The 144,179-nt window shown below is 40.9% G+C and overlaps 4 protein-coding genes and 1 long non-coding RNA gene across 6 annotated transcripts; all 5 read right to left on the reverse strand.

The window, feature by feature from the left end:
* Nucleotides 1-3,973: 3,973 nt before the first annotated feature.
* LOC137857668 (uncharacterized) lies at nt 3,974-68,213 on the reverse strand. The gene is made up of 5 exons (XR_011097222.1): nt 68,092-68,213; nt 59,020-59,126; nt 10,061-10,160; nt 7,577-7,655; nt 3,974-4,715 (listed from the first exon to the last, which is right to left on the reverse strand). It is a non-coding gene; the product is annotated as an uncharacterized lncRNA (long non-coding RNA).
* Nucleotides 68,214-79,655: 11,442 nt separating this feature from the next.
* Nucleotides 79,656-83,631, reverse strand: SPTSSA (serine palmitoyltransferase small subunit A). The gene is made up of 2 exons (XM_068684461.1): nt 83,440-83,631; nt 79,656-81,050 (listed from the first exon to the last, which is right to left on the reverse strand). The coding sequence occupies exons 1-2, from the start codon at nt 83,540-83,542 to the stop codon at nt 80,947-80,949; spliced, it is 207 nt and encodes a 68-aa protein (XP_068540562.1). The 5' UTR covers nt 83,543-83,631; the 3' UTR covers nt 79,656-80,946.
* Nucleotides 83,632-87,768: 4,137 nt separating this feature from the next.
* EAPP (E2F associated phosphoprotein) lies at nt 87,769-93,434 on the reverse strand. The gene is made up of 6 exons (XM_068684502.1): nt 93,276-93,434; nt 92,883-93,064; nt 91,554-91,652; nt 91,074-91,197; nt 89,639-89,758; nt 87,769-88,397 (listed from the first exon to the last, which is right to left on the reverse strand). The coding sequence occupies exons 1-6, from the start codon at nt 93,347-93,349 to the stop codon at nt 88,133-88,135; spliced, it is 864 nt and encodes a 287-aa protein (XP_068540603.1). The 5' UTR covers nt 93,350-93,434; the 3' UTR covers nt 87,769-88,132.
* Nucleotides 93,435-94,704: 1,270 nt separating this feature from the next.
* Nucleotides 94,705-119,113, reverse strand: SNX6 (sorting nexin 6). Of its 2 annotated transcripts, none has more exons than XM_068684494.1 (14): nt 118,999-119,113; nt 118,794-118,841; nt 113,667-113,771; nt 112,739-112,849; nt 111,065-111,186; nt 108,968-109,091; nt 107,674-107,769; nt 106,370-106,475; nt 104,981-105,056; nt 104,293-104,332; nt 103,131-103,217; nt 102,076-102,235; nt 100,934-101,019; nt 94,705-95,400 (listed from the first exon to the last, which is right to left on the reverse strand). In XM_068684494.1, the coding sequence occupies exons 1-14, from the start codon at nt 119,002-119,004 to the stop codon at nt 95,347-95,349; spliced, it is 1,221 nt and encodes a 406-aa protein (XP_068540595.1). In that variant the 5' UTR covers nt 119,005-119,113; the 3' UTR covers nt 94,705-95,346. The 2 variants fall into 2 exon arrangements, with proteins under 2 accessions (XP_068540595.1, XP_068540594.1); XM_068684493.1 differs by having other exon boundaries at nt 118,794-118,844; nt 118,999-119,105.
* Nucleotides 119,114-137,977: 18,864 nt separating this feature from the next.
* Nucleotides 137,978-143,348, reverse strand: CFL2 (cofilin 2). Its single transcript, XM_068684463.1, has 4 exons — nt 143,198-143,348; nt 141,846-142,153; nt 141,659-141,735; nt 137,978-141,567 (listed from the first exon to the last, which is right to left on the reverse strand). Exons 1-4 carry the CDS (start codon nt 143,198-143,200, stop codon nt 141,455-141,457), a joined length of 501 nt encoding a protein of 166 aa, XP_068540564.1. The 5' UTR covers nt 143,201-143,348; the 3' UTR covers nt 137,978-141,454.
* Nucleotides 143,349-144,179: the final 831 nt, after the last annotated feature.

A 144,179-nucleotide genomic window follows, 5' to 3' on the forward strand; every position in this document is an offset into this window, starting at 1 on the left:
CCAAAGGGTCACTAATGCTATATTTTTAAATGTTACTTCTTCTCTGCTATCTATTTTATTATTATCAAGTTTCAGAAGCCAGTCCATGAACTTAGATAACTTTGTTACCCCCCAACATGATTAATGAGGTGATCTTAAATACCGATAGCTCAACACCAACATTTTGAAAAATTGTTTATATTACAGAGCAACAAAGCAATTTGTAATCTCCATAGAAAGAAACTCCAAAATGGGCTTCATCCAGAGATGTTTTCTCCAGTTAGGTCTTTGTTTATCCTGATTATGATGAAAGCAGACCCTTCAACTCAAAGTTGCATGCTGTAGACTTCCAACATGGAGTGCTTTATGTCCACTGGTTTCAGTAAATAAACGCAGAATATTTTTCTATTAAGTGAAGATGCTCTTTGGATTTAGCTTCTGTATTTATAAAATAAGCTTCCAAATGAAGCAATTTTCCTGGAAGAGTTCAAGATGCAGGACCATTCCTTTTCTAAACATAGTGAGATACTGTACAAGTCAAAGCTGGTTTATTATTAATAGGTTGTACATGAAGCCAAAGACAAGTTGATTGCGTTGAAGTCTGCTTTTAACAGCTACCATCCTAATAGTGACAGCACACTGTACAACACTGAGTCATATCTCCTCCTCCAGCTATTCATATTTTTACTAAATATATAGGCAAATTTCTTTGTACAAAGAGGGAATTATGCTGGAACTTCACCTGTCCAATGTTTTAAAAGAATAGAGTCAGCAGGTCTAAAAAGCTAGTGTTAAGAGCATTTAATAGCCTCATTTTCTGTTTTGTGTTGCAGTTTCTTTTCTTGCATCTTTCCAGGTCAGGCTATGACCAGAAACAGAAATTCACATACCATAAAAATTGGATATTTACAGCAATTCCAACTATATCAAAAGCAGCCAGCACCAAAACTACAGTGAGAGACTCTTGTGAGCATCTCAGCTCAAAGACCTTGGGCAGTTCACATAAGGTTTACCAAAGCCTCTGGATATAAATTTTAATGCCTCTATGATGGTGCACTGCCAAATATGTGCGTGACCCTAAGTTGTTCAGCAGTCATTTCCCATTCTTTTTGCTGGGAGAAGTTACACAGACAGTCCAGTTTCATGGTGCCAACCCACAGCTCCCCAGGAGCTTCCCAGGAGAAACTCTGCCTCTCCAATCTGGCACCCAGGCCAGACTCACCTTTATCCTTGCCCAAGGATTTGGGGGACAACAGTGCCAGGATGCCTGAACAGTCAAATTGCAGTCAAATTTGCAAAGAACTTGCAAATTGCCAAGTTCTTTGGCACTCAATGCTTCCCTTTTGTGAACAGCTATGGTACCTGTCCCACCTAGCTGCCTCATCTCTTCCCCTCTCCCCCAGCACTGCTACTATCAAACAGTCTTGTGAGATAAGAAAGCTGGGAGACACAGAAGGAATTGGACTTGGATCTACAAAGGGAATTAAGGTATCTAAGTGACACCTGAGCAGCCTCTGAGTTTCTCAAGAGTTTCACATGTTTCCATGAAACTTTAAGCAAATTTCTCAGATACCAACATTTATGCATGCAAACTTTTGTAGAAGGAATTTGCATGCCTCCTTTTACTCCTTCCAGCACAGATACTGCATGAAAGTCCCAGCAATCAAAGAATGGAAATACAGTATACACATGTTGGTCTTCAGTGTCCAGACTGTTTTGGGAAGAAAAAAATCCCTATTAGAATATGCACATCTATTCCCACCAATAGAAATAGCATTTTCTAAATTTGAAGTATCTGTTTATGAAAGATTGTACAAGCTCATCAGAGGAGAAACGGACGAGAGGTGAAGTGAACAGGAGTGTAGTGATGTTCATTGTCCTAATTACAGTGAATAATGTTTTGGCAGAGTGACTAGAGTTCTGATTGTTCCAGGAACTTCTAACAATCAACAGACTATTATCCCCACTTAGTCATACCAAAGACCTGATCTTCCAGTCCAGTGAAGCACGTAGGATGGGCTTAACTTTAAACACTTGAACAGTCTAATTGACTTGTTTGGCATGACTGCGGTGGTGAGGAATGAAGCTGAGACTTGGGTGCAGGTGCTCCTGCATAATGCAAACACTCCAACCTCCATTTCTTTTTCCCCAGGCCTCTGTGGTATACTCCCTGCTGCACATTTACCTGAGTTATCAGCCTGTGGGAACACTCATTGTCAGGGTTAATCTGAAGAAGAGAGAGGCAGCTCCAGTTGGCAGCAGCATGTAAGAAAACAGACACCCAGAGACGGTTATAGAAGACTCCCAGCACTTTGGTTCTAGGGGACTGCCTGTCATTTGTTAATACATTTCAACCTCCAAGATTTCTATCAATAACTTGACTATTTAGCAGTTACCTTTACACGTCTACATTTGGATGGAGGGATGTGACTGCAGTCACAAGCATCATCTCCAGGTGGCAATAATGCAGCTCACTCAATGCAAGCGCTCAGCTGCAAGTCACCAGTAAACATCAATCACTGCAGACCAGGCTGTCCTTATGTGACTCCCCCTCAAGCGCTGTAGTCAGCCTCATTTCCTTGAACAGAGCTGGTGGGACACCCTGCCACTCATGGGACTAGTATGTCTTCATTTGAAATTTCACAATTTACTTATGGTTACTTGCTCAAGAGCACAGTGGAGCAAGGAACCACAAGAACCCATCACTTAGGAATGGTCAGGGAAAGTTGGGAGAGGTGGAGCACTGGAGTACTCGTAAAGCTGATAGATAGATGAAAGTAGACTCATGAGGTTCACCCCACGCTTTTGCTTGCACTGAGAACCTGTAGTCAAATGCAAGCTTCACGGAAGGGTAGAAAAACTTATAAAAAAAAAAATCCAAGTCTTCACAAAAAAAGTTCCCTTCCCCCTCTCACAACTTCCTTCAATTGATGGGTCTTCTAGGGCAGAGAAAGCTAACAAGGAATAAACCTAGAATTGGAAATCAAATAATCCTATTTAATTTTATAGCTGTTGACACAACTTGTTACATGTGTTTCGTACCAGAATAAATGAAATCACAGTCATCTGATTTCCAAATTACCATATCTATTGTTTCAGAAATACAGGGTGTAAATAATTGCAGTGCAATCGCCTATGTCTGGACCTCTCTCATCCGGAACCGTTATCAGGATTAGCATAAATTACAGTGCCATCTAATAATGAAATCACTGAACACTGATTGTGCCAACTATTTAAACCTGTAATTATTGCTCATTAGAAACGTGTTTCATGTTATTTGCCCCTTACAGGCCCAAAGTTGTTGTCAAAAGGCTCCTGCAAAGGATTCTATAGAGAAAAGCATAGAAAATTTGTAGATGATAGGCATGAATTTCATCTGCAAAGTCCGTCTGCATGTAAGAAACATGCTCTGGACACCATTCATTCACCCCTGAAATATATTTGTATCTGCTACCAGAAAGAAGATGCCATAGGTGAGAACAGGAAACCTCCAATATAATTCAGATATGTACTAACAGTATGTGGTTTTCTACATAAGTGGACAGTGATTAGCTCACAGCATTCATTATTGTAGTACAATTAGTCATCATGCAGCTGACAAACTCCAAAGGAAATAAGCTCCTGACCTAGCCAGAAGGAAGGCTCTCAGCAGATCTTATCATAGCTGGATAAGGCTCAGGTGGGGTAAGCAGCTACCCACATCAAAGGCAATAAAGGACAGATGCCAGAAGCAAAATAAAAATAACTATCACCTTTGCATGCTCCTCTGTTAAGGATTTGCCAAAGACAGTTGTTTAGGATTCATCCGCACCTCTGTAGATCAAGCTCTTTAAAGGATGAGCTGGCTAAAACAGCACTCAAATAAGTGCTCTTTAGGTCTAATAGATATTTTAATCATTTTTCCTTAACAGAGGGAAAGTGATTCATCTTTTGTCATCTTCTTCCTACCACATACGCAAAAACTTTTGCTATAGAGTGGGGGGGAAAAAAAATAATAATTTCTACCACTTCAAGAAAGATAGAAAAATAAAAGAGAGAAGTCTAATACCTTTGGAAAAACTCACCTTGATGTAGAGATAGCAGCTGATATCCATCAGCCTATCCATTTCCCTGATAAGTTCTTCCAATAGTTGATTCAAATCAGAGTTTAAATTTTCATTCCTGTGATGAGGTGGTTCAGCAGACAGACACACAAGAAACCCAACTACTAAAGTGTACATCCCTCCAAAGAGACATGGGTTCTAGATACAGCTGCAGATACTGTTAAAGCTAGCACACTCCCAGAAGTTTAGCTTATATTAACTCTTCACAAACTTGTAGAAGTCAATCCCCACCCCAGGATCCCAAAGACTCAAAGTCTATCCTTTCTCAAACCAAGAGGTCCTTATATTACTTACTATGGCTCCTGGGGCAGGGAGATTCTCTGGCCTCCTGATAATGGAGTGATCCTGCACAGCTGTCAGCCATTTGTACCACTACGTATCTGTGTGATAATGTTCTGACACAAGGTCAGCAAACGTAATCACTGTATGGAGTGTTTAACTAATTGGTTCTTTATCCTTTAATTTCTATCGGCTCTAAGGTATTACAAAACCTTACCAGAGATTGCAATTTGACAGGAGTTAACTATAAAACAATTGTTGACACTAGGTTCAAGTGAAAAATAAAGAATGAAACTTTATCCTCAAGTGATACGAAAGCAGTTCTTCTTTCTGCATCCCAAAACCAAGCAGGTTCTAAAATAAAAATAAATAAATAAAATAAATAAAAATAATTTTTAAAAATCTCTTAAATGGGTGGGAAATTATGCATCCAGTAAACCAGCCACAACTCTTCTGTTAGAAGTTTACAAATAAAGTTAAATAAACTAGGCAAAGCTAATATAAGCCTCTCTGTCCCGTTATGCTACCTGCAGGCATTTACCCTCTGACAGAGCTTTGCATGCCTGAATATTGCCTTGCTTATGACTGTAGTCTATGGTATTACTACTACAAGTACTACGATATTTTCACATATTTGGAAGTCAGTGTCTGATGGAAGTAACATGTTGACTTGAAGTAAAAAAAATATATATATTAGAAAGTTCTAATGTATGACTCAGCTCGAGATGTCTGCATCAGTAAGCTATGGTGAATATTTTTACAGAACTGTTAGTTAACAGAACAACTCCCCAAAAAGAGCCATGCTTGGACGATCTTGTCTGTATCTTTGAATGATGTAGAGATCAAGCATATGTCCATTTTTATTACTAAATAATCTTCAGTAGTTTGCTGGGCCCTAAGATGATGTAATTTAGCCTTTCCTGCCAACTGTTAGGCTTTGCCAGATATTGCAGGTTTATTACTTAAGTGTTTCTGGAGTAGAAAACAAACAAACAAATAAAAAACACACAGGAGGTTGTATATTAAAAAGAAAATTAGCACCTTGGTCATTTATCGGTATCTGTTACTTTCATCCTAGGCTACTCTGGCCTAGGAGTACTCTTTCATCCTATACTACCCTGGTTTCTGTTGCTTATTATAATGGATATGCCAAATGAAGAAAACAATATCCATTTTACAAAAAATTGTTAAACTGTTAAAACTGTTGAAGCCTTCAAATGACTCGCAGTTTATGAAATAAATTGGTTTTCTTTAACACCTAACAAGGTAAACAGCAATTCTATTGAAGTCATTGTTCTGCCTTTCCTCTCTGACAGTAGAAACCACGAATTTTCTTTGCATTTTACTGCAATATTATATTTGGTGTTTTTATTCTATTTTGTACAAATAGAAGTGGTGACGTGTTGTGACAAGAAGACAGACCTCATATCACCATATATTTATACTTTGCAGAAGAAAGGATGGTACATGAATAGGTATATTAAAGAAAGTGGTTGTCCTTTATGCACATGAGAGGATAAGGCATCAACCAGCTTCACAATTATCTACCCACTACCTATTTGTTTACCCAATTTAACATACAGAGAACTAATCAGAAAGGAGAGACTAGGAAAAGAAGAGAGTCTAAAATAGAAGCAGCTTGCAAGTATGTCACTGGAGAACTAAGAGTTTTGCACATATTGGAGAAGACACAATGTCTCTGAAGTGATTTCACCATTTTAATGTGTATTAATTGCCTTGCTCATATTTCATTGCAAGGGTTGTTTTTTAAACCTTTGATTAAGAGTTATCTAAGTACACCTCTAACTAAGGTAGAAAAGAGCACTGCTATTCCTGTTGGTACAAGAGCAAACCAACAGTAAGTCAAAGGAACTGTGTTAATGATACAAAGCACAGGACTCGTACTATTTTGGGGTGTGTTTTATATCTCGTTTAATCTCATTGGCATCTCATACAGGCTAATAGCCACAGAAAATTATAAAGAAAAATTAGGTAAAAATTCCCCTGTTCCCTACTCATTCAGATACAGATGGAAGAAAGGCTACTAGTATCTCCTAGGGCTAGAAGCAAATACTACTTTATTATAAACGTGGCTGGAAAGCCAGTAAGTCTTAAAATAGTCAGAGATACCAGACCTTAAATACATCACTTTTCAGTAGTCTGAACTAGTGGAAAAAAAACTCAATAGAGGTAAAACAGAGAGCTGAGTGCAGCTGTGTAGTTACTAGTACACATTGAAAACTGTGTAACACAGGTAAGATAAAAATGCTATCATCATAGTTAATATGTGTGAGTACATTTTGAGTTTATTGAGAGATGTATAAATATATGTCTATTACAGTGCATACATTCACACTCAGGTGTATTTAAATACGATATAATGTACTCGTATAAAAAAATTGGGAGTTGAAATCTTAGTGTAGTTAAGTCTCCATAAAGGCCTGACTACAAGCTCCATGCCAGCAACAGATGGCCTACTTCCAAACAGGTAGGAAAGCAATGTGATTCTAGCCTTAAAGAGAAAAAGAGGGGAAAAAAAAAAAAAAAAAAAAAGGAAAAAGGAAAAAATTACAGCATGAAAATTGGCTTTATAAATAAAGGAGATCACACTCTGGATGGTTAGAAGTAATTTCCACAAAAGAGGGTAAGATCTTCTTGGTATTTCCACAAGTAAATTCTGAGTCTTAACCTCTCTGGGAGAGATAAATGTGATATCAGACTCTAAAGCATTACATATTCTCTCTGTCTCTGTCCCCTTCTCTCTGTATGTATTAATTTTATAGATCTTTTTATTGTCTCAACTATACTGGTTGCGTGAGGAGCAGAACAATAGGCCAAGTACTTCCATTTCACACATGCCACCTCTATAATTCAACAAAGAATAGTAAAAAAGATCTATAAACTTGTTATAAATCAGTGCCCTAAACTAAATTAACCATTGAAATGGATTACCATAAAAATTATGTCATAAAAATATTCTTCACCTCTGTACTCCAGGTGTGTGTCTGTGTGTGTATGTGCTTGTGAAAGCCCACGCATGCAATGCTTTGTGTGTGCCAAGGCCAGTGGCAGTGCTAATGCTGTGGCTGGCTCAGCTTCTGCAGCCTTGGAGGAGATGGCACCCAGGGCTGTGAGGATGAGCTTTAATATCTCTGTGTCTGGGAAAGTAACTCATAAACAGATCCACTAAAATATAATTACTCTACATAACTCACCTTTAGTAGTAGTGAGTCATCTCTGCTTTCTTATTAGCAGTAAAGCACTAGTCATTTTGGTTATGTTTCTGAGGCGCTGCTGGAAAAAAAAAAAAAAAAAAAAAAAAAAAAAAAAAGATTTAAAAAAAGAAGACCCAAAAAAAAAAAAAGATAAAAACCAATCCAGATGCAGGCTAAAGAAGATGGCAACTTAAGCAATACACAGCTTGGCCAAAGTTGAGTTCTGTTCTGCACTCCCTAAACACCAGCTCCCCCAGCATTTGATCAATATATATACTAAGCTCCATGAGAAAGGCACATAGGAGTATCAGGAGAGAAGACTGTGAAATTCAGTATTGGACTGATAGGATGGTGGTTCAAGAGCTGGTAGATTCTTTCACTCTGGAGGAAGACATCAGAACAGCAGAGCTGGAGGTGGCTCTCCTGGAGATGACACTTTCCTTGCCCACCTCCCTGAGCTCACATTACCATCGTTTACTTCACAGCCATCACCCAAGAACTCACAAGTACTACTCAAAGATTTTCTAACTCCAAGTGAGACTTATCTCAGTTTGGAAGTGCCACACTTCCAGATATAGCAAAAGCCACTTTTGAGAACCAGCAGCACCAAGGTAAGAGTAACCAGGGTGCAACATTGGCCTCCTCCTGCAGTCTACCAGTTTCGTTAGACTTTAGATCTCAGTTTCTCAATCTGTATTTTTACAAGGGGATTCTTTCAACAAAAGTGAACTGTGAAATCTTCCAGAAAGGGAATTCAGCTGCTGAATTGGTAGAGTTGGGCCACAGCCATCTTGTATCAACAGGATCTCAGTGTTGAGAAGAATCATCTTTGGTTAAATATATATGTGTGTGTGTATATATACACACACACATGCAAAGGGAGCCACTATGCCCAGGCAATAAGATGGGTTAAAAAACTAGAAAGCTGCTTTTCATTCCACCTGGTGGGATAGAGAGGGTAATGTGAAGAGCAACAACTACCACCTCCTGAATTAGAAAGAGAAAGCCTAGGAAAAAACATGTAGGGCTGAACTGGAGAAGAGGGAGTTTTCACGCATGTGATAAATGAAAAATAGCCATTTTGTATGCATAGGTGGTTGTCTTTCCCTGATTTAAAGGCCTGGTCACCACAAGCCATTCTAGGCTATCTCTAGCCTGTGAGATAATTCCTAACTGAGTATTTTAGTGCTGGTCAGGAAACAGGTATCACACTGAGAAAACCAAATTATTTACTTCTGCTCACTGGATTCACATGTATAGGAGCAGCTTGTTTTTTCCACAAACCAAATGTTGGTGTGCTCTGTGTACGAGTCTTTATTTTGTTCTGATGCATGACATAGTGGTACTATAAAAGGCAGACAGTTCACTGTCAAATAACATTTGCTTTGCTTAAAACTAGCTATATATTTATCTCAAAATAGGAAAGCACAGACGACTGTTATTGAGGCTAGAAGTGAGAGAGTAGGTGCCACACTATGATGGAGGTAAATTAAAGCAGCTCTACAGAGTTGTAACATGAATCTGCTAATACAATTGGCACTGAAGTTAATCCAACCTGTGCAGCAGCTCCCTTTTTCATACACTGCAGGAAACAATGGGATTCAAAGCATCATTGCCCCCGAAGAGGAAGGACTGTGTATTTTGCTTTTAAATGTCTCAGTCCGGTATAAAAGATAAACTCACCCTTCAAAATAGAACAGTCATCACGTCATTGCAAATAATCATTGTTAGAAATGCGCCGAACTGCTAGGCCAGTTAATAACGACACCACATTTTATTTATATGGCTCCCATCTGCTGAAGCCTTCTAGGCAGCTCACAATGGGTTTGATTTTCAGCCAGACCTTAGCATAGCTTCTGTTTATATGGATGCAAATAACAGTGGTTGGATGGCTGTGTGCATAAACAGGTCTAACAACTAATCTTTGTGACTATAATGCATGGTTTTATTCCTTCATGCAACAAAATCTCCATCTGAAAAATCCCTCTGACAAAGTACACAAAGCGTGACAAAGAACAAAGTTTCTCTGTGAGTTTTTAATGTTTTCAAGTGATTCAGCATTTGACTTGCCAGAGGGGACCATGAAACGTGCATCACCACTGTGCCCATCACTTAGTGAGGTCCCCTTGACTCCACGCTCCCCAGTACAAGGCACAGCCCTGAAAAGGTAAAAGAACTGGATATATGAACAAAAGCTGCTCCTTTTCTCATCATCTCCTCTCTTGCACCCCACAACCTCCTTCTCCTTTGGCTAGGCCTAATATTCTTTCCTACCCAATGCTCCTCACCAATCTCTTTTCTCTCTTCTTTGCCTCCTTTCTGAGCTCTGTTTCAGCTGATAGCATTTTCCTCACAATGCTCCACACAATCTGTTTTCTGATGCAGGGCACTGACTTCTCCCATGGCCTCTGCATGCTGCAGCCACAACTCCAGCCACTGTGCTTTACCAGCATACATGCTTGAGCTGTGCCTCCACGCACCCACCTGCTGCTGCTTCCTTCCCATTTGCCCTTCACCAGCATGTTTCAGCAACGGGTGACTGGCCTCTCTCTTGGGTGTCTGTTAGGATAGGTTTCATCTTTTTCTTTTTTGCGACGAAAAAAAAAAAATAAAGACAAAAATCTGAATACCTTGTCAAGAACAGTGCTTATTGTTTGGAGCACTTCTATCAACTTCATGGCAGTAAGTGCTGTGCTTGGCAGTGCTTGCAGATCTGGGCCTTCGGATAATGGGTATATTTATAGTATGTGCATTGCTTATGTACCGATAGCTGCCAAAGCAGTAAACAAACAAATGCTCTCCATAAAACAATGAGAAAGTAGGATCATAATCTTTGATCGATGAACAGGGATGACAGGTTTAAAAAGGTTTCCTCGCTCTTTTATGCAGATTGCTTTTCCAACTGCCTGAATCTCAGCCAGCGTGAGGAGGCTGGAAGCCTGGAAGGGAGGCTTTCCATGGCTCTTCAGCACTGACAGCACCTCCGCAAGGAGTAGACCCTGAAAAGAGAGTGATGCTGGTGTGAGAAGGCCCCACATCACTCAGCAGGAGCAGGCAGTGAACAATAGTCCTCTCCCTCACGCTGACCCCACAGGCAGGAGATGCAAGAGAAGGGTGGGCCTGGGCACGCAGAGGGATAGCTCAGAGCCGTGCACCAGCCAAGCTGCACCTGCAGGAGCAAGGTCACTGCCCAGGACATGGCATGAAGTCTGCCAGGCCCTTTGAGATAGGTCTGATGCCCAGCAGGGACTTATAGACTAGTGGAGACATCAGTGGATGTGAGAATGGTCTTCCAGCTCTTCGTCAGAACAGCTGCTTTGAGGTTCCCAGCCTGAACCTACTTCCTGAAGAAGAGTTCATGCTTGGTGCATCCAACAAGTTCCTCGGGGGGATGCTTTGGAGAGACACACTAAAACTAAGGTCCGTATATTGATCTGCAATGCGAGGTTGTCTGGATCTAAGTTTTAAACCAGTATCAAATCTACCTGCAAACTCTAAGCCTACATTTGTGCTTCCCTCCATACACCCATATCAAAATTAAGATGAACACAGTGCAACATTTTTTTATTTATTTTTTTTTATTAGATACAACCTAACAAATCTATTAGTCTGATCTTGGCTCCATATATGTTCCTGGGAGTCCAGAGAGCTCTAAAAGCAATGACCTTGACCAAGACATTAAAAAACTGATTAAGTTCTATTTACATCTTTGTTTATTTAAGTACTACTTTCTTAGCAAATTGAAATATATGTAATTTAAGCAGCAGGTTAACTTAATTTGAAAATGAAAACAAAGGAACATTTTTAACACGGTAATACAGGTCAGTTCATGATGTTTCTGAACTACTCAATGTGAATGGCCTGATTTTTAGATTGTTGTGTAGTAACAGCCGCACGTTAAGTCAGTGTGTGTTCGCATCTTTGAAACTCAGACCATAGGAAACACTCTCATTGAAATGCACAAACTGCATTATTAGCATGGATCCACTAAAATAATATTATTATGAAGGGTCTGTACTACCTGAATAAGAACCATTATTTGTTGATTGAAATACAGAATAAAATTAATGTTGATGACTCAACTAATAACTTAATATTTAAACAGCAAGTTTCAAGCAAAGAATCCTCAGGCATTTCAGAGCTGGGAAGCATAAACACACCATTACAATTTTAGGTAGGCAGAATACAATTATCCAAGTTGGATTCTGGCCAGAACAATGGGCACTACCCCCTCCTATTCTTATTTTTAAAGAAGTTCCACTACAAAAGTGATGGCAGCTGTTGCAAGCGATGAATCCATCAGTTACTCACACAACCCATCTAGTTGATTCCAAGCAGCCCTGATTCCTACCAAAACAGCCTTCATTCCTACCACAGTGAAACAAAGACACTGGCCAGCCACCTACATGTGGAAAGCTACGTGCTAATTTTCTCCTTCCTCTTGGATTTTCTGCTGGGGAAAGAAAAAAATAAAAAATCCTACTTCAAGAAATGCTTTATTTTTTACTGGAAGAAGTGACTTCAGAGCTGCTTCAAGTGGGTTGGACCTGCTGGGAGAATCCACCCTGTCAGCCAAGACATACAAGGGAAAAAATGGGTGTCTCCTCAGACATCCTTTAACCCTCCCACCCTCCTGCATACATAGCATTTTTAAGAAATGTGCTGCTATATCTCTGCCATTTCCCTTTGCACCTTTCTTCTCAAAGTCACCAGGACCTTTTGCAAAGGGGGGCTTTGGAGGTACAGATGGTAACTAACTCTGGGCTCACTGAGATTAGCATCAGGACCGGAGGGCACAGGAACGCTCTCTATGCTTAGATGAGGCTGAAGAGGAGAGTTCACCCCCTGCATCTCCATCTTTCACCACTTCAGTATCCCAAAATAAATGTCCTCAAAAGACAAGTGTTCTCCCTACAGTTTCTCCTTAAATTTCTGGGCATTACATAGTCTCTCCAGGATTCAAGTATCATCTCAATCTCAGAACAACCTCCAATGGCCATTTAGGATTCACATAAGCCCTGTTTCAGCAGAGCACTTGAGCTTGGCTCCAGAATGCCAAAAATTGCAGGTCAGGAGAACACTTATATCCTGGAAAAACGGGTCAAACTTAGGCACATGCCTAAATGCTTGCTGAACACAGAGATTATTCACACACAAAATACATATTTACATGTTTTACCGGTTTCGGACTCAAGACCCACAGAAAAATTGCATTGAACCAGTAATGAACCCTGCCAGAAAACAATTATCTCTGTCCCTTTCCCCCTTAAATGTGTCCAGAGCTGTTACCAGATCAAGGCTATTCTAGAACTAAAAAGGGAAATTTATTCAACAAGCACTATAGCAGGTGGCAGCTGCTAAACAATCTGCCACCAATCAGCAGTTTATGAAAGAGAGTAAAGAATCCAATAATAACTCACAGTCAGGGAGGGAGACACCGAGCCTGCAGTTACTGAGGGAGGCTCATAATTAGACAGAGCCAACTCTTTGGCAAAATTATTTCTCCTAAAATCTGCTTTACTGGTAAACTTGGCACTCCACAAATCCTGCAGGCAGTATACCCACAGCTGAGCCCGGGTGCAATGTAACCTGCAGGGTAAAGCTGAGCGGCTTCTTGGGAGGGCTGGGTGAGTGAAAATGAGGCTGGTGGAAAACCCAAATCATTTTGTCTGCCTTCCTCTACTCATTTGCTTCTCCTGGAGAAAGTCTATCGTTATGCAAGAGCCCTGAATTTTTATGACATTCAGCCTGTTCCCAGATTAAAGTGTGTAGATGAGTCAATGGCACAATTCTCAGAAATCTTCCATGGTGCCATTCTGGTGAGGTTGGGCTCAGAGCTGGAAGGCCCCTAAGTCTATCTGCAGGTTCTATATCTGTTCATCTTAAGTGATCCGAGTTTGCTATGATTTCTTAAAGCTCCACATATGAAATTAGACAAAATAGAGTTTAATTTCCAAGAAGAACTAAGAAAACTCCAGCCAGCCTCATGGTAGGCCTATTTTTTCAGCTAGATTACAGCACCATCTACAGGCCCTTCCTGATTTAAGACTAGCGTCAGGCAGGTTGTTCCACTATCTGTATATAAATATCTTTTGGCTTCAGTGGCATGTCTAGTGCCGTGACAGACTGTATAGTCCAACTTAGTGTGAACAGGGCAAAATCCCTTTAGACCAGGCTGAGAAAAGTTTGGTAAAAGATGACGGACATGTTTTCTTCTTCATAAGAAGCAGCAAATCTGTGAAGTGCCCTTGGATTTTATTAGCTTGATTCTAAACCACAGAGGGTCTATCATTTCAGTTTGATTTTAAATATTCAATCAAAAGTTCATTTTTGTTATGCAGTTCTGCTTAGCACAGTTAAATCAGAGCTGCAGGAGAGAAAAGTAAAATGCAGAAAATAGATGTCAGCTAAAACTGAACAACAGATTTCTACCACAGTAGCACAAGCTTAAAATACTTCTGCTCATTTTGGACCACATATGTAGAAGCAGTAAGCACAGTTGATCCACCAGAATTCATTATACTTAACCTCAGCTGGTTGACACAGATATGAGAACTCTCTACAACACAAGACCAAGGTCATCTCTGTCTGGAGACTGTTATTTGCTAAATTACTTGCCAAACCAAAAGAAATTTAATTGCTCCTATGCATGTAGGAGATCCTGGGATAAACACTGGTTTGGTGTGAAGAGGGCTGTGGTGAAACAACCTACAGTATAGCAATCAAATGTAGTAAAATATCAACCCTCCTCTAGTAAATAAAGTCATTCATCTGAACATCAGGCTGAAGTATCAAACCACAAACAAAAATGTAAGCTGGCCATACCTTCCTTACACCAAACCCAGTTACTTGAAATCCAGAATCAGGCTCCAAATAACAAGCTTGATGGGCTTCAAAAAACCCAGAGGCTGGGAAAAAAAAAAAAAAAAAAAAAAGTGTTTAGGAAAACTTTACCTGCTTCCTGATGTTGTGGCTCTTAGGAGGTGAAATGTTATTTTAAGCATTTCTCTGAGGCTAGGAGAGAGCCTCCCCCCCCCCGGCTCTTCTTTTTTTTTTTAATGAAGGTTGAGTTTCAAACAATCCCATGATGAGAGGGCCTGAAGTTTTATAACAATACCAAATATCACAAAACTTATGATAATATCACAAGAGCTGACAGCACTGTGAATCAGCACACTAAGTCTACTGGAAATTTTCTTTTCTTGAATCTCTGCCATGAAAATAATTTAGCTCTATACTATACCTATGTAATGCAGGGAGAGCCACAGTAACCACAGATGGTGTCAGTGTTAAATGCCTTTAAAATAAGAAATTCTCCCCCCTCATTCCAAAACTAAAGAGTAAATGGACAGGGGGATATGCACATGCCACAGCTACCACCTATGTGAGGATTTCGTTATCTTAAAAGCTGTTGTCTAAAACGCTACCCACCCTATGGAATTAAAAGCCATAAAGCTGCTGTCTTACTGATGTGTAACAGTACATACTGCACACCGACTGCTTGGGATTAATTGCACATATAAAAACAGATTTCTTTTTAAAAAGTCTGCGTGCAGAGAAGAATCATTAATTTCACTTGAAGTGATTCCCAAACAGGATATGGAGCCTCTAACAGCCCTTTGGGTTGTGCCAATTGTTTTGTGCAGGTGTTTAATCCAAGTGCTCAACCGCACGTAGGGAACAGTCATTCTGCAAGTACCGGGTGGAGTGGGAGCTGCATGGTGGTGTCACATAGCTGCAAGGGGTTGATTCCTCAAAATCAGCAGAAACCTTGGGAAGCTGCTAATTCTTGTAAACAAGAGCCTGGGTTTTATGGAGCAAAACAGAGCAGAAAACACTGAAGTACACGAGAACCAAATCCCTTCTGCTAAAGCCTCTTTTATTATACTAGAGGAGCACTAAAACCTGCCATAAACAAGCTGATTGCTCATTTCAGCCTCTGTATCTGCAGCCAGGAAAAGCAGCAGCAGCCGCAGACTGAGTTGAGCTGCTGGGATAGGAAACATCTCCTGAAGGTCAACACTACTCATATTTTTAGTTTTCATTAGAACTTCCTCATTCACACGGACTTGAAAACAATATATACATATTTGGGATAAAAGCTGAGCTGCAGTTGCTGTACGTACAATACCACCCAACCTTTGCTATGCTTTGTAATGCGGCGCTTTGATATGAGGCTGCAGAAAGATTGGTTGGCTCTGAGGTGAAGGAAGGGAGAGGTCCCAAGGCATTGCAAAGGGCTTTTGAACCTACCACATCTGATCACGTGGAGCTTGATGAAAAGAGAGGCTCCCATAACAGCCAAGTGGCATCTGTGAAACAGATTGTGTGCCCACCTTTGGCTTCCAGGAAAGCAGCTCTGCTGCAGGAGCCAGTGTGAGGCAGCATAGCAGTGTTTTGGGAGGAGGAGGAGGAAGAGGAGGAAGCAAGGAGAAGCTGCACCCCACAGCCTTGCAGAACAGCAATTTGTTTCCAGGGGGACAGCTATTGCAGGGCTCTACAAGGGGCTGAGCACAGAGGTCAGGTCAGACCTCTCCTGACTTTTCTCTTCCCAGTCTCATTCCAGGACTTGCCCTGCTCTAGGGAACTCAAGCAACTCTCCAGAGTGGGTCCCGTGGGACAGACCTGAAACCCACTCCAGGCAGTGGAAGCAGAGTAGCTTCTAGAGAACTGAGATCAGGGCCTCAAGCAAAAAAACAGTGGAAAGTAGTAAATGGGTGTAAAGGCTAGAGATGACATCGCTGATCAAAACAAAGAGGTCAGCCCCAAAAGATGGGATACATTCTCCGGAGCTTCTGCACTCCAGCCCACCCTGATCCAGGGTTAGCTGTTGCTTTTACTAGATTCTATTGAAAATCCGTGTTGTACTAAATGTGGAGAAGCAGAATAAGTGAACTTACTATAGCAGCTGAAACACAGAAGCTAGCACATGGCAGCCAGCACTTGAAATGCCTGGCATGCCTGCAACACACGACCGCAGAGAAACCCAATGAGCGCCTTCCAGCCCACCTTTGAAACTCCACACCAGACAGCACCTGCTTGGTGCCCGCCACCCTCCGTAGCGGCAGTCCCCTCCATGTACTGATATAATTGAATCTTTCCCCAGTGCATGGGCTGGAAAACAATTTCTTCCTCTGAACAAAGAGGTTAGCGCCATGAGCAGGGGCCATGGCTGGAAAGGAGCACACAAGCCCAGCCTGGCTTTCACCAATGAAACGTAGCTGGCAGAAAGCAGGCACGTTCACTAATGAATTATTCCAAGACAATTAACAGTCTGAGGGAGACGCTTGCAACAGCTTAATGCTTACTGTCAAGGGAAGCCAGTACCAAGCTCAGCACTGCCTCACCAACTCACAAAGGGAAACAAGGCAAAAATAGAGGGGAGGGAAACATCAAGGAAGAAAATACAGCATCTGTGAGCTGTTAATTACAAAGGTGCACACGCTGGAGTAACAAGGATGCTAATAGAGTTTTATTAGGAGACAAGAGAACCATTTTCAGGAGCTTTGTGGAAGAGCCAGAGCCCAGTGGGCCCAATGCTGGGCTGGTATAAACAGCAGTCTGATCAGCAGTCACTGATAATCTATGTGGTGCTCTGGGAGCTGCAGGGGTTCATGGCTTTCCACACACTCTGTGGTCATACACCTGGTCTTTGAAATATATTCGCATGTTTCGAGCTATAGCAAGTGCTTGTTCTACAGCCTGAGTACTAGGTGTGAAACTCAGCCACCTGAGGTGGGGAGCCACAGCCCCATTCCCACAAAGAGTGGCAGCCTCTGTGCTAAGACATCAGTAGCTTACCCATGAATAACAGAAAAATAAATGGTGAAGAATCTGATATCAATCTTACCTCGTTTTTTTTTTCCTAACTTGCTCAAGGCAACATAATTCAAATGCTTCTGTGCAGTCATTACACATACAGCCAAGCTGAGCTCCCACTTAATAAGGAATATTTAGCACCCTTACTCTGAAGCTCCCCGATCAATGGAGTCCACACTCTTAATCTCACCTTGCTCTTGCTAACAATGTGGTTACTGTAATGTTGGCCCTGATCCTCAAAGGAAAGAGGATATTAGAGCCGAAACCTCTGGTAATGAAATCTCATGTAATGAAAGCGTGTTTACAGTGAAATGTTTGTATGTCACCATCAAATCAGAGCCTCACAATGCAATTTCCAAAAGCCTCTGTAATTATACAAGCACCACAAAGTGGGACTGGGTGGCAGGCAGGTTATTTAACATTTATTGCTACTACATAACACACTGTAACTCTGCAAGCAAAAAGGGTGTGAAGGATAGCAGTATTTCACAAAATACACACAGCACAATTAAGAATCACAGGCTCGGAACATTTATAAGTGCTTTCAGTATATGTTACTCCTTATTAAAAATGAATTGCATGCAGCTCAAGAGAAAGTCTTATACTTGTAAATACCAATAAACCATAAGGGAGAAATCTTTTCAGTGGATGGCAAGAGAGTGAAATAGACAGATTAATGAAGAAAGAGCATGTGAAAACATTTAAGCATGGCAAGGAGAAAGCACATGTTCTATGAAAGTGCTGCCCCTATGGAACAAGGCATTTTAGCCCACCTCATACATGGTGATAGGCGAATCAAAGCAGTCTTGTCACCAGTAGTATCAAAAGTCTGTGTATGGAGTCCACACAGATAAGTATAAACAGAGTCTTTGCATCTGCAAATCTTCTGCATGTGATGCTCTCAGTACAGATAATGAGTTATCTGTTAGGAAGCCCTCAAGACAGGAGTCAAAGGATGACTTGTGTGCACAGGTGCTTCCATTTGTGTCAAGAAACACACTTAGGGTATTTCCTTCTGGCTTATCCTCTGAGTTAAAACTCAACATGAATAAAAACAGCTTCACCTTTTGCATGGATGTCTAATGAGCATCATGACACACAGCAGCTTTGTTCTATAGGATATTCTCAGCTTAATTTACACTGAAACTTCTTTACCATAATAAATGCTGAAATCCTAATGCAATTCCAGTTCCTTGAGCAGCAACCGTATACATTAATGCACTGACTGAGGAAAGGCTCAGAACAAGGCTGCAAGGAGGGACAGAGAATACCCTGGCACAGGATGCATGGATGACAAACGCAGCATCTGAAAATGCATATAGACTCAAAAGAGATTCTCTTCAGTGTTTTACTATGTGTAAATGGTGAAAATCCCACGCTGCTTACTCTCTCTTTAAAAAGGACATCCATAAAAAGCCACTGGTGTTTGGCTCTTGGTCATTATCTGGTTGTCAGAGGCAGTGCAGGGCATAGTAAGTCAGATACTAAGCCAGCCAGGAAGCCTGGTGTCTCCTTCAACATCAGCCCCTGTGCCAGACACACACCCATCAGTTCAGCCAGCTTCTGCCAAGGTCATCTTTCATCAAGGTCACTCTTTCGGGATAGCATAGGAGCAGCCTGCAAATCCAATATATTCAACAACAGAGCCTGGAACCTACATTATAAACTGGTGCTTGTTTGATCTAAACACTAATACAGATATATCAGAGACAGTTCCTAACATGGGGTATTCACAGCCTGAACAAATAAGGCAGATAAAGACTGGGAGGGAAAGAGGCAGCACAACTCCCCCATGATCACAAAACAAATGAAGAATGGGGAACAAAAGTGCTGCAGCCCAACCTGTCTGCTGTGTCGTTCAAGGACCTTTTATTTTTTGTTAATTGTTCAGTAATTACTTCCGAATGCTGGAGAAAGCAAAAAGCTGAAGACAAACAAGCCCCCACAGAGTTAGAAAACATCCCTGCTGTAACACAGACTCAAACAGGTTGAGTCTGCAGCCAAAAGAGTTCCCAGGAGAGGGAGCAGAGCTTGCTGCTACAAGAAAAGGGTCAGCTGGTTTCTGAAGCAACCAAGAAGCCTGTGGATGCATGAACAGACATAAAGCCTGAGACAAACGTGGAGAAAATTGCACTATGGAAAGTGTGCCCATAGGAGCAGGAATGAGCAAGCTGTGCACTAGCAGGCCACCACATGCAAGCATGGGATGACTGAGACACAACTGTCCAGTTGTAAACTCAACAGCTTAAGGGGTAGGGTTGCCGCTGGTCCCACACACTGGGTTGCAGCTCCACAGCTTTTTAAAATCAGAACAGTTTGACTTGGTTTAGGTTAATCTAACCCTTTGTCCTTGTAAACTAACCAGCAAACCTAACTCCTCTTGTTATCGCTGTTTTCTGTCATATTTTTCTACTGAATGCTTCTTGGACTGGTATCTGAACAGCTTCACACTGCACTTTGTGCTCACTGACATCTTATATTTTTACAACATTCATATACTTGGGAGTCAACAGCAAGGAAAGAGAGCTAGGTCCTCATAAAACTGTGAATAATGAGGATGCTCCTGTAATTAACTTTGTTCGCTGCAGTTTTTGGTTTATAATGGAATAATCCGCTCCACTTTATTGTCATAACAACATGTTAATATGTTCCTATGTCCTGGTTCCACTGAGGTAATCTCCATTTTTAGCCTGATTATTTACAGTCTCTGGAATACCATTTTGGATACCACTGAAATCCCACTTTTCTGTACAGAGCAGTAAGTGGATGGGGTGTGCACTTTGGTGGGTAGCATTAAAAAATTTTTAAAGACTTTGTGAACTGTAGGCATGTATCTATTATCAAACCTACTCTGGCTCATTGTAGACACTGATTTGATTTTGATGATAAGCTCAACTCAGACACCAAACTCCAGAAAATATCCTCTGAGTTTTTCTGTCACCTCAAGTCACAAGTCAATAAAAGAGATGCAACCTCAAAATTAAAAAGTAAGAAAGACAGCTGTACAAGATTTTATAGCAACAACCTAAAAAGTGTAATTTCCACAAACAAATGGCTTTCTTTTTCTGTAGACTGAACTAGAGAGCCAATCATTTGTCTGAAAATAAAAAACCCTCAATTCAAGACTTCATAAAGATTTTAAAATCTTAATAACGATAAACACCAAGGTTTTAAGTTTTGTGTACTTGCAATATCTGTGCCTCTGCACATATCTACCAATATGGCTTTGGCCAACTTATCTTTCCTTCTTTATTTTTCCCCCCTCAACAAAATTCTCAGGTAAATATCCAATACATATCCATAGCTATTTTAATATAAATTTATTTTTAAAAGCATTCACGGTAGCTAATTGCTGAGCACAGAAGATCTGAGCAACAGTTTTGTTTGTCAGAGTTAACACTAACATTATGTCAAGTAGAACCCAACATTACAGACTTTTGCAGTATTTGTTAGAACAGTACTCTCCAGTGTATGAATAAGAAATCTGAAACTGTCTGCGTTTACTTCTTGAATAAACTCTGCCCTTTATGCCATTAATTTGATTGTGAACTATGGGAAGAGATAGCAACTCCTTACCCATGTGAACAATGACCTGTTCAGCACAGAGGAAGCACACAGTCTGACACAAACACCACTGATGGCAGGTCCTCAGGCAAGGACGACCCCAATGGGGCAGGCTGCAGCCAGCTCCTCAGCCACCATCTCTGCTCCTGGGGGATCCCAGTTGGGGATCAGTACTCAGGTACTTCACTTAGAAGCTGCACTTGTCTCACCGTGCTTAATAGCTACCAACTGACCTGCTCCTCCAAAAGGGTATCTAATCCTGGCTTGTCTTTGTTTCCACCAAACTCCAGGTAAAAATAAATAAATGAATAAAAAATCCGCAATTCAATTAGGAACTGTGCAAAACAAAGGTTACTTTTATTTTCTGCTGGTAAAGTTCACAGATTATTCAAATTAAACTACAGCACTGCTGAGCATTTTCATCTCCCACAAGCTTCAGACAGTTCCAGGAGCTCTTAGCAACTATCAAAAAGTAAGCCTAGTATGAGCACATACCTGAATTAGGCAAACATTTCCTTTCTTGTTCATGTTTCTCAGTTCTACAGGCACGTTGACTTTTATAATGGCATTTTAGACACATTGGGAAAGTATGTAATCTATTACATAGCCATAAATAAAGCTAGGAAATTACACTGATTTTCTGATCTTCTAAAGAATTAAGAGGGATATGAGTGTCCCAGCTTGCAAAATCAATTCACATACGCAACTTGTTTATCAGTCAAAACTTTTTACATTTAAATTTCAAATTAAATGAACTGCTATCACAAATGTTGTTGTGATCTTCCTGCAACAGATCTAGCAAGTAACTAAAATAAGAGGAAGGTAAAAAATCAGAAAGTGAAGCATCTGCGATGAGAAGGACAAATATTGTTTAAATTGGAAGCAAAGGAAGTTGTGTTTATGCCAATACAGAGTTTGTATTACTTAATGCTTTTCCACAGCTGGGTAGCTATGCTAAGTAGTATTTCTGCTGGCTCTCTGCTATGCTTGTATTAGAAACTGCTCCACAGATATGAGAAACAGAGCCACAACAGCAGGAGTAATACGCATTGTGCTCCTATACTATTCATTCTGTTGCAGAGCCACAATAGTTGCTATGTCACCACTAATTCTGTTTTCTGGTCAGCTTCTTTATGTTATGGCTGAGACTGTACTTATTTATTTTTTGTGACTTGGTAAGGTAGATAATACTTCACATAGGTCTCTTGCTCATACACATACAAGCAGAGAACAACCGGGCTTTGAAAATATCACTGTTGTTTTCTCAGAGTGCAAATGACTGAAATGCAATTCATGACCACTGTAAGGTGCAGGCAAAGTGGTGACAGAGAGGTTCCACTAGGTAAAACACAGCCCAAATAAAATTCAGAAAGGTTTAACATACTCATTGCAGATGACAAGGATCCTGAAAAATTGCTCTACCGAGTGTGGGTGGTATGCAGACACTTCAGTGTACTAAATCAGAGCTGGGATTTGGTTTGAATTAATGTCGTCCTACCACCACTCCTGCATTGCTCATGCTGCCAGAGCCAAGACAAAATGTCTGTCGACAGCCTCAAGAAGCCAGAAAGAGCTCAGTAGCTGCTGGCCACCAGTAGGGTAGGAGGTTTCCCTCTCCACAGCAATGCCCTGTAGGAACACAAATGTGAATAAGGGATAAGTAGGTTGTTTGCAGGCAACACCCAATGTATCTGTACAAGGACAGGACTTCAATGAATTTACAGGTCAATCTTCCATTTTGAGACCCCCTTTGGTTCCACCTGGGTTGCTTTCTAACAAGTCTTAGTGGATCAGCTGCATAGTTAAGTCTCGCTAGCATGGGAAACTAGCACCATGACATAACCTCACTATTAGAATAATCCATTTCTTGTTCTTTTGTATCTCTTCTACATGGAAAACGCACAAGATTAAATAAAAACACAAGGTCAAATTAATTCTGGTGCCTATCTTCATTTTAATTTGTTGTATAAGAATTGTGAACATGACGTGTTGATGGAGATATGAACAAAGAAATAGAATGGGTAGAAATAAGATCTGAAATCAATCAGTATGTGATTCAGCTTGTATTTGTGCTTGTTAACGGCCACAGTAATGTGGCAGGTTTTAAACAGTTTCTGCTCTGTTTTAGAGACCTGGAAAACATCATAATTGGAATCAACTTTGATGGACTTAATACTAGGACACAACATTTTTGAGGGGAGTTGATGTGAGTTGTGTTGCTATCTGTGCACTAGCACTCATGTAAGACACAAAAGACTCTGATCTATCTTAGTATAATATTCTCCAGTCATACCTTTTACAGTTTATTTGTAGAAGGCTGATTCCTATGCACTAAATCTTAAGCAGAAAAGAAAGAAGCTTGAATTTGTTCCGTCAGACATCTGATAAATATCTCATAAAGCCATATTCCCTAAACACTTTGTCCTACCTGCTACCGTCCTCTGCCCTATAACTCTGTTTGAGGGTTTTTTTTTTTTGTTTGTTTGTTTTTCTCTTTGCCAGGGGAGTGGAATATAGGAGGGAGAAATAATTTTTTGAAGATACAGTGCACCTGCTGTAAATTCAGTATGCTTATAGAGAGAGACTAAACTAAATCCTCTTTACCTGCTATTTTTCCTAGGTTACATCCATGTTCCTTGCAGCATGAGATGTATTCTCAGCTCGAAGGATCCAGATACCATTCTCAGAATTTCCAGAGGTGCTCAGTGTTGATTTGGCAGTGTTTCCTTTAAAAGCAAACTTCCACTTGCCATCAGTGTGGATGGGTAAGCTATTACTAAATGCTTGTTAATACACCCTTAGCACACCAAATGTAAAATTACTTCTTTAAGGATCATCCCTCTGTTTTCTTTCACAGTTCTTAGCCACTCTTGCTCTTCTGCTTATCTGTGGTCATGCATATGGGCCTCATATCTTCAGAAATGGGTCCCTTTTCTCAATCCTAGCCACTGCTGTTTGACTTAATGTAAGATTCAAGCAGTTTACATTTGTTTCCCTTTCTTACCTTCATCACATTTTTGTCCTCTCAATGAGTTTCACAAAATAACTTACCTAGCTGTGCCATATAAAGTGTATTCCCTCTGAAGCCACATTGGTAACTTTTATCAGAGCACACTTCCCCATATATTTTGTGATCTGAGCTCTTAAAATCTCCAGGAACTTGCCTGCAACCAAAGTCAAATTTAGTAGCCTATTATTTCCTATTACTGTAGTGCTTCTTTCATAGACTAAGATAATGTTAGTTTCCTTCATGTCACTTATATCCCTCTGTCTCCCTACAGAACTATTAAATATCGTAATTCATTCAGTATTCTCCTACGGTGGCAAAACCCAGCACACTGCTATCCCTCCCACTTGTCAAAGACAGCACAGCAGACAACTAATCTGAGATCATGGATTCTAAATTTTATAGATATGGCCTTTTTCGTGATGTCCCAAAATAACACAGGCCTCTTACAGGTTTTCTTGGGATTCTATTTAAGCTAAATAAGAGTGTTTTAGAAATAGACACAATATACACTCTAGGTATGAAGAATTTCCACTGATAGGAAATCCGTTATGACATACATGAACTGCTTTTTTTTTTTTATATATATTATTACTACTTGAATTTGGCTAACTTCAGTTTGGTCATGTAGGCTGTGATCAAGTCAACCCTAAACTTTCCTCCAGCGTAGCTAAACAGACACTTGCACATGTGGCTCATTTCTGAACCTATTTCCCTTTTTACATCCTTTCTGGGTGGCATTGCTCAGTAGGGGACATGTCCTCCATCACATCAGGGCTCGCAGAAGGGCAGTGCCACCACCCTGCTCTCACCCTGACTTCTGCTGCATAAGCACAGAGGTATGGCACAGCATCGCTTTAGGAGTTCACATTACACAGAGTATTCATCACTATTCCTGAGCCCCTGCCAGTAATTCAAGCCAAAAGAAAGTGAATAAAAAATCCATTAATTCAGTAACCAATCCTTCTTGCTGGGTTTTTCTTTTAGGCTTCCACTCTAGGTTTACACAATCCAGTAAAACCTTCCTTCCTACCAGCAAGAGACCACCTTTCCATATAAAGAAAGTTTCAGTAAATAATGTTAATACTATAGTGCTATTAGTAATTATTGATGCCTATTACCCTGATGCCACTTGGCTCTGGTAAATGTAAGCTTTTACCATTTACACAGATGAAGGCAGGAGCAGGGTCTTCCTCATGTAACCCCAGTCCAGCATCACAGTACACTCATTTATATGGCAGGCCTGTTTAAACGGGTGGCAAATACAGTTCCAAAACTCAGGAATAGATACTGTATCTCACCATTTTTACCCAAAGTTTATATAAACCTCCAAAGTCTGTATAATTATGTTTAAGGCATCCTATATTACGTGGCAAGACTTTTTGGATTCTTAGAGATCTATTCCTGCCAAACCTAAAGTTCAGAAATACACGAAAATGTTTAGGAGCACGTACACCAACTCACACATAATGCTGTAAGCTACATTTTCAGTTAAAAGATTTTACTTAAAACAGTGGAGTGTGGACTTGAGGGGAGCAGGTTTTCTTTGTGGAGCCCAGAGGATGGCACAACTGCTCAGTGAGAAGTAACCTGCTCCAGCACTTCTCAGGTATTTGTGCAGGGGATGCTCAAGGTTTTCTGTCCCCTATGGCAAAATGACGGTGCAGGTAGCCCTATCTGGCCAGCCAGATATTCAGAGGTAAAGCACAGGAAAAGGGGAACCTGAATGAGAGATAATTTACAAAGTGCTGGCTTTGAAGCACACTCCTCGGGAGGGTAAGGGAAGTACAAAGACCTTTGTACCTAACCTGTTCTCTCCTGCTCTGTAATGTCAGTGTGAGGATTTCTAAGCTCAAAAACCAGTCTGCCAATCCTGAGTCAATCTTGAAATGCTGGGACTTTTTCAGACCAAAAAATGGATAAATAAACTGAAAATAAAGCAAAGCCTTCATGGGCAAAACCACAGACAACGTCTCAATCCTTCCCTGCTTATTTTAACCCTAGCAAATCTAGACAGTACTTTCCATAGCCAAAAGAGAATGAAGAAGTATTAAATTAACCATTAGCTTCAATTTATGACAAATCCTTTGCTGAACTTTAATACTTTATGCAAAGAGAGAGATGTTTGCTCATGGGCTTTATGTGCATGTGTCTTTTGTTTTTTTTTAATTAGCGGCTGTTTTTGCTAACTCACATGCCTGCTAGGAAGCCTGGCTTTTACCCATCTTTCTCCTCAAGCACAACCACCGTAACAGGCGTCACACAATCAACTGCAATGGATCTGATCCTTAAAATAACATTTGAGAAAGCAGGTGTCTTCCGGCGAGACTAGCGCTCCACAGATGGGCGAGACGATTAAGTGTAACAGGACGTGCTATCTTGCACCACAGAAACCATACAGACAGATTGATAATTGTGCTGTTCTCGTGAGAAAAGCGAGGTCATTATTAAATGGATGAAAACTGTTGTTCATAAACGACATACGTACAAATGTAAACCCTTTTTTTACTGCCACACTAAATTTATCATGAAACAATTGTCAGTAAGAGGTAGTTCATTCTCCCTCCACCACCACAAAGCCATTTAAAGTAGGTATATTCATCACTGGTGTGTTAATTCAAAACTATATATACATATATACATATATATATACACTCAAAGAGTGATCAAAATATTCCTCCTCCTCAATTCCTTTGCAATAGTCCCTGAGTCCGACTGGAATCCCTTGCATGCCAGTGCAACATAGCTACTTACTGCATGAGGAGCTGGGAGCAATGTCTCCCAGCATAAAATGTGGGGTGCTTAATACCTTTCCTTATAAAAGAGAGACAGAGTGACAAAATTTTTCCTCCTGCAGAAATCTGCATACAGCTATTGCTTGCAGTAGCCCTATGATATCTGGTTTGAAGAAAAACACTTTTACTTTCTCCCATAAAATGTCCTTGTGGTTTGTTCGGACAGCAGCTGAAAAAATAACAATAAATAATAATAATAATAACAATAATAATAATAAAAAAGAAACCTTCTTTCTTCTGCCTTCTATTTTTGAAGAATAGCAGCAACAAACAAGCACCCCAATTTTGCTGGAAATGCCAAGAAGCTGCTGCAGCACCTGAAAATATCAAAATGTTGATGAAGAGGCTGGCTCTGCTACCCAGCTACAAGGTCTGTGCTGGCACTCCCAGAAACATGGGAAAACAGAAAAAAAAAAGACTGTACTAATCTTCCCTCACGCTGCTGAACATCACCAAAATGCAACATGTAACCCTTGCAGTCCTATCCATCACTGGGACAACAGGATTTCCTGCTGTCATTAATTTTTCACTCCAAGTGGTAGTAGTCTCTGCTGAAATGCTTAAGGAGATGGATGAGATTCCTATAGGTGACAGGGAAAAGGGAACTCATAGATCCACACAGTACTTAGGGTTTAACTTTTTTTTTTTTTTTTTTTTTTTTAACAAACCCAGAAAGTTCTGTTTTAAAACCAATGTTAAAACAATGTTTTCAGATTCAAGCATCAGGAAATATTAGTTCCAGTTGCTATGCATCTGGAAATGCATCCCCTTTCCCACAGGGACACACATACGAGGACTTGCTCTTGGACTCGCATTTCTCCACAGGAACGTGCCTCAGTCAATGTACAAACTGAGGAATGAAAATCAAAGCAGCAACTAAATCCCTCTTTGACAAAGGCCGTCTGGTTTTCAAATGTAAAATTAGCAAAGACATAAGTTCCTCAATTAACAAGAAAAAACAGGAACGATCATCAAAACACTGAAAGTCTGGGTGTTTTGAAGATTGTACTAGGCAAAGGGACTTGGGGAAAGGAAAAGATCCTAGGCATGGTGAGAAGACAGCAGCTCTCATTTATAGATCCATATGCACTTGTCAAAACTTGCCTACCCCTCCTTCATGCTTCCAGACAGCTACCTTCCCAGTCCTTGCTGTGCATTACACTTAATTCAGTGTTTTGTAATGAATTTAGGATACCGAATTGACAGTTTAGAGTTGGAACATATTTTCTTTCTCTACAAGGCAGGAAAGGGAGAGGTACACGCAGTCTGGCTGACACAGCACTACATTCCCACCCTGAAAAGATCTTGATTAGCAGAAAACCATCCCCCATACCTTGCTCCCAATACGAGCTGATTATAGAGGCCTCAAAACTCGCAGGTGTCGAGTGTGCGGAGTGCTCCAATCCCTACAAGGGAAGCTGAAGCAGACGCCCAAGACAGGATTGCCACACACTTGCCATGTCCCCCTACTTCTTTCTGCAAGTGTCCCTTACAAGCCACACCAGAGAACCGACATCAGACTAGATGGCCCACAACTCTCACCCACCAGGGCCATTCCTGTGTTTAAAATGGTCTCAGGTTGACCATGGCTCATGGCTCTGTGCAGAGCTTTAAAGCTGACTTTCCATCACACGCTATTTGTCACATAAAATAATACTCTGTTGTAAAATATCTTAAGCTATCTAGACACACACACAGGAGAAAAAAAAGAAAAAGAAAAAAAAAAAAAAAAAACACGACTGGCTTACTTATCATCACAAATATGTTGGTAAAATAATAGGCAAAAATAAGAATAAAGTCAACTCATCATAGTTTTTATTCAAGGGTTCCTCTTCTCTAAGGAGAAATACACCTCTCTCAACTGCTTGAGATTGCATCACTAAAACACTTACCTGTTTTCAATATTAGCCACGCAAACAGTGATTGTAGGGAACTTTCTCTTTTGAAACTAGATCTGAATTAATTTTTTATTCAACACTGATGTTGTGGGGAACTACAGGAAAGTATAACTTCTTTAAGCCCTAAGGAAACCTCTAACTTGATTTTATCATTCTATTTCTGCCTCTGTGGCTTCTCCCATAACACAATATGGGGAAATTTTTCTTTCTATGTGCTTTAAACTGGTACTGATAAGGACAGGGTCTGTCATGGGAAGAAAGGTAACTGCAAGGGAAATGAATTTTAGTTAGTTAGTAGTTAGTTATGTATTTTAGTTAGCTATATAAAAAACAAATCCCCCAAAAGAGATAAATGTGTAGAAACAGACTGACCTTGAAGTGTTACATCATTATCCGCTGTGATATCCAGTAGAAAAAAAAATTAAAATAACGTATATATTTTATGGACACCTGGCTTATTATGCCTTACAAATTAAATCCTCATTTATCTATATGCACCAAACAGTACCTATTCATCGCCTTCACTTAAGAACACATTGCCCTTCTTTCTATTCTTGCTAATTTCCAGATGCTAATTAAATTTATACTCATAAATGTATCTGTTTAGCATGCATGACTAGATCATCCCTCCATATCCATTATCCATTGTACATTCCAACATGTTTACTTAATGCTTTTGTTTTGCTTTGTTTTGTTTGGATCTATTTCCATCAGTTTAAAGGAGTAAGCTTATGAATTTAAGTTTCCCATTTTGATTCTATGTGGCTGGACTGTCAGGCTTAGTGCTTTTGTAAACACCTTTGTCTCAACCTGCCGGGAAACAGAAATGTTTTTAGGTTATGGCAGAAGAATGGGAAAAAATACTCTGAAAGTCAGCATTTAAGGCCCTTTATGGGGCCTCTCCCCAAAGGCAGAGAATCTTTTCCTCCCCATCCCCTGCTCTTCTCCCACAGGGTGTGGTAGCATTTGCCCTTCCCCGTCCAGACTCAGCGCTGTGCAGCAGCAGCCCAGCTGGCACCGTCTATCCCTACAGGTATTTCCTGAATTTCCCCAGCCACTATGGGGCTTTTAGGGGAGGGACAATGAAAGGCAAGTATTTACTCTTCCTTGTTTCCCAACTTCCAGTCTCAGAGCATGGTTTTCTCACCACACACTCCACTTTTTGGTGTTTTGCCCTCTTCTGATGTCAATTAATGCCATTAACTTAGGTCTGAAAAACTGCGATTGGGATTTGTTGCCGTGAAGGACACTCATCCCATGAAAAATCCTGAGATTCTGACAGTTGTTTCTATTTCAAAATAGGGTTAAAAAAGAATTAAGAAAAAGAAAAGAAACAACCTGTTTTTTACAGTAGAGAGCATTTTGAAAGAATCTGCAAGTGTTGTTCCTGCTCCCTCTACATTACTAAAATTTCCGTACTGAAATCTCTAATTTTGCCGTACTGAGTTAAATCAGCCTAGGGGGTTCAACTCAGTTTGACATTTCACAGCACACGCTACCTATCAGCATGCTCCTACCCCATCTCCCTGAAGTTAAATCTTAGGCTTACCTTAGGCTCCTGAACATCTCCGGTCTGTCCCTTCCCGCACTCAGTCCCCCGGCAGTACACACCACCAAAAACCCATGGCAGTGGCTTCCAGCATGGCAATTTCAATCAGAGAGCTCCGTGCAGAACAGGAAAAGCACCTGGCCACAGGGTCTAGGTTCAGAGCAACACTGGTGCATGATACCCACAAATTTCCACTACCAGAGGTCCTTGCAGCTGCTCTGTGGGATACAGATAAAAGCTGACTTGATCCCAAAGCTACTCAATTTGATTGGCATCAAGCCTACTTTGAATTAGACCAATTCAGCTGAATGTGAAACAGAACCTGCCCTCCATTTTCTCTATAAAAAATTCTGACTATGCAAAACCTGCAATTTTCTATTGAGAAAATATAAACGAAAAATTCCCCGTGAGGAACCAGTAGACTTGAAAATGTGATGCTTACTCAGGGAAAACTCCAAGTTCTACTTTTAATGTACATCCCCCAAACTAACAAAATAGATCAATGCCCATAAACAATGAAAAAGATTTAAAAATATATATTTCACAGAGGATCGCTTGATTGATTTATTTAGCTTTTTAAGGGTTACAGAAATGGCCTAGTAGGAAGAAAAGAGCAAAGACAGCTCACGTCACTGGGGCTCATTTTACTGCCAGTGAAGAGGGGAGACTCCCACCCAGTGTAAGAAGAACCTAAGGCTTTATATGCTGCACAATGCAAAGGCAAACAATGCAGGCTGCTGGTTAGCTTACACGCCACCGACTCAATGATTTGCTTCGGCGTGGGATCTGCAGTGATATTTCATTCACTCTAACACAGACAATCATTATCTGCATGTGGGTGCTGAGAGGACAAGGTGCGAGCATGGAAATCAAGGTCAAGGAAGCAAGAAAAACTCCCTCATTTATCCCATAGAACAGTTATTCTATTCTGCAATAACTTGGGTTAACAAATAACGTAATAAAGATTGGCGTGCTGCCAGGATAACTGAATTGATTCCTACACTGCACAGCACAAATCTTTTGATCTCCCCATAAAGAATGGGAAATTATAGCCACAGTGGATACCTCACAGGAAAAGCAAATAAAAATGAAATGAACATTTCTAGCAGTTTTGACCTTGCTTTGGGGAATACTGCTTTAAATTTGATTGCCCTGCCCACTTATTATTTCACGAGAAGACACAAGCAAGTCACAAAGACAGTTTTTAGTATTCTCTTTGATGAACTAGAAAACTGTATAGTCTTCTCCCACCCACTTTTTTTTTTTTCCCCCTTTTTGGTTCATATCCTCAACAGAAAAGATTTTATCCAGGCTTTGATTTGATTTTCAAGATTTCTGGTGGGAAATTCTTACAGCAGATATTTTGCTTCCATTGGGGTTTATGGTGCTATTCTGTCTAATTATTTCTGGCATTTTGCCCATCAAATTGTGAGTTTCTTCAAAGGAACGAAATGACAGGAGGCCTCCTTTAGAGCAATCATGGACGGGGTTTGAATTTTGTTGTCTTGGAAACAAGCTAGTTCTTGTCATTGAATATATTCATAAAATAATGGTTGAAACATCACTGATAATAATGGGCTCTTTCCTTGTCAAAATTCATGTTCTGGGGACTTTACTGCAAGAGGCTCTGTCAAAGAGTTTTTGCACATGTTGAAGCTAATTTCAATGTGTCTGTGTAAAATCACCCATACAGGTGATTGTGACCCCATGGCTCACACTGCACCTGTGGCCAGCTCTGCCCATGGCAGTGGACAGCAGGGATGGGGAAAGCCCCAGAACCCGCGTCCCAGCTTGTGAGGATGCATCGACCATGGCACCTTTGGCACCAGCTCACTGCCTCCCTGCAGCAGAAACCCCAAGGCACGTACCTCTCCAGCCCCCGTTTGTCTGTGCCAGATGGCTCTGAATCACGAGCCCGGCACCCAGCGAGGATAACTTTGTCTGTGTTGTGCCGATTAGGTAGAAAATATATTTTTCTCCCTGACGGCTGATATAAATCCCAAGGTTCAGGGTATTTACACTCTGTGCCAGGGGTCTTACCAGCTTCTCAGCAGGTGCTTCACTTTTCAAACAGATGGGTATTGATTGATGAGTAAAATCCAGAGACAGAGGTGCGGTTTTTCAGGAAGGCTATTCAAATCAGGACCCGCTATCACTCTTTGAGCTCCTGTATCAATCAATCCACCTTTGGTTTTGTTCTTTTTTTTCATATATATTTAAAACCAAGAAAAAAAGGCCCTGCATCAAGCTGCTGCTGGCTTCTGAATCATGTGAATTAAGCTGAGAGCTACACGGGGCTTGACAACCTCATACTGCTCCCTGAAACTCCTTGTGTGTGCCTGTGCATGCGTGTGCATCCATGTGCACACACGTATCGGGGAGGAAGCTGTAAAAAGCCACCAGTGGGGACAAGTCATAAAAAGCTGCCATTCTGCCAACTTTTCCAAGAACCGTTTGGCTGGATATAGTAAACCTGAGGGACACTTGAAAAAATTAAAACTCTAAATTATTACTGGTGAGACTAGCCATAATGGATCTGCCGTGAGAATCTTACTAGCAGTTTTACAATTTTTTTCTGCTCTTCTCAAATCACTACATAATGATACTCAATACTCAAATGTCTAACAAGGCCATTTAACATAGCCTGCAGAAGAGGATTCTCCTGTGAAATTTTACTACAGCCTCTTTAGCACAAAGCTTTCTCAGATTATTAGTAATTTGCATTAGGTCTATTTAATTTTGAAGAGTGCCAGTTCAGTGACCACATGCATATTAGAGCTTAGCAAGTGCATGTGTCTAAAAAGTTACCAAAAGGTCACAGGAATTCTACAAGGCATTTGGGATTTTCAAATTTTCTCTTCATTGCAGCAAGCAAAACTAGCACGAACCCCTTCCTGAGGCCAAAACCTTTCACCTGAGGCACAGTGGGTGTAAGTATTAGCCATGTAATGTGCATGTCCCTGCTAGCAGCATCCTTTCTGCTACATATGAGACTCTTTTAGAACAATTTTCCAGTTTCACCTGTAAAAGAATAGCCTGATGACTGCAGAATTCTTTCCAGGCAACTGAAGGGAAAACACAGTTCTTCTTGTAAGCAGTGGCAAACATCTAAAGGCACCCCTTTGCATACAAGGAACACGTGGATAGCTGGCGTGACACGTACGCTGCTACAAAATTATGAGTCACTGGAGAAACTCTGTAGTGCTTGAAGACAATGCTGCCATAGCAATCAAAAAACAAAGGACAGCAAATAAAGATGACACAAAGAAAGAATGGTTTTCTTTCAAGAAGTCTTTCCTACCTTCCTTTCCTTCCAAAACATACAGCTCTGAACTCTCCCAAAGCGTGCTACCAGTAACACGCAAGGGAACAGACGTGACAAATCCCAGACATCACCTGGGCAGTTTTGAAACCCCAGTTGCTTGATGCCTGTTTCAGGAGAAGAGCCACACCCTGCACTTAACTTTAAAGTCATGCCTCAGTGGATGTAAAAACCAGTCTCAGAGCCATGTAGCCTCCTAACACAAAAGCTGGGCAATGAACTGCATCTTCCCACCGGTGAGACAGAAAAATGCCCTCGCTAAGTCTGCTCCCGTGTACCAAGGGCAAATAAACTGTTCATAGCCTAAACATTTTATGAGTATATTTTTATGCCGTGACTACTTTACACACATGCAATATTTCAGACTCCTATCACAGCCACCCAAGCACCAGAAAAAATATGATTGTCCTGGCTCAGGAAAGCAGGATCTTGCCAACAAAATTAGCTCATCCTTGTGAGTCAGACACTCCAATCAAGACTGATAGAGACTACAGCAGGTCTGAGAGGGAAACGCATCCTTACAAGGACAGAGCATTGCTGGCTGTCCCACGCTGAGACTCAAAAGGGATCCGTGTTATCCGCCGTGCCATTGTATTAGCGGAAGCATGGAGCATGGGAAGGTGAGGAGCAGACAGAGGGCGGGGGGGAACTCTCTGCAATCTGTTCTTCATAAGTCAATGATTATGAATCAGATATGTAATGAAGCAGTAATAGGAATGATGACTAAGTAAAGTAGCTAATAAAGCTAATTTATGTGAAGTCGAAATTTTTAGTACTGTGCATTAAAGCAAGCATGATGTTTCAGCATAGTAGGGGCAATGTTAGTGCTATATATACCAAGCATTTGCAATGCTTCAAGATGATAATACAACTAGATATGCTGAGCTTCTGCATTTCCGATTAAAAGCTTTGTTCTTCAGCACAGGCCAGCCCTCACTGGCCTTTTCATGCCACCTACTCACTTCCTGGGAAACACACCCTGCCTGGCAGCCTTTGGGAGCTGGCGTATCTGCCCTGCTCCAATTTCCTAAGAAACAAATGAATGAAAGGCCTAATAAGGCAGAGGCTTTTCCTATTACTGGTGTCTCCATTTTCCTTTTTTTTTTTTTTTGGTTATACATAAAACCAAACACAAATGTCTGACTAACCTTGACTGGAACAAACCTGATATTCTGCAATGTGTAGAGTGGGCAATAAACTATGGCACATACAGCTTCTCAACACTACATTTCCATTTTAACTGCTCAGCTATGAGAGTATTTCACTCATACTGTAACTCAAATGATTACAGATTACTTTAATGCAATTTGCTCTTTTTTTTTGCTTTCATGAATTTTAGAAAATTAATAGACATGAGCAAGCTTGCCAGGAAGTTTGAAGGCAGAGACAAATGAAGGTCTTGGGAGCCCAAAACACAAGCTACTTAACTACTCAAACTATGCCCTTCTGAGAAAGGAAATATATAGTGTGATATATTTGTTTGCTGTCACCAGCAGGAAGTCCTGCCAGGATAACCTCACTGCTTTGGCTTGTGGTCAAGTTCTCTCCCCATACACAAAGTCAAACCAAAGCCAGGGACACAAGGACACCCCAGGGCTCTCACTGCCTTTGGTCTGAGAATACTTTTCCTGATGAAAAGATAGCTCAGGTGATTAAAATCTAAACATCTGGGAGAAGCCTTCACAGTTCAGGTCCCAAGGCAAGAATTTGAAGGCATGAAGCCATCGATGTCCCACCACAGAGGCAGAGAGCTCAGCAGTGGATGCCTGAGTGGGACCCAAAAGAGGCATAAGTGGCTGGCAACTCCCAACACCAAAACCCTGAGGAGTGTTCAAGAGCCCTGATCAGACAAAATAGCCCATATCATCCCTAAGGTACATCTCAGCTGAAGGCCACCACTTGCTCAGGAGGACTGCCATTCAGCATATTTTGCCAGAAACAGGATGTCCGTGATATGGGGAACACCACAGTGCTCACGCACAGCTGTCTGCAGCCTAGTGCTGCTCACCACCCACAAATGAGAGGACAGATTTTAAAAGTTATTTTTTCATGCTGGTATCAAAAACCATGATACTTTATTAAGATGTAATTCAGGAGCAACAACAGTGAACCAAAGGCACTAGCCAGAGGGCTAATATTTCTGAACATAGGCATTTTATTGCTTATCATTTCTCCTAACCATTCTCTCCCCCCCTCTGAGCCTCCGCCCATGAAATTGAAAGATTTCTAGTAGAAATGCCTTTGTTGTATCAGCTTTGGAAATATGGATTACAGTATTCTGTGAAAAACATTTATTACTCTGAACTGTGACTCGGACATTGTTGCATTTCTAGGGTTATAGATTTTCTTTCAGCTAAACTAAGGCTGTAAGTCACAGTGACAGTTGTAATGTGTGTAATACCACAGTACCAGATTCTATTACATACATATTTTTGCTAGAGGTTTACGATGTTAAAAATATTTCTTCTTTTCCCAATACCTTTCTGTACCTGTTGTGTAAATATATTGGAACCTATAACACTGAATTTTCAGATGAATGTGCATGGGAACAAGTAGTTTGTCCTTTTTCAAATAAAAAAAAAGGGGGGGGGAAGGGAACACTGCATACAAACTAATTATATTCAAGCACAATATTGAATTGTAATAAAAGATGAATGAGAGAAAGTGTGTGTCATTGTGAGGAATGGGGAAGGTTACAGAAAGCTGAGACTAGGGAAGGATTTATCATGTGTGATGCTTCAGGCATTGTGTTGAAAGATCTGCAGACTTATTTGCAAGAGTGTTTTACGGGAAAAATAGAGCAGTCTACATAGGAAAGAATTACTATAGATTTTTATCTTTTATACAAGACAAAGATACGAAGATAAAACACTGTTTCTATTTAAAAAAAAAAAAAAAAGAAAAGAAAAAGAAAAAAAGAAAAAAAAAAGAAATCTATGGAAGAAATCCCAGATGCAATACAGAGGGGGGGAAAACCTTTCAAACTGAGCTCAGAGGCCATCAACTGCATAAATTCAGGGAGCAGACATTTGTTAAAATACAGCTGATCCATAATTTTTAATGTAAGCACAAAAGTGTGCTGGGTTTCAAAAAAAAAAAAAACACCTCCACAACTGCGACAACTAGAAAGCTTTCCAGTTTTGCTTGCAAAACCTCAGTGCACATATACATGCAAACAAACCTTTTGGCTGGTTTTTAGAATTCAGATCTAGTACAGTCATAACACAGCTGTGGAAGCTGGAAAAATAATGGCATTCGGGGTGTATTAGTATGCAAACGGGCATGCCAACACTTCCACTTTGCTTCCAGAATTCCTCCGCCTGCACATGTCGTGTTTCAAACCAAATAGGGCTGGAAATCAGTAGGGTCAAGTACAGCTGACATTTTGTCTTCCGTTGTTCCTCCTTAGCATGATGCCTAACAGGGGCAAAGCGGTTCTGCTTTGCTGTAGATCCAAGCAGAGGTGAGATCAAGATATTCTAGCACAACTCCTAGCAAGTACAAACCTCTTGTTGGTGTTTTGTTTAATGGCTACAGGAAGGCTCTGCTTCAGCTGGGATGTGCGCTCAATGCACGGAGTGGGCCATGAGACAAAGCTCCAAACCAAGAAGCTTGCTTTACACCTCCATCATGCTTCTAGCCACAGAAGCTCAAAGCCCTTTAAAAACAGGCATATCTGAATTAAGCTTCAGGACATATTTACCCAGCTCACAAGGGTATTCTGTTCTTTGTTTTACAAATGGAAAAACTGGGGCACCAAGAGGTTAAGTAACTTGCCCAAGGTCATTGAGCTGAATCAATTTCAAAACTAGGATTAGACTGAAATTCACTCTGAGCATCTGATCACAGAAACACAGACAGCGTTGACTTTTTTTCAAAAAGAAGCTACTTATATGCTAAGCTATTTAGGGTTGAAAGGCAGAAGTAAAGAGCTTATTTGGGGAGTGAGGGGATTTGTTTTTGAGGAGTTTAAATTTGAGGCTGAAAGAAACAGGAAGCCAATTTTACAGCATCCCTTCAGAGCTGGAACCTCTCCATCCATTCCCAGCCAGTTAACCAAGTCCTCATCTGTGAGGATCTCACACCAAACAGTAGCATCCCAAACAGAGCCAACCAGAAAGGGACCTTACCAGAACTCAGCCCCAAGGAAGAGGACACCGAGACAAAGGACAGGTACTCACATGCTCTGCCAGCCCCATCGCAGCCCGTATGAATGGCACTGAGGCACTGATGTTTCAGCCCCTTCCTGGGAACCCCATTGCGTTCAGATTTCTGTTTGTGGCATTAACAACAACATTAGGAGAGAAGGCTTACAAACCACAAAACTCAATTAATGTGGCTGTCAAAGCTCCCGCAGACATCAGTGCCACCAGGATTTCAGGCGCAATCCCCATGACAACCTTAGCTTGACCCTTTCACACACATGAGATATGATAATGTCTACACAGCTTTAAAAATATTTCCTTTTTTAACCACAGGAAAGTGCATCTGGGCCCATCCCCACGATGGATCACATGAAAGGGGATATAACACACCCCTCCAGGCTGCTGCACAGCCTTTTATCTTCTCTGCAGTCTTGGAGGATCCAAAGCTACAGCCAGGGTCATATGTGCTATTAGGGAAGAGAAGACAAGGGTCATCAGAACAGTAAATGCCCCCTATGTTCTGCTGCTAATAAATTCATGTCTATTAATTGCAATAAATTATCAGGTTATACCGGCAAACTGACATGCAAGAAGTTCTCAGAGAAATAGATAATGACAGGAAAAAGAATCAGGCTACAGGTTTTGTTTGCGGTCCCTCCAGAGACTATGTAAATTAAAGCATTTTTTCTTATGCAAAGAGCAGTATCACATAAAGAGCAGTATTTGTAAAACTGCTGATAGTCATATGGAGTACGAATACACATTAAAATCACAAAACCAGTTTTTAACTGCCAGCATCCAACAGCAACAAGAGCAACTCCAGCGGCAATACCATCTAACACAGCGAAGCCTCAAGGCCTGGCTGGGGCAGGCAGCAGTGTACCAATGGGTGTATGACCACAGAAGGAAATCCTTAACCCAAAGAGCAGATCACCTTGTCCAAAGATACGTTTAGAGATCTACCCTTTTCTGCTGGAGGGGTTTGAGAAACACAAGTGTGCGAATGGACATTTACTGAGCAGGGCTGTCTGTCTGTCCATGTTCTCAAAAACATGTGGGAGCTTTCTGAAAATTTCAGTTTCTAAAGTGAGAATTCCCAAATATTTCATTTATCCTGGGACAAATTCTATTCAATGTTTTGCAAAACTCCCTTGGAGGTACAGAAAAGCAAAGTACCTCACTATTTTTCTGTATAAATAATGTTTCAGATACTGGCCTGGGCAGAGTTCAAAAAGGGGCCGTGAGATTACAGACTGAGCCTCACAGGTTAACCAGCAGGTTTAAAAGCTCAGCTGTAATGTTGCATTAACATTGATTTTTGTACTTAGCCTGCTGAAGTCTAGAGCAGCAGCCCAAATCCATTCAATTTTCCTTTCATCGCAGAAAACCTCCTATTTCATCCCCTTCCCATGGGTACACCCATACGGCACAATACACTGCTTTCCTGTGGGGGAAGCCCAGTGGCACTGGGTGCAGCTGGGACCCATTGGCCAGGTCAGCGCAGCTGAGGTGCTGCCCCTATAAATTCAGTGCAAACATATTCAAAGTCTCTGGGTCCATCCTTTGTGCAGTGCCTGAGCACTGCACGTGGGAAGTGGGCTGGCTCGCTTGAGATCAACTGGAAAATAGTGACATAGCCAGTAATTCAGGAGGCTGTAACTCAGGGCTTCAGAGGCTCCCTCCAAAGCTGCACGCCACCTTTACGCTGCCCTTCAAAGTGCCCACCTGGGCCAGGCTCCCCCTTCACCCATTCATTTGGAGAACAAATGGCAAAGAGGATGCTTTCGCAAACCAGGCTCCTTGAAAAGAGTTTTCTGGATCCTAGAAGCCAGCCCCAGGAGTCTATCCAATACGCATAACAAGCTTTGGGAAGCATTTCCTCCTAACAAAAAGCTTTCGGGGCTGGGGGATACAGCACACGCAAAACCAGCACAGAAGTCATCCGTGCTCAATAGGAAGGAGCAGAAAGTCGTTCCACGGCACTAGACAAGAGACTGATTGTTAGGAGATCACAGCGTGCCGCGGCGCTCGCCAGCAGCAGTGCACTGCGGTACTGGTTTAATTCACTTTCTGAGAGCAAGGGTGTTATTTGTTAGAGCTTTCAGCAGGGAGTGATCTGCAGACACCTTATTATAAACTTCTGCAGAGGTGAAGTCAGTGCTGAAAAGCACTTCTAGTTCTGTCTCTTCCTGCCTGCCTTGCTCCTCACACATCATTTTCTTTTATCAGAATGGATGGCAGTATCAAAATTGAAAGGAAGTAGAAGCTGTGAAAATAACAGGCCCAGGAAAAGAATTTTTAATTTTGCCTCAATTTCTTTGATGATGAAACTAGTGTTGAATATTAAGCGAGTCCTAAGAGTTGAACGTCAAGAATAGCTGAAAGTTTTGCGTCTGTTGGAAATGTGAGCAGAATTCCTCTATGACCCATTTCATCTTGTTAGCCAGATGCAGATAACTCTCAGCTTCATGGGGCACATCTGACTGTGCTGTACCCGTACCTCCACCCTTGGACTACCCTGTGGCATCACAGTTAAAAAGCTCGCCTGCATTTTTGCCAGAAGGGTTTTCTTTCTTCCCATTTAAAACTAGGGTAGATTTCTTTTTTAATATGCAAAAAATAATTTTCAGAAATTTATCCCATAAATGAAAACACTTTTTTGTATTCTATGGTAATGATCATTCCATGGTTCTTGTTTGGTTTATGAAAAAGTTAAATTACACCTTAAGGCTTAAGGGCATGGGAAAACAAATACCATTTTTCTTTTTGACAAAACCCAAAAACACCGTGGAAGAAATTTTCCAAACTAGATTACAGTAATGGTCTCTTCTAGCCCTAAAAACCTATGAGCCTCCCTTGATGTGATTAATAATAAAATTGTATCTAGAGCAGCTACACAAACAGAAAGCTCCATTTTGCCAGCCCTGTGCAGGGAGGGCAGTAATTTATAAAACCTGAAGCAGAAACACCACTGAAGCCTGAGTTACTGCTTCCCAGGAGAAAGGTGGCAGATGCCAGCCAGAGGGGTGAGCTGTACCTCCCGGGTTGGGGTAGGCATGTGGTGAGGGGACAGGAGGTGGGGCAGGAGAGGACCTAGCTGCATGAGATGTCCCAGACTCCACATGCTTCCAACATAAGCCGTTTGAAATTACACATCCTTTCTAAAACAGTTTTTTTTTTATGCTGGAAGTTTTACAGTAATATCATTGACTCGTTACAGAATCGAACTGTGGAACTCTAACACTTTCTCCTTTACAGGAGCTTCTGAAGACGAGAAAAGTTTAGATGAGAGCAGTGGGCTCCTCACAAGTTTTTTCAATGTCAAGGGCCCAGCAACCTGGCTTTCTGGTGGATGTTACAAATGAGCTGCCTGGGAAATCCAAGGTTATCCTGGTTCTAAGTGTCACTTCTTTTTTTTTCCTCTTCATACATAAGAAACAAATAAATCCATTTTTAAAAAACAGTTTCTTTGTTATTCATTAGACAAGCTCTACACTGTAAAAAGCTCCACAAATCTTAAATTTTAATTTTCTACATTACTTGATTATTGCAAATAAGCAGACAAAATTGCTAGGCTCCTACCTGCTCAAATATTAGATTTCATCTTTGCTAATATTTTGGTTTGCATTGCATATTAAGGATCCTAATAAGAACATTAGCTACTATTTTTTAATCCAGCTTTCCAAGGCGTTGTGGTTGACATGTTGTGCTGTCTGTATCTGCCAGTTCTGCTTCCTGCCAGCAATACCAAACCTGTTGTCTGTTTTTAACCAAATCTGACACAAATTTACTGCTTGGTGGGAACAAAACTGCATCAGTACATATTAGAGAAACTACATCAGAGATACTTTTTACGTACCATAACTGCAGATCAAGATTTGGATCAATCTTTGCACTTTGATAAGAAATAACCTCACCATGAGACACAAATCCATAGCAAATTAAGTGCAATAAACTCCATTGCTCACTGAACTCACTGTGCAAGAGGTGCTGGAGAGTCCCAAGCCATACCCTCGCACAGCAGAGAAGCACCCAAATGGCACGGCGTCCTCCTTGCCCTACCATCCGGCCTGTGTGGATTCAAAGCACCTGTCTTAGCAGCATCCTCTCCATCACCACCAGAAAAGATAGTCTCATGCAGAGCTTTTCAAGTGATACCTTTATAAAATATTCACACCGAAGGCCATACAGTGACTTTTATGGACATCAAAATTCAGCCACTTTTTCTTGCTTGTTGCTCACCTGTAGGACCAGTGGCGAGCTGAGCTCCCGGTGCTCCCTCCCAAGAGTCTAGACATCAGGGCGTACCTAAGAAACATCTACATCCCTCAGGAAAAAATACAAGAAATAATAATCTGAGTATCGTGCCACTGGGGGAACCACACGGGCCAGCTGCAGGCATGCAGGCTGGGCCTGGCTCAAGACCAGAGCAGGGTCAGTCTCTCTGCAGTGCAATCCAGAGCAGCTGATGTCATGGAGGCAGAGAAGCCAGACCCAGCAGGCTAATACAAGCCTTTCTGACCACCTCCCACATGCCATTTTCAGTCTCTACTCAATGGACATTAACCCACAGCCAAACCATCAGCTCACAGCCCACACCACGCTTCCCACCCCTACATCCAACATCCAACCCTAACTTCCTCTCCCTCCCTGTTTTTGGCTTTTCTGTGGGTAGAATACCTAACCTGCTAACCCATCTGCCACACACTGCAGACAGGGGAGACACAAAAGCAGCATAGCCAGTGCCCTTCACCACTACTTTGTCCCTGAGCACCAATAAATCACCCAAACCACAAATGCCTCATACCTGGAGCACATGATGATTCTTCTGTACTGCATCAAGCATGTCAGGTACTAAATGGAAAAAAACAGGACTCTTGGAGCTCCCTACTATTCCTCTCTGCACCAGCTCTTACACTGCTACTCCTGCACGAGTTTCCCACCATCCTGAACCACCCCTCAGCTTTGACCAATTTGGGGGACCCATCCAGCAACAGCACTTATACATATAAGTTTGTGTGCCAAATACCTCTACTTTTGGCTGTGAAATAACTCGTGTTTAAAGAAGAAAACGGCATACCAGATTCCTGAGCCCTCCTTTTTCATTACTACTTGCTACTGCTGGCACTGCACGGGAACCCCGGCATGGCAGCATCTCCCCAGGAGCAGCACCTCAGTGCTGGCACCAGTTGTTCACCTGAACGAGCCCACGTACTGCAGATAATGCAGACATCTCTGCTCCACACAGCGAGTGGACATGTCTCAGGGGCTGATGAAGGATTTTTCGTACAATGTGTAATCACCACACAAAGGAGCCTGATCCTTGCACTAGAATTCAGCGTCGCAGTCCCCAAACCGCAAGCACAATTTTGGCCTTTGTTGTCAGAAATAGTTGATTATAGCAAAGGCTGGAGAAGCAGATTGGGTTGGGCTGCATTGCCCCCTGCAGCTGAAGGGTCGCATCGTCTCCGGCACAGCAGCTCTCAGGGGCTTGTATATCGCAGGACGGCTGGGGCATAAAATCTGCAGTGTGAGCAGTGCTTGCAAACACCCATCCCTGAGAAAAGACTCTGTGATGATTTTAATAACATTTTGTTTGCCAGCCATGACCAGAGAAAGCTGGTTTGCTTGTTTGCTTCCAGATGTTCCTATCTGATTACAAGGGCAGCCTGGCAAAAGAAATTACCTTTTAAAAAACACTGCAGCCTACCTTATTCTTTTCTTCTGCTTGGGAATGGCAAACATCTTTTTCTAGGTATTTCCTCTCTTTTTGTGATGTGACAAGTTGGGGAGAGAGAGAAGGAGAGAGGAAAGGGACAGGGAATAGGTGATGAAATATTTCTCTAGTCCTCCCAAGCAAAGGAAAGCCGCATAACAAAGGAGATGTCAAGAAAAGGCTTTTTCCTCCACTCCACACACTTCAAAGAGATGCACCCTTGTATAAAAGATACAGCGCAGAAGGCCAGCCAGAGACAACTCTAAGGAGAGCACAGTGCAGAGATGCAGAGAGAACAAGGCTGGGCCCCATTTTGTTTAGCAGCAAAGGCAGCACCAGATAATCAGTTATTTTACTCATGTACTTATGTCTCTGCCTCGCCACACTGCTGTAAAACTTTTGAAGTATCTCGGTTTACTTGCTAGTAAATGCTGGACTTCAAAGGAATAGGAAATGGATGCTGAATGGCAAAGTGACCTTTTATTACTCTAGCTACAGTTTGTAACCTGGAACGTGACAGGACATTTTTCATTCCCTTTTTCTTTTTTTTTTTTTTTTTAATCCCACTAAGGACCGCACTTTCAAAACAGATTCAATAGACGTGTTACATGAGAATTTTGACAAGATACTGAACTGTATTTCCCAGTTCCAGCCTTCTAACATGGACCGGGGTAGCAGGAGGTTATTCTTGTGTCTCCTTGCAGAAGGCAATTTCTGGCTTCATTAGTTGTTATTACAGGCCCTTAGCTGGCCTCAGATGTTGCCCTCTCACTCTGCCTCCAAATGCTTTCACTGTCAAAAACAATCTTCAGTTTCTGTAGGTAAGTGGCTGCCCCTGTGCAATCCAGGTAACTGAGGTCTCCCCATTGCACACACTCTACTGCAAATCTTTCTGCACCCAGAGCTGTGGGTCAAAACTTGGTGGTTATTTTGGAAACATACCTACTTGCTTGATATTGTCTCTGTTCTCACCATAAGAATAGCCACTATACAGCATCTTTTGTTAATGTGCTTTGTGAATTTGCCTTCAGCTAGGGTAATGAGAAAGGAGCTTTATAGAGACTGGAGACAAGCAGCTGCCATTTGAGGCTTCAGAATCCCATCAGATGAAAGCAAAAGTAGCTTCTGACTTCAAAACATGGTACATATGATACACTTACCCTTCTTTCCACTGCTTAATATACTTATATTACCTTAGGCACTGCCAAGCCTGAAAATTAATAGGGAGTTTGTCAGTACATCAATTTACAGAAATCAAAGTAGCCCAGGAAGGACTTGTGCTGCTACACTCAACCCGTGCCATTTAAGAAGCATAAATAGTGAAGACCCCATTGCTACTGGGACCTTGGTCCCTGGCTCTAAGTCTTGGCAGAATTTCTAAGCTAGGCAATACAACATGACCAGAGATGATGCTTATTATATAACTAGCACCCATATTACATTCAACTGCAGCATCCATGCCCTGTGTCAACATGTTTGGGCATCCCTAGGCAGTGAGGGCTAAAGAAAGACAGGGGATACAGCTCCCCAGCTCATATCCAGCACAGTAAATCCTGGCACTGCTCCCAGTGGGTCATTGCCCACAAAGACTGGCACTCTCTAGTGTTCCCAGGCTTTGATCCACCTTCCCCTCACTGGTCCTTTTCTCTTTAAGATGAAGGCTGCAGGGTCAGACCAACTCCTTTTACATAAAGGATGCAGAGAGGATGAAAATAGGGCATTTAGCAGCAAGCATAACGTGGAGGGACTTTGGAAAACTGGAAGACTGAGCCACAGCACCCATATGATAATAACTAAGATCAAGCTGATAAAATACTTTGGCAAAGAGGTGTCAGGACACAGGAAGAGAAAGAGACGTCTGGAAAGGACAAGAAAAAAAAAAAAAAAAAAAAAAAAAAACATTAGAATTAAAGGGGAAAATATTCATCAGTTTCAAAATGATGAGGAGTCTAGCTGTAGAGGAACATATGCTAGGAACAGGTGGGGAAGATAGGAAAAATGGATAAAAGGTCACAATTAGAAATTCATATAAATTACATAGCAAAGTGAGAGACTGAATAAAATGCTCAACAAGCAAACACTAGCAAGACTGGCACTGTTTGCTACAACCATTTTAGGTGTGTTATGATGCAACTGGACAAGGGACTCCTTCCTTTTTGTTCCTCCAGAAATTGAGAGGTAAATATAATGGCATTTATAGGTACTCCTGCTCAGGCAGAAAAGAAAAACCAATGGTTAGGAGGCTAATCCAGGACTTACAAGATCTACCATTTTCTTGCTCTGATCCAGAACAAATCAACCAGAGCACAGAAAAGGATTAAAAGAGTTAAGAAATGATGGAGTAAAAAGGAGAAAAACATACTGCCACAAGAATAGGGCAGGAAGTACTGAGCATGCATCATCATGGATTTTAAATCCTTCCAATTTTTCAAGAACACTTCAGGGGAAAAAAAAAAAAGAAGAAAAAAAAAGTACTCAGTTTAACAATTGCACCTGTGAATTTCATTTCCCTTAGTTTAAGAGGTGTCAAAAATTCCTCAGCCAAGGGGTTGCTCCAGTTACATCCTTGCTGGATCCAGGAATGGTTGCAAGCACCAAGTCTGCGAGATTCCTCCAAAGGGGCCTAAGGGCCTCCACCATCCCTGCCAGGGAGGTGGGTACCTATCTAGTTACAAAAAGTTGCTCAGATGGTTTTAAAAAATCCCGATGAGCTATTCAAAGGGACTAGAGAGAAATCCACCTCCTCAATTGAAACAGAAGAATGTCACACTGGCTGCATTCCACCAGCTGAAATCAGCAATTAGAAACTCCACTTCCCACTTGTTCTATGTTGTTGGTATTTTTTTTAGGGAAATCATTTTAAAAGTGTTTTTGTCTCAGCCTGGTGAGGAATAAAGCCAGCCTTTTGGCTGAACATCAGAAGACTTGTGCAAGTGAGCATGGAACCTCCATAAACAGCTTAAATCAAGGTTTTCTTCCAAGCATGCTGATACTGAGAGAGCGTGGGAGGCAAATTTAGACACCAAACAGGGGCCTCCACAGTAGAAATCCATCTGGCTATGCTCAAAAATGGGCATTCACCGACTCAGACATGCTTTTACATTATGTACTAAAGCATTTGTATGACAGTAAAACTGAGGCAGTCAGGAATATCATCGTGTTTATATCTGCCAGTCCTGCCAGGATAAAGTTGGTACATCATTTATGAGTGCTCAGCATTCCACGAGGCTCACAATATGGGAAATTTATCTACGGCCTCCTGTACATAAATAAATATTGCATTATCTCTTATGCTGGTACTACTGATATTGTGTGGGAACAGATTTTGTCTTCCATCAGCAGACTGGTGGAATTTAATAACATTTGTGGTCATCCTGTCCAACTGGAAAGACACATCACACCCATCATACTGAATGGCTCATCATCAGCTGAATATATAAATCTGAAAGAGCTGCAGACAGCAATAGAGTGACAGAATCTTTTATTGAACATGGATGCGTTTTTCTCTGACAAATGGGAGTCTCCAGGGAGTTATAATTTATTGGTTGTGCCCCAGCAGTGTACTCAGTATTGTACATGGCTCAATGAGAAGATGGCCCTGAAGAGTTTGCACTCCAAGGTACTGATTTTTATAAATGCTCTAGTTTAAATATTCACATGCATAAAATTAACCTGAGGTGTCTAGTGGATCATGTAGTGTCTACTGACGATGGAGGAACAAAGCAAGTGGAACATAACATGAAATATGGAAGAGCAACCATCACAGGTACACAGTTTGGAGGTTTCTTTAACAGCAAAGGATGCCAGCACCAGCTAACTTCTCGCAAATGAACACACAGATGTACTGGGTTTCTCTGGGGCTTTCTTTTAGTGCATATGCAGACTTTTCTCTCTCACTAACTCACAAGTCCTTCCTCTCCAGGATAAATTATATCAGTCAAAAGACACTGCAAACCAGTTCACAGCCTACTGAGTCCTGCAGCCCTCTGCCTAGGAGTATGGGGCCATTAGATGTTACTTAAAGGTTGCAGGAGGTTCCTGCTTTCCCTATACAGGTTTAAACTGGTCTTCAAACTGGAGCTTCCCTGTAAGTACTTTTTCATCTGTGGTATTTCCCCATCACTTTCAGGTGGCATCATAAGATAGCTCAGATACTCGTGACATCTTATTCTGTTTCAGATGGCAGTTGCCTACTTTTGCCTTTACTTACTGTTTTTCCTCGGCCTGTCTTCCCCAGCTTCTGCCTCAGACATTCTCAGAAAGGAACGGTACAGGCTGTGTACAGCTGAACAGCAACAGCTTCCCTCTTACCAGGAACCAAATTTGGTTTGAACCCAGGTCTGGAACTGCTGGGAAACCCACAGTTACTATTCTGTGACACCCCACCAAGGTACTCCTGCGTGGATTCAGCCAAAGGACTTCTCTTTTTTCCTCCTAATGCTTTGCTGTAGGCTGGCCACCTTCACCTAGGAGGACATTCAGAGGGCAGAAAATGAGGCAGAGCTGCTACTGCAGAGCTTGCAAGGAACAGGTGGGTTCCCCACAGAGCAGCAAGAGTGCGCATCGAGAAGCTGCCTGGGTGCAGCAAACAGAAACCAGAATGAGAGGAGACAAAGATATAACAACGGTGATGGCAGCTTTAGGAAAAGGCTAGTCCTGTGAACATCCATGCAAGATATCTTCTGAGTTCAGTGGAATTATGATTTCACTCTCATTGTTGCTCCGGCACATGCATGCAGATTACATTGCTTTTAATTCCTCTCCAGTGAAGTCTCATATACTCTAACTACTCCAAAGTACTGCTCTATTAACCTTGCTCTGGGCACTGTGCCTTATTTTGATCCGTGTTCTTTGCATGAATAGAAGAGAAGAGAATAAAGTCTGTGTAAAGTCTAGCGCATTATAATAAAATCAGAGAATACTCTGGGTATAAGAACACACTCTAAGCTGATGTGAACTAACAAAAACCATGGAAACTTTTCCCTGTTTCACCACAGTCCTTTGACTCTCGCCTTTGCAATAAGGTGAAAACGTCAGAAATGCTGCTGAATTTTGATAATACAATAAATCTGTTTTAAAAAGAGGCTGAGTGCTGGGACCATCCCCACTTCGTTTGGAAATCCCATGTGTTATTTCCTCAACCTGCAGACACCATTATGTTTTTTTAATTTAATTAACTTCCAATAAAGCTGCTTATACAAGAAACAATAAAAGTCTTTCTACCATGTCAGTCTTCCTTCTTTAACACACACACAGCATGCACAGAAGCCTCAAGAAAGCTCCAGGCATTCTAAGGAAAGAAATAACCAAATACCGCCAAATATTTAATTTTCTATGCCGGAAATGAGAAACAGGTGTAATTAAAATAACACTTTTTAAATTAAGTGACCTCTCTTGACCAACCATCTGTGAATAATTCAGATTTTTTTTCCCATTATTACTGTAAAATTAAAACTAGGGCATATAAATGACGAGATCCTCTTTAACTATCTTTAAGCACCAGCAATATATATTTTCCACCAGTTAAAATCCTTAATGATACCAAAAATCTGTCAAGCATAACTCCCCCAATTCATTTGCCTGAAACCATCAATATTTTATCATGCATTTGCAGTTGGCTTTAATTTAACAGTCCAGGTTACTAATCAAACAAAACACCCAAGTCATTAAAAGTTAGCGTGCCATTTAGAAAGTGCATTTCACGTTTATTAAAATATCTTTCATGGAGCCATTAGAAGGCTAAAGTTTTAATTACAATCAGATATTTAGTTCTACTTCAGTTATGCTTTTGGCACTCTCTTGCAACTGCCTTGATTAATCTTCCAGACAGAGCTCATCCATTACCTCCTGAAATTATTTTCCTCTTAACTTCTTCATAATTCATCTTTTTTCTTCCCCCCTCCAAACATGTAAAATGCATTAAAAAGGTGTGCACAATACCTGCCTGAAAGATAAGTCATTAGAAAGATTCCATTTCAAATGCAATTTATTCTCAAAAGTACCAAATAGCCATAATTCAAACAGATGTATTGAAATTGAAATGTAGGTTTTCTTGTCTTTGTTGTCATTTTAACTATTTTCCTACAGATGAGAGACTAATATGTGCTGCTCTTTTTCCTGTCTCAGGTTTTGAAATATACAGTTCAGCTGAATTTTGCCCAGGTAATTCTGAGGGCACCCCAAGCTCACACACAGCCTCTGTCATAGAAAATTTCCTGTCTTTTTCCTCCTTAATATAATGGTCATATTGCAACATATTTTACCAAACTTCTGTGATCAGACAATTTCAGTGGCTTTTTTCCATCTATTTTAACAAACCGTGTATAACCTCAGTCAGTAGTAATGAGAAAATATTCTCATTTGATTGATGTTTTAGATCTTCGGTGTAGCGTAAGCATCTGCTGCTAAAGTTATGTTGTGCAAAGATCCATCCTAATAGAAATAAGACCAAGGAATAAAAATTGAAGGAATTAAATCTGGCCCCCCAAACCCTTCACATCTCAAACCGAGCTTTCGCATTTTTTCTGGATTCGGAGTAGAGACATATTCAGAAGCTCCAAACTCTGCATCTGAGACCAATATCTCACCTTGCATGCTTGTTGGCTGGAGCTATAGCCAACTTTGGGTTGCATACACAAAAGCAAAACTTGTAAGAAACCCTAGAGGCATAACATTAGATTCTTAGATACATTGAGTGTTTTTTGGTGAAAAGACCCTTCTTCAAAGCTCAATCTCATCCTCAGATAGAATGGGATCAGAGAATTGACTTCCCTGTTTCTGTTCTGAGGGTTTGGAAGAGGTAAAGGACGATGCTGCAGAAAGCCTATTGAGAAACAGGCTTGACAGATTCTGCTGACCCTTTCCACCCAGCTGGTAAGCCCTGCTACACACCTGCCTCTGCACGCCCTCCATGAGTTCCCACCTGTGTGATTCCCAGATGTCTCGTGGGGTAGGATGGACTCCCCAGCTGCCCTGTGCCCCCATCCCACCCACACAAGGACAGCTCGTGAACCAGCGCCTCTCCTACAATGACATCTCAGTGCAACAACAAACCTGGCATTTCAAACTAGCAAAAACTGTATGGGGGGGAGGCTGGGTAGCGACTGGGTCAATTACAGCCCTCTATTCTCACTGATACGATCAGCAGAACTGGCTCCAGGCAAGTTCAGGAGGAGAAATGCAGACACATTTCAAGACAAAGCTCAATTACTTAAGCAGCAAAATGGGAGATGCCTGAAAAGCCTGCCTGCACTGTCCTTGTGCAGTACTCAATGCATTGTGCTGAGAAGCCTTCCTGTACTCTCTTGTGCAGTACACAATATGGATTTGTTTTCTTTTGAACCTATTCACTCCACCTTTTAATTTATGTTGTTATTGTTGAAAAAAAAAATACAGCAAATTCTATTAAACAGAGCTGTTTGGTTTTTTCTTCATGTTCTTAAACAACATTTGAAGAAGTAAGTTAACAGAAGCGGAGAGAGGAGAGAGAGAGTTGAAGAATTACAGGAAGAGATTAAATAAATATATGGGATATTGTGATTATTACCAACCTTGGGTCTCCGATGAGAGTCACATACTCCACAAGGACCAAGGAAATACAGCAACAGCAGCTCCGTTTTTAATAGAAAAGAAAAGAAGCAGACTGGGCTGCAACGCAGTTCAGATTTGGAGCTGGCCCTGCACTGATAAAAGCTCAAGTTTAGTGTTAGGGTCTTTTTATTATATGCACATTTCAAATGTGGGTAGAGAAACCCTATTCTTTTCCATGTGTGAAAAAGCGGGGTAAAATTGAATAGTGTTTTCTAAAGAAAAACTCAGTAACATAGCACCATCTAGTGCCTGCTGTGAAAAGCTGAGAGGAGAAATGGGGAAATGGTTGAAGTTCCTGAAACTATCCTAAAAGATCTGTGCTTCCTAACACCAGACCCTGCTGAAGACTGAGTCTTTAGGTCATATTTAACCTGCAACTTAGTGATAGCAATATTTGTCAAGGGAAATTTCAGCTGTGGAATTCCAGAATGGGGCTGCAACAAGAAATAGAAGTCAATGGGAGACTATTTACAGCTCTTCGAAAAAGTGAAGGGCAACAATTGTGGTTCTGATGCTGATGAGGCTGTGTGAAACATCCCTTAGGAAAAGGTCTTGTCATGTTTTAGACACTCAGCTTTTGAGGAAAAAAAATCTTTCCTTCCATTTTTCAGACATGTCTCTGACCACCATCAGGGTTTAGGATCCTGTTGTTAGCTTTGCCTTTTAGCAGACCAAAATGTCACTGAGCAGTAATAAACAAAAACTACATTTTAGATCCTCTTCACACAGGACGTAAGAGAAAATTTCTACAGATGAAACCATCCAAGAGAAGCCAGTGGAGCACACTTGACAATACGTATAGCATGAAATCCTGTCCTCACCAGAGTGAGGTGAGATTTCTCTTTGATTTCAAAAGTATGATTTCTTTCTTTCTTCCTACTTTGCATTATAGCAAGTGCCAGATGCTGATACAACAGGAGGCTTTGGGTAAGTCTTGTGTGCTGTGCTTTACTAAATTCACAGGCATACCAAATAATGAAATCTATTGGAGCTACAGGCAGCGTTAGAAATAAGAATATATGAAGAAAACTTATGCTCTTTCATACGTGGCTCAAGTATTGCCAGCTGAGTGATGGACTTCAATTAAGTGAAGCAAGATCTTCAGGAAAGGACATAGACTAGGCTGTGTACGTAAATTGTTACATATAGCTGTAAGCTGGAAAACGTAGGCTTCTCCAGACCAAAGAAATCTGCTGTCCTTTAAGAGGGTTGGGGCTTAAGAAGATAATACTTATTTTAATTATTGAACTTTTTTTTTTTTTTTTTTTTTTTAAGTATATCAATTTTCTTCAATGTAGCTGAAAAAAGGGCTGCTGAACTGAGAAATGTGCTTATTCCTCTGTTTATAGAGCATCTTTCCAGTATGGTTCTGTCAGTCCTCAGGCACCATAAAAGTAAGAAATAAGATTACTGATGTTAATACTTCTAACAATAATAGATTTTAAGGAAAAATAAATGAACTGCAATAACTAGAGACCAACAAGATGTCAGCTGCTCTTTTGCCATAGGTGAGATACATTAACAGGAGTGGAAAACATTGGCTCTTTCTTTACCTCTTATCTTTGGTGGTAAAAGTAAAGGAATATGACAAGAAAACAAGGGGAAAAGTCTAATGTGGAACTAATGCAACATTTGCTACTTATCATATGATTATTATATTTGCATGGTATTTCCTTTTCTCTAATCTTTAATCTTCTTGCATGCAGATTGAAAGACCTGCAGGGCAAGTTTCTTTCTACATGTCTGTGTAGCATCTAACACAGTGAGACCCTGATCCTCCCTCTGGCCTCCAGGAACACATGAAATTAAAATAATCAAACGATAGGGATCTCTAAGATAGACTCACCAAAGACTTTGGGCAACACAGTACTCAATTTCTCAGCACCCCAGGTCCTTTGCAGCTTGCAGAATTCAGAGCCCAAAAATCAAGTGCCCAGCTTCCCTAATAACACACTGGGTGATGTTTGCCTGGGCAAAAGCAATCACTGTGTGGATAATAGACCCGTGCTACATTACAAGGCATGTACGTGTTGGGAAGCATTAATGGGACCCTATGGATCTCCCCACCTCCCTGTACATCTGCAGCTACTTTAGGTGCCCATTTACAAACTCAACAGAAGCATGAGCACACGTTACCCCAAAGCACCTGTACTTTCCAGGCAGTCACAGATTTACCCCGTGTTTTATGTTGGCTCAAGCAGTACTGTCACTTAATGTCAAATCAGGTCTAAACAACGCTGCTATGAGCAGTGCTGTTCCACAGCCCCACGGCTTCTGCCTTCCTCAGAGCATACACAGACCTGCAAGTAGGTGTTTCAAGGTGGTCTTCACAAGATGGAAACAGCAACAGCAAATGCAAACCAGAGACTTGACGATGAAACCAGAGATCTATCATTATGACAACTTGCTGTATGGAGAGGAGCGCCCCTCTCTGATCTGGATTCACAACCTTCAGCTTCCTCCAGAAAGCAGCAGCTAACCAAGCCCTCCACACTTCTCTCGAGAGTTCAGACTCACACATCTCACACCATAGGTATGCTGTATTTAGGGTTGGGATGCTACCAAAACCACCTTATTGAAGCTGGTCAATTTCTCAAGGAATACTTACATATTCCTTGAGCCAAAAAGAGAAAGAAACTGCAGCTATGTCCTTAAAGACTGTACTTGAGAAAGAGGAACAAGTTCCTCTTCCAATTAATGTTTGTATTCTAAGTATTCATTAATATGAACTGTTACACTTAAAGCCATCTACATGATCACTAAAGCTTTTTAAACATTACTTTCCCACGTAAGTAATAGACTACTGTCAAAAGACTTTTGGTAGCAAGTGAAAAGATACAAGAACTATGGAAATATAAATAAAGGACATCCACAAAATAATTTGTCTTCTAAAATAGTTTAAATTGGTCTAAGAAAGTTTGAGAAACTTTGATTAGATAATGATGAAATAGTTTACATTTCTCACCATGCATTGTAGAAAGAGTTTAAACTACATTCAAACCAGACACAGGAGCATAGCTTGCTTTCTAAATTTCTATAATATAGTGCCTTTATCTCAGGGCAAGATATTGCACCTCCTGTGATTTATGAGTGCACCAGTGTATTCAGCTATAAAACATACCATTTTCTTGCAACAACTGAAATATGCCTTTTTCACCCATATATGGTTACAAGAGCAAATTAACTGAATTAAAAACAATAATAATAATTAAAAAAAAAAAAAAAAAAGCAACACAGTGGAGCACAGTGACTTCTGCAATAAAAACTCTGGAAGACAGACACACACAAGTCCTCCACCACCTATGGAGGCTCATACCTGCTGCACTCCCATCAGTGCATCAGTGCTATGGTACAAAATGAAACCCAGCAAGCCTACAGCAAGCCAGCTGCCAGAAGACAACTCCAGATATAGAAGGCATCAGCCAAAGGAATGGCTCCAGTGCTGACGGTCCTCCATGACAACTGCACAATGCTTTTTCCAGGAGGGCAGCATGACTCATTCATTCAGGCAAGGCTTTTGTGATAACATCCTAATTCAAACAGAGATGGTGTAAGATTGTTCCTAAATGTTCAGTCAAAGGTTTGGGTCCTTATTCTGACTGTTGATATTTTAAAGCAAGAATCACTGCTTCTAAAACCCAGTAACTCACAGAAAAGAGGGTGTCGCAGGTCACTGAAAACACAACAGGACAGAGCACCAAGGCAGCACACCGCCCTGACCCACCTCATGCTGTGGGCTGAGGGACATAAACCCACCCAGACTCCCTCAGGGCTTTCCCACCTCTGATTTCTTTGATCCCAGCAATGATCTCCCAGAGCTGATTGATGCCCAATGGCTATCCAAATATTTAAGAAATATTTGCAGTGTTCTGACTACATGCAAGTACAATGTGTATCTGAAAAAGCAGCATAATGACTACCAGCAGGTGGCCTAGGAAACTGGTTAATTTAATCTCAGCAACCGACTCCTCCAGACTGACTACTCTCTTTTGTTGCTGTTTCTGAGAGGTGGGGGGACATCAGCTGAAAGACTCTGTTGAGCTAACATAGTACAAGGTGTTGACTAAATGTCACAGAAAATGTTATCTTGGAGGTCACAGACCACTTCACAAACTTACAAGGAAGGTACACCAGAAGCAAGGACAAAGAAACTGAAAAAAAAAAAAAAAAATCTTCTCTGAGCAGTGGTCAATAAGGGGTTGTACACAACAGTTGATGGCAGAAAGGAATTCACAATGAAAGATGGTGAGGAATACTAAGGCTGATAGGGAGTCAAAGGATAAGGAAACAAGAGGAGAGCATTTAATTAGTCTGGAAGATATGTGGAGTAAGAAAGAGAATAGAAGCTCAAGTATATGGACATGCCAGCAATATTGTTTTAACTTGGTTATAAATCATTGCTCATGGTTTTCTCATGTCAAGAAAAGAAACTAGTAATACTACTAGACTGGATAATCAAAGTGAACAGTCAGCTAAGGTGATATTAATTGTATTTGACTGATGAGAAGGGGCGGGAGAGTGAATAGCTGGCAGAGGGAAAATGTAAAATTTGATGCCTGCTAAATGAGGCATGATGAATAATGGTTTTTCTTGTCAAAACCACTGCTAGATTCCCTTCAAGCTGTGAGCGGGTATTCAGGAACACGTGTCTAGTTTTAACCAGGGGTCTGATCCTTATCCTAATAAAGGTAACAGAAATTACTATAACTGATGCAAACAGAAGCTGAAGAAGACCAAGATAATGTCCTACAGCTACAAGCTGAAATTCTGTTTTATTTTACAAAATGTACATCCAAAGCAAGTTAAAAACAATCCAGGGAGGGTATCTATTATCTTGCATGAACAGCCAGCAGTTGTTGACAGGAGTTAATAGCATTTCCCATGAAATTTGGCTTAATCTGTTTTTTTGGGGGGTTTTTTGGTTGAAACCTATTTCTTTGTGTGTATTTATTAACTAAGCAGAATTTCTGACAAGATACTCTATAACCAAAGCTTTAAAAGTGAGTGTTAGCTAAATAAAATAATATAGCAACAACATAAGTAATTCAGATTTTAGGATAAGGTTACTCAGCGAGGTAATATCAGTGGTTTGTGTTTATCTTACTTGTTTCATCTTTTCAGAGATTGTTCAGCTGTTAGCCTATTCTTTTTATGTGAGTTGTCCTGTTACAATGTGCATGAGGCTGAATTGCACTTTTATTTTTAGGGAAACAGTAGCAATTAAATCTATCTGTTGGCTGCAATCTAATTCATTCTAAAACTGCTCTCAGTTTCATTTAATTTTAGAGAATCAGGGCATTTCCTATCATCATTATACTAAAATGAATTTGTGGCAGGACAACTGATAAATCATTGCTCCCTTTAGTTTTCTTGTTATGCAGAAGAAGACTGTCCAATTATTTGGACAACAGCCCCAGGGGTTATGTACAGTGATTCACTCCACATAAACCAATAAACATGCTGAAAGTCAGAAGCATAGCAGAGATGTGCTATAAAAGCAGTGACGCCTGAGATTCATTCTCTCTAGCTTCCTTTCAGACATATTTTCTGTATCATTGCTGAAGCAAACTGATGCTGGATGTTTAACAGCAGGCTGCAGAAATTATATCTAGGCATAGAACAAGAAAGCACGTCATGGGGATGGATTGCTTACTGAGCAGAGCTACAGTCCCTGCGAGGTCCTACTGAATCCAATGAAGAACAGGCTGAGAAGCAAGGGCTCTGTGGTAAAAATCCTGCAGGGAGGCCATGTGGTCTCCACATCCAAAGTTTTAAAATAAAGATCAAAAAGAACCTCAGCCAGTTGTTTCAGCGCAGTTTCTTGCATCTCTCCCAACACATCTGTTACTGGCCACCTCAGATGACTGTGAAACAAATGGACCTGGTGACAGTCTGACTGCGGTGTCCCAGGTACACAGAAGACAATTAATGTTTTGAGAGATACAGAAGTTGGATTCCCAGTCTACTTAGTTACAGGATTGGAAATGAGACTGCACCACCAGGATCCAGGTCCAAATTCAAATTTTCCCCCAGTTTGGAGGGACTGAGAACTAGAATTCCAATTTCGGCCCATTTTTGACTGGATTAAATAATGATCTCAAGGGACGGCAAGGTCTGTTTATGATTCATCCTGATGGCTTCTAGATTACAACTGTACACCACCACCCACTTATATCACCAAAATCAGTAAGCAGGCCTAAAGACGTTATGGAGCCCTTCTAACCCTTGCAAACAAAATGAGGCACAAGTAGAGGTCAGGCTGAAAACGGACTTGAGTGCATATAAGGACTTGAGTCCAGCATCAGCCCACAATGTAAAGTCAGAGGTTACACCAGTTATATTTGAGAGCTGATCAGTTGATCACAGGAAGGCTTGACTTTGATGCCTTACCTTTCACTATCTTTGTGGCCCTTTCATTATGGCTTTCCAGCCAGAGCTCTACTATACTGCTGTAGTACTCAGGAGCTGACCTTTGCTGGGATTCATCTCACTGCAGAGGCTCCAGGCTCCTGCTGCTAAGGTCCTGTAACCATCCCTCCCCCTTCACACATGTACAGTGACACCTTCATGCCTCACACACACCTACAGCCACAAGCACTGCCTAAACACTTCATCATCTCCCTCCCTCGGACACAGCTTGCATGGTGCCTGCTGATACGCTCTGCTGTTCACCCTGCCATCAGGAAAAGCAGCAACAGCAGGTTTGCAGATGACCTGGAAGCACCTACCTCCTGTCCATCCATACTGGGAGAGATGTCAGATCAAGCTCTAGCATGGATGTGTGCCAGAAGAGGAGTCTGCGTTTCTGGGCAGTGTTTGAGCAATTGAATAGACAGGAGCATGTGTGGACCACATGCAGTCTGTAGGTTGCCACTCAGACCACACTGTCATGCATAATTCAGAGAGAAGACACTGCATGTTATTAAAGCCTTTTATGTAACAAAGCACATGGTGTGGAAAGGACAAATAAATAGATACTCAGACTCACTACCCAGGTAGTAAATAACTTGAGGTTTTGATTTCTCCTATTTTGGGAAAGGTTTTTTTGTTTGTTTTGTTTCATGTCAGTCTTTTTTACATATTCAACTTATGAATTGTAATGCTTGTGAAAGTAAAAATACTAGCCCTGGAGTGACATAAGAAAGCTCCACATAAACTTCTAAGCAGCCTTCATCCCAGCCTGAAATACCCCTGCTGATCCTACGCAAAAGCTGCCAGTTCCATACAACTGCCTGCTGTTGATGTGACCTTTCAAAGATGTTACAGTTGAAGCGAATTACAGAAGAGTTCAGTATGCCTCAAACATGCACTAGGAAGAAAGCACAGTTGCGTGAGTTGTTCAGGAAAGAAAAAAGTGCCATTATATATCTGCTTTGCTGGAAACCAGCCCTTCATTTCTCTCTAACAACAGGCTCTCCTATCCGATGTCCGTTCTGCAAGGAGTATGCATTGGTTTGTTTGTAACATCAGCATAAGCAATAACAAAAACCTAAGGAACTTTCACTCCTTTGTTTTCACCATTCCCCCACCATGTGTGAGTGAGAGAGATTTTTTCTCCTATTGCTTTAATTGATTTTAGCATCATGTCCCTTAATCAAAGAGATGCTGAGGTTGACGGGGACCCTTTGCAGGTCATCTAGTCGACCCCCTGCTTTCCTGCAGGTTTCTAACCTCTGTATTATAAGCACGTAAAAGCAGAACACAGGCAGGAGGTGTTCAGCTACTGCACTTTTCAAAGGACACGAGAGTCTTTCTGTCCTATTAAATTTTCCATATGCTCTGTTCTGTTTTTTCACCACACAGAAAAGGTATGGCTGTATCGTAATACAGACATATGAGGAACGGGAAAAAAGGTCCATTACAGAGAATGGCCAGAAACACATGGTCAGGAGAAGCCTTTCATGACAAACATGCAGTGGCTTTGAGAATTACTTTGGCTCCACAAGTGAAGCAGACATAAATTAAGCCTTTGTAAATTCAGATAACTATTAACACAATGTATTGCTAATGGTAAAACTGCAGAGAAGGTCATACTTACACCGGATATCTTCTCCCAGAAAATACTACATTTGAGGCAACTTCTGTACACAGAAATTCACAGAATTTGCAGCTCCAATTCCTTGTCCTGAGATTATTTGACACAGCCTGGAAAAAAAAAAATAAATAAAATAAAAAATAAATAAAAAGTCACCTATGTAAGAGATGTTCTGTACATATAAGACAAAGTCTATGCTGAAAAGAAGTCACAGCCAGAGCATCTGACCAAGCACTGCAGCACATGCACTGTCCTACACACCTGGGGCAAAAACAAATGTGCAGACACTTGTGTGCTCACACTGGTGTGGGCTGAGGCTCTCCTTTGCAGATAAGCTTGATGGGGGTGAAGAGGTCTCATCTGTGAAATTTTGGAGAGAAACTACCGAGTTTAGACTTTCACCTCAAGCAAGCCAAGCAAAACATTTGGTAGCATTAAACTGACAGGCAAACACTATTCCAGTCTGAAGTAAAAAGGAGAGTAGGTGGGCAATATCAATATGAGCTGTGCCTGAAAAATCAGCTAGTGCAAGTCGATGGAGGCCGAGTTATAAGACTTCCCATTCACACACAGCAGAGGGCTGTGTTGTGCTTAGCAGAGCTAGAAGTGACAGTGAGGAGGCTTCAGAAGTGCAGAAAAAGCAGAGGCCCTGAGAGAAAGAAAAACCCATGTCACTGTAGGATGGGAGTTAAGGAGGATGAGGACGACCTCCTAGTTTTCCTTCCTCAGAGCACAGGAGGTCCTTCCATCACTTCTGCTCCATCTCAGTAGCTTACAGTAAAATGTGAACATTTGGCTATGCATCCCATATTCCTCCCAGACAAGCTTACCTCTCTTTTGGTCTCGCTGAGTTTTAATTATGAACATTAATACTTTTGCTGCTGACATTTATCCCAAGAGAGAGTGGCCACCCTTTGCTGCCGCTGTATAAATCAATTGCTCACTCTCTGCTGGTGCAGTACATGCAGTTCTGCTTGCTCCACTACAAAAGGGATGTATCAGTGTCTGGAGCATTGCTGGGACAAATGTCACGGATGATTAGAAACCCAGGAAGTATACAGCAAGTGCAGTGAAACAGGACTCTTATCTGAGAAAGAAGGTAGAAGCTTCCCTACAACCTTTAAAACAACACAGATACTGTACACCTGCTAAGACACAAAATATTGTATTTCATGGATATAATGTGGGATATTCTGAGATATACAGTATGCACTGTTGCTATAACAACATCAGGAGTGCTACGGCCATAGCATTAAAACTGCAGATATTTGTGATGGAGTTTGATTTGTAAGTAAAGGGACAGCAGCTCTGAAGGCTGTAATGAACAGAAACTTAAGGTCAGATCAAGTGCTTTTACTTTACAGGGAGAAGGGGGAAAATAATAACGAACTGCAGGGTTTGAGCAAAGGCTCAAATAAGCATTAGCCAGCAGTAATAACCACTCAGCGTGAGCAACTGCCTTAGCACCAGTTCTGCTACCCTTAACACATTCAGTTTTGCTGTAATGAAAAAACATGGCCTGTATCAAAATGTCAAAGAGCTTTTTTTCACCTCTCATATGACTAAGCACATGAGGCTGAGCTACCATCTACAAGGCACTCACTTGAGAACTTGCTCTTTTGTTCCCAGTATATCTTGGGAAAGATGAGCTCCTTCTCATTTCCTCGCTGCAACGTGTCAATGTTCTAGAGAAATGACAAGCGCTGTGGTCTAGGGTAATCTACCCTAGATGAGCAGGTAGCAAGCTGCCTCTCATGTGTATTTCAGACTTAGTTTTGGTGTCTCCTGGAATTTTATCAGGGGAGATCTTTTCTAACAACACCATGTGAGGCAGAACACTCAGAGTTCAGTCTTTATTGCATTTACTCTTCAGCTGGCTCAGGATCCCACTGCTATTTTCATTGTTTGAGTCACCCAAACATTGACTGATTTTGTACAGGAACAATTCATGTAGGAATCTATTTTGAGAAGGAAGAGGTGAAGAGACTGCAAGTTAGGAAATTCAGCCTGTTCTCAAATTAGTGACAAAAACCACCTCATCAGGGTAAATGCCAAGATACAGTGGCCATGAGTCACAACAGTTGTTCTCCATTTTATAAGATTTCGATTCTTATGAGCTGTAAGTGGGATGTAGATAGAAGCATGATGATGCTAACTTTGAAACATTGGAATTAAGCCTCCCTTTCCTGTATGAGACCCCAGCAATCACCACATTTTTAGTCATATACTGTCATTTAGACTTATCTGTTCTGTACCATTATTTCAGGAGACTGAATTAGCACCTGGACCAGAAGGCAGGTATTTTCTATATATAGGTAAAAGTGAGAACAGTCAGAAGCTCCAGAAAGTCTGCATCCCACCGTAAGCAGTATGTTTTTTAATTTCAAGAGTTATATTAAATAAATCTCATTTACAGATTGTGGGTTACTATCTCCTTTTTGATTTCCTGTATTTCTAGTATGATCTAGGGATAGGGATTATTATGAATATCAACAATCTTATCAAAGTAAAAATTAGGTAGTGTGCACTCTGTGAGAATTTGTTGAACTTATTTTTCCACCATCTGAAATGATGGGTCTCATCGAAGAGGCACAAACAAACAACCAAAGACCAGTTTAGGTAAGCGTTGTCTTCTTTTTTCAGACAAAACTTATCCGTTCATGCCAGCCTGATAAAAACACCGATATACCAATACAAACAAATTAATCTCATGGTCACACAGTTTACAGTTTTGCAAACATTTGCAATGGTATGTTCATTGCCACTTCACAATGAAGCTTAATTGGCTGTAGATAATGAAATTGTATATTATACACCTGGCTTTGCTGTAATTTCAATTAACATTGCAGACACTGTAACCTATCATTATGCTGAGTAGGCATGAGTTCACACATGTTGTCTACCTGGCTCCAGAAAACATCAGCTTTATGACAGACTAAGTTCACCGTTACTGTGCTAACCATCTCCCAATGTCAAATTCAGAAACTGGTAAGCATAAGTTGTGAAACCTGGCTAATGCAGATTCAAGCTACTCTTCGCAGTGCTGAGAGCTAACTCCATACAGTGTACGTTATGAGCACTGCAACTGGGCCACCCCAGGGGCTGCAGGATGGCCCTACAAGGGGTAGACGCTGCCTGGGCACAGTATTGTCTGTCTCATTTCCCTTTTCCATGGCCATCAGTGTGAGCAAAAATCCAAGAGGAGACAATAGTGTAATCAATAAGGTGTATTTATCTATTCATTAACATATGCACATTCCCATCACCATTACTGGCAGGATCTCTTACAGTAATCCTCACCTGAAGACATAATTACACAAGAATGATGGATCTACTTCACTGGCAACAGAAGACTAAACCCATCTTGTTTTAGAAATAAGCAAATCCATTTCATCCTTTGAACCAGCACAAGATACTACCTTTGCTGAGAAGGCTTAAATGGTTCTTGGAACTTGCAGGTTTCATACCATTGTAACTAATATTTAACTCTCTGAATCTCTTCCCCCCTTTATATACTGCAGCAAGGAATACTATGTTTGTCTATTATTTACTCATTAGGAGAAGAGCTATAACAATAAGACATCTCTCAGGTTAGATGGATGTCAGTCTACCCCAAACACAGCAGATCCTGCCCCTCTGCAAAGCTGGTATCACATGCCTATGCCCTCCATGCAGCTAAGTGTGTGCATTGCCTCTGAGAAGCTGGAACACTGAAGATGAAGCAGTGAGGTAAAACACCTTCCACATTAGGCATAAAACCACTGTTTAATTAGAGGTGTGGTAACTACACTTGAACATGACCTGTGCTGGTTTTGGCAGAGCCAGCCGAGGTACAACAAGGCGGTGACTGCACAGGCTCGCTGTGGGCCGGGTGCACAGCCAACAAACCTGCATCTCCACAGTGACACCAAAGCATATTTTAGTCCAAACTACTGGTTTGTCAACATCAGGGTATATAACCTGACAAAAAGCTGGGGAATACTCCCTCATAATCTTTTTCCCCCTTGTTGTTCAGCTTCCCTGTTAAAGACCAATCTCAGCTGCATCTTCCTCTCAGTTTCCAACCAGAGCAACCTCAGTTTTCAGAGAGGACCAAACTGCCCCCAGGCAGGGCCTTCCTTTGGCTCCACTGCCTCCAGGGACCTCACAGAGGCAGGAGCAGAGCTGTGGGGACTGTGAAGCAGAGGCTGTGCCCCCAGGCACCCGCAATCCCTCATCCTCCTGCCCAGATGCTCTGTGCAGCACCACACGCCTCACAGCGCCCATCCGGCCTGCACCTCACAGCAACCCCAAAGGGTCGGGAGTGCTCAGCATGCACAGCTCAGCCTCAAAGACCAGGCTCGGAGGAGCCACGGTCTCTGTGCAGCTGATTTATATGGGCTTGTACAAAGCTACAAAACCAGGCATTTACTCCCTCCTCATACCAAACATTTTCAGCAACAAGATTCAGCGACCTGGTTGCCCAGGCCTTCCCAGGCATTGAGGGGAAACTCCCCTCAGCACCCAAAAGCTGTGGACTGGTGTAGGCAGCCAGTAATCACCAGGAGTAATGTCATGGCAGACCAAGACACACCATCGTACTGGCATCTGCTTTGCTTACCAGCTGAGCTCCCAGGTAGTCTGTAACTAGCACCCCACATTTCTTTCCAAACTGAAATATCTACAGCTGTAGTACATAAAAAAACTCAGCAAATAAATACAAGTGCATTGAGATCATCATTCCTGAACATCCTCAGATGTTGAGAAAGTTCAAAGTGAGCTGGTTAAGCAAAGACAGAAAGGGGAGAATAATGTTATTCGGTATAGTATGTTAAAATCAAACCAAATGAAACTGGAACATGGAAAGGATATTATCCATAAACGAAAATACCGATGTCTTTGCATCAAAAGCTTTAAAACAAAGAAAAGAGTAACAAAGCAAAGGCTTAGAAAATGTGCTGTACCACAAAACAGACTTTCCACTAGGAAAGGCATAAATTTAAAACAGTATAGAAACTGAAAAGAAAAAGAGCAAGCAAAGAGGGACAGTAACAGTAAGCAGGAGGACAACAGAAAAGAGCAGTCTTGTCAATCCTCATCTTTCTAAAAACCAGGATTCTGCCTCTAAAATGCATGAAATAATTAAAAGAAAACAAAGAAAACAAAAACTGTAGGCTTTCAAGAGACTGAAAGGTTGGTATTTTTTTCCTCCTTAAGTAAAGAATGGGTTTAACCTCATTTTGTTTATTAAAGATTTTGACTGTGTGCAGAGCCTGAGCTTGGGTGTGCCTTGCTTGGCACTGAGTTGCAATATAAACAAACTCCAGCTGTGATGCATGAAAAGCCCAGGAGCAGAGGAGAGCATAACATCTCTAATTAATGTCTGTTTGGACCTAAAATGAGGCTTTGGAGACTCCAGATAAACTTTAGTACAGAACATATTTCTAATGGGAATTAGGAACTGAATAAATAAGAGTTTGTCACTGTGGAGCTCTGGGTATATTTGCAAAATGGATATGGCGATGAGATCAGACTATTTGTCTGCAATGTGCACAGGCACAGTCATTCTTGTGTCACCTTTTTCAGTGGCAATAACTATGGCAGGTCAAGAAAAGGAGAGATGTGGAGGAGTACTGTATTTAATTTACCTTCAGGTCTACACTTTGAGCACTGCAACTATGCCTGGGTTTGACTTGAAACATAAACCACAAAGTATGGGTTCATGCCACTCTGACACAGACAGTTTTTCAACGTAGATAGGCTTTTCAAACAGAAGAGTAAAACCATCTGAAAGCCAGCTCTGAGTGGGGAAAAACAAGGCCAGGTTTCCCAAATTTTCATTAAACTCACAAGCTGGAAAATAATTATAACCTTTCTGTTCTACGTGCATCACAAGAAGAAAACACAGGGAGCTCACGGTGGCTACTGGAAAGCTAAATTTGTTTGCACAAACTGTCCCCCCATCTCTGCTCCACTGTCCTCAGAGCCCAGAATTTTTCCTTCATTCCATATTCCCCTGTCAAAGATTAATAGCCTGAGATAAAAGCACACTTAAAGATAGTCTATAAATTCCATATGCCTGAACTTCCAGTCAAGCCAGGGTATTTGTTCTTCCTTACCAGACAATGCTACATGCTTCTGGGCTGTTTAGTTTTACCTAGGCTCTTATTAGTGTCTGCTTGCCCAGGCTTGGCCATAAGTGCTTAGATCTAGAATAAAAAAGCATCCAACTCACCACACTGTTATGCAACATACTTTCTACTCGTCAGCAAAACATCACAACAGGTCTGGCTCTCAGGCCACTGGTTTGGAGATGCAGTGACTGGGACAGACCTGCAGTGGGAGCCAGTTGTAGAAAGCAACAGGAGCTGTAGCTGATTAGGGACAGTGAGGTGACGGTGGCAATGAGTTCAGCTAACAAAGAAGGTGCTATAGAAAAAAAGATATATTTTTTTAGCTTCCCATGCATTAGAAAACACCTAAGACACCCAGAGTGCATCAAAAGTGTGCTTTTGATCCACAGGTGCATATGATGTGATGTATCATAGAACCAGTATGCTCACAAAGTGCAAAAATTAATTATTCAGTGACCACAAATACACATACACACTGAAGTAAGTCAAGATAATACGAAGTCATAAGCCAAAGCATAAGCATAATGCTGTAGCATTGACATCTATGAACCATCTAGCCAAAGTTGCCTGTAACAGGCTTGGCTCTAACCCAGCACTTCCAGTCAGCCAGCTTCCTGAAGTGCTCATTTTCCAGCCAGGTCACAACTTTCAGAAGTGGATTCTTCCAAACAGAAGTTACCAATGCTCCATGCAAGGCTCCATCTCCATTCAGAAATGCTTTGTGAACAGGAAGTTTATTTAATCCAGTTTCCTGTTTTCATCATCCCCAGATGATCGTTTCAATTACTTACTGAATGGTTCATAATGAAAAGAAATAACTAATCATCAAGATTTTGAGACACAGTATTACCAACATAATTCCTTGAAGTTCCATCAAGTGAGACATAAAGATTCAATACCAGACAATCCCATCTTTCAGGTTATAATAGTTTTCCGATATTGTATAAAATAAGACAGCCTGCACTTCATGTCAGGATCGAATCATCCTATCAAAAGCAGGGAAAATTAAGATGTATGGACGCTTGTCACTGGCAATCATTTACTGACTATGGTAAAAGGTCTTATCTGTTCAAGGTAGAAACTAAACTTTAAAAATAACATTAGGAAAACACATTATTTTAAGAAATACTTTGATTTCTACATGCCAATGAAAGCCAAGAAGCCCGTAGGAAAGTCATGGCCTCATATAAAGTATCAAAAGTTATTCTATCCCTTAGAAATGCCTCTGTTCCTTGGAGTAAAGTTTTGAATAATGCTCAACTTAACGTCTTGTTTCAACCAAACCTGGAACAGTTAATATCAGCACAAGAAAAGACTGTGTGGAAATAATTTGATCAGATTATGCAACACTAGGAGAAATTTTTGTTATTCCCAAAGAGACTATGTTTACCACCAGTACAGATCTGCATGAATTAAAAACCTCTGATTGTTGTTACCTCTGATGTTTTTCCATCTCAGTTATTTCTGGTTACCTCACAGTTCCTCAGCTGTTATCAGGCTCCCCAGTAAGTTAGGAATTGATCTGCAATAGATGGTAAGCATTGGTAACCTTTGTCCCTACATTTCCAGGGCATGCTCCAGCTGAACCCTTCACTTTTTGTTTGCATGCCATGGTGCCAAATGGCTAACCACAAGAGCAGAGAGTCTGCAGAAAGTACTATCATCATCCTCACCAGTGGAGCACCAAGCAGGTGATAAAATGAAAGCCTAAGCTGAGTAAGTACAGGGTGGAGCTTCCTATGGCTTTGAGAGGTCTGAAACAGTATCACAAAGCTAATGAAAGCAAGTCCCACTCAAATGTCTCTCAAGGGAATGAAAAGAGCTTTTTCCACCCAACTACCTGAGTGCAACCTAAAGTGCAATCTAAGCTGTGAGCAGCTTTCTGGCAGCTTGCCAGAGATATACTCGGTAAGAAGTGCAGCAAATGGACTGTAATCAGAAATATATATATATATTTTTTTTAATTCTATTCTTCATCTACGTTCAACATACCTAATAGCCCTCAATAAGAAGCTAAAAAAAAACACCCTCCCATGGAGCTGTGCTGTTCAACCACAGACTGAACAGTCTCGTACAGTACTCATAGCTCAGGCTATCTGCACTCTGTGAACAGAAGGTGATATGGATGGATGGACTAAAGATCTCCAGTATCAGAGCCTTCAAATATGCACACTTCATCAGTGCTAAATTCACTTTACAGAGCCATTTACAACGAGTGCAAGAAAAATACAAATGCTTATGCACTGAGAAGAGACTTTCACTTGTCTTTCACAAATACTCAGCTCCACTTCAGTGGATTTAGTTGGCTTAAGATTTGAATTTTAAGGAGAATGAATAAGCGGTAAGTAGGCTGCACTCAGCACAACAGAAAGTGAGGTGGCACAGCATCTCTAAACAATTCAGATGCACCAAGGTGAAATCCTGACACTGTGCATCCATGACACAAATCCCACTGACTTGAACAGGGCTGGGATTTCTCAACATTTTGACCAAGATAGATATTACTACTAATAGAAGAGTTGTCTAATGCCTGCATTATTCAAAGACAGATAGAAAATTTAGAAAGAAAAGAATCGTGATAGTAGGTTTGCAGGTTTCTGTAACATGCAAGGACACGAAGACTTAACTTTCTAAGTTTCTTTACATTATAACAGATTACTAGAAGTAACCACTAGAAGGTATATCTATGATTAATAAAGCAAGTATATATCAAGCTATTACAAATTACCAGGAAAGAAAGAATATATAGTCGATAGCATAGCACCAGTCAATAGTATATCAGATAGTGAGTGTGTATGTAAATATATATATAAAGATATGAATTATATGTTATAAATACACATATAAATGTTACAGTTACTACAATGTAAAGTTGAAAATATACTTATGATTGACTACTTATATGCATATTTGTAGATTTTATATATATATATATATGTATATATATAGTTCAAAATGTTACCTCATCAAACCAGTCCCAGAAGTGAGGCCAATAAAACAACAAAGACTCATTTTGAAGATGATCTGTGTAACAGAGCTTGGAGTCTGCAAGACATCCTCAGCAAAGGTTCCTTTTTTTTTTTTTCTTAGGAAGTCCTGTAGGAAAAGGAAAAATTCCTGCAGCATGGGAAGATGTCACAGAGAGAGGCTCCATTTTGAATTTTTTAAAAAGTTATTTTTATATCACAGAGACATAAGAGGGTGTAGGACACTACCACTTATAGCAGTCATACCGCTAATTTCTGTTTTTCACCTGAAACAGACAATAGATAATGTTTCCTATTTTCTCAGAGGAAATTTTAATTTTCCCAGACTACTCTTCTGGTCTTTCAGCTAAAACAGCCAATAACTGTTGCTGATTCTTACCTTCTCAATATGTTTTCCTCTTTTCCAGATGATACAGCTCCTTGTTTTTGCCCTTATCAATGGTATCTGACATTTCTGACATTTTTCCCTACCTCAATCTGCAGAGCTCCATTCTCAGCTTGAGAGAACAGCCATATTGATATAACATGCGGATCACCTCCCTTTAGCTTCATTACTAATATTCTAAGACATTCTAAGTTGCTTCATTTTACCTCAGACATTGTATACACGGTGTTTGCTAGGATGCCTAAGTATCATCCCACAGAGGAAGAAGAGTGCCAAACAATATTTCATACCTCAGTGGCTGAGAGCAAGAAATGATAAAGCTTAGGCTACATGATCCATTCACTACTTATTCAGTGGCTTTATGACACATGCCATCCCCTCTTCAGTAACGCGAATCTCTTCCCTTCCCATCTTCTGCTCCTCCCATAACCTGATATGGATCAACAGTGAATTCAAGGGCTGTCCGTGGCTTCGCAGGAGCACAAAGTGGAGTGCATGGCATCTAGGGAGATGTACTGATCCAAGGGCCAACAAGTGAATGGCAGGGTTTCTTCTGGAGGTACATTAAAAAGAAGGAAAACTGCTGTCTTGTTTTGAGAATGCTGTGATGTCTGGACCAGATCCAGAGTTAAACCTGCTCTGTGGTAACAGCAATGACTGAAGAAGAAAAGAAAGACGAAGATATCATGCTGAGGATTTACTGAAGTTCTGTGGATGAGGCTTCCTGTGAAAATGCACACACACCTCAATGGCAAGGTCATGCAGAGCACTGAAAGCAGTAATTGCAGGGATATAACTGCCCAGACTGCTTTTGGGAGGGGAGTACAGCGGGACATAGGCCTGTGAATAGCAATAATAAAAATGCTTTCTGATACAGGAGGATGGAAAAGGAACACGAGGAAGGACTGGCAGATTTGTTTTAACATAGAAGGAGGAATCAGATGAGAAATTAAAGGTGACAGCAACCAAGAAATGATAGACTGAGTGATCCCTAGGAAGGCTGAGTAAAAAGTTACCTTGTCTTACATGTAATTTCTGTAAATTCATAAAAACGTGGCTGTTTTGAATTCTTACTTTGAGTTTAGGGAAAGAGAAATTAGGGTGCCAGTAACCCAAATAAGTTACACTGAAAACCTAAGCACAAGTGGTCCTAAAGCAGAAAAGGAGAAGATGCATAGCAAAAAAAAGTAATTTAGGTAAGTTGCAAGCTGTTTATTATTAAAAGGGGAAAGTGTATAGAAAACAATCTGGGTCGTGCTACTAGAGATGAGTACAAAATAATAGCAGGAGCATCTAGGGACAAAATCAGAAATAGCAAGACAAAGTCCGATGTAACTAGAAAGGAACATTAACAGGAATACTTCACTGCTTCAGGAATAGAAAATTTAGAATAGGGATTTAGAAAAGAAGAAAACTAATCAGAAAATGCCAACAAGTCCAACATGTTTAATACCATTATATAGGAGGTCACGCTAGAAATATCAGCAGAATGCAGATGGTTAATACTATACCAACAACAATAGAAAAAAAAAAAGAAGAAAAAAAAAAGATTATATATGGCACAGTTATTCAAGTATTTCTAAGAAAAAATATGTGAAAAGTAAGTAAAATTAATTAAACTAAACAATTCACAGGTGAGTTGAATTTTTTAACCAAGCCCCAAGCAGAAGAATAAGTTATGATAACTTAGCCATCATACCTGTAGGGTATAACGTTTGTTCCAGAATAATTTTTAAAACATAAATTAACCTCAGAAGTGTTAGTGGTCATCCTGGAGAAATCAGAGAATATAGGTAACTTCTGACAGACAGAAAATCTACTGCATCCTTAACAATGAATGGAAAAAAAAAAAAAAAAGAAAAAAAAAAAAAAGTTGGAAATTAAAAACCTGTCAAGTTCGTTTACCAGAAAACTAGCACAATAAATCTATACTATCTATAAACCCACTGGCCTCTACTAGAGCAGATGAACAGTAGAGAACAAATCATAGCAAACCAATCTAATTTCCTTCCACAACAGACCAGTTGGCCTTGTGGACAGGGAAGAAGCAATAGGTGTCAAAACTTGATTTCAGCAAGGGCCTTTAATGCTACCCAACATGACATTCTCATAAGTGAGCTGAAGAAGCAAAGATTAGATCAAACTGCTACAGAATGGCTGCAAACATCACCAGACTCTAGTCCTAAAGGGTAGCAATCCACAGTTTCCTGTCTAAAAGGAAAGATGCATTGAACTGGATATTTCATGGATAACAGCACCACTTCCAACTTCACTCAGTGCTTTCACTAATAATTTGGGCAATTGAATAAAAACTCTGCTTATTAAATTTGCATATTACAAAGCTGGGAGAACTGCAAGTACACTGGAAGACAAACAATTCAAAATAAACAAACTGGGGAAGCAATCTGGAAAAAGAGTCAAATTGAATAGGAACTTAATGTAGAGCATTGAATTTTCATAGTGATAACCAACTGAATGAATTTGGGACAGCAACTAACTGGCTAGGGAACAGCTCTTATAGGATGGGAATACAATAGATATCAATCAGAAGGCAAGTCAACATAATGCCACTGTGGAAAAGGCAAATATCAGCCAAAGCTGTATGAACAGGATTATTTCATGTGTCTTTCAGAATACAATCTTTCAGTTTCATTTGATGCTGATAAGGCCTCAGCTGAGATAGCATCCAGTTTCAGAAAAGATTTGAGAAATTATTTGAGGCAGCTTAGCTTATAGAAGATCGTTAAATCCCCACCTCATCCTTCCAGCCTTTGAGGATGTAAAAACATGTTGAAAATAAAAAAATAAATAAACAAAATAAAATAAAATAAATAAAAAAAAGGAACAATCAGTCACCTTCACACATAATGTACAGGACAGGTAGGAAAAAGCTTAAATGGAAGCAGGGTTGCGGTTAGAGATGACAAAATCAGACAGCCCCACCCCAGAGCAGCTTACCTGCTTTGCTCGTTTATTTGTGTATGCATATTATGAATATGAAAAGCATCTTGAAAGACAGATACACAAGGACAAGAATAATTGGAAGACCCTTTGGCTCTCGAAACTGCTGACCCACTGATGATCATGAAAACTGATTATCTTCCCTTCAGAACTGCATTCCTTTTTGTAGTACTAACAGTCCCGAAAATGAATCTCTAATTGGAGCAGAGCTCTGCAAAACCACACAGCTGGGAACATCTGGGGGAATCAGCTGTTTCCTTTCCACCAGAGCCGATTCCCACTCTTGCTGACCACATGTTAGCAGGAAACGTCCTCATTAAGGGGCACTGCTTGGGGTGTCTTTGGTTGATGGCTTCACGAGGAGGGAGAAGACTGATCTGAGCTAGAAGCCTTAAACTTGCAGCTCACTTTAAAATGTAGCAGCTTGACGTTTGTAATCCATTTGACATTCTGGCTTGTTATACCAGTACATCAAGCTGGTCTGACAAACAGGCTAATTAAACAGAGAGCAGTAACTACTTTCGCAAGCTTCACCCACAACGTAGGGGTGAGCTCTAATTCCTTGAGTGCTGCCACTCAAGACATAAGTCACCGTGTTTAGAGTTGTTGCCAGGGGTTGCGGGGTTCAGACGTGTTACCTTGACATACCAGTTGAGTTGCCACCAGGAAACCTGTCTCATTCCCACAGTGAAATTTTCAATCAGGTGTAAATCAAAGCTGAGAAGTAGTGCACACGGGACCAAACACACAGTGTGGATTGTGGGATGCCTAGCCTGAAACATGCTAAAAAGTATAGCCTCCCTGATAATCTCCTAAATTTATTCAGAAGTGAAAACAGGGGCTGGAAGCTGGGTCTCCCCAAGTGTCCATAATCATTTTAGCAACACAGCCAATGCTGGTGCCAGCTTCAGCTAGCAAGGCTAACCATGTTGCTTACTCCTGAGACTGGACATGGTGACAACAGAAATGCAAGTTACACAGATCCTTGGTTTTGCTGAGATCTCAGAGCCCTTAAAGCCCAAAGATGCTAAAAAATTGCCTCCAGCAAGAGCAGAAGCTCCCACCCGCTCCTTTCACCTACTGCAAAAGGACACAAAATGAAGGTCTCATCCCTGAATGAAGGCTCCTAAGTAGCATTTTTAAGTGTTCTGACACCTACAAAAAGTTCTTTAAGTTCTTTATGGAGTGTTTTTTCTTGTTGATGAAAATCCAGGACAGTGAGACAAAGTATTCCATTTTAATAATTTGTCTTAACCACACATCATTCAGGAATTCAGAAAAGAATATCTACAGAAATCCTGAAATAAATAAAAGGAAAGAAAATAACTGCAAAAGCAGTCTTGCTTTCTCTGGTTTACAGTTTCAGGCCTTTCATGAGAACAATCAGCTCTCATAAATAAGCAATTTTCAAGTTCCACAGGGAACAGCTTCAAACTGAATTAGTGGAAATCAGATTCTTCTTTCTGCTCTCTCCCAGAACCAATACTTCACAGAAAACAGAGACATTACGATTTCTTAATAACGGAGTCGTTCATGACAATGACACTGCCTCTGGTACAAGAGTCCCTGGCTGTGGATAAGGATGAATCAACCTTTGACCCCGGTGGCTAACACAGGAACCTCATCACATGTATTTTGAGGGAAAAAAAGTCACTGTGATGTTGTACCAACAATAATAAAATTACTTAATAAAAAAAGTACAAGTCCATAAGACAGCTATTCTGAAAACTGAGCTAATAAGAAGGAAAAGAAATCTGCCCAACTCACAAGCTGTTCTGTTTTACAGGAAACAGACTTTAATTTATTGCAGTGCATGCCTTTCCCGACCTTTTTTTCCTGAGTTCCAGCTCAGAAGATAGTGCTTTCTATTCTGTTGGGTTTGGTCTTATTAACTGTAATTTTTTATTGACTAATAGCAGCATTGATGGAAATACAATGTTGTAAAGATCATCTTGGGACCGTGTCACCACTGCCATCTCAGTACTCTCACTGTATTTTCACTCTGTCATCCTATCAGTTAACTGTTGGGGCTCTGAACATTCCTCCTCAGGCCTGCTGCTTGAGTTGCTGTTATATTCCATGTGAATTTTTGGGATGGTTCCTTCACCTGGAAACTGCTCCTTCTTATATCCCTTCCTTTCTAACCGCCCCATCAAAGCTGACCTTTTCCATTGTCTGTAAAGAATGACAGAAAAGTTGGTTCAAACAGACAAAGTAGGCCCATGATCTTCAGGCTTGTGACATGTTAGGTATTGGTAGAAACTTGACCCTCTTCACCCTCATTGCCAGGGGGTCTGCCACAGACCCCCGCCACGGCATGGTCAGCATTTCAATATCTTGTTTTCCTCCATTATCACAACGTCGGTGCTTTACCTTTGGTAACCTCGGTCTCCAACAGTCAGAACACACACATTAACTCAGCAGGTGAAACAAAATGGCCACAAGTCAATTGCTGTGTCCCCTATCTGTGTTCCCTCTGGTGTCTGCTGTCCTTCTAACCCAGGCCTCAAATAATCCGAGAAAGCATACAGCAGTACAAACCAATGTAGTGCACAGTGCAGAGGGTTTACCAGTAGCTGAATGAAGAGGTCTGATGTTGCTGCAACATCAGGCAAAAGAAGTTTTCCAAATGGGACTCCTTCATGCAGCAGGTAGACATCCATTGAACCGGTATAGCACAGGATGCGTATATTCTGGCTTTAAAAGGATTATTACCATCATCAATCAACTTACCACCAACCAGCACACCATTTGCTCCCCAGATTGCAGTCACCAGCCAAAGACTGAAACTCTTGGACTATGCCAGCCACTCATCTAAGCCTCATGACTTTCCAAAGATACAAGACAGACCATTTGTGAGCACATATGCACATCACATTTAGCAGGAGCAGTACTGAAAACCGAGATGTCACACAGATGCATACAGGCTGTCCACCTCATGCAATGCTGCACTGTGTGGAGATGAAAGCCGGCATCTCTGTGTGCTTCAGTTTGTTCAGGATTCCTCACACACCCTTTTACTCTCTTCAGCATTAAGATGACTTCATATAACTATTTCCAAGGAAATGCAGAGCGTCACACAAATCCTTCTGCAGTGCACTTTCAGACCTCAGCATCAGGTGCCATCACATTGCAGGCATAACCTGCAGCTGCACCCAGCCTGGAAAGCCTCACTTCCACAGAAACTGTCTCCTATTCCCTGAGGATTTATAGTCTCTTCATTTTTCAGTGGAGACCACTTTCCCATTTGGTTAGACACCAGGAATTCAGCGGATCCTATGGACCCTAATCCTACGTTCTACAACAGATAAATCATGCATGTTATACTCTGTCAATCTGATTTGAGCACTACGTTTTTGTCTAGCCTACTGGAATACTGTACTACACAGGATATGTGTTGAAGGCTTTTTTTTTTAATTTATTTTGAACAATATTAATGAAAAAGAAAGATTTTCATAGTCATCCACTAAGCTAACCCTGAATTTGGAAACTATCTGATAATTCTGACTGAAATTCAGCAAGTACTACCAAAGCATATAATTTTTTTCTAGTTATGGGATGCAATACTCTGGGCTTTTTCTCCAAAATGTTAATTTTGAGTCAGTAATGTAACATAAGCAGAGGAACAAGCTGTTATAAATCTGGTATCGGTAACTAGACATCCAAAGCCACACTTGGTCTGAATTTGACTAACTCCTCAGATGAGCAGACATCACAATCCCATAATGGCAGAAAGAATATTATGCAAAGACACCTTCCAGAATTTCATAATGTTCCTGGTGTGTATTAAGCAGCAACATTCAAAACCATATTCTGAAGCATCCGTTTCTTGCTCTTTGAAATATATGAATCAAAAACAACTTGAATGAAAAACAATCCAAATGAAAAAGAGAACAACAGAAGCAGAAGAGGAACACAAGCATTGCCCAGAGGATTTTTGGTTGAAATTCTTATGTGATCATGAATAGTTAGGTTTTTTTCCCTAAATAGACCCTAAAAAAAAGCAAACAAATTTCACACCAAATAGGATCAATCATCACCAAGACAACTCCTTTCCCCCAAAGACTTCTTCTGAGGGCTATGTAGTATGCCATTTCCTCACCTTGAAATATGGGCCTCAAATATAGTGCCCACCTCACATTGCTGGGAGCACAAAATGCAAGATATGCCAAGACAATTTCACCTGCAGATGAGTGTGCAAACAAACAAACAAAAAAGCATCATACTTGATATTGTAACTATACAAATATTGGTGATGTGTTGATTATGTTAGGTCCAATTATCAAAGATAACTTAGAGCAGGGAGTTTGGGGCATCCTCCTAGTGCTAGCAGGTACCTTTATGGCATGAAGGATCTCCAACCCACACATGGCTACATGTCCACAGTCCAACCATGCAGCTCAAGAACCAGGGTGCTATTATCACCTCTTAAAACAACTCTTCTGCAACTAAAAGTTCTTACCTTGGTAACTGCTATATTTACATGAGTAATTTACTTTTTCATCTGGTAAATTATCAGCTTCAGATTGTGTCAAATTTCAACACAGCCACCTGAAAACAAGATTATGCTTTCTGTTGAGGGAAATAACCCCCACATTTTTTCCAAACACTAGAAACATCCATTCTGCGAGAGCTGAAGCTCCCCAGAAACCAAAAGCCTTGTAAAATAATTTTCATTCCCCAGTTCACCCTGACATTTGTCCAAAGACAAACAAAATTTTCATTTTCAGCCTCTCGTTTGATGTTATTCCATCATATGTCCCTATGATTTCACATAACGAGCCAAGTTTAGATTAGAATCACAGTAACTCATTTAAAAATTCCTCCAGAATGAAGAAGGCAATTAGCGGAGGGCCCTCTCTGCATAGGAAAGTGGAATAAGTCTTTAAATAAAAAGTCATTAACAGACTGCAAAGCACCACGGAGCTACTTGCATCTGGAGCCACACAGCACTATGATCTGAGCAACAGCAAAATGTAAAGTACTGTTGTGGGTGTAAAACAGAGCCCCTGATATTTCAAAGGCCTCTTTGCAAAATAAAGTGTGCTTCTATGCACTCTTATTTAAGGTCTAAATACCTGATCCATAAACAGATGCAGCTCATCAATTGTACACGTGTATCATCTTAGTTGCTATTAAAATAAGCACTACCACCAACAGAATGAAAGCCTAGCCAATGCTTTCTACACCTTAAAGCTGTTTTTTTGTTTGTTTGCTTGCTTTTTTGATGGTGGTTTATTTTTTGTTGTTGTTTTTGTTTTGCTTTTTTTTCTTGGGGGGTGGTGTTTTTTATTGCAAGAACCCCACTCACAAACAAGCCAAACTATAAAGCATGTGCTCTAGACCGGCTCAGGGAATCCACAAAGCACCACAGTGATTCACCAGGAAAACCACCTCAGGACAGCCTGACTGCCAGCCAAGACCGCCTCCCAGCATTTTACATTGTGTTAAGCATTCAGTGATAAGATGTTGCATAAGGTAATTCCCCATTCTGCTTCGCTGGAAGCACTTAGGGCATTTGAGAAATACACACGCTGCCATTGCAAAAGCATTGTGAAGAGATAACTTGATATTACTGATACTTTAGAAATTGGATCAGGGTTTGAATATCTCAGGGAGAATAGCTGGTCATCGTTTCTCAGACTTCGATCACGCTGTGACAGTTTAGACAGATGGAGGATCTTGTGCTGATGTACTGAATTTGATATACTGAATTTGGTAAGAAAAGCAGAGGTGTGTCTGCTCTGATCCCACTCTGGGATATTTCAGATCTAGAATTTTATTTGTCCCCAATACATGGAGAAAAAAGCTTGATCAAGTTCTGGACTGTAATGTAGGATTTTCTCCTTTAAACCACCATTACACACACACACACAAAAGACAGCAGCTACAGCAGCTATTGTGCTCAGTGATGACTCTGTTTAAGGCTGACCATAGCAGATCCAACACAGAAACAATGGAAATGACACAGAAAGCTGTATGCTTTTGTCTTTAGAACAAACAAACAAAAAACCCCACTAGTATTTCTTCCTAAATTTTAGTGAGAAAGTCTTGCTTTAGGATTCTCAGGTGTTTTCCTTCACAAGTTACTTAAGATCCAGAAAACAACAGCCTTTATATCCAAATTAAGTGCTACACAATAATCACACAACCACCAAAGACATTAAAACTGAGTATGATCATGGGATCAGACTAGATCCCATGAACTTAGAAAAGTATCTTTGAGGAGGAAGTTAAAAGAAGGTATTGTCTACCAGTAGGGGATCCAATTCATTGATCTATTTAAGGGGAAAAACAACCCACCATTTTAAAGACCATGATGGTTATGGAAATTATGCATTTATATAGATAGATATAGACAGATATCTATCTACGTATGTATAATGATCGACCCAGGACATACATACAAACCCACATGCATGTGCACATACATCCCAGACCTGCTTCTGGCTTGATTTTTTGCCGCAGTTTCCTCCTGTGGTTATGGCAGCCCCCGCTCCAAAGGCTCTCGATGATGTCTCTGTGGGATCCAGCCTGTACCTGGCAGGCCCCCCGGCAGAGCTGACCACAGGAGCGGGTGGGCAGGGGGCACCCAGCTGGCTGTCAGCAGCTGGTGTCTGATGGAGCCGGTGTTATCAGAGGTGCTGTGACACAGCTGGTACATTCTTAAACATGTTCTAGGTGACTCAAGCTAGACCCCAAGAGCTGTTACTAGTCTAAACTTTCCCAAGTTTATCTAAAACACCAATGTCTGGGTTACTATCCCTTGAAAACAAAAGCATAATTGACCAGCTGCCTCCAAAAGGTATTTAAGGTGTCTTCAAGATCCACCTTGCACAGAAAAAGCTTACAAGTACATAACATGAAGGATTTGATCCCTCAGCTAACAGGGCAATAAAGCAGTCTGCAGTAGGAAAACAACTTGGTAGCCTTATGATTCATTTATTATTCAAATTTAACGATGAATTAACCCCCTACCACCATCCTTACTTAACAAACACCTTACACAGCTTCACAATTATCCCACCTTGAACCATCACTAGGTCAACTTTAGGAAAATCACATTGCAGATACCTCTTTCCAGAGATACAACATAAAGTATTTTATTAATGAAATTATTTCATCTTTAACAAAGTATTTGAAATCTAAAACAGTCCAAGGCTTCTAGGAGATTCTTGATTTGTAAGTAAAAAGAGAACTGCTGAAAATGACTCCTTAAATTAGCAAATTGAATCCAAGTACAATATCGATCGGGCCCACTCCAACACAATGCAAGTGTTTAGACTCTGGTTACTCTTTTTTTCCCCACAACGAAAAGCAGACAGCTAATAAAAGTCAGTATACAAAAGCCCTTTTATAAAACCCTTCGCAATTAAAAATCACATTTAAGGTTCACAATGCTGCAGCAGGGGAGGGCTGTCCCCTACCCCCACACACAACTACAGCCTCTCTCAGCAGTAGATTTGTCTCAGCCACAATGGCAGCTCACAAAGAAACATCCCAGTACCGATTTAACCCACGGACAGCAGCAATTTGCGCTACTCTACTTAAAAACGAGTACATTAACTATTCATTAGCTCCATATACATATATTTAAAATACTATGTACATGTCTGGATACACTTTTAAGGAAACACTGAACTGCCCACGCTTGCATAGCCAGTTTTTAATGAGCAAAGGCAGGATCACGTGCCTGCGGTCTCTGATTCGGCCTTACCCAATCAATAACACCATCACTTCGGCAGGGATGCTTGGGCATCCCTCTCAGCAGACACAGACTAAGTGGCAGATGGCATTTTTGTCTCCAAGACACAACCAAGACTTGCATTTAGCTGTTTAGGTACTTTTCATAAGAAATTCCACCCTTAAGCAAGGCACTAATAGTGGGAGACCTCTACTGACTGCAGTAAAGACTCGGCGCACCTAAGGAGTTGAAGGCCCACTGCTTACAGCTTCAGGATGATGATGGGGTTTTCAGAGATACACAAAGCACTTAAATGGAGAAGTTTTGTTTTCCTATTGGTGTACTTTCCAGAAAGCTATATAAACCTAGAGCACGGTATCTTTTTAGAACAGTTTAGTTGTACAACTCGGGTATAATTCTTGATTTCCAAACAAGTTGCATAAAAGATATAAATGCCTATTATTACTGGGCATTAAAATCACAATTTTTTGGTCAAGTACCAGTTTGCGTTTTGTTTTTTTTGTTTGTTTGTTTGCTTTGTTTTGTTTTATTTTTTAAAGTTTGAAGAAAAGTAAGCAGTATTCAGAAACACATTAACTTCTCAATGAAAGTTTGGCATCCAAGCTCTGCTTTTAAAGTTTTATTTTTTAAACAACAACAAAAAAAAGTCCTCCACTTAAGAAAGTTAGGTTGTTACCACCATACATATCAGAATACAAAACTGAAAAAAATCCCTATTAAAAAAAAAGAAAAAAGAAAAAAGGCAGGACTTCAGCCAAGTATTCAGCTACTTATTGCTGTAGTTGTAACTCGAGTCCATTTAAAACCCTATGTTTTGGTAATTTGTAGCGAGAACACATTTGGAACACTAGCAGCAATAGAAAACCCCCTTAAAATACAGACAGGTACACTGTTGAGTGAAAATCAGCAGAAACCATCGCCATTGGAACGTAACAAAGAATTATGTAAAAGTACAATTTAATTGGTAGCTAGAAAAGGTGTTGATTTAAAGTACTGTCCCAAAGCTTTACGTGGGCCTAGGTGAGCAAAGAAAAGTCCTTTTGTTCCCACTAGGAAAAGACCACAACCCCAGCGCTACTCAAACATAATGAATGCAGCCTCTGCTCTGCCTCAATGCTTTCTCTCTCCCACCCTCCTCCAGCAGGTGGAATACAGAAACTCAAAATAATTGCTAATTCCAAATTCAGGTGATATGCACAAACACACTGTTGAACAAAGTTTGGACAAGAAAACAGTACACCTGAGTTCAGTCATACAAACTAATTTTTTGTAAATAGTGTCAGACGAATATATCCATGTCTCTAATACGAATCTAGATGTATTTTCTTACAAAACGCATTGATAGAAATACCCAGGCCAATGCATACCATACAATAGCAAAAGCTTTAAGCCCCATTTAATAAGATGACTTTCTGATTAAAAATAGAAGGCAATTAAGATTTACTCAAAATTACAATTAAGAAAAGCTTTCACAGTGCAATGTTGAAACTGTCACAAAGTTAAGAAAATACTGATATCAAAGTACAATCACAATGTTAAGGTAGACAAAACTACTATACAAGGGCAAATCTTGTAAAATCAAAAGGAATGAACACAACATAGGGGACTTCTCACGCCCCTGCTCTACACATAGCTCATTTCCTAGTCTGCAGAATCCTCATTGTGTCTTTCTTTTTTTTTTTTTTGACATCGGCAGAAGTCTCGTTAAAACTAAGAGATTCATTCTTCTTTGTAGACCAGATTTCAGAGCATGATTACTTCTTGAAAGTACGTTCTTCATCACTGCACAATTTCAAAGTAGTGCAATATTGCCATGATGTGCTGAGGCATGAACACATAGCCCGTGTACAGTGCCATTCCAAGGATGGAAACCAGCATCGAATCTGAGTCACAGTTAAGGAAGACAGCATTTGAAACAAAGTGCCTTAGAAGTCACATAAGCATAGCATTGTATCTTTCCTGTTAACTATCTTACAACGTTGTATTTTTAAAATACAGCGTGTCAACTGCATTCAACAAATACATCTGTAAAAGAAGCAACAGAAAACTGACAACAAGAACACTTGGTAGGAGTGAGTGACGAGCTGCACACGAGCTGCACTGTGGTAGGAAGCCTCGGGGAACTGAGAATGGGCAAAAAGCTCAACTTGTGTGTTGCCTGACAGTACTTAGAACAAAAAATCTGCAGGGGTAATGAAAAATATGAGTAACGTTGTGACAAGCACCTTTCTAGTTATTTCAGCCACAAAGCCTCAGAGGATCAGGGTTGGAGTAAAGTTGTGCATTTAAATAAAGGGATACTCATCAGTACTTTACTATAGCAGATCTGCAAATCGAGCCTCACACAAAGACACCTGCTAAACAATCTCAAGATGCCCACTTTGTTAGTTGAAGTCCAAATCAGGACCTTTTGTAGAAAGTCAGATGGCAGGAGTATAGCTTATAACATGTACCACTAGACCTTCTCTAGGATTCTCAAAGCTTTATCTACAGAAATCATGGCGCCAGACTACTGAAGGATCACATCATTCAAAGTTTAAGACCAGAAATCCAAAAGTAGCGCACTCAATTAATAACAGCCTCTTGATTTCAACCGCCTACCAGCAGAGATTCAGTAAGCTTAGACACAAACACTACGAAGGGCTCTGAAGATTAACAAACAAGATAACACTGGATAACAGTACTCAGTTTCCACAGGTGAAATCAGAGGAGCTGCGCATGCTCCCTAACTTTGAGAAATCAAGTTACCTCAGCACGTGTGTTACAAAGGCTTTGTCACTGACTTTCCCATGACAGAGTGGAGACATTCATTGTGCTTATTAGAGCGTACTAGCTTCTGGGTGTATTTTTAGTCCCAGAAGATTGCACAACGCAAGACACTAAAATGAAGGTCAGCCCATAAATCCACGCTTCAGCACCAGCGCTCGCAGTGACTCCGGAACACAAGGAGCTGGTGACACACACGGGAGGTCGGCGCACCCTCAGCTCCCAAGGCCACTGTGTCGGTGTGGCATCCACACGGCACCTGGCAGGCCTGGCCCAGACACACCGAAACCACCCGGTTTGGGGGCAAAAACAGTTCTGCTGAACTAAGATTGCAAAAAAATCTATGTGCCCCTAGATACTTGGGGCACATAGGACATTTTTAAATTAAGCAGCAATTGCTTCCCTGCAACACGAGCATTTGATAAAAATATGCGAACACGCATACACACCTTCCGTTTGCTTAAATACCTTGCCCAAGTTAAAAAGATGTATAGTTAATGCAAAAAGAAAAAAATACATATTAATGACTGATCTACTCGCAAGGGAAGCAATAGTGGAGGATTTTTCACTGATACAGACATGGCATAAACACGGGAAGGTACTTTAGTCAGGAATGTATTTTTTTTTTTTTTATAATTAAGAGCTGCTACCTAAACAATCGTGTGCAGCAAGTCTATAAATACAAGAACAAATAAATAGTAGGTTATCTCCACTTTTACAAACTGTACACAGGAGAAACTAATCTCATCACACAGCTGTAACCTGGGAAACCACTTTTATGTAACGAGAGCCAGCTCCTTTACAACTGACCAGGAAAAGCAGCCTTGCACTACAACTAACACGAGATGTTGGGTGTAAGCAACGTTAATGTTTTGGTTAATTTGTCTCTTTGCCTCTTGACATTAACCGGAGGTGGCTCGGGGTCACTCACGCCAGACATCCTTTTAACCCAGGACCAAAACAGACACACTGAAGAGAAGCACTTGCGATGCCACAACACCACTTGAGGGGATGCACTGCCTGCGTGGCAGAGCTGGCTGAAGAAGCTAACCTTGGAGTAGTTTTTACACAGGTGCCTTCATGTCTGTCAGCCTCTTCCACTCCAAGCGAGACAAACAGATTTGGCAGCTCGAGGATCTCGAGCACTCTTCCACGAAATCGCCGCGTGACGAAGCGCGACCAGGACGCGAGGCAGCCCGGCGGCGGCGCACACCCACTCGGCAAAAACACGCGCACGGAGGGAAGGCTCGTGCTAACCAGAACCCTCGGCGTGCCGGCTTACGAGCCAGGAAAAAAATAATACCAGAACATTAAAAACACACAAAGGAGACCCAACTCCCGACAGACAGGCAGCGCAGCGGCACGACGGGGACCGCCCGGCTCCGGCTCCGGCGGCGCCAGCCCCCGCCCGCTGCCCGCTGCCCGCTCCCCGAGCCCGGCTCCCGGCTCCCCGCTCCCCGCAGCCGCCCGGCAGGCCCGGAGCCGCCGCCGCCGGCAGAAGGATACTGAAGACGGTGCGCTCCCAGGGCTCCAGCATGTAGAGCGCGGTGACCAGCAGGTACTGGTAGTACAGCCACGACATCTGCTTCCAGGCCGAGCCCAGCGCCATGGCGCGCACCGCGCTCTCCCCGCCCGCCGCTGGCTCCGCGCCGGGCCCAGGCCGAGCGGTGACGGGGGGCGGTGGCTGCCCGGGACCCGCCCTCCCGCCGCCGGCGCCGCCGAAGGGCCCGGCCCCGCCGAGGCCCGGCCCCGCGCCCCGCGCCCCGCCCGGGCGCCCGCTGCCCTCCGGGGCCGGGCGGCCCGAAATGGAGGCGCCGGGCACGGCCCCGGCCGTGAGGCGGCGGCGCAGCGGGGGCGCCGTCCCCGGCAGAGCAGCCTCGGGGGCCGTGCGGCGCCCACATCAACGAGACCTCCAAATCTGACAGCGCTGGGTGCCCAGGCTAACCCCACAGGAATGGGAAAAATAAAAGCTGCTAGGGATCAACTTTGTGCCGCAACTGTTGCTAACTTTGCACTTCTGTACGGCTAATGTGGCCACACACCGGAGGGTGTTACAACCTACCCCGACTGCTAGTTGGGTTCAGATATAGAAAAACTCGGAGATTGGCCTGGGACTGCGTGATTAGAAAGGCCATTAACAACCTAGTTTAGAAGGCCCCAATCTAGTTTAAATGAAAAACCTGGTAAAAAGGGACACACACGGAAACCGGGCACTGTGACTAAGCTGAGCACAAGGTGCAACCTCTAGGCACCGGGGCCAGGCCACCAGCCAAGGCCTCCCTCACGGGCCAAGCACGTGCACCAGAGATGGGAAGCTGATACCAACCCAGTGCAACCATCCTGCTGAAATCCATTTTAGATTATGTCACTGAGTGTCGTAACTCTGTTCTCACAGGCACCCCACCCCAACTTCACCTGTGCTGTTCCTACAATGGAAAGCAAGGACACACAGTCACGGGAGGGTGTACGTATTAATTATTTACACAGCTGCAGTTGCAACTACAGTACTAGGAGCTAACTGTGCAAAAGAAAACCAGTTGGCAGACAACCGAATATCATATCTGTTTACATGACAGGAGCTGAAAAGGGTTTCAATCTGTCCAGAATACATTGAGACACACTTTCTGTGCAGATTTATTTCAGCACAAGAAGAAACGAGAGCATTGACACAATTAATACCCCCACACAACTGGCCACAAGAGCTGTTGTCCCTTTCCAAGACAGCTGTTGCTTGTTGCAATTGTTACTGGAGGAGTCTTGTGCTGGTGCCACTGCCTGAAAAAGTAGTGGTAGTTATGAAAGCCTCCTTTCTATATAAAGGCACACAAAGTTCAAGGACAAGTGGTGTTTTCAGCACAACTAATGCACTACTCCCATTCACAGCTGTGAGCTGTAGCGATATGGGGCAAATGTGTCCCAGTTCTGCCTGCTCCCACGCTTTGCAAGCGTGGGACTGCAATTTGAGTGATAGGGCAAGCAAGAAGCAGCAGCAAGTACGCGATATGAGAAGAAAGGTAATGTCGAGAAGCATACCAGCTGCATGATTTCCTGCTACATCCACCAGTTTCTTACACCTTTTCACAACGGTACGTACTCAGGAGGCAATTGTTAATATTTACTTAAATCCTTAAAAAAAAAAAAAAAAAAAAAAAAAGACAATACTTCTCTGAATTTACTTCCCCTCCTTTCCCAGCTCAATTCTAGCCCTGCTTCGGGACTGCCATCATCTATTGTTCCTCCTGCTACCAGTGGCACTGACACTTGAGCCCTCAAACTACATTCCCACATACTCACATTTCCAGCAGTCCAGGGCAAAGACCCTTAGCCTGGTGCTCCACAGAACTTTCATGCTGCCCTGGACTGTAAAGACACCTACATTATGGCCAGTGTGCCCTACAGCACAGAGTACATCTATCACATCTGCTCCTCCACAGTTTTAAGAAGGAACAGGTCTTATGTTCAAAGTTTTCCATATATGCCTCCAGACTCATAACATATAGTAACAACTTATCCCACTTCAGATGGGATCATTGCTGTCAACCTACAAGTCAGGCACTCCACTAATCAGTCTGTCTGGAGGTAGGAAAAATGGGATGGAGATCTTATCTCAAGCAGATCTTAAGCCTCAAAACAAGCAGGGCTCAATGTTAGTTGTAGGTTGCACATGCAGAGAAGGGTAAATCACACTGGCCAACAAAGTGCTCAGCAGCTACCTCAACAGTTCACTGCTTCTTTCATCAAGCTGTAGTTAAGTTTCTGCTGATTTGGAAATAGGAAGGCAGGCATCATGGTTAAAAATACACGTGTATTCTGAGCTGCTTCCTGAGAAGCAAGCAGTAATTTCAGCATTTCCATGGTCACCCTAACAAGATGGAAGCCATCATTCTTCTGAATATAATAAAATTCATTTACAACGTTTACTCTTCTGCCAAGCTCAAACTGCCCTGAGCTTTATACAGCTAAACTTCTGGAATGATTAAAAAAATATAAATCAATGTTGCTATGTACTAAAACTAGACTTTTACAGCTTGCAAAGAGCAGTGCGATTGATTTTCTTTTTACTGGAAAGTACAATGTCTGTATTTTACCCAAATTTTACAAGAATTGCATGCTGTTTATTCCAGTAAGACGAAAATTCTGAAGGTTTGTGTTTCCCTCCATCATCACCAGTGAGTGATTTCCTTGAAAAGTTGTAAAGAAAAATGTGAACACCAATATTTGTACTAAAATCCTTCAAGAAAACTAACTAATATTAAATTTGCTAAAAAACAAATGTCCACGAAAGCAATTAACAAATAACAAAAGTAAGCAATTAACTGCATTGGTTCCAACCCATGGGATGTTCAGGGAGCTCTGAAAATGGGCCAGAAGAGGCACAGATCATGCCAGTCTGCACTGCAGGAGCTGTTGTCCACTACCCTGTGTGATGTTCAAGTATTAAAAGAATTTACTTCCAGTAGGTCCTTCTGAGTTTTGGCCTCCACACAATGGTTACTCTGGCAGTGACACTACTCTGAAACAGCTGCACCGACCATTTTCCTTTTTACATCCTGCTGAACCTCCACCTCCGCTCACTGTCATTTTCCAGGTGTTCTTTTATCACAGCTTCTTTTACATTAATCCTAGATACATCTAATACAGGAACCTGGTGGTCATTTATCTTCCCTTACAATGTAATTCCTCAAGGTCTCTGGGGGCAAACTAGCAGCAGACTGTGGCTCACAGCACTCGGTTTTTGAAGGGCCAAAACATTAATCAAACTTAGATTGTATTTTTTTAAATTTTAAACAAGGGCCAACTTCACCTCTGCCACCTCTTATATCTTTCCTACTACAACTACTCATGCAATAATGCAAAATTGAAATGACCTGGCCACCAATACACCAGCCAGCTCAATATTACCACTTCTATTGTCCATAGTGTTCACCTCATGCAATACTGACACTAGAACAGAAGTTTTGGTGTTTTCCTCATAGACTCATGGGCTCATGTAATGCTGTATAAAATCAGTATGTGCAGATCAGTAGAATACAGCACCAGGGACTACAGAAGGTAACCAAAGAGTCCTATGATTTTATTGTAATCTAAATCACAAAATAGGTATGTTTATCAGGTTCCTACCTCTATTTCCGTCAATTTCTCAAAGCACGTAACAAATTTTTCACAGTACTATCAAAAGAAAAAAAGCTTAAAGATGAAATTGTTTTTTTAAACAGGCCATTGTTAAAGTTGAAACATTAAAAAACATGAGACTATAGAGAAATTACTTACTAACAAAAAATAAGAGTTCACCTCCTGGGAGTATGCCTGGAGAAGCAGAGAGAAGGATCCAACGTTAACATTACAGTGACTTCACTGACCAAGCCAGAAGCCTCAATATCTTATAGCAGAAGCTACTTATGCTTCCATAAAGAAGCCATAATTGTACTGAAGAAAGAGCATACAAACTAGCTTAATGGCAATAGAGCTGACCATAAATTTATTCTTACAATGTGTCACCATGAAGAAAAACTACAATAGAAAAAATTGGGATTTTTTTTCCAGATACATCTTTACAGTAAAAGTTCCTAATTGTGTTACTAAGCATTAATATGTCGATTTAAATGATCCATGCCGGTAGTATCATCCATGCCAAATTTGATATAACCTAATTTTCCCATCTATACAAATAAATAATTCAATTAATGAGCCAATAATCCAAATATAATGACGATACCTTATCTTACCTACATCTATGCATATCATCCAAGAATGTCAGCCTAAGGGAGCCCAGCATCCTGACTGAGATTTAGAGTTTATCAGCGCCGTAGAAATGATGAATGCAGCTACACAGGACCAGTTTATACTGTCTTTATTCTAAGCAGCAGTTCTAACACATATTGAGATAATGGACAGTATATACACAGGGAATGATCATAATACATAGATCTTACATTTTATTTACAAAACTTTAAATCCGCAGTGATGCAACCACCTGACAGTGTGAAAGAATATTATTTTCAAATGCAAGCAGTTAACCATATTCCTTTCATAAAAAGGAACACAACAACAGTATCAAAAACCCAACCGCCATAAAGTTCTCTAATTAAAATGTACATTTAAAAGAACGTATTTTAAAAATGCTAACATGCCTGCATTTCTGGTACTTCACACTGTCTTAAGTAGTACAGGTGGTTTTTTTTTTTGCTGCTGTTACGTATTAGCTGTGGCTGGCTAGAACGTTGAAGAAGTGAAAAACTTCGTCTTTATCCATCACTGCCACCTCAGTTGAACATTCAGTGCATAACACTGGATGATACACTTCCTCCTCTTCTTGATTGGACTGTACAGAGGTAGCTTCTTTGCTGTGCTTCATTTTCTTGCTTCTTTTATTTAGCTTCTTTCTGTATTTCAGAATTTCCTCTTTGTTAACAAAGCAGTTCATTACAAACATTGCTCTGTACTGCGTTTTGTAAGATTCATGTCTACGGAGAAGGGGAGAAAATGCAAGTCATACCACTGATAAAACTCTGCTTCCAAGAAATTGGTTATCATCACCAGAAACAGGATTAAACATAGCAAGTACCATGTCAAAGGGCCAAATAAATATGAAGTTTATAAAGAGAAGTCACAACTACCAAAATCACAAAACTAGAGTTGCAAGCCTGAAATTCTCTACCTATAAATAACAAACATTGACACATCACCCCTGAAAAAGCCTGCCTATAATAAAACGGATTTTCAGCTGTCATCTGCATAACAACTGCGTAGCTGGAGCACATAGCAAATTCAGGGCTGCATCAACACAAAGTCTCTCAGGCTGCAGTTTTAGAGCAGCCTAAACCAATATAACAGGTGGCTGCAGAAGTCCTATCTTGACTTCTGGGGCTTTACTGCTTGTGCAATGCTGTGCTGAGCTATCTTAGTTCATCAAACTCACAAAAGACCACTCTGACAGTAAAAACAGTTTTCCGTCACCTTCGCAAACTGAAATGCTTAACTGCATAACAGTCAAGGAATGCCAGAACCAGCAAATGAAAGAGACTGAAAAATAGCACCCAGAATTTAGATGATTTTAGGCTGCTGTGGAATTTCGCCTTCAACTACCAAAAGTACTGAGTAAATTTGTGGTAGCTTATTCCTCATTTCACAGGATTTCTTTCTCCATTACCCTCAGTGCAAAAGTCTCCTCCTTTGCACAAGTTAACAATAGTAATTAGGTTTGCAGTGCAGTCAAATACTGGAGAGCTGCAAAATATGCTTTCCAGGTACTACTTAACTGTACTCAAAACTGCAACTGCTAACACATTAAAGCAAGTAAAAATATGCTACTCTCCTGTTTTTACCTAATTCTACAGTAAAAATTACACTTAAACACATAATAATAGTTAACCCGGAATAATTTGATACCTCTAAACATCAAAATACATATTTTTCTAAAAAGCAAAAATCAGCATGAACTTCCTGTTTAGTCTCCATGATGTTTTTTAACAGTTTACCTTCCTCCACTATACTAAAGTTCTTCCCTGGTCTTCCTCATCTCCATGCTGTATGTTAAACTGATCATTATCATTCCTATAAACTGGAATTCACTCCTACATCTGATTCATCTTGTTGTTAGCTCCACCTTGCAAGGCTCAATTCATCAAACCATTGAATACACTAAAAATGCTACTGGACCAGAAGAGAGGCATTGCAAGAACACCCCTTATTGTTCAATAGTTACCTCTGACAGTCCAGGCATAACGTTGTCATGCAGGCAGGGCAATTCAAAACAGCATCGCTATTTGGAACAGCTGAAGGTTTTGTCTGTTGCTGCCGCAGCCCTTTTCTTTGATTACGATAACTACAAATTGGAGAAGGGAGGAAAGACAGAAAAAGTGAAATTATGTGTCCTTGCTGTCACACACATCGATTCAACCTTAAAAACCTTTTTGTATTAAGATACATCAGTATGTATCTGGCTCCTTGTCAAGACCTTTTTCATTAACTCAAAGCACATAAACATAAGCACTGCATTGAAAAAACACACAGCAGTATCTTTCCATTTATTTTGTTCACAGGATTCTCATTTGGTGACATATGTACATCTAATGGGGACTTCTGCCCAATAATGATCTGCCTTGAGAAGGCAGGTATCTTAAGTGCAATCTCTGCAGGTAACATACATTAATGTTGTGTTTTTCAAGATTTACATTTCCCTTCTGCTTCAACAAGCATTTTTCTAATTCATCCTTTCAAAAAAACCCTCAAGTAAAGCAGCTTTGTTCTGTTTGTATTACAAGTTTTTCATTAACATTGTGGTTATTTCGATAAGATCTATACACAAAACTGGCTTACTGAACTAGGATGATTTTTGAAAAACTTGAAGTTTCAGAATTGTGTCATTTTGAGTCAATTTTCATTATATACACATAGAAGTTTTACAGGCTTTTAAATTTTATACACTGTAAATTTGAAGGCAAAAATATTCTCACAGTGTGGACTTCACAGCATTTTTCTGTATAGTCACCACGTTCAATGGAATTTTTCAGTTTATGGTAATGTCCTCTTTTGGCTGCGATAGAGTTACTTTTCCTCCTAGTAGCTGGCATGGTGCTGGTTTTTGGGTTTGGGATGAGAATAATGCTGATAACACACGGATAGTTTAGTTGTTGCAGAGCAGTGCTCACACAGAGCCAAGGACTTTCCAGCCTTTCCTCGGTACCACCCTGCCAACATCAGGTGCACCAGGAGCTGGGAGGGGACAGAGCCAGGACAGCTGACACAGAGCGGCTGCAGGGATGTCCCATACCTTACAGCTTCATGATGAGCAATAAAACTGGGGGACTTGGCCGGGGAGGTGCGCAGAGGGGGGAGGTTGCTGCTGCTTGGGGAGTGGCTGGGCACTGTTTGGCAGGTGATGAGCAATTGCATTGTGCATCACTTACTTTCTATATTCTTTTATCATCATCACTATTTTCCCTTCCTTTTCTGTTCTATTAAACTGTCTTTATCTCAGTCCACAAGTGTGTTGTTTTTTTTATTGTTCCCCCCCAGTTCACTCGTACATCCCACTGCGGATAGGGAAGTGAACAAATGGCTATGTGGTGCTGAGTTGCCTGCAGGGTTAAACCACAACAGGTAAGCCTCCTACAATTCAATTATTTACAATCTCTTACCTCCTCCTCTGTAAGTCAACCCACGCTTGGTCTCGATTGTCTTCTTCTGGGTCATATAACAGCTCATCATTGGAAAGAATCCGACGCTGCTGATGTTTTCTTTTTTTCTGGACATCCTGTGTAACTGTAAAGATTTGTGCAAGTACACGTTACATCAGTTGGACATGAGATGATTCTCTACTTAAATCAAAATGTGATTTTTTTTCATTTTCCTTCAAAATATCTGCAAAAACTCTCAACTAAATCAAAGATCTAGCTCATCTCTACTCCAAATGCACCACCCCCAAAGGACTAAGACATCTTACATAGATTGGCACACATCATAAATTTGCAGGAACTTTGTTGAGATAATATAGGCTGGTAATTGTCCCCAAAGAGCTCTCTTCAGAGTCCCTGACCCCTCTTCTGTGAGGATTCTACTAGACCTGAGATTGTAGTCCTCTTAAAACACCCTCCTTTCTCCTCTCCTCAGTCACGTACCCATTTTATCTTCCTCTTCTGAATCAGAATCAAAGTAAATGTCATCGTAGTATTTTGAAGTGGAGGCATGTCCAGTCTGCCCAGTACTTGAGGAAGTACCTATATGCGTGATGGGAGAGACAAGTGGTAAGTACATCTCACCATAAGGATAACTAATATATAGTCCAGAACAAACCTACATTTCCAAGTTAGTTTACTCAGAAGCATTCTGGGTGTGTTAAGTAACAGCTCTCCCAATTTACTCTCATATCCTGATCATCCACACTACTTGTGCCAATTCATTTATAGGTGCTCTCTCAGAGTAGAACTGCTCGCTTTCTCTGAGACGAACCCCTGGTACAGTTCAAAGGAAGGTTTCTTCTATTCAGTCATGCAGAAGAAATACAGATGTGGCACATTGTCATAAACTTTGATACAAGGAAAATTCACAAAAAAAAAAAAAAAAAAAACAACAATTTGCTACATTTCAGGACCACAGAAGTTCATAAGACCTAGATTGATTGGCTATCACATGTTGGTCCACACCAAAAACCCTATGTTTATACTGCATGTAACAGTATAAACATTTCTACATCTCTTAATTGCAAAACCAAAACTTAAGGATCAGATTTGCCTACTAAAACAGAAAAACTATTAAACCTGCTGGATGCAGAATAAAGTTCCTACATTAAAATAAATACTACACGTATTCCCGCAGAAATTAAAACACCTCACTAGGCATTTGTACCAGGTACAAAACTAGAACATGCACTCTTCCAATACCAAAGTAATCAATCTATTGCACCCAAAATAGCACACAAACTCCAGAACAGGTAAATCTTTAACACACTTTTACTATTTGAAGTAACTTGTAATTTTAAGCACTGAAGAGAGGAAGAGATGAGTATTTTTCTTAATTCTTTTCCCCATCTGATTTGGGATCTCACCCCAACATATGCTTTTCTTTTGTGCAAGAAAGGACACCAAATCTTGATAGTATCCAGAGCCACTAGAGGCTGCAACCTGCTCCTGAGACTTCCAAATACACGTGCAAAGTTGAAGAGACACCAGGGGAAGAGGGAACAGATCAAACAAAGAGAATTCACAGTAAAACGGGAAATCACGAGTTCAGAAACAATAAAGGTCTTAGAAAAGAATGAAAACAGATGCATTTGTGCAAGTGGCACCTAGTGACCATTTCTGCAGCCATTTTAAGATTTTTCCCCAGGCTGCAAACAGCGCCCTGCTGGCACCACAAAGCCCCTCTCCCGCTGTGACAGGGCATCAGCTCCTTAACCAGGCACCCCCTCACTCGGTTTCACGCACAGGCGGGCGTTAGGCGCGATTTACCCGTTTCTGGCGATTTCCATTTGCCTTCTATGTTTCTCAGGGTGGTGTTGAGCTCGGCCTCCATCTCCTTCTGGAACTCATCGTCGCTGGAGGACTCGCTCTCCCCGGTCAGGCACTCGCGCAGCAGCTTCCGCTTCTGGTCGGGAGTGCCGTGCAGCAGCACGTCCACCTCATCCTCCGAGCTGCGGGGATGGACGCGTTATCTCAGCACCACCACCAGCTTAACGAAACGGCTAATTCGGGCAACGAACACGCAGATCGTGGGGACACACTGGGAGGCGCCCCCCCCCCCCCCGGTTTTCCACCCACAGCCCCACGGAGGCCACCCCCCCCCCTCCGCGCCCCCGCGGTCAGCGGCAGCCCCCGGCCGCCCTCCTGCCCTCCGTGAGGCACCTGCTGAGCGCCCGCTCCTCGTCGCTGGGCTCCTCCACCACGTAGGGGTCGTCCTCCTCCCGCAGCCGGCTCATGGCGGCCGCCGCCTCTTCCGCCCGCTGCCGGCGGCTCCGGGCCCGCCCTGCCGCCCGCCTCCGCCCTTCGCCGGGCCCGGGGAGGCGGCGCCGCCTCAGCCGAGGGCCCCCCGGAGCTTCGGGGCCCGCCCCGGTGGGAGGGAGAGACACAGCCGATACCAAGAGGCTTGAAAAAGGTTTAATGAGCTAGTAACACGGAACAACGAGGACTAAGCTAAAAACCGTTCCCACGATCCTCCTTAAAATATTTACAGGGTTGTTAACTGTATGTACATTTTAGTCTTTGTCCCTTGTAGGCTGTTATTTATAGATGAGTTCCTTAGGAATTATACCTTTAATAGTTGGAAGATGAACAGCACAGTAGTAGCGTAGTAGCCATTGATAGAAAACATTATATACACGACGTGAGTTGCTAATAGCCACTGGGCACTGGTAACTCAAAGTCTGAGGCTATGCAAGCAGCATGTGAAGCCAAAAACTTCTCTGCCTTAGAAATGTTCCATGTGCAAGGCTGTAGGAGAAGTATACTACACTGTGCAATTCACCCTACTTGGAAAAGAAACACAAAACAAAAAGACGCCCCACAAAGCTAACAAACCTCTGTGCTGCAGAACAGGAGAGGCTGTAATTACAGTGACATCAGCTTACATTGATCTGCATCTCCAAACATGAAATCCTGTTCACCAGAACTCTGCTGCTCCGCTGAAGGTCTGCAAACTCTTATAAAGCAGCAATCCCCCTGCAAAGAACAACTCATCAAGTAAAGCCTAATTTCATGACATCCTGGAATTATACAGAAGAACAGCAGCTCGTGGAAAAGACTCATGGTTCAAGTGAGAGAAAGCAATACAACAAATGAGAGACCAAGGATTCAAGCAACATAAAGTGTTCAGAGCTCTAAGTCCAGTTAACAGATTGAGATCCTTTTCAGGCATTCCTCCATTGGCTATACCTCCACTTCGTATTTTCTGAAGTGAAGCTTCTTATCTGTATCAAAGTGGGGCTGTATTACCTTTCCTTAATAATTTATGCACTTGCTAAATGTGCTCCTGCTACTTTATGTCCCCCTTCTGGAAAGAAAACAGCAAGTTCCCTTAAAAAGCATTTCTGCCAAAGAAAATGCAGTCAGCCAACAAACTCAAAAAAAAAAAAAGACATAAGTACAATGGATAGGAAAGTCACAGACAAACAGGCAAACAGATAAACCTGAGAATGCAAGTGAAAAATTGCACCAGGTGAGTACTTAAGTGTCAGACCAATCTAGTACTTACTCAATAGTTTTACAGGATGAATAGAGAGAAGTCTAATCTGATTTACTAGAAAATATTAAGCTTATAGATGATACAGTGTCTGCATAATTTTAGAAAAATCATTGATTTCATGGTTTATTTTACAATAATTGGATTAGTCTACAAGTTAAGGCAAACATACTAATGTATTTGCTTTTCCTTTTAAATCATAGTTATAAAGGTTACACAAAGTTCTCCAAAACTTCTAAGAAATGTTCACAATTGAAAAAAAATGATTAAATTTCTTGATATCAGTACATGGAAAAAAAAACTAAGACAGTGTATACAATGCATTATAGTAACAATATTCAAATATCTAATGGTAATATTTAAGCCATTTGAACAATGTACTTCAAATGGTGAACTTCAGAAATTACTTACAAAGGTAAATAAGATTGGCAGCTGTATCATAGTATTCATAACATGAACATATTGGCTAGCTTCACAAAAACAGAGCATTTGGTTTCTGAACAATGAAAGCATATAATGATTAAATAAACATGAATATTTATGAATAACAAGTATGCTGTTGCTTCATATAGTCTGGAGCTACTTTCAGGTGTCTGTTTTAATTCTTTTGAAAGGAGGAGCTTGCTTATGTGCACTTGGTCAAATGATTTCTCCAGGGAACTGTAAATGCCTATTTAAAGTCATGAAAACAAAATCCAGAGGAGGGCAGCCCTTGTTAGTGGGAGGACGGAGCGTAGCTTATGTGTCACCATTTAACACTGCCAGGCAGCTCTGCAGCAGCTGTAAGTTACCCTGCAAAAATAAGAAAAAAAATACATTTCTTTATTTTCTTTTTAAGCTTATGGCAAACATATGTTTTTTAAACAGCAATGACACTCATCATTAATGGAGAACAGATAGGTATTAAGTGTATGTAGAGACAGTCATGTCAGATCATATTTTGATTATAAGAACATTGTTACATAGAACTTGAGACTCAAAAACAAGCATTTGCTACCCTATCCATGTACTTCATAAGTTTCTTACAAAAGAAACTTCACAAATTTCTTGCAAAAGATCTAAACGTTGTGCTTTTTTTTTCTTTTTAGAAAAATAGTATCACTATTACTCTGTCACTGCATTGTTATTCCCAAAACAGAAGCTCTCATGAATTCAGCATTCTTCAAATGCATCAAGAAGTGTTAACCAGTGCTCAGCACGAAGCATCTTCTCACTAGAGCAGCCATTTAAGCTCCAAGCTCTATTCAAGGATAGGCCGTGTTTGTGGAAAGCAGCCTTTCCACAGACTGACTTATGTCCACACAGCTACTGAACAATTTGTCATTCTTACTTTTTCAGTTGAAAGCATTCCAAGTGACCTGTAGTAGATATGCAAAAGGACGCTTGTCCCTCAGCCTAAAAAGGTCAGAAATCAGAGCTCTATCCCCCGTTAATGTTTCTACAATCCAGATTAAATAATTAACTACATTAAAACAGAAGATTCCCGTTTATGTCTATTGACCCATTTTAAGTCTTATTCAGAGGACAACTATTTCAGTTAAGGCTTCAACAGTTTTTTGTCCTTTTATGTCTACACTGGCAGAGGACAGTCACAAGCTACCTCACTAGGCCTGCAGTTCTGGGATATGAACAAGCTCAATATATAGGAGATGCACAGGGACTTGATGGCCCATCGTTGTGTACAGAAGAACTCATAAATCCAAGGTCTCTATTATTGTAACCATTGATTATTAGCTAGTAATGAACTCATGATAGGAATGAAGTATTTCTTCAGCCTGAAGAATGTCTGTGGACTGCACGCCTGCTGCCTACAATGAAGGTCTGACTAGTCATCTTTCGCCCATCCCTTTACAGTTCAGCAGCAGCAGGAAATATCTGCAGTTTGCAGGCCATTCTGTAGCACTGTTTCAGTCAGCCAGTCTACTGACATTTTACAAATAGGCACATCATTCATTTTCATTAAATTTGCAAAGTTCAGAAGAAGCTTATTTAAATTATAATAAATCAAGGCCAGTGAGGCTGTGAGCTATTCCTCCTTCTGGCTGCAACATTTGACAGACTTGACTTGCACCAGCACAGCTCAAGCAAGTGCTGTAATTTCAAACTCGGGAAAGCATATATTGCCAACTCAGACTCCTGAGCTCTAGGAATTAGTGTTACTGGTAGACTGTAGTGACAGAATCAGGAAGAAAAAACTACTTCGCAAGCATTTAACCAAATCCCTTAGCATTGTGTTTAGATTATTCCCTTCTGTCGATTCCAAACAGACATCTGTTGTTAGTATGGCAACAAATTCTTTTCTCACCAGAGTCCAGAGGCAAGACTGTATATACCAGTATTTGTGGAAAAAGATGTCTTTTTTTTTCTCTTAGGGAGGTGGCTTAGTTAAAACTCATGCGTCATAACACAAAGTGTAGCCAAGGCTCTAAATGCTGTAAAGACTGTAACTTCCACAGTTCCACCAAGTTTCAGACTGTCAATCCTTCCTTCTTAAACATGAAGCCCAGCACAAGAACACCTCAAAATTCCATGGTTTAAAATACAGAATAGGTTTAAATGCAGCTTTTGCACAACATGCTTGAATGCATAAGGCTTCATGTAAGCTACCGATGCCTTAAGTCATAAACAGAGCTAGCCTAAAAATCACAGTACGTATCAATTACTAATCATAAAAAATTAACACAAGAGAAGTTATTTTTGCATTCAACATTTCCTTATTCCAATACTAAAAAATCTGATCTGCAAACAAAATACAACTATAATTTATGCTGTAACATAACCAGCAAACTAGAAAACAGACCCTACCTAGAGAGACAATCACAAAGACTGGCTACAGATAAAGAAACAGTAGTCCACTTACCATAGGCCAGAGACCAACCCAACCTAAAGTTTCAATTTGACAGCTATTTTAAGTGAATCTAGAGTCCATTCTGCTGAAAAGAAGAAAACTCCCCTTTATTCCTAGACCCTCCCAGCTAAAACTGTGTGTTTTGACACAAGGAACGCTGTGAAAACAAGACAGAGAATAAAGCTTTAAAAAAGCATATTTTAGCTCCATCTTACTACACAGCTGCACACATACTAGTGCCAAGATGAGGTAGAGGACCAGAGTCGTCATCATCCATCTTGACAGTAGCCTGCACTTGCATCAACTTAAAGCAATCCTCAACAGTCTGATTTTTAGCTTTCCCTAAAGGACTTAACTGCAACCAGGAGAGCCTAAGAGCATAGCAGCAGATTATAACAAGTATTTCAGAAGTAGTAAAAACTGGGCACAGCTGGTATACTTCATATTGGTGCATACAGTGCCCTTGATCTGCTAGAGGTCTGACTTCATCACCCTCCAGGTTTATAGAGCCACACAGCCCAATATAGCTCAGGAAATGGGAACCAACTTTCAAAGCCTTCTCTCAATACTTGGTTCACTCTTCTTTTAGCACAGCTGTGTTTTAGGATTTATGTTTTTCTTTCAACTTTGAGCAAAACTTGTAACAATAAGTCATGCAGCTGTGTTCAGTGTGGCTGAATTCCTCGCAGAAGACAACATCTCAGGTTGAGCAGGTTTCACCTTTTGTCTCAGCAGACAACCTCCCAGGTGAGCAGGTTTCACCTCTGTGCTTTCTATGCCAGGCAACTCCAGGTCTAGAAGCCATAAAGCTAGAATGATTCAGAGCCAGAAGCATTTACATGACATCTAGTCCAGAGATACTCATTCCAGGAAAAAAAAAAATCACATTAAAAGAACTATACGCTGCTGCTCGCTTTTTCTATCTGTTGCTCCCAGCCCTCTCCACCCTCTTTTTTTTCCCCAGCATTAGCTTTTTGCTGGAAAGAGCACACAGACTTGAACAACAGCACATGTTGCCAAGCCTGGAAGTGCTGTGCTCCAGATCCCCTTGCCAAGCCTGCTTCCTAGTTTGGAGCGCCTAACCCTTCACCTGCCTTCAAAAGCCACAAAAGCATGAAGACAAGGACTGCTGTAGCATGAGGCAAAGCACTCTGTCCAGAAAATTAAAGGGGATCTTCTGGTCTGACCTGATGAACTTACTGCCTGCAGAAAAAAAGTAGCTTTCTTTTTGTTTCTACCAGCCCTCTTCTGGCTCCACTGCAAGAAGAATTAGGTGTCTATTAATATCCCAGCTCAGCCCACTCAAAACCAGGATTATTTATTTTGCATTGTAACAAGTACAAAAAAAAAAATCTTCTCCAGCACAAGGAAAAACCTTTATATTCCCGTATTCCCCTAACATTGTTGTTCATATATCAGGGGACTATGCTATCAGAAAAAAAAAAAATCCAGGTCTTTTCATATCTTCTTTCTTCATTTTATGGAGGTACCTCAGAAAGAGGGTCTCAGCCAAACAATTCAGTTCTTCAATACCCTGTACAGACTAATTAGAAAACTACCCATAAGGCTATCCTCAAATGCGTAAGAGAATCTCCCATTGTACAAGACAGGAAAACAATCTATTGTACTTGTAAATTCTGTAGTAACACAACTGAGAATCTATAAAAATAAAAGCATAGCAACCAAACTAATCCATCAGTGGTTGCATGTGTTGAATAAACACAAGACATAGCCTTTGAAAAAAACAGAACTTTCAAACTAATGAGAAACAAAATATCCTTTTGCTCAAACAAGTCATAATGTTTGTTAACATTCCAAGAACAGTCATCATTTGTCAAAATGCCCCCTTCAACTGGAAATATTTAAATATTCCAGACTGTTTAGCAAGTCTCAGTGCTCCATGATAAAATAGGTAAAAGATGTTCAACAAACAACAAAAAATTTAAAAAGAGGGCTAGAGTTCAAAGCTTCTTACAGCCTCATCTTGTTAGTAAACTTATTAAGACAAGGTGAGACATACTATCTGATGGTACATGTCCTAAACACAGACTGGTGACAAATGAAGAACTTGCTCAAAAGTTTCAAGCCCTTCCAGGTAAATTGAGGACCTCAAGAAGCACATATCAAGTAAGTTGAAAGCTACAGAAATAAATGACATTCCCCCACCTTTTCCAGTTATTAGTTAGTAAAATTCAAGAGAACATCACTACAAGATTTTGATTTGCACAGAGTTAATACAAATGATTCTTTGACAATAATTTAGAAAACAGACATTTTGCAAGCATTTTACTCCAAGGCAAGCAAGAAATTCAGCAAGAAGTCAGATACAACAGACCTTGTAAAAACTTTATTGACTCTTCCAGAAGTTTTAAGAATGAGGGAAAAATTGCCAAATTTCTGATTAAAGTAAGCATTGCTCATCTGAAAAAGGAGTTGATCACTCCGACTTTACTGATTAATTTGCCAGGAAAATATCCCATCAAACTGAACCTACACAGATTAGGGGAAAAAAATCCCACCAAGTCCCAAAAAGCATTTCACAGTATGTTAGTATCATAATCAATGGGTTTGGCAAAATGAAGAATGACACCATCAATACTACTGAAAAGAGTGTAAAGCTGCCCAAAAGATGGGAACAAGTTAACTCACCAACATTACAAATCTCTTAACTACTCCATTTAACACCTATATTCTGAGGTGATTCAAATCTTGGTGTTTACCACATTTTCAGGTAAATGAAAAATGAAAATGAACAAAGAGTTGACTTTTTGAAGAAAGATGTTTTCTGCTATTGGACTACAGTGTAACAGTTATACTTGTCTAGCAAATCAGAGCAGCTAGTCCGATTTAATTAAAAAATAATTTCATATTGCTTAAAAGAATCAAATACACTGTGAAATTTAAGGACAGTACACACCCCTTATTTCTATAAAGGCTATCTACATCATTTCCCTTTTGCTAGTGTTGTTTAAATTCAAAAAAGTAAACTCAAAAAGCACACATACAGAACTGATCTGCCTTTAATCCCTAACTTCTGACAGGCCTTCTGTGTGATCTCATTCTTAATATCTGTCTGTATACATCAAGCCTTCAGCATCTGGACAACAGGAGAAACCACTTCCTATCTCACTGTAAATGATGAAATGAGGTTTTAAAAAGAGGCAGGTATTCAAACTGCAGCGATAAATATCAAAGATACAGAGAACCATAAAACTGCAGCCAAGATTGTCTTCCAGAAGATGAATTTTCCAAAGGCACCTCAAAGCACACCAGTCCCCTAGAGCTATTTCACCTATACTCATTCTTTAAATATTAAAGAAAGCTGTAGAAAGTTCACCTTCCTGGAGAATGCTTACCAAACTCCTCTTTCTCGGATGCAGAACATGCATCACACAAAACTCACGCAGCTGTTTTGGTTATTCAAGCAAATAATATTTAAAACCATTTGAAATAAAGGCCAAAAGGGATCACAGTTACCTTAGCATGCTTTAATTCCAGTTCTGCTAGTTCCACTAAATTTTTTCTGAATGCTGCAACTCTTCTTGTCTTAAAGTCTATCAGTTCTGTATAAAATAAAAATGGATTCGTTAACAGTATTAATGCTAGTGCCCTTAACTGTTAACTGATTTTCCTTCAAAATGGAATAGGGAAAGAGTAAGAGAGAACACAACAGGAAAAAAAAATAAATCAAGTTTAATCACAGCAAATCCCAGACTCAAAGATACTGCTACATCCTTATAAGGAAGCAAACCATCATTGCAGTTCTCCATGTCTAGCTAACCTTTAGTGAACACCAAGCTCGTTTTGAAAAGACTGCAACGTGGATGGTTTTAAACATTTCATTCTTGTGTTCTATGTGCACTATGCTTTGAAAGCTGGTACGTGAAAGTCTCTACAGAAGATGCCTGACAAAAGTAGCATGAAGAACAAAAGAAACAAGTATGCTTTATGCATATAACTTCGTGGCTGATGGGTTCACACATCCTCCACTGTCTTACCTAAAGGAATCATTAGCCAAATTTACAGGAACAAACAATTCTTAACTTATAAAGTCGGAAGAGCATGGTGTTTAAACCTTGTACAAATCTGCCCCAAATGAGTCAGATGACTACTTACTCACAACAGTCTTAGACAAAAATAAAGTAAGTTTCCAGGAAAGAGGCAACATGTAAATAATATTGATTTTCTCTACAGTTACTGTAACTCTGTTCTCCATGATCACTCCCTTTTCTAGTATCATTGCTGCCACCAACTGCTGCCTTCACAGAAGAATGCATAAAACCAAAATGGCAATTTCAACAGTACTTGAAAAAAAAAAAAGTCAGGTTTGCCATTACTGCCAGCAATTATATGCATAGAATAGTACATGAAAGGATAAGAGAGAGGTAAAAAATCTGTACCTAAACTTTGCTCTGCCAAGCAATTATGACACTGATATTATTGACTAATGTAACTATCAGAGCCAAATGAAAATACCATTTGAACTTTCCAAAATAAGTACTGATTAAGAGATAATACTTTGCTTAGGGAACACAGAACAAAAAATTCTTTGCAGTAACAGCATCTTAAAATCCGTTAATTTTCAAGTAGTAACATAGGATCAAAGACCACCCAAGTACCTTGTTTTGCAGATTCAGATATTTTCTCAAATTTCTGACAGCATATCTGTTGAGTAGTTTCAGCTTGCAACACATCTTTATTTTTTGCTCTTGCTTTATCCAATGCCTTGTTAGCATTTTCATAATCCACTAGTGACCTAGATCTTCTATATAGGAGATCCTATAAAAAAAAAAAGGAGGATGTATAAATGAAGGATGTATAAAGTTTACAAGAATCTACCCAAGGATTTTATTAGCATATACCAAGGAAAAAAAAAAAGATTAATTTTAGTCTTTCTTCCTGCATTTCAGTTATAACTAGATAATTTTCATTCACTTCATTCTGCAAATCACAAAAACGTCCATACTGGATCAGACGTGCAATTTAATATTGTTTGGTCTGCATCTTGTCTGACAGAAGCTAGCACCAGATGGCTTAGATGATACTGCAAAAAGTCTAAGAAGAGGCAATCATTGGAAATTTCACAGCTTCTGAGATTAGAAACAAACTATATTTAGATTATGGATTAGAAATACACACAGGGCCTAAGAGACAGCAGTATTCTTTTTTTCGTGCAACAGTTATTGCTGTGATTTAAATACAGACGTTTCTTTAGCCTGTCGTATTACTTAATCATCTTGTATCAAGCAACACTAAGAATGAATCTCAGTAGGTATAGAATATCAAACCTGGCCCACATGTTTTTGCATCAGCACTTGCAGAGCATCCAGAATATCCATTTTTTAATATTACAAAAAAGAGTAGGACTGCTTGCAGTCTACAAGCAACTTGAAAAATTCATCAAATGCTCCTCCACTGTTTTTAATTATACTGTACAATTCAGCTTTGATAAGTGGATCACAATCCCAAATTACTGTATATATGGAACAGCAACACAGTTAAAGTACAATTTTTACAGTTGAGGTAGAAATAGCAGGTTGGAGGTGGTAGTATTTATAACATACCCACTTTTAAAAAACATACTGTGTATTTCTCAAAGCAATTTTGTTTCCCTTTTTTTTTAAAAAAAAGAAAAAAAAGAAACACTACTTCATTGAACACGCAACAAATTCACCTTAGCAGCTTGAGATTCCCTTAAGTAATATTTCAGAAGATCAGAAAGTTTAAGATCTTCATCAGCAGATACCCGGGCCTCTATTTTCTGGAAAAACAGTAAGTAAAAGCATCAATTTAAAAACATCTAGACATCAGGCATTCATTCGTATGATGTAAATACAACATAAAATATACAATAGTGCATGACAGATTTTTCAAAAAGTCTTTCTCAAAAGCTAAGATCATGCACTTGTGATGGAATACTTAAATGTGCATCATGAGAATCAGAATCAGTCTTTTGTATTAAAATATAAGCAATAACCTACTGTGCGAGCAGTAATTGACAATTGGCTATTTTAAACAAAGCTTCCTTTCCAACTTCTAGTATACACATACATATAATATACTAGAGAAACAGTTTCTGTAGTATAAAGAGTTGCACAAGAAGTGGTGTAATTTTTGAGACCGAATGGAATCATTTAAAGTACCCTTGCAGAATAGCTGTGTAACTACACTGCATTAAATGGTTCAAAATACTACTTCCCAATAAGATTACTTGCTCGTATCTAAAACAAATTTCTGTGAATTTAGAAACCGAGTCTGTAGGTGCACTTTAAGAATCTTAATTTTAAAACAAATTCTAAAGGCAACATTTGAGGTCAAAGCAAGTAATTTCGCAAATTTCATTTTCTTTAAAGCACCCATTTACATGGATACAACTGTTTAGGAAATGCACACACTCCACTCAAAAGGTTTCCTAGTATGTGGCATGCCTCTACAGAAACAGGTCTTGGCTTCAGAAAAAAGCAACACGTTCTCCGTTTTTTTGGATTAAGGATTAAATTTCTTTTTCCCTTAACAAGTTCTGTGATAACCAATTTCGAGTATGGAAGGTAGTCTAAGCATTTAAGATATACAGCAGCTTTAATAGCTTATTACACAGAAGACAGAAAGACTGCCAAGAAAAGTTTAGTAGACTGAATACTCATAAGGATCAATCATTTTACAAAACAGATGACTGAAATCTTACATTTTTTCACTCCCTAGTACACATTTCTTAAATATTCAATGTAGCACCATCCTTAGAACATCCACATGCTCATGTTTAAGTGACACAAAGCATCCTGACACTTCAAACACACACACAAAGAATATATATGCAAAGATTTCAAAATACATACCCTTGTTTTGTCAAATAACTCCGACACCTTCAGGAAAAACCTGCAGGAAGGAAACAGTTGGTATTATAACAAAATTAACAGTCTAATCAATTTTCTGTAACTCAAAATATAGTTTGTGTATTGCAATAAAAGCTGTAAAGGTGCTGCTTATAATTGTAATTTACAGAAACCAGAGAAAATAAAGTTTTTAAATTGTAGTACTTCATATGTTTGGGAGTTGTACAACTTCTTAAAAGGTAAGAGGCAAAGCATAACGGATTTTTCTAAAGAATAACCAAACTGCTCCTCAAGGATTCTTTACGCTTTAAGATAAACTCCAAATATCACCACACTGGTTAACAGTCTTATGCTATTATCAAGTGTCCTTCACTCAAATCTGAATGTGCTTTTCTCCAAACAGTAAACACGCCATGCCCTACTTGAGATGCAAGGAGGCTGAACAGTGTTGCGTATCTGCATCAGAGGAAGCAAAACAAGGGGTTCAGCATAACAGCAGACTGAATTACAATCAAGTAATTTCATGTTGAGAGAAGACAGACATTACCTTGAATGCTAAGGAAAAATCTCTTAATGGGATACAACCACAATAAATTCTGTTCTCATAGCAAGTGTGCTACCAACTTCAGCAGATCACCATGAAAACTGCTACTAGGAAAGCCCCCCCCATAAGTTATTAACAAAATCTTACTTGCATATATCTGTGGAATCCTGTGTTCCTAATGCATATAATGAAGAACCAATTCTATTATAGTCATCTGCAACATCTAGAGAAAAAAAAGGAAGCACTTGTTTTTACCATTGAATACCTCTCCTTTCTGGATAGTTAGTTCCTTTATTTCTTCAAGAGTGGGCGTTTTTCTAAAAGGAACATGCTTTGATACAGAAACAGAAATGAAATTCCATATAGAACACATATTATGAATGACAACTTCAAGCTTCAACTGGAAGTTAGAACCAGTTATATTGTATCAAAGTGCCATCAGAAGGAATTCTCATTATTAAGTAAGACAACCTTGTTTTAACAGATTGAGTGTGTCATCATCAGTCCAATAATTCATTACTCCATACATCCCAAGGGAATTAGTGCAGTTGGTTACAGTGAAGAATGGTATTAGGTAGTCATTAACCTTCACATCTACTTCTCATATTTAAACATAAAATACATTTTCTGCTGGAAATAGGAAGTCAGTAACTCCATAAGCACTGCAGCAATCTACAGATCACAAGCAAGTTATTCGTAACCTACCGATTGCCCATTTTCAAAACGAGCTTCTGAGGTTATAGCTCTAATCTTCTAGCCAGAATTTCAAAAGGTACCATTTGTCTCACTTCTCAGTTTAATAAAAATTGCCAGTAAACTTATAGGATTTAAGTATATATATATATATTCCTAAACCAAAGGTTTCGATTTTCTCTGCAATTGAGAGCACTACCTAGAGCTTCAAGAAATGACCATTAGCTAGCATTCATCTCAGGAAGAGGAATCAATAGCTAAGTGAAGAATCTCACCTCAGCAACAGGAGGTGTCCTGCAAACCACGCTACTGAATACACATTCCAGTCTCCATTCTAGAAGGCTGAAAAAAAAATGGAAACTGGACCTCCTGGTCTAGAACTAACAGCCCAAACATGAGTATGCTGCTCAGCAAGGCAATGCAACGCATAGTATGTAACAATTTGCACCCTGATGAATGCTAGCTCATTTAATAAAGACTAACTTCATTAGGATTAAAATCACAAATAAAATATAAAGTGGGGAATATAACATTAACAACTAAGAAGAATGAGACTTCAACAAATACATATGCCTACATAAAGTTTTGTGTTTCTCTTCAAAGGGACAGCATGAAGACTGAGGATATCTTCAATGCTGCTGCGCACTGTTCATACTCCATCCAGTCTATTACAGCAAAGGTTAAACGTTGAAAATGAGATTAAACTTTGTTTCACTACCTGAAAACTACACTTGGAGAAAATCAGTTTCTGCATGTAAAAATAAAACTAAAAACTACTGCTCCTCACAAGTCATTTCTGTGCACTTTAGCTAGTACTCTTTTCCTTCTGGAAGGAGAACTCACTTTTGTGGGATCTTGTCATTTTATCAGATTTGGCAGAGGCATCTTTGACTCGGTTGTGGTATTCTACAAGGAATGTTCTTTCATGTTCAAAGAAATCATCCACATCCTGCAGAAAAACAAGGACAAGCTCAAAATCCTCAGATTTCACTCACTCTGTGTAGTGTAATTTATACAGAGATTGGCACATATTGCTGTGACAGGAAATGAAATCTATTTTTATTGTCTAAATCACCACTTATGTAAATCAATTTCCTCTTATTTTCCACTTATTTTATCCTGTTCTAAAGTTTTATTATGAATTTGTAGCAAGCATTTTAAAGGTCTAAGTAACTAAACCTGAAATGAAGAAAATAAGTTCTCTACTATCACTTTGTTGATAGAAAAATAGGATAAATGTCAAGTGCTTAATATAAGACATCAACCTAGAAAAAGGCAGAAAGATACCCAGTTGTGCAAATGGTATGGTTGCAGCCATATGAACTCAGGAACGCTGATCTTGCTGACAGATGTCTTTCAAGTTGGTAAATGTATGTAAGTGTAAATAGCCATTGCATTGCCATTTAAGGTATTTGGTTTACATTTACTTAAATTAAAACAAAAACAGAACAGATGCTCAAAAACACGTAACAGGCTACAACACAGGCTTTGAACAATTTTGAACTTTTTGAATAGTAACTGCTGGTTATTTTGAATTCTGTATTTTTCTCTGAGTCACATTTAACCTATGGTTTTATCTTATACCCACTGCCCAGCACAGCTGAAATTCAAGATTTTACAACTAGGAATTTTAGCTCCGCTAACTTGCTTGCAAATGGAAAGTAATCACTAGAAAGAAAGATCATCATCAGCTTATGCAGAATTTGTTTGTTATAAAACCATTCTCTCAACTTTAGGAAAAGTTGAAATAAAATTGAATTTTCATCATCTCAGCTATCTTCTTGAGTCTTCTCTGAGGGAAAACATAGTATCACCTCTGCTGTGCATAGCAGACAGACCAAAACAAAAAGATAATCAATTACCTATTGGTGGAAAAAAAAAACAAAAACACTTAATTCTGTAAAATAGGGGAAAGGAAAGTATATTGGAAGTCCCCTTTCACAAAAGCAAATAGATAGTTCTCAGAGATCTTGCATTCAGAGGCACAGGTCCCTTCCCATGCTCTGCCTCTAATTTTTGAAAGACATGGCTAAAAAGTCCTTATTGTAGCTATGTAAAATTCCAGCTCAATTGAAAAAAAGAACAACGTTAATACGTTTTTTTTTTGTTTTTTTTTTTAAAATCTTAATAGGTTAAGCTTCAATCACCTTTACTCCTGAAACAATGACACCATCTGCTGATTTAACCATATTTTTAAAGAAGTCTTCAAGTTTCTCTTTCTTATTTTTCCCACGAACACTCAACTGAAAAACAAATTCATATATCACGTTAGTTCATTTCCTGGAGGCAACAGAACCTTTTTTTTCTTGTAAATATAGATTGACATACCAAAACCTGCTACTCCTAAACCAGTTTTCCTGCTCTCTGCTTAGTCAAACCCTACATCAGTGGGGACAGAGGACCATGCAACCCAGAACATACATGTACTACTCTCATTAACTAGACTGTCCTTATAAGGAAAATATTCTTCCAGAAAAAAAAAAAAAAATCAGCATTAATCAAGCAGATACGGATAATATTAAACATATGACGTTTACCTTTGAGTTATCAATAATACAGTATTTATCATGCATAGTATAGCTGATGAGTTAACTTAATATTACTAGGCTTTGCTCTTTTAAGTGTAGAATCACAGATCTTTCACTTTCAGAAAGTGCAGAAGCCTTAGATCCCTTACTAGACGAAGGATAACATTGGTTTCAGTCTGCTCACACACTTCCTGCCCATTTGATTCTGCCTGCTTTAGGAAATTAGAGCTGGCATATCTACATCAACCAACAAGGATCCTCTGTAATATATTGTGAAGATAAGCATGTACTCAATTGAATCAGTGCTTTCTACTTCAACATTCAATGCTCATTTCTGCAATTTTTCTGCCTTTACTGCATTTGTAGAACATGAGCACTTAGTATTTCGATAGCCATAGTAGCTAAGCATCTAGGAGAAAAAACAAAAAACAATTGAAATGTCACCTACATTTAAAAAAAAAAAGCTTTATCATAAAATTTCATAACAAATTCACCCTGGTTTTGTGAGCAACAAAATTTAAACCACGGTTCCAAATCCTGAAAAATCTGTGTTCCAGCTTTGTTGCTTTAACTCCCCCACCCTCACTCCACACCCCAAGTTCCAGCCAAGGAGGGGACAACACCAAATGAAATCACTATCAAAAGCTAATCTTTTTAATCCAAAACATATTTGATATCCATTAATACTTTTGATGCTGAGGCTAGAGTACACAGAGCATTTGGTTCCCCAGGTGACAGCAGAATGAACTCGCCAGACCTAAATTAATTTCTAAGTTTTAAAATACAAATATGTCTGGTATGAAGTAACTGATGCAATATGCTCCAGGAGGTAAAGCCCTCTTAATCAATTTTCCGTGCTACCATAGAAGTCCATCTTAATTTCTCTTCCAGCAATTCAGTTTTCAATACTCACATCCTGATTGTATTCCAAGAAGACATGGAAATTTAAATCCTTCCTCAAAATAGGATGTGCTGCCACACGACACAAAAATACTTCATGCATTGCAACTGTCTTCTTGAATATTGCCAAATATTCACTGAAAACAAGAAACAAGACAGACATAAGAATTTCACTTGAAGCAATAAAGTCTGAGAAAAACCTACTGAGAAGCTTAAAGAGACCCTCAGTAAGCATACAAAATTTTAAGCTCACATAGTTGAGGTTATTATTGATATTTTATGTATACATGAACAAATAGCACAACGTTAATACTGGGGGGCAGGAGGAGATTTGAAGCCTTAACATATTACAGATACTTTTAAAGAAGACTTAACAAATACAATCTAATTTTTAAGACTAGCTAACACTGACTGGTTTGCTGTAAGTGTAACCTCATTTAGGTGTCTTTTCCCTGCATCCACAAAAGTCAAGAAATAGAGACACAAACAACACTAACTGACGTGCAATTTCTTTCCTCCCCATCTCCATCCCCTTGCCTGTTTGCACCCTCCTTCCTTACTTAAATGCTCATATTATTTTGTTAGCTCTTTAAATAGCTGCCTCTTACTCCACGTTAAAGCACTGAGCCTTTTTTGTCTGAAGCTTACACAGATGTCATGCTTCATAGTGGTTCTAAAAGTGAAATTGTGTTTGGTAGGTACCACCAAAAAAAATAATCACATTTTACCATGAAAATTGCACAGTTGCCCAAGTGAACCGACTCAACTTTAAAGCAATTATTCATTTGTGATTTAATTAAGAGGAAGGCATTCTTATCAATACAAGTTTGCTAGAACGTTTTGCTCTGCAAATTCAAAGAATAAGCTGTAACCTCTCTAGAAACGAGGAAGAGGCTTTTTTCCCCATTCTGAGGTCAAAGTTGAAATGATAATCAACACTTCTGCTTCCATTATGTCCAAGAGGTTAAGATTTACATACCAGCAAACCAGCAGGGCCAGTGTTGGGAGATGTTTGATCTCAGTGAGAGTAGTAGTCATTCAGTGAAGACAAAAAAGGAGGATGCAGAGGATGGAGGTGGCAGTAGAAGAAACCCAAAGTTTTCTGTGTTATCCAACCCCTAACCAGACCACAAGAGAATCATGATCAGGGCCGCTGGAAAACCACAGATTCTTTAAGATCTATAGTGTTTTGCTAATTTCCAGTTCTCTGCATATGAAGTGTATATCTACTCTGCAATAAATTATGTTGCATGTAACACTAATACAGAGCTTTAAGATATTTGCTCACAGCAGCCAGAATTTGGAGAGAAAGCAGCATTACTAAGAGTTCTAGGTACTTTTCTTGCCAATTCAGAGCTCTTGACAGAAACAGTCTAGAAGCAGTGTAAATATACACTTAAAAAATGAAACCAATGACAGGAAAAAGATCAAAGAAGTGAGCACATGACAAGGAAAGTGGATGGAGCCAGGAGAAACTTCGCTGTGTAACTTGGTATGGAAAAGACTTGTTGCGAATGTTTCAACACATACTAAATTCGTAGTATGGAAAGATACTATTTTCAGGAGATATGTTCTCCCTGGGCAAAAACCCAGAAGACTCAGGAAAAAAAAAAAGATTTTCTAGTAATCTCCATATTCTTGCAGAACAGAAGGATGGCATCTATGCTTACAATACCAACCACATGCAAAAATCCCTAGTTCATTCACTAGATTTATAAACCTTAAATTTTCATTGTGCTTATAAAACTGGGAACACCAGGGAAAAAAAATATATATATATAGACTGAGGCTACCTCCTCCCTTGGCAAGTGTTCTGTAAGGAAAAGGACCTAACTAGTTTTTTTCCCCTTATAAAAAATTCTCAAGAACAAGCTGATTTTCCTCCTTTTTCATAAGATTGTCCATGATTTTTTTTTTATAATTTCTAAGCAATTATTTCTACAATTTTCCTAATGGCTCTGATCATGATCACTAAGATAATGCTGGTTATGCAGCAACTTGATTCTCAAGCCTTTATCTCAGAGAACTTTTGCAGTGAAATCAGAAATACGGGATAGCAAAACAGCATTAAAATTTGATTTAAAAAAAAGTAGTAATCAAGTCTACATACGCCTCCAGTTCTTGTTTCATCTTGGTGAATTCTTCTTTAGTCATTGATCCTTCCCCTTCTCCAAGTTTCTGCAATTTCTCCCTTGAGGCATCGAAGTCAGGCCTGGGTGGTGCTGGCGGAATCTGGAATTGAATCAAAAATTTTTAATTGCTCAACTTCTCAGTCAAACAATATCCATTCAGTAAAAAAAAAAAAAAAATGAAATTTGCCTGCAGCTTTTTCATACGTTGTCATTCATTATGGTATTTATGGGTAAATTCTGTCCTGAATGAGTTAGACATCCAGCATTACTATGCCAATTTTGGCCAGATGTTTTTGAAGATTACTAAAGAACTAACTAAATGTCTTCAGTAGGTTAATTACAACAGAAATCAAACCTTACCTAGCTTTACCAATACAAGGAATTACAAATTTAAACCAGAATTGATTATAAAATGGTGGTTTCACTTATTTGGTGTAGATTGTTTCTTGTTTAAAGAAAGAATTCTACAATTCCTTTCAAACCATCCATTTATAATGCCCAAAAATACTAAACCGAAAAACCCACATTCTGTGTTGTTTGAAGGCACCAGTTCTTTCTTGCAGCACTGCTGACATTACAGATATATCTGCTGAAATACCAAAGCACACAATAAACAAGTCTCTAGGCTAATATTGTAATGCAGTATATTAACACTGAAAGAGAAAAGACTGCTGTCAAACTAATCCTGAAATGCTATGAACAAAGACAAACAGAACAAATAAAATTTAAGTTCACTGATATTTGCCCATTACATTAATGCATTACCAAAAAAAAAAATGCCAGAATCTACTCAGTCAGGTGTCTGAAGCTAGTTACTACCACTCCAAAGGTCTAGTCACTCCAAATAGCTCTTCTTACTAAAAAAGACTAGCTCAAGAATGGTATGACACATCACAGGTAATATTCATCATAACGTATCCATCAAATCATGATGTATCCATCAAATGGAGTCAATTAGAAATTTAACACATTTACCTACTGAATCAGCAGATCCCCTCACCCAAACACAAAGCTTTCATACCAAAATGACAAGTATTCCTATTTGTAATTAAAGTATGAACAGTAGCACCCATTTTTAATAGTCATAAGGTAACTATTTTTGGGACACCTCTTCCCTGAATGCCTGAAATAAACCACAAAATGCTAAGTTATGCATTAAGGTTTTCTGTAGTTACAGATGGTATTTGCTTTCTCCCCCCCGCCCCCCAACTGATTTATGATTCTGATCTTCCAAACCGAAAAAGCCTAATTACTAGAGCTCAGTTACTGCACTCTGCCATTCCAGCTAAAACAAAGGCTGCATGAAACCTGTAACTAAGTTAAACATTGGCTTAATTTGAGAGAGAAAAAAAGAACAAGAAAATACCACCAAGTTATACAGTTCACCTATCCACCACACTTCAACACTGCGGACTAAAAATATGCTGGATACTGATTAAAGCACTCACTCCTTAGGACTAAAAGGCAAGAAGTATGACAACTACAGTGACTTTCCTCAAACATTAACTTTGCATAACTGTGTAAAATGACAGTAAAGCATTAGATCTCCCTTTAGAAGGAATGAACAGCTGCCATTTCCACTGGACTTAAAAGCCAGGAGTGCTTTTTACACGCCCTGTTTTCCACAGACATCAAAGAACTGTAATACTTACGATATAGCCAGCATAGTCTTCGTTCTCGACAAAGGAATCATGAAGCCAAATAAACTCTTCATGTTGCCGGACAACAGAAAATTCATTTTGTTTGAAATTTGGTAAGGAACTCTGGAAAGGGAAAAGGAAGAACTACAATTTAGAAAAATAAAAACAAAAGTCAGTGTTTTTCATTAGTATATGAAAAGAGCCTTGGAGGAATATCAAAGTATAACCCTGTTAAAAAAAAAAAATCCAAGCATCCAGATATGGATTTGGTCAAAAAAAAATTTATAAAGCAATAATTACCCTCATCTCAATTAGTGCATCGATAAATTGGTACAGGTTGCCTAGGGGGGCTGTGCAGTCTCCACCCTTGCAGATATTCAAAACCCAACTGGGCAAAAACCCTGAACAACCTGCTCACATTCACCCCAGTTTTACGGTGGCAATGGAGGGAGGACATGGGACTAAACGATCTCCAGCAATTCTTCCACCTCAACCATTCTGTGATTCTGCAATCAATAAACCATTAAATTTACACAAAGAAGCCAGACATAAACAGTAACTAAAAGTGATTCTTGAATATAATTTGTTATGAAATGTATTTTTAGACTCTGAAACGATGGCTAGCCTAGTAAAAACCACACTAAAGATTATTGAGGTGTATTAAAAATTCTACCTGCAAACAGGCTAATTAATAAGCCTAGGAGTCGCATGATATCACATTGGTACAAAAAAGAACGCTTTCATAGGCTCTTTTTAAAGCTCAATTTTTTGTCATTGAATACATGTATTTTGTTGAGCTCCGTAGTCTCTTAAACATGAGACAGTGCTATTTTCTCATTTCCTTTGAAATATATATATTACACTTGCTTCAAAAATACAATCTAAGCAAACTTTCTTTTCTATAATTAAGAAAAAAGTCAGTGCACAAACAGTCTTTTACCTTTGTGTGGACAGTGAATTTCACTTTATCCCTCTCACTGAGTGCATCTGAGATATCCACTTGCAGAGCAGCATCAGTCTGGAGATCTACGTTTATTGCTCTAAGCTAAACAAAGAAAAAATCTATTTAGCTCAAATTAAAAAAAAAAAAAAGTTAATTGCATTTCCGTTATACTTCCCTTGAGAAAAACCCTGATCCTTCCTGCAACAATGAACATTCTTAAATGACTAAAGATAAATTACAAAATAAAATAAAATAAAATATTATTTTGGGGGGTGGGAGGGGATCTGTTAGTACTCCTTATGGCACACATGATCATACAAATGATATCCCTTTTTGCATTCCCTATATGTGCACCAGCCTCACTTCTGTGTATTGTTAACTTGTTAGCAATTGAGATGGTCAAAGTACATTTACAGATAGCAGCCAGTTCTATAGGTTTCTCTTCTCTACTCCATCCCCATTCTTCCACATACCTACACTCAACCAACAACCTGCAGCATGTAAGGTAATTTAAAAGTGACTGATAGATGTCAAGGTGTTTTTGAGAAGAAAAGTGGTCCTGTATTTCAAAGCAAGATCTGTTAGGGACCTAGATTACTTGCATTGCCTTACACTATTCTTAAGATTTCCTATAATAGACTGAAAATGCTAAAAAAAAAATAATAATAATTCTCTGAACTACAGAGATAAGTTTCCTTTGAAACATTTTTTCTGAAAAAACAAGATGCCAATCCCTTCAAAAACAGCATGAGAAATGGCAACAGTGCTAGCAACATACATTTTTTCTTCCATGTCGCATGTGAAATCTTAACTATCACAGTCTAATGCAAATCAAATCAAGAAGAAAATGAGACAATGATCAAATACAGAACAATCAGATTATCTGAGCACTGCAATTATGTGTCTGTGTTTGGCAGTAGCTGGACCAGAGGCTTCACCACTACCCAGTGAAACTAACCTCACCTAGACCTCAAGGAGAAGTTCACTTCCCCTCACCCTTGCTGTTCTAGAACAATTTGTTCCATGACCATCTCATAATCACGATCAAACAACATTCAGAATACTTTTACAAGTACTGAGGCTAACTAATCTTCTACAGTCACACTGTCAGAAGTTGTTTCATTTGTCATGCTTGTGAGAGTCACTTTTTACTGAAGCGTTTTGTTGTCTTTGATGTTGCATTTATTTCTAGAAATAACACATTGTACTGTATAAAAGTGCTTTGCCATACAGAGATCAGACTTTTCCTGCAAGATTTTTCAGGAATGCATTTCTGAAGTCTGCGCTCGAGTCCAGAAACACACCAAGTATCAGCGACATACAGCACAAAGGCTATGCATAAGCAGATTCTGAAAGGAACACTGAAAAGCACTGAAACAGCGCTAGGAGAGAAGCATCAACTGCCACATCTTGTTTTCTGCTAGTTATCTTAACCCTGATCTTAAATTTTAGTGGTCAGCACCCACTGTTTACTTTTCTTGTTACACTTAATACAGCAGCAACTCCGCTGCTTATGCGGCAGCGACCAGGCTGCTCGAGCTTACAATTACTGTATTAAGGTAAACCAAATCATACGGCCTGGAGCATTATGCTAGGCTACAATAACGTTCAACAGCTACTACACGAATAGTAGTATTTTGGGGGTGTTTTGTTTCCTCCAAGTGGGTCACTGCCTCACACAAAGACGTGATAATAACATGCAACGATCCGCTGCAGATCACTTCGCCAAAGCAGAACGTCCCAGCTCCTACTGAGTTTCCAACGTGCTTAACATCTAATTTAGGAAAGAAAAATATAATCTGACATACCAGTGTCAGCCTTATGTCATGACACCACATTTTTCCAGCCTGGAAAAAAGTTTTTAGTGGTTACATTGTTTGAGGTACTGCTCGTTCTTCTCCAGTCCCCCAGAACACATTAACGAGCACAGCAGAAAGCTCTCGGCAAATAATCTGAATTATCCAGACTTTTTTTTTTGGTAGTCTTTCACAAGTCTTAACGATTTTACTAATATACTTTGTTTTCCTTTTTTTTTTTAAAAAGCCGTACAATTAGAAACCTTAAGATTCAGAAAAACCACTGTTCAGATTTGTCACTGGTACTTACCCAGCATCTAGCGCATCACACCCTATGGGGCCATACACACCCTTTACAACCTCAGAAGCAAAATGCTTATCTGTACTGAGAAAAGGAAGAGCAACACGAACCCCAACAACTTCACTCAAGACACACAACTATAAAGGACTACTTGTTTGATTTATACCAAGTTACACTTGTAACAATCCTGAAGAGTTTAATCGTATGTTAAATTATGCTACATAGCTTGACTGCCAACGGGGAACATTTTCATCTGCAATGGTAATGAAGCATTCAATGAAAGGTGTCAAAGACAACCAGAAAGTTGAAGGACCATAAATTTATTCATCTGACACAATGGCTCACATTGTATTACTGGGAATTAAATTCACAAACAGCATCATCACACAACAAACTTAAGCGATCTCTTCACTGCTTCAAAAGGAAACTGGCAGCAGTGCATGGTTTTCTAGTCACAAAGAACAGAAAATGAAAACATAACACACTACAAAACTTTCCAAAGTCTGACTTGGACAAAAACTGAAATGAAACTACTTTAAACTCCGGAAAAAACAGAGATGGGATAAATCCCTCTGCCTCTTGGCTCCACCACCCACCCTAACCTAATAGGCATAAAATTGCACAGTAACTTTATGCTTACATACATGCTCTACACTTATGCTGAATAACTTGCAAAACAAAAGTTAAGTTAATTTAGCTGCTTTATAGTTTCCTAAGCTATACTAGCAGAGGCCCTTTTTTATTCAAAGGGTCTTAAAAAAAAATGCCAGAAGCCAAAACAGGACTAATTGATGTTACAGTACTAAAGGAAAACACAATGCAAATGGAGAGGATTTAGCACCTCAACCCCTGTTCAAGGGCCAAATATACTTCAAATGATAATGAAAGGAAGCTGAGAGACAAGGGGAACAAGCAAACCTTACATTCCTAGGCAATGTCATCCTTTAACAGCAGTAACTGCTATACTCTGAACTCTTTCAAAAGAGTTAGAGAAGAAGGACCCGGTTTTTTCAACAGGTTCTTTACAGACATTTAAATACTCAGAGCAAGGAAAACAAACAACACTTTCGCAACAAAAGAATACCAAGCCTCAGCACAGCATCAAGTTTCTAGCAGACCTGTTCTAAGGGATAGCGCACTTCCCCTAAATGAGCACACGGGACCATTAGCCAAGTCAGCTGAAGTATATATAGACACAAAATATACAAGACAGTACTAGCAGGGCAATACTATACCACCTTTTAAAGCACTCATTGCTTACATTAGAGATCACACACACGCACAAAAACAGGAACTGAGTTACTCTAAGGGGACTCAATAGTATCTTCCTAAGTGAGATTCAGAAAAGCAATTCCTGCAAGTTCATTTTATGCAGACTACTCATAATAGGTTCCTTCTACAGACCACCCACTGCTACTTCCTCCAAGATGATTCTCAGTCCTCTGCTTTACAATCCTCCGGAAAAGACTCCATATGGCATAAAGCAATTGTTGGAGAATTCCCGTTTTATGTGGCATCAGCATTATTTCCAGTCCTCTTTTCATCCCATCATCCCCACATGGGACTTAACACAACTGCAGCTGACCAACACGATTCTAAGAGCTACGACTGCGGTTGTCCTAACGATCTCCAAACTCCAAAGAAAAGAGTACTGATTTTCAAAACTAAACGTGAATTACTCTAACCAGAAATTGCCATACGCACTTTCAAATAAAGGCTTCACCTATCCACTTTTTAATCAGAAGTGAAAGAAGGTGACAAATCAGAACAAGGGAAACAATCTGAGTAAAGCTGTTTGTTTATACTACTGCTACCAAGAAAAAAAGAAGTTAAGGTTTTGAAGATAATAGCACAGAGAACCCATTCATGAACAGGCTGCCAGTGTTGCTTCTGATTAGGCTTTCTGTGGCACAATCAAAATCGTGCAGATGATGGACTGTATTTTAACCCCTGGGATTTACGCAGCAGTAGGGTGGCAAAAAACAACTGAAAATAAGAAACCTAAAAGCAAAATTAGGAAAAGGAGAAGGATAGTGTTTATTTCCTCAGTGCTGGATGCAAGTGGAAGAAAAAAAGAAAGACAGAGGAGTGCATTTGGCCAACTGAGATGATGCAAGTTGTCCAGCAGCACAAATAAGACTGTTAAGAGATTTCTGAAGGCTTTAAAATTACATTGTGAACTCTGACTACTTGTGGCCTTAGAAAATTAAAAAGCAAACAGCAAAGCTTCACACAGGATCAGACCTGCATTCTCGTATTCCTCCTATGTCGTCAGGTAAAAACAACTGAACCGTGCGTTTTGGTGTCTGTTCCTACGTAATAGGGACAGGACATGCAAAATTCAACTCTGCTGGTGTTCTTCAGCCCTGGTTTGAGGAACTGGAACGGAAAATGCACAAAATCCTACCAGATGCACACAGCCAAAAATGGCTTTGTACTTCACGTTACACTGGACACTGAGCATGGCAACACCGTGTTCTGCAGATCCTGTATCTGTAGCAGGACACAGCTGTGGCATCTCCCAGCAGCCGCAAGGCCAGGCCGAGCCCCTCACACCACACCGGCAGCTCGCTGCCCTGGCCCTGGATGAGCCCCGCTCCCTGCCTGACCTGCTGCTGGGTGAGACGGGAAGGCGCAGCCGGACAGACGGATGGATGCAGCCGCTGAAGCGCCGCGCAGGCCGGGAGGGCCGGGCACCCCCAGCCCCCAGCCCCGGCCCCGTCCCCCCAACTTCTCCCCGCGGCGCTCCCCGGGCAGCGCATGCCCGCGGCGCTCCCGTCCCATTGTTACCTCCGGGGCACCTCCGGGGCCTACCGAGCGCACCCGGGGCCGCCTCCTAGGCCCCGGCCCCCCTCTGGAGGCGGCCCCATGGCTCCGGGGGGCACCCCGCGCCCCGCCGCCGGCCGGAGCTGTGCGAGGGGGGGGCCGCCCGCAGCCCGCAGCCCCCCGCAGCGGGAGGCCGAGCGCCCTGCCCGGCCCTGCCCTGCCCGGCCCCGTCCCCCCCGAGCGCCGCCGGGCTCCACTCACCCCTCGGTCCTCCTCCGAGAGGAAATCCGGGCCGTCGTCCGAGCCTTCCTGCTGGCGGCCGGCCGGGGGGACGCGGCGAGCGGGCGGGCGTGAGGGGAGAAGGAGGGGGGGGGGGGGGGGAGACAAAGCGCACAGGTTAGCGACCGGCCGCGCCCTCCCCCTGCCCGCCCGCCCCGCCCCGGCCGCGGGCCGCCCGGACCCCCACCATCATGGCTGCCCGGCTCCGCGCCGCTCCGCTCCGCGCCGCTCTCCCCCCGCCAGGCCGCCCGCAGCCCAGCGGCGGGGCGGGGCTGCGGCGCGCAGGGCGGGGCGGGGCGGGGCGCGGCTGTGGCGGCGGCGGCGGCGGCGCCTCTCGCGAGGGAGCGGGCGGGTCGCAGCCTCCCCGCCTGAGGGGACGCGGCGTGGGGCAGCTGGGCTGCGAGGGGAGGGGGAGAGGTGGTGGCAGGGTGGGTATCAGCACCCCCAGGGGTGCAGGGAGGTGAGGGAGTTGGTCCCGATGCAAATTAGTCCCACAGAAAGTGAGCTGGTTCCATCTGAGCCAACGCCGCCACACAGCCAAAAAGACGTTTGCACAGGCACTAATGGGGCAGGACCACCGCTCCCAGCAGCAGCACCAGGGGTGGCTGGGCCTAAGCTCACAAGGAGGTGACACCGTGGAGAGCCCCGTTCCTGCAGCTGTGGGGTGCGCGAAGAGAAAGCTTCCTGAGCTCCGTCATGCTTCAAAACACACCTGGGAGTCAGATAACAGAAATTGTCTTGAAAATTGCCTTTAGCGTGGCTGTGGAAAAAGGCCTTTGAACATGCTTTTTCTGTGTAATTTAATAGGCTGTCCTTCCATCAATTTTCATGTACGCAGTCAGTTTCTGCGCTGATCCAGGCATGTGCAATTTTACACAGTACTGATTTGCTCCTCAGGTCTAGAGAATTAAAAATATTTTATGGGATGCTGAGAAAGAGTAGGTGGCCTCTGTTTCAATAATGATCTTGCCACGCTGGAGAGGCAAAGACAAAGCCGTGCAGGAAACTGGTTTCTGTGGTATACCTGTGGCATTTCTGTGATATACCTGCGTGTACCAGCATCCTGTTCTGTGCATAGTCTGGGCTCAGTGCCGTGCTGCCACTCCACCCAAAATCTTAATTTCATGGAAGAATTAAGATCACTGACAGAACTACCTGAATTACCTTAGGTTGATTTCTTTTCTTAATTATTAATACATTCTTGTAGGGCCAAAGAACCTTACCCAAAGAGCTTTGAAAAGGCTTCACAAATAATAAAAAAGAGAACTCCCTTTTTCAGACTGCTGAGGACTCCAGCTGACTGGCATGAACCCAGTAGCATGACCATCTCAAAAGTATGTACAAATAAAATAAATAAATAAATGGCTATATGGTTTTCCAGCATGGCTCTGGAAGCAGTTCGGTCCTTTTTTGGTGGCTTGGGGACCAAGGAGCAACATAGGCAGTAGTAGTACTGTGGCCCAGAAGTTATTCTGTACAACATGATACCAAAACTGCTAAGCAGCAATCTTATCCATGATACAAATCTTTTGACATGCCCTGATCAGATCAATCTCTCCCAACTCCACGTCTTGCCCTACTTTTGCCCCATGCTCCTCCCTGCTGGCACAGAAGTGCTTGCTGCTGGCTGTTTCAGCTTCGGCAGTGGTGAGAAGCCACATCCCTCTTGTCCGCTGCCTGGTTTGTGGCATGCCCATAGTGTGAGAAGGGTTTCTGTGTGAATAGTGGCCTGAGGCTCCCAGGACAGATGTGAGGCCAGTCTGGAAAGGCTAGTGTGAATCTGTGAAAACAGGGACAAGCAAGGACCAGAACCAGAACAAGGAGTCAAATGCATGTTCCTGCAGCTGTGGGGACATCCCGGTTACTGGGCTAGTAGGCTAGAGAAGAGCTTACCTCTTCTCGGTGCTCTGCTGTCAACACTCAGCTCCATAAGCCCACGCTGAGGCTGTAGGATTGCATTAAATTTCCTTTGACAGCTCACCCCACTGAAGGAGTCTCCATCGCGGCTGTTTGCGCACTCACCTCTATGTCTACCCACCAATCGTAAACCAGGTCAATGAACTAAATATAACCCTGGAAGAGGGAAATTGCGTGTTGTAGCTGTGGCAATCTGACCGCCCTCCGGTAACATCACATTCCTCCCTTCCCTCCACGCACGTTTCATATCTACATCTTGATCGGGCCCTGCCTCCACTCGACCTGCCTAGCCGGCAGAAAAATGACAGAGGATGAAGGAAGGGAAAGCTGTTTTTTCAGGGAAGTTGCACTGACTCGAATCAGCTGCATGGCTGGGCCAGAGGAGGATGCAGGAGATTGAAGCCAGAGGAAAGGGAAGTCTTGGGGCTCTCACGCCATGTCTTGAGGAATGATTCCCTTTACTAAAAACACCTCATTTTTGCTCCAGGACATGCACTGACTCTACTCAGCTCTTTGTTACACATCTATTTTTTTTTTCCTGACTTTTTAATTCACTTTTTTCCATTCTACTACCCTATTATGTTTAGTCTCATTTTAGCAGTTAACCTCTTGCAGGAAGGATCGCCATTATTCTGAGTCTGTAGAGCCATAAGTAGAAAGAGGGAGCGATCCCATGCCAATGAGGAAACTACAGCACTGCTGGAAAACACGGGTCTTCAGTGTCCAAAACCAAACACCTGCAAAGATGCAAAATGACGGTAGATGGTGCTGTAAACATATTTTAGGAACATATTTTGGCCGATGTTTACCAACCAATAACGTTTCTTTTGACTGTGATAGCTGTGGAAGCCTAGAAGCCACGTAATTTAAGAAATATTTGGCTTTTATCAGGGAATCGCTACAGAAATCTAAAGACTTTCCATTCCTTGGCATCATGTCTTATAGTACTACTGTATGAATAATCACTGAGTGATTCAATGAATGCATGGGGGTTGATTTCCGCAAACGCTATAGTTCTGGTATTTTCATTAGCTGATATATATGTATATTAAAAAAAAAAAAAAAAAAGTGTGAGCAACTATTCATGACTCCTCTCTCTAACCTAATTGCTCTCATTTTTTTTTAAACAACCTCAGGTATTGTTCATGTGGAGCTCAAATAAAACATCTTGCAGACAAACTGGTCATCAGGACCAGCTTTCCCATACCTCGGTGCCAGGCTGCTTCCTCCTTTCATTTCATCTTTCAGAAGAAAATATTTTATTCTCTTAAACACTTCATTTAAATTTGCTCCACTGCTGCTAACTGAAACTTTATTACAGAACCATATCATTAAAGCTATATTGCAAGGGGGTTTTTGTTTGTGTTTTATTGTTGTACTGTTTTGGTGGCAGAGCACAAAATTATATTTTAAAAAAGATTATAATATTTACCTTTTATTTCTGTGAAAAACTAGAGCTTTAAGTTTAATGTTCTCAGAAGATTAAGGGTGAAAGAGAAAGAGGTTTCAAAATCTTATTATAAAACCATTCTAAAAAGCACAATTATCAATTGAGGCTTTCTATTTCATATTTTTTGCTGCAAAGTGATCTATCTCTTTGCAGCAAAAAATATGATCAAACTGATTATATTACTTTATGAGCACAAAGAGGATGTGAGCTGTAGGATTATAACAACAGAGAGGAAAAAAATATGTATAATATTCTAGAAAAGAAAATCAAATACAGCTTAGAACAGTATGTGCTTAGTAACTTCTAGCCACTCTGAAGAACAATAATTTCCATCGGAAAAAAAAATAAAATGTGTTTCTCAGTGTGGAATAGACTTCTGTGTATTCCAAAACATAATGGGGCCATATGCAAATAATAAAGATGTGTGGGTTTTTCTTCAGACTGAAAAGATCCTGAAAAGACTCACTACGCAGTTTTAAAAATCCCCTTGTGCCAGATGCTGACTATATGTATGCATATACATTGTAATGCAATTCAGCACACTTCTTCCCTAGGAAATATTTTTTTCTTTTTTTTTTTTTTTTTTCTGTTTTTAAAATTCATTTGCATGGCATTATAGACACATTCTGTCTTTGTACTTGTCTGCTATGAATGACTTAGTACTCATATACAACTACACCTGTACAGAACATTGCGCTAATCTAAAGCCTCACCTTTCACCTGTGCCATGAGCTAATACCAAGAAGCTGTAAGGGGAAGAATTTGTTATCCAGTAAACAGAGGTTAAAATTACTTATCCTGAGCCCTGAACCTTCTGAAGGTCTTTTTCTTCATTGGACTGCATACTGTTATTAACCTAATCATCACTCTTTTATAAGAGTTTATATTTTATACATAAAATTATGGACTGAACAGACTTTCAGCTACCTAATCTGGATTTAAAGCCACTGATCTCACCTATTTTCCTAAACTCCAGTCCTTTTTCCTTTTTTAAAACAGTTGAAACACAGAGAATATTCTGCAGAAATCCTTTTTTTCTCACTCTCACTCTTCTCAAATCTTAATATGTATTTCTTTAAGAAAAAGACAGAATTTCTAGCCTCATGTTTGGTACAGACTAAGAGTGTTACTTACTCTTCATACTGGCACAACAACAGTAATAATAATAGTAATAATAACAGTAACAATAATAGCAGTAGTAATAATAATACTAATAATATTTATTATTATTAGCAGATGCAGAAAACCTTTTATAACAACACAAACAACAGCATTTATTATTATTAACAGAACCAGAAAATCTTTTATGTTGACATCACTGCTGAAACCAGATTCTCTTCCCATGTAGCATCTCAGGGTTTTAATTTCAGAGCCAGTTTTAATTCCTGGGTTGTGGAGGGCAATATGAATGCTTTGGGGTACCAAAAGTGAGGTTGCAGTGAATAACTCCAATGATAGGAGCATTATGGGAGACTTCCTTGAAGTAGTTTTATCACTATTTTCACATGAGATGTTGATGAATCTATGGTGAAAACAACCAGAAGGCCATTTACAGTAGTGCTTTTACAGGGCTAGCAGTGATGATTCTTGTCAGGGCTAGGAAATAGCAAAACAGATTCAAAAACCCCTCAGTATAAATAAGGCCTTGTTGATAAAAGTGTTACCAAAAAAAAAAAAAAAAGGATAAAAAGCAGCTTAGCTAACACTGACCTCACGCACGTCATCCCTCAAAGGCCAGCTCTGCCCCAGCAGGGCAGCACCAGGCTGGGGGACAAAGCAGCTCTTGTCATGTCTTGTCATTGGTACAAATAATGGGTATCAGGAAGGACTTCACAGTGCTGCTTATTTTGCCAGAACAGATTGAATGACACTTTCTGCCTAATTCAGCAGATACCTATTTTTGGTGACTATTGGTCATTATTCTTTGACTTTTGCTCCCTCTTTTCTTATTTTCTTTTCTCATTGTACTTTTTTCCTTTTTTTTTTTTTTAACATTTACTATTTTTCCTTCCTAATCTCTCATTCCTGTTTCAACCTGTCTCTTTCTTTCTCTTTGTTAGACTTTGTCTTTCTGTTCTCATTTTCCTTCAGTCTTGCCTGAAGGCAACTGTCTGTTCTCTCCAGCTGATCACAGAATGACACCTCTCCCCTCACTCCCAAGCCTTTAGGTACTCTCTGTAATCAGTCCCAGCTCATTCTGGTTTTGCCTCTTTTCTTTCTCTCAGTCTTGTATTCAGTCCTCTGTTCTCCTAATGTATTCCTCATTGGTTTCTGGCTCGCTCGGATGTCACTGTTGCCCTCTTTAACTGTTGCCCTCTTTGATGCCTGGCAGGTAGCCAAATGCTTCTGAGTTCTCCCCTGAAAACCTGGGGTAGCTCTTAGCACGTCCTATGAATGACAGGAGTATTAGAGCATCACTTGCAGCACAAGAGAATGTTACGATCTCTATCCTGCTCTACTGGGCACAACATTCACGAGCTTGCCAAACAATAACTCGGTGTCCTTTGTCTTCTTACATGTATCAGGTGAGCCTTATCTGGCTAGCATTTCTGACCAAAGAGATCTCACTCAAAACAATGGAAGACAAGTCAAGGGAACTAAAAAAAAAATGTTATTTCTGATAAATGTTTTACCAGAGAAAATGCAGTGTTTACTAGGTACCATCAACCAGCATTAAAACAGCAATTAGCTGAGGCATTATATAATGGCCAAGGGCAGCTCTTCAAGCATTATCATGTCTGACTCAAAAGCACAGCTGCTTCCATCTCCAGGTGAGTCTTTTGTGACACTTGTTTTACAGCACACACACGTGGGTGCAGCCACCCTAAGACATCCTATGTTTCATCCACAGTCTCAAATGCCTGCTTGCCCAGTGATCCAGATAAAATAATACCTGTGCTGCATCCAAATGTGTTCTTTTCCATATGTTGTCATCACAGGCCTTAGAAACAACTTGAGGATTATTCAGGAAAAAAAAAAATATTCAGGCCACATAGATGTTGGCCAGCCAACCATATCATCCTGTGTGTTTCCTTTTCCCCGACCTCACGGCTATGCAGATGCTTGTTAATTTTAAATCACGCTGGATAGCCAGTTGCAATAAAAGGCGTGGGTTAAGCTGCAGCCGCACAGAGCACTCACTGTTAGGCTTTGCTGCAGTTTTACTTCCAGCTGTCTGCTTTTGAGTTAACATCCCCCGAGACTGCTTGATTTGACTGACGGTGCACAACAGCCGGGATGTGCAGGGTGAATGTACCTGCTGCACTGAATAACTGATTCCCACAGTGTGACCAGCCGCACTTGAGCCGCTGCCCGTGCTTCCAGACGGGCCAGCTCCACCTGACTCATCGAACCATCTCTCTGGGTCTGGAGATGCCAAATGTGACACAGTCACTGAGTGTGGCTGGGAGAAAGCCAGCGGCCGTGCTGCTGCAGGAGGGGATATCATGCTGCCCCGAGCCCCTGCGGCCTGTGCTGCCAGGGCAGAGAGGAGAGGGAGCAGAGACAAAATGGTGACAGCCAACCCAAGATGTCGACAGCCATGTCCCTGTGGCGAGGGTTAGAGGGGGAGTCTTTCCCCTCCCTTCTTCCTGTGCCTCTTCTGAGGCACGAAAATACATTGCACCTTCCACTGCTTAACCTGCCCTTGGCTTACAGGCGCAGCTACACCTCATGCCAGCCTCTGGCTCCTGCAAAACAAGTTAAAATATGTGTGGCATGGTGTTTTAGAGAAGCGTGGTGGCATTCACTGATGGACAGGCCCTGCCGTACAGATCGTACACAGGCACTGAGTCTGTCACAGTGGGATAGCTCTCATCACCACGGAGGTCTGCAGAAAGCATACAGACAACAAAAGCACCTGTCTATCAGCCTCCAGCCAGCACAACTGGCTTGTATTGACCAGGCCAAGCTGTAACCTGGAATGACAGCTAATGGGATACACCAAAAATTCTTCCATCAGGGCAGTATTTGACTCCATGCAAACGGCAGGGCTCAGTGCCCTGCTTACATGTGACCTGCAAAAGGGAAACTAATCATCTTTATTTTTGAGATTTATTTCAGGTTACCCACATGAGTAAGATAGCCAGGAATTTACTTCCTTCCTCTCAGCTCTTCTGCTAATGCAAATCAACGTTTTTCCATTAAAGTCAATGGAGCTTTGCTGATTACATGAAGTCAGGATCACTATGTCCAATTTATTGGCTCTAGTCATTAGATAATACTCTACAATGGGACATCTTTTACTGCAGCTTCTTTATATAGAGCACAAAGGACCCATACAATTTCACTTCATTATATTTTGCTTTAGTCCCACCTTCTCCAAAAACTCCTTTTGTTATTTTTCACTTGAGGGGGCAGCTATGACTAAGTGGCGGAACAAAACCTTCAGATTTACCAGACCTGCAGTGCAGCTCATTTCCCACCATTTAAGGCAATGCTGTTCTTGGAATTTGCACTTTGAAATGTCCCCACCCAGAGGATAGGTAGGAGGACAAAGGTAGGCACCTGAGTAAGTCCCAGTTACTGACCAAAGACTGAAAGCTTTAGGTTAATTTTTTCCTTTCACGGCTCATAGAAAAAGATTCTCTGTGCTGTATGTCTTACTTCACATCTCCACATAAGCTCCCAAGCATAGCACTGAAGACAGAGTAGCTCCAGAAATGCGTGCTGACAATGGATCCACCCTCCAGCCTGGGCTGACCTTTCTTAGCTCTGGACTTTAAGTAATCCTGTCTCCTAGCCATATTGTCACAAAATCAGCTCTGAGACACATACAACAAAGATTTCTGCTTAATCATGACTACTTTACTTTATTAGGATGTACATGAATTTCAGCTCCACAAAACACCCCAGTGTGCTGGAGTGGTACAATACTGTATCAAATCTTGCAACCACAACAAAATTGAGTTAAACCAAGTCGGTTGTGGAACAAGCCTACAGGAAAGTACAGCAAAAGTTGTCATACTGATGATTCATTTGGTGGTATTCTTCCCTCTGTGAGACTTATGAACCAATGCCCTAGGTACAAGGGGCTCTGACTTCCAGATGAATCATAAAATGTCTTGGCTGCCTGAGCTGTGGTTGTGTGTGACATGCATAATCTCTGTGATGAGCTAAGGCAAATAGAGCAAGTAATGTTCAAATAGGTTCAGTAAGGCTCCTTGTTAAATTTACACAACATCATCAGGTCCAGTCCTCTCCTTGGGATCCAGCAGCTTTTCTAAACCCCCTCCTCCTGGGTCACCTACAGTTCACATCTGGTTCTGAATCTAAAACACATCAACAATGAACATCACAGCTTTGTCTGAAGTGCTGCCAGCGATCGATTCATGTTGGGCTACAAGGCTACCACGTAGGGCTCCTCAGGAAGATAACTGCATGCCCCACAGCTGAAAGTTGGGTAAATGATGCTTATAGAACTGGTGAATGCCCACAGTAAAGTTTATTTCATCTTTCACTGTTTCCATATTTCCCTTCTTTTATATATTTGAGATACCCTGTCTTAAATTTATCAATAAAATATTAGAAAAATGCTTAATTTGTTCTAAGTTTTCTACATTTTTATTTTGAATTAAGTACTAAATATCTGGGACTTCATTTATGAAAAGCAAGATACAGATTGCGTAATGTAAAATTTTAGATATATTCAAGAGAGGGAATAAGAGAACTAGGTAAATGCCAAAGTACGTAGGTCTGATGTGAATAATGACCAGGATTTGGACACATTTGGAAGGAATAAAAGATAAAGAGGGGTATAGAAATGGGAGAAAAAATATCCACTTATTGATAAATTATAGATGTAGATTATATATTAATTTTATAGATTTATTTGACAATATAATTGCCTGTTCTTTACAAAGATAGACACTAGACCTCATCTTGCTGGACTTCCTGAGTGCGTTTTGTCTAACGCGGCATGGGAGAGCAGTAATTAACATGAAAATCAAGACTAACATATGAACTGTAAAGCATACAAGAGACTAACTGGAGAGACATATTCTGTCAGGAGAAAGGGGAATTATTAGCGGAGTTTCCTAGATTCACTCTGGGAACAATCTTATTTAATCTTCTCATTAATGACCTTGGCACAAAAAATAGAAAGTAAATGAGCTAATGAAATCTGCTGACAACACATAGCTGGAAGATACTACTGATACAGAGGAGAACTGAAATAGCATGCAGGAAGACCTGCATGACCTTGAAGGACTGCAGTAACAGAAATAAGATGAAATTTTATAGTAAATAGTGCAAAGCGATGATCTTTAGGTTGGACTTAAAATAAGGCTTCAGAGTATCAAAGTATTGTTCTGGCACACCCTCTCTATCGCAGTAGTAGAAAGAAAAATCTAACTAATTTTAAGGTCAACTTGCTATATTTGGGGACCCAAAAAAAAAAAAAAAGGCAGGGGCAAGGAGTGAGGGAGCAATATGGCTTGAGAGTGGGTAATATCAGGTGGTTGGAAAGAAAACCACACTGGGTGGCACTAGGTTCTCCGTTCCCTGTCAGCCCAACGTACCACAGAAAAACAACGTGCAAATTTTCATGTGCACTGTATGGAGGCCATACCTTTACCATCTGTGCTTACTGCAGGTTTGGAGAGATGTGGTCAGAGTCCTGCAGACATTTCAGATGCTGTGGTACATCATATGGCCAGAACACAACCAGGGAAGTCTGTCTTCCTTTGGCCATGTCACTTTAAAGCTTCAGCAAGGCACAAGACCAAAGAATCCTCATGTGGAAAGAAGTGACCAAAATAGCTTTGGCCTGTTCAATAAGTCCATTCTGCAAGCTCTGGCAACGTAGGTAGTGCTGTCTTTGCAGCAGGAATTGATTCTTATAGGATTAGCTTACAGGGACTCCTCTCCCACTTCCTGGCCTATGAGTTTGTGGAAGTGTTTCCTGGGCACCTCATCACTGGAGCTTAGGCTGAGAAAAACACATTCACGTCTGATCAAAGGCAGTGATCAAAAGATGATTTCTGGAGGAAGTAAATTAAACACACCATGATGTTGTACCATAAAAATAAATAATTCTTCTGACAACTGAACCTGATTTTTCAAAAACCTCACCAGGCTTATTAACAAGCACTATAGAGACAATTAGCACGAGTAAGGCATGTATGAGTTGTGGAGATGTTTGTGTCATATTTAGTGAGAGCTGAATCTACAAAGTGCAAAGTGAGATGGATGCGGTGACACATCGCTACCATGATGATACAGACATCACCGTGCCTGAGTTCTAGATATCTGCTCCCTAGTCACTATGTCAACATAAAACATTTGTACAATTCTGGTTCAGAAGCCAGGCAAACCAGAACCTAGCCACCAAATGGTGCCCTTCAAGATGTGAAGTTCTGCTGCATTCAATATGAGGGTGACTGCGCTGAAGTAAGTTGAGAGGGTGAGGTTTTTAATTCTGCAGTGTCAGAGGATGAGTCTTGGCCATCAGGCCAGGCTGACACACAGTAGTATGGGAGAACCCCCTAACTTGCAATCCAAAGAGAAGGTGGAGTATGGAGGCCTGCTTAGGGCATGAACTTGTGAATTAGAATGACATCTGTTAACACAGAGGTGAATTCAGGCTGCTTCCATGATGGGTGAATTTCTACCTTTCTTGTCCTATGTTTTTTGTATAAAAACTAGAGGGCATTCGGCCATTTTGTAATTAATATGGCAACAAGACTGTGCTGTGCAATGCTTGTGCTGCACCCTGTGCTGTCATTGTGTGCTGGTCATGTGTAAAGCACCCTTACAGCACAGGGCCACCTGGGAGACTCGGACAGGGGGTGCCCCGCTCCGGGCTCTCAGATGGGCTGTGCTGTCAGAATTGTTTCTGAACTTAACAAAAATGAGGTGGGCTTTTGTGCACATACAGAACACAAGCAGACAGAACATGGATGCTGATCCAAAAAAGTCATAATAGGTGTAAGTGGCCACATGACTACAACATTTAGCATTTCATGTCATGCATTTAAAAAGTGGGCACTGCTAGATTAAATTAATAACACATACTCAGAACAACCTTTTGATTAAAATAATTATGGCTGCATTTTTTCTTTATATTGAGACCATGACATTTCAGTCTGGAATACACTATCTTAGTTGTCTAAAACTACAAATCTGTGATATATGCTCTGAAATATATGTAATGCTGGTACATTATTAGCCTTCACCTGCTGTACACCCAGAGCATTTCCCTGCTGCCTTCATCATACTATACTGTCCTAATGATCCCAGACACTAACAAACTTGCAATAAGCATTTCTAACTTCCACTGATTTTAATGGGAATTACCCCTGGTTATGCCTGAATTACATCAAACGTGACAAAAACAAACAAACTTCATATACACTTAGCATGTGGGCACTGGCTAAATTTCACATATCTGGTCACCTATTTTACCTATTACTCAATTTTTCTAGCTAGTCTGTAGTAAACACATAATTTACTTTGCTCAATACACTACTAGATACAGTTCAGCTGGAAAGCCATCAGAAAGCTGAAGCTGGACAAAATTTGTCCCACAAGGAAACTGCATGAACAAAGCAAAGAAAAAAAAAAAAATCTATCAAGAAACACTGGCCTTTGGATATTGAAAGTTGTGTGACGTGCTACCCATGGAGCATGCCTAGGAAGGCTGTGGCATGGCAAGGCTCCCAGCCTCTGCAATACTCCTAGTCAGCACTTCAGAATCTGAGGAATTTGGTTAATTCATATCACTGAACTTCATGGGGGAAGGGTGGCCAAAGCGCTGTTAGAAATGGTGAAAAGAGGAAGCTAGATCTGGCATCAGGCATGCACATCTGATGTAGTGCACCTCCAAGTTTCACCTTTAAGTTAAATGGAAATAGACTTTGTGTGTCTTCTGCAGTGTTATCAGCAGCTGAGGTTTGATGGGCTGGACTTTGCCACTGCTTTATCAGCTCAACAGGAGCCAGACTGCTACAGAACATGCAGGTTAAAGCATGTGCTTGTTGAGAAGCTGAGATGCAAGCTTCTCAGTCACCCATCTGTCTGGACTCTTACCTGAGATTTGCCAGGCAGCGACATGCATGACTTTGTCCGAACTATTCACAACCTACAGACCCAAACATCCGCTAATTTTGGTCTGACTTAAAATATATTGTGGATATATATGAAAGCTGTGTAATACACAAAGTGTCCAATTCCTGCTGGAAGAGCTGGACTTACTGTACAAGATACATGTCATACACCAGCATTCAGTACAACACAGGAGCACAGTGCCTGCCTGGAGCACAAAGCGTCGCTCTTCCAGAGTCAGCCTGCATAGCATATCCTGAGCTATCTGGATCGAGGCAACTCCCAGAAACATCGGAGGCATTTCAGTCTTTGTCCCTGCCCAAAAACAAGCAAATCCCTAACCTTTCCAAAATAAGTGAGCAGCGTAAATTCCTAAGCTCACTGCATGGTGCGGCAGCAGGAATGAGGGGGAGGACACAGCCTGGCTTCTCTAGGAAGCCTCTTCTCATCGGACACGTGTCATTAACTTGCCTTTGCTATGCTGTCGAACAGCACCCTCAGATGGCCCTACTTCATATCATCTCTTCATACAGACTTTTTCCCTTTTTAAGATCAGGAAAAGGAAATAAATCCTCACTGTACTGCTGCCTGTCTCTAGTGCTTGTGACTGCACAGAGAAATGTGAGGTGATGAATTAAGCATAATGCAAGGTTTCAGAAAAGGAAGCGGATGAAAACTATTAAATATATTATGTTAATATAGCATCTGATTATACAAAAAGCTACTTCATGATTTTTTTAAACCTCTTTTTTTTTTTTCCTGAACATGTAAGTTTGGTAATATGGCCTGTTATCCTTGTGACAGCTTCCTATATATTTTATAAAACAGATTTCCTTGGTTTGACTATGAAGAATTTACCAATGAGCCATGCAATTGACTCTCAGGTTTCTGTGTTGATATGCAGTTTATTTCACACTGTTTCTACACTTCAGTATTCAATATACCGTAAATTCATGCATCCATAGCATCTCTGCACACTTAGCACTTCTGTGAAAGCTAACAGCTGAAACCAGAAGTTTTAATGGCTGCAAGATAGGACAGGTTATGCTTCTAGCACCGAGAAAAGTATCAAATAACCCAATACAATGGTTCACTATCTAAATGATCAAGCTTGGATTTGAAAATTAAACCCTGTGAGCAGAGCGGAGCTGTTCAATTGTCTTGAGAGGTTATTCCTAATTGTTTGCCAGTTTGGTAAACTGCAGCTGAGTTACTCTTTGAACAATTTCTTCAGAGGTATCAGACTACATGTTTTTAACAGATCAAAAGTGGCATTTTTTTCCTGTTTGCTATATGCTTCTGATAAAGACTAGAGCACAGCAAGAAACTGAGGGAGTGGGACCAGAGGAGAGCCACAGCTAGCAGGGAACAAAATGAGTGGTGACAAGAACAGGTAAAGCTGAGGTAACTGAGACAAATGGAGGGTTGGAGTGAGGAAGCAGGTGAGCAATCTCCACATGTAGGTCAGAGGGGGGGGAAATGCCTAGGAGGAGAAGGGACAGTGAAGCCAGTCAAAGGGAGGGACTCAATTTTGTCATTTTCCTCTTTAAGGAAATGCAAGATGCAATGAAACACTCATACCTGTTCAAAGGGGGGACAAAATGCTACTGTCTAGCAAAATTACAGATTTTGATCTGAGAGTATTTCCTATTCCTTTTGCATGCAGCATGACTTGTAACTTCACTACCATGAAATTCACTTAACCACCATGGTCACAGATACTATAGCACCATAACACCCTTTCTATGCACGCTTTCGCTGTGCCTGAGAGATGGAAAAGCGAACTTGATATCATTATAGCAATTCCCTAAAATAGAGTAAGTGAAATTGTTGTTTCTAAAACCAACTTTCACTTTAATTTTTAGCCCTTTAAAAGATGCTGAAAAGCTATACCTCCACTAGTTATATATTTTTCTGTTTTTAATGTGATAACTTCAAAACATTCATCACAGGCATAAATATTCTATTCTATATCTATCTGGAGAGCTCCAAGTTATAACAGTGGGAAAGGATCTCAGACCAATATCATAAGGCAGTTAGAATATTCATCTCTTACAAATGCTGGCATAGGGTTGATGAGATGGTCTACGATGATTTCAGGATTAAGTACTGCAATAATAATCTCATTCCCCCGAACACTCTCAAACACTCTCAGCAAACCCATTTGTCCCTTTTCCTTAATTGCAATCCTATCCCTATAGAAAGAAATAGCTCCATAAAAATGGGTCAAGCAAACGGTTTCCTACAATTACAATCTCATGTTGTTCTGCTCCCAATTTGTTGAATAGGAAGAACAGATTTTGGTTTATAAAAGTCTGCAGGAGCTGCTTCAGTTGAAACACATGAACCAGAGACTCATCATTCTCTGGTGCTTTGTAAGCGTATTTACTTCCAAATTGTCCATACAAGGATGCTAGGAAATACAATACTTGGCCTATGTAATTTTCTTTATCCCACAGACCAATCATTTTAATTGCCTTTAACATTAAAGAACTGCAATTCATACCCTAAAAATCCTTATTTTCAGCATCTTATATTTAAAGCATTAAAACCTCACAAACACTTCAGCTGCTAGGTCTGTTCATAGTAGAAAGGACTCATTGCAAGCCAGCACAGTCTCTCTTTTTGGTGCAACTGGGGAGATGACATCCACATACAGAGAAAATTAAAAAGCAAACAAACAAAAATCACAATAATGAAAAGGAACAAGCAAATAAAAAGATACCTTAAAATATCTGGCCAAATCATTTTTAATGCACAAACCTAAAAGAATATTATTCCATTTCCTGGATATCAATTAGTGAATATTTGAAAAATAAAGTAACTTAAAGTGAGATTCTGAATCGCTATTAGTGTTAAATATATCTTTATATTTAACATTAAAAATCATTATTTGTGTCATTATTTGTACAGGGGATGGCTGCAGATAAACACAGAACCGTGTGCTTCTTGACTCTGGTGTGTGCAAAACTTACTGGCAATACCTCAGCCTTGCAGTTCACTACGAGCATGAACAGCAAGAGAAGCCCAAGTGTTCTTGAAGATGTGCTGAGCTGTCAGTCAGCCTGACTTTTCAAGCAGGGTAGTTCAGCACTGTAAGATTCCTGAAAGAAAAGTCTACAGTGGACATAGCCCTGTGGTGTTACAAAGGTGCTGCAGTGAGAGAGCACAGTGCCAGCTGCTCATACTGGCACCGCAGCTCTTCTCTGGAGTCTACCAAGACAGGTACAGGGTTCAGGTTTGACGAGATAACATTTTGTATCTGCTAAAACAGCCACAGTAGCTGAAAACAGCTATGGCGACCGCATTCCAGTGCTGTATTTTGGCCTTATGCTGCTTAATGGCATGATAATACACTCTTTTATCTCTTCCAGTAATCATGAAAAAATAAAATCCATAGCCAAAACAGATGACTGTAACGCCAGAAGAAAAAGCTGTAGCTGCAGTTTGCCCATTCGATTCAGAAAGAAAAGGGAGGTAAAATGGTTTAGACATTGATACTATTGGAACCTCAGTATATCCCAGGACAGACAACGTATCCGGCTATGCAAGGAAGCAAAATAAACTGCTCTGACCTGAATGCTCCAACACCTCTCCAACAACACCCTAAAGATCGGTAGCAGATGGGCAGGGGGAGCCCACTGGATGCTTGACTTTTGAGTCCTCCTCCTTGCAAAACTGAGACCAGGCTACAGAATTAAGATTGTGTTAAATTTATTACTTATTTTGACAACGATGACTTCTAAATGTTGTTTGTGCTGCGCTGTGAACATTATGTTGGCAACACTGAACTGCAGGCAGTTAAGATTGTAATGGAGTTGAAGTGACTGAATTAAAATAATAATGATACCAAAGCAATGACTAGAATTATTGAAAGGTCATATATCTAAATATAGCTTGTTCTGAAGATACTTCCAACTATTGCACCTGTCAAAGTAAATCTATAAAACTGGCTACAATCAAAGCCAGGTGTTTTTGTCAGAACAGGTAAAAAAAGAGAAAGTGTTTATCCCTGTGACTGTGGTAACTGTTCCACTCAGCCTTACCGGTGAGCAAGGCATAGGCGTTCAGCCAGCTGGTAAAGCCTTTACCCTAGAAAAATTAAGACATTCTGCTCTGCTTCCACACATTTTGTGGGCTGGGCTGCTGCACGCAAACCTGGAGTGGCTGACACTGCCACCAGAGCAACCCACCAGTCAGAGGCGGCACGCAGGAAGAGATGCATTCAGTGGCCACGTAGACTAATGCCATGCATTTGTTTCCGATGGGTGTTCTACAAGATGCCTTTCTACTTTAGTCACACAGAATAAATATTGGTCAGGAATTCTGGCTACTTGGAAAGAGAGTTCTGGGAACTGATTTTCGAGTATGGATGCAGAGAAATGATGCAGCATAACAAAGGGAACTCAAACGCAAAAGAACAAAACCCTTCAGGTGACAGATTCTGCATCGATAGTCAGTGACGAGCTAAACTCCTGCTACTGCTTCATAAAAGGATTTATGCAGGCAGCGAACTCTGGGGACTGGGAAGTGCTTCATGGCTAAGTCATGCTTAAATAACAGGGCTAAAGACTCATAAATATGATCATAAATTACATTTGTCACTTGCAACCACCTAATTAAGAACTATACCAGTTCATCTTAATGCCCAGAGTCATAGCTTAATCATGGTCTTTGGTATAATCAACAAAACACACGTTTTTACAGGACTGCTCAAATGCACTGTACTGTACTGTGCACTGCCTATACAGTACCACAAACCAAAAGCCTCGCTACAGCTTGACTTCGTATTTGTAGGACCGAAGCAAATTTTGATACAGAGCTGTATGTTCACATTTCATGGTTTAAAAGCATTGAGACAGTGCAGACTGTGGCATCAGTATACTCCAGCAAAGCAAATAATAACATAAGCTCAGTCTTTACAGTTGAAAGCCCATGCTGAAATTAAAAGGAAAAAAAAAAATCCTCTGCTGTAACCTTTTTTTATTTATTCCTTAGATATACAGGTCTCCAGGAAAAACTGCTTGTTCTAAGCCTTCCTCTGCTTCTCTGCACCTTGTTTGCTACATGCACATTCAATTTTCTGTTGAAACAGCTAAAATGGAAGAAAAGCTTAGCTCTCGCATTAGCCTTAATAGAAGGTCATACATGAAAGCAGTGCTGCCACTAAGAGGAAGCAGACACAAATAAGGCTCTCTAAACCGGTTTTCAAAATCACATCTCTTTTGCAAGCCAATGTATACCCTGCAGCTGCGCTCACCAGAGAGTAACTGATGCTTTTAACTTTCTGCATAATAGAAAAGCTTTTGAGTAGCATAATATTACAGCATTTAGTTTTTCTAAATCAAATCTACAATCACAAACAAGAGAGGGAAAAACAGATACTAAAAGGTACAAGTGGAGATTGTCCGTAAAGCTTTACAGAAGATGGTGGGCAGATGGTAGGGATTTGCAGTGACACAGCTGTTTTTAAAAATAAAGAGGTGGAAGAGGAGGCATGATTACAGCTACACACACATTCCTAAGCCTGTTCACACAGGAATAAAAATTAAGCTAGCAGTGGGAAACAGTTTGTACATTTCTTTCCTTATCGTTTGAATGGACATTAAGAAACTTTTACAAATAATCAGCACCTTCAAGTTCCTTCTCCAAAAAAATAGTTTTCTAAGTAACCATAAAACAAAGCTGACAGCAGAAATACTAGCCCACGAGATACTAAAAGGGCAGTGTCAAAAGTACCTTTACTGCCTCCAAATAGCACATTTTTGCCATAAACCTTACAGTCCAAAAAGACAGGTGTAATATCAAATAAACACTGTAAATGATGCTAACCATTTGAATTTCCTTACTATCAAAGGCTCTAATTTTTCACTTATTTTTTTCAGATGTTATCAGTAGATTGCATAGATAGGCAATGCAATGAACAGTGGTATGTATGGGGGTTACTGTAAATTTAAGAGCATAGGGGTGGGGTAGGAAAGCATCCAAATTCAGTAGGGTATCAAACACTGGATATGAACGTAGCAAAAATGAAAAGATTTTTGACCTAAGCAGTAATTTTTATAAAAAGACTTAGTTTCATAAAAGACCTTCCATTTATTTTAATATGTATTTTCATACATACCCCCTTACACAATCACACAGTTTGTGTTAGGTAAATGGTAAAAAGATTGCTAATCTAGTGTGAAAGCATGCCTTTACCAGAGAACCTGGTGAAGCTACTTCTTGACTAGTTATTGATCTCTGTGCACAGGATTAACTCTCTCAGCTCCATGTAAGCTGCTCCTAGATCTAGGAAACGTTAACACTAGGTACCACTGGAACCAAACGGGAAATCTTTTGATCACTTCCCACATACTCCAGTCACCTTTCCCACATTTCAGCAGCTCACTTTCCTCAAAGTATTAAAAAAGACTTGTCAGCATAGACAGACTTCTTGCTACCTTCAAAACGAACAAACAAACAACAAAAAGCTCATTTTCTGAAGGTATTAAGTGGGATCCAACACAGGAAGAAGATTATCCAGCATCTACCCACTAAATACTTTACACCTACCTCCAGAGCTACCGATGCTGGCTTTTACTGGGTATTGTACTGAATGAGCTGCAGCAGAAATCCATCACAAAAATGCTTCACTCCACACATTTACTCCACAACACGTCCTTTTGCATTGTTTGAACTGCTCCCGATCCAAAGACAAGAGCAAACTGATCAGCGTAGGTGCTGCCTAGCACACAAAACTCACTCGACATCTGAAGACATTTAAATTAATTTTATTTATACCAGGTTTTCAAATTCAGAAATATTTGAAAGAAATTCAATACTTAAAGACAGGTGCTACATTGATGATCTTTCATCCATCATTAGTGCCATGTTTTCACTCTACAGTCATTAACTCTCCACCACAAACTAAGGGGAAATTACAAAGTTTATGAAAATAGGCAGACATGAAAATTTGGTTTATACTGGAATTGGTGTAAGAGAGTAAAGCTTATCATCAGGTTGTGGCAATTTGATTGCTGCTGTATTCCATTACTGGTTCTGAGCAGAAAAAGACTTCCCTTTGGAGGAATTGACACTCTGGGTTTTAACCGAACATAGCCCAGATCTGTTCAGTGACCCGACTAGGAATGATTCGTTCACTGAAGTCCTTGTAAGTTTAAACTTTGCATCTCCAAAATTGCCACAACCACAAATCTCACCTCATCACCCTCGTTTCGGACTTAATTGCCCTTTTCAGAGAAATCAAGCCTGTATGCCTATACCTCTTCCAGGATTTACCAAATCAAACAAAACAACTGCTGGTTTTGAAGTATTTCTTAGAAGAAAAATGTCATTTCTGCACATGCTACTCTCATGAAAATTGCATTTAACGTTTCTTTATCAATAAAGTAACTGAAGCCAAGATACCCAAAAGTCATGTCGACATGGAGATACACAGAAGATATTCAACTTGAGAGGATTTTCCTCCACTTCTAGATCACAATGAGGCCCTCACCATTTTGCATAATGACAGAAAACAACAGCTGACAACCCATTTTGGAACAGATGCCAGCTGTCTCTCATTTGTTTTATAATTTGAACAGTAACAGTTCTGTAGCACTTTATTGTTGCTTTAAAAAATAATAATAATAATAAAGCCATGTGAATTGGACCTCACATCAGTCAATCATTTCAAGAACAAACTGAAAGCAAGCTGATTCTTTTTGATCCAAAACCTGTTTTGGTAGGAGTTCTGAATCATATATAAATACAGTTTGTGCTTCAATTTTATATCTACTTGGACTGAGTGCATATACAACAAAGCTAGTTTAAAAAAAAAAAAAAAAAAAAGGTAACTTTTAATATTCAACTTAGAAGCCACAGACATCTTTCCAGACTGTTTGCAGCAGAGACAAACATTAAATTTAAACAGTACTGCTTAAAAAAGAAAAAAAAAAAGTTTAGTGTCTAAAATGAGATTCAAATGCTTTATTAAAATTTAACATTTTCAGTTTTGGCTTTTTTTTCTAAAGAAACCATTTATACCTTGTGAAAATCAGTTAAAAGATGATTTTTCATTATACTGAACTCAAGTCAAACATAAAGCACAAAGTAGATCTTTACATTAAACTGGGCTTTGCACACAACATGAATGATCAGAAATAAAGAGACTATTTTGAGGAATAAAAAGCTGTTTTTTCTTTTTCTTATATATAGACAACATGCATACCATCAGTTACTTCTCAACCTTAAAAGATACCTGAAAGGAGAGTTTTGTAGAACAAAACCAAGACTCATCGATACACTTAGTAAGTCAGTGGTCATCATGCCTTTTTAGTTAAATTCTAGTAAAGTTTAGTCTACATAGAACAGCCAACACAATGAAGTGTGCAAGTCATGGGGATAGCTAGAAGCCTGAAATAAAGTCTTAAAGTTCTACAGGACAAGAAAGCCTAAACGCAGTACCATTAAGTTATTTACAATTAAAAAAAAAAATAATAGAACTGATGACTCTCTGCCTCATCGTTGAAAAAAGGGCTATGAACTGAAAATAAAAGGCCGATAATTAAAAGCTCGACAGTTCTACTCCACCAACTTTTTAAAATAAGGTAATGATAAAGAGCATTCCTTCTAGCAGCATGTACATTTCAGCTGTGACTGGCTGCCTAACAGAGTGCCTTTATGCATACCAGTAGAATCATGTCCAGTTTTGCCATTTGTGGATAACGATGACAAGATACAAAAGCATGTGTTTGCCATAAATAGCTCTGGCTAAGGGAGGATTGCTCACACAGAGCAGATCAAATTCTCTATAAGGAGAGCATTATTTGGCCCTCAGCCAAAACATGTCCCCAGTGCAAGCCTCGGTAGTGGCAAACACTTTCCAGTTCTATTTACATAGAAGTTAACAGTTCATCTAGGATATTTCTTGTACCGAGTCAGCATTAACACTGAAGAAACAAAAAAAAAATACCGATTCGTACACTGCATATCGTATGGCTGTCACGACACATCACCCTATCGACAGACAGAGAGCCGTTAAGATTTCACGTACGGTTTTGCTCTGACATGTAGAACTTTAAGAACATTCAGGTACGGAACACACTGCGGGGTTTATTACTTGGTATTTCTGAGTTCCTGACACAAGTGGTTCGTGGAGCTAATGGTCTCTAGTAGCGGTAGCTTCTCTAACGGTAAACTAGGAACGGGTCCTTCATCGAGTGATCGGAATAGAGCCACAAAGGATAGTAAAGCAGTGCCTAAATCATGATTAGGAATGAAAAAATTGCATTATTTATGATGAGATTAATGATTGTTTAACTTTACAATACTTTCCACAGAAGTTAAGTTATTTGAAATATGCTTAAATTAAACATACTTAAAAACTGTATTTTCCAATGAAAACAAGGCAACATTCTGTAATAAGCCACAAGTTTTATTGCAACGTGGCCAGTTTTTGATCTCAAAAACAATGTTCCATTTAAGGCTCTTTTTAATACAGAAATTGCCATCATGACTGATGTTTTACAAAACTTTAGTGTTTCAAGACTCACATGGTAAACAGATAACTTCTACTCCTGATCAGTAGTGTACATTCAATGGAAAACAAAAGGCATCGTAACAGCTACTTCATTTATAAAGATATGCATGTAACAGGAATGAAACTGAGGTACTACAATAATTTGATGACACAGTTACAGCAACTTAATTGGCATTCCTTTGGGGGGGAGGGGCGGGTCAAACATATTACAAAAAAGTGCTTTAAATGCATAGTGTTGTGTGCTGCCATGTCACAAAAATAGGCTTGTCAAGGCAGGTGAGGTGTATGAATGCACAAGAGCCTCATGGAACTGCAATCAAGTGCAACTGTAAGTAATACTGTATAGAGTCTACCATCCGACCAGTGGACAATACTTTCAAGGCATTCAATTAGCTTACCCTTTGCTGTCTGCTAGACTATTCACATTAACTATCACATTCATTGTACATGTTGCAAGGAATGCATGCAACGTCAGTTTTGGCTAAGAGTGTGACGTGAAAGCATTCCTTGGATCCTACATAAAACTACCAGGATTAAACAGTCTAATGGCAATCACTGGTAGACTGCTTAACAATGACATCTCCTTCAGGGGCATTAGGGAAGGGACTTATTTTTTGAGGAGGGAAGGGGAAAGGGAGTCTAATACTATTCCAATTGAACGAGCTGCAGAAATGGAAGCTCCTTAGATCCAGATGGCACTTGTCTGTCTTTTTATAAGGGTTTTCCTTCAAGTGAAACTACCACGTTGCCTCCCAATTTCTCTCCAAGTGTTGAACGGTCCTTAATATCATCCAAACCATTTACTTGCCACTCATGTTTAATACCTGAAAGACAGACGGACAACAGGACGTTTGTGAGAACCTCAGCTTCTAAATGGCATTGCAGCTAATGACCGAAACGATTTTAGGCCCATACCTGTAAATTTCTTTTTAATGGCATCTTTAGAGCTTGCGTAGATCATCTTGCTTTTTAAAGGCGCACTTTCAGGAGCCCTTTAAAGAGAAGAGAAAAGAAAAAACCCACCACCACCAAAGAGTTATTCAATCACCCAGTGTTAAGTCACGAAAATTCAATTTTAACTATGAGCTTTGCTTTTACACACCAGAATATAAATACCAGGTCTTCTTTCTTAGATTCCTTTGTCTCATATGTGGCATCATACAAAGCGTATCGGCAATCATTCAGTGGTAGCAACTTCACAAAGGCTGTGTAGGGGTCCTCCACGGTATCTCCAATGTCACCAACCAGTATCTGCTTTGACTCCTCTACAATTATTTGTTTTTTGTCATCACTTAGGCAGAAGAGAACGGCTTTCTTTCTTTTTTTAATCTCTTCTGGGGTTGAAGATTTCCTTACTTTCATGTCATTAAAAACCTTTATGACTTCATCGTTCACTGTTACTCCAGAAGCCTGTGAAACGAGATCAAAGGAATAACTTAAACACCAAAAATTAACACTCTCTAAGCAAGACGACAGCCCACAGCGCTAGATAAAGAAGCCCACCCGCCCTGCAAGGATAAAAACACTATACTCAACCTGGGCATACTATGAGTTTAGTCATCTCTGTAGGACCGGTGCAGAAGATACAAGGCAAGGCAAATTCTGCACGCTCGGCATCTTCAACTTTAATCCTGCACGGTGCTTTTACAGAGCTGGGCTTTTACAGAGCTGGGCGTACAGCCGTGCTGCCGCAGCAGCCTCCTCTCCCTGCCCGTGCATTGGGGGGGCAGGGAGGTGCACAGGGGGGCTTGCAGCTTGGGGCCGGGGTGTTTTTTTTGTTGTTTTGTTGTTTTTTTTCCCACCCCGATGGCACAGCCGCTCCGGCAGCAGCGCATACCCCGCGCCGTCATGCCCCTGGCTTTGCGGCGCGCTGTCAGGCTCCGCCAGCAGCAGCAGCAGCAGCAGCAGAAATGCTTCCTGCATTGTGTCAGCCCTGACACGGCGCTTTAAAGCCTCCCCAGCCCCATCCCGCCCGGCCGGGCGCCCTCCTTCCTTCCTGCCGCCCCCACCCAGCCCCGGCAGAGCCCCGGAGCCCGCACCGAGCCCCCAGCCCCAGCCCCAGCCCCAGCCCCAGCCCCCAGCCCCCAGCTGCGGGCGGCGCCGGCTTTGTCCCGGGGGGGGCCGGGGCCGCTCCCCCCGCTTTGTTCGCGGCGCGGAGGAAGGAGAGGGAGGAGGGAGGGAGGGAGGCAGGGCCGGCACCGGAGCCCCCCGGGCCGAGCGGGCGCCCCCCTCCCGGAGCCCCCTCGCCGCCGTCCCCCCGCAGCGGGCTAAAATTAGCCTAAAATGGCCGCCGGAGCCCGCGGGGCCCGAGCCCAGCCGCGCCGGGCCTGCTCAGCCCCTCGCCCCGCCGCGCCGCGCCGCCCCCGGGGCCGCCCTCCCGACCTCCTTCCTCCCGTCCCTTCCCGTCCCGTCCCGTCCCGTCCCGTCCCCGCTTCCCTCCCCGCCCGCCCTCACCATGGCGCCGGGGCGGCGGCGGCTGCTGCCTGCGCTGCGGGGCTGCTGCGCGCCGGGGAGCGGAGCCGCTGAGGGGAGCGGCGGGGAGCGGAGCGCGGCGCTGCGCCGGGGGCCGGGCGGGCGGGCGGGGACTGGGCCGGGCGGGGATGAGCCGCGGCGGCCGGGGAGGGGAGGGAAGGGGAGGGAAGGGAGGGGAGGGCCCCTCACATGCGCAGCGCCGCCACCACGTGCCCGGGCCCCGGCACCACAGCGCCCCGCCCGCACCGCCCCATGGCGGCCGGCGGCGGCCCCACAGCGCTGGGCACCGCGGGCGGCATCGCCTCGCCTCGCCTCGCCTCGCCCCTTATCGCCCCCGCCGCAGCCCCGCCGCCTGGCTGATAGCGCTGGGCGGGAGGGCAGCGCGGGCTGATAGCGGGGCGGCTTCCAGGAAAGAGGGGTCCCCTCCTGTGGCACCCAGCGCTGCCCGGGCTGGCTGGTTGGGACTGACTGGGACGGACTGGGACAGACTGGGACTGGCTAGCTGACTACAGGCAGCAGCATCGTGTCCAGGGATGAGGACCCGGACTGCATGTTTGAGCTGGGAAAGCTGTCCATGACACACAGCTCAGTCTTCAAGTGGGATCCGTGCTGCTTTGTGTTTAAACAATTGGGATAGGTGAAAAATTAGTCCATAAATTAGCACAAACCCTCAGCTGGGTAACTCTCCAGACACAGTTTTATCACAGAATGGTCAAGGATGGAATGGGGGCTCCAGGACCTCTGGAGGTCATCTGGTCCAACCCCCAGCTCAAGCAGGGCCACCTCATCGCTGGCATGTACTGGGATATTCTCATTACATGCACAACCCACGTAGTCTGATGAGTTTGAAGTGATCTCTACACACAGGCAAGACAAGCCCTGAAAACATTGTGAAGACATTACTTAAAGGCTTTTGCCTTTGTTTCAGTTTTTGTTTAGCTGGGAAAGATTTGGTAAAGGAAAA

This window comes from Anas acuta, chromosome 5 (genome assembly GCF_963932015.1).
Source record: "Anas acuta chromosome 5, bAnaAcu1.1, whole genome shotgun sequence".
NCBI classification, from domain to species: Eukaryota; Metazoa; Chordata; class Aves; order Anseriformes; family Anatidae; genus Anas; species Anas acuta.

Bases quoted from the DNA above. Each gene is read 5' to 3' on its own strand.
- EAPP (XM_068684502.1), bottom strand. From the start codon at position 93,349: ATGAGCCGGCTGCGGGAGGAGGACGACCCCTACGTGGTGGAGGAGCCC. The intron at 91,198-91,553 runs GTACGTGACTGA...AAATCTTTACAG, and splicing joins AGAAGAGGAAGATAAAATGG to TTACACAGGATGTCCAGAAA. The intron at 88,398-89,638 runs GTAACTATTGAA...CCTTCTCCGTAG, and splicing joins TTATGCCTGGACTGTCAGAG to ACATGAATCTTACAAAACGC.
- CFL2 (XM_068684463.1), bottom strand. The intron at 141,736-141,845 runs GTGTGTAAAAGC...TTCTCTTTAAAG, and splicing joins GACCTGGTATTTATATTCTG to GGCTCCTGAAAGTGCGCCTT. The intron at 141,568-141,658 runs GTATGGGCCTAA...TCTGTCTTTCAG, and splicing joins CATTAAAAAGAAATTTACAG to GTATTAAACATGAGTGGCAA.
- SPTSSA (XM_068684461.1), bottom strand. From the start codon at position 83,542: ATGGCGCTGGGCTCGGCCTGGAAGCAGATGTCGTGGCTGTACTACCAG. The intron at 81,051-83,439 runs GTATCCTTCTGC...ACTGTGACTCAG, and splicing joins CTGGGAGCGCACCGTCTTCA to ATTCGATGCTGGTTTCCATC.
- SNX6 (XM_068684493.1), bottom strand. The intron at 111,187-112,738 runs GTAAGTATTACA...ATTCAATTCCAG, and splicing joins AAGACTATGCTGGCTATATC to ATTCCGCCAGCACCACCCAG. The intron at 106,476-107,673 runs GTGATTGAAGCT...GTTTTTCTGCAG, and splicing joins TCATTGTTTCAGGAGTAAAG to GATGTGGATGATTTCTTTGA.